This window comes from Neopsephotus bourkii, unplaced genomic scaffold, assembly GCF_033783945.1.
Source record: "Neopsephotus bourkii isolate Nb327-2 ecotype Australia unplaced genomic scaffold, CSIRO-AGI_Nbou_v1 NB_1090, whole genome shotgun sequence".
Classification (NCBI taxonomy): domain Eukaryota; kingdom Metazoa; phylum Chordata; class Aves; order Psittaciformes; family Psittacidae; genus Neopsephotus; species Neopsephotus bourkii.
In genome coordinates this window covers 17,257-152,418 of record NW_026901578.1, presented here as the reverse complement: position 1 = coordinate 152,418, position 135,162 = coordinate 17,257, and the positions used below count along the sequence as shown (strand labels likewise).

The window sequence follows — 135,162 nt, the reverse complement described above, 5'->3', positions numbered from 1 at the left end:
ATCCCTGCATCCCTCATCCCTGCATCCTCATCCCTGCATCCCCATCCCTACATCCCCTATCCCTGCATCCCCATCCCAGCATCCCTCATCCCTGCATCCCCATCCCTGCATCCCCATTGCTTCATTACCCCATCCCTTCATCCCCTATCCCTGCATCCCTCATCCCTGCATCCCATGTCCTGGCACTCACCTCCGCAGATGAGGCAGATGGCGCTGAGCAGCCCCGTCTCGGCATCGTCCATCTCCAGTGGCAGCAGCTGGTTGGCGAAGGCGAACACCAGGTCCGTGAGGGGCCCGAACCCGGCGTTGTGCATCTGGGTACGGTTCAGCGTCAGCCCGTCCGAGAAGGTCATGGTGTCCTGCTCCGGCGTGTAGCGCGTGCAGATCCGCAGGATCTGGGGGTGAGCGAGGCCTGGGGGCTCAGCCCGGTGTCCCCATCCCCATCCCCATCCCCATCCCGGTCCCGCCTCTCACCAGGATATCGAGGCAGGCGGCTTTGAGGAGGGTGATCTGGTCGGCGATGGTGAGCGTGGTGAAGCCGGGGAGCTGCTTGGCAAACTCCACCGTCTTGATGATGCACTTGGTGGACAGCTCACTGAACTTGTCCCACAGGTCGATGTCCAGGGACACCCGCTGCTCCGAGCTGTTGTTCTGCGGCGCAAGGCAGGGGATGAGGGCACTGCTGCACCATCCACCCCCCCAAAAGACCCCCCCAAAAAGACCCCCCCCAACTCACCGTAGTGTATTTGCCGAGCTGGCAGAGCGCGGGGAACGTGTCCTGGTGGGCTTTGCGCACCTTCTCCACGAGCTCCTCCACCTCGGGGGTGATGGTGTAGCTCTCCGAGCACTCCGCCTTGGGCACGTCCTTCTTCTTCTTGTTCCGGTCATTGCGGACGGCTGCAGGCGCAGTGGGGTCAGTGCCACCAGCCCCATGGCCACCCCGACGTGGGGGGCTCAACCCCAACGCGCTCTGGATGAGCCCCCCACCACCACCGCCAGTGCTGCAGTGACAAACATCCAGCCCTGCATAGCATTGCTTTAAATACGCCCCCCCAAAGGCATTAGGAGGCAATGAGGGGTGACTGTGCCCTGGGGGGGGGACACCCCATCCCTTGCCATGGGGACAGTGCTCAGCTCTGCTCTACAAAGCTGATACAGAGGAGGGAAGCATCAGAGATTGAAAACGGCAGCTGAGGCACCGCATTCACTGTGGGGGAGTGTGGAGGAAGCAGTGGGAGCAGCCCCACATCCCATAGGGATCAATCTCTGTGGGCCTGGACCCCCTCCCTGAGGGTCTGGGATGCTGAGCCCCCCCCCATAGCATCCATCGCCCCCCATCACCCACCCCGGTGGTGCGGCCCTGCGGGGTACAGCCGGGCACCATGACAACTGGCACCGAGACACCAGGAGGCCCCATCGGCATCATTTATCTCTGACATTATCAATCACCCGTTGCCCGGGCAACGGTGGGGATGTGACACCAACCCAGGGGTCCCCCCATCTTCCCCTGGCCAGGGCCTCCCTGGGCACATGGTGGGAGCTGCTGGACCCAGGCTGGATGTCCCCATGCCATCCCCATCCTCACTCACACTCCTTGGACATGCCCACTTCGAAGCACTTCTGGAGGCGGCAGTACTGGCACCGGTTGCGCGTCACCTTGTTGATGATGCAGTTCTTGTCCCGGTGGCACGTGTACACCATGTTCTTCTGGATGCTGCGGCGGAAGAAGCCCTACGGGGGGGGGACACGACCCCAAACACCCCAATCAGCACCCACCCCACGGACCCATGGGGGTGATGGCCCCGGCTTGGGGACTCTCACGACCCATAGGGACGGTGGCGGCTCTCACCTTGCAGCCCTCGCAGGCGCTCACCCCATAGTGGTACCCAGAGGACTTGTCCTGGCAGACGAAGCAGGGCTTGTAGATGCGGGGCAGGGGAGGGGGCGAGGGCGGGCTGGGCACGATCTCCTCCGAGCTGGTGCTCTGCGTCTCCACGGCTGCAGGGAAGGTGACAGCATTCAGGGTACGGAGACCCCCCCCCATAGACCCCTATGGGGACCCCCCCTCTTCATCCCACACCCCCCCAGTAGCACCAGGGCTGGTGACCTGTGCTGCCCACCCGGCCATGGGGCCGAGGTCGCACGGGGCCAGCGGGGAGAGGACACGAGGTGGGAAGATGCAATTTGACATTTCCAGGCCACGGGGATGACGTGGGCTTGAGGCAGATAAAAAATAATAAAAAAGGGGGAAAAATAGAAAAAAAGGGAAAAAAAAAAGCCGGGATGCGGGATCCCAGGAGCCCCCGTGCAGCCCCGCAGTGGGGGGGGGATGCTGCTGCTGCGCTCTCACGTGCCCGCACCGTGTGCACAGCCCCCAGTGCACCATAGTTAGGGGCATCCCCGTGTCCCAGAACCATGTGGGATGTGCCTGCCTCCCCTGCATCCCCAGCACACCAAAATCCCATGGGATGCACCCCTCCCAGGCCGTCCCTGTGCCCCAGCACTGCCTGGAGGTACCCGAGCCCCCCCCCCAGGGCAAGCCCAAACCATTGTGGGGTGCCAGGTCCCAGTGCAGGGTGCAGGCAAGCAGGGGATGGGGTGCAGGCAGGGGATGGGGTGCAGGCAGGCAGGGGATGGGGTGCAGGCAGGCAGGGGATGGGGTGCAGGCAGGCAGGGATGGGGTGCAGGCAGGCAGGGGATGGGGTGCAGGCAGGCAGGGATGGGGTGCAGGCAGGCAGGGGATGGGGTGCAGGCAGGCAGGGATGGGGTGCAGGCAGGCAGGGATGGGGTGCAGGCAGGCGGGATGGGGTGCAGGGAATGGGTGGGCAGGCAGGGGATGGGGTGCAGGCAGGGGATGGGGTGCAGGCAGGCAGGGGATGGGGTGCAGGGGATGGGGTGCAGGCAGGCAGGAGATGGGGTGCAGGCAGGCAGGGGATGGGGTGCAGGCAGGCAGGAGATGGGGTGCAGGGGATGGGGTGCAGGCAGGCAGGGGATGGGGTACAGGCAGGCAGGGATGGGGTGCAGGCAGGCAGGGGATGGGATGCAGGCAGGGGATGGGGTGCAGGCAGGGGATGGGGTGCAGGCAGGCAGGGATGGGGTGCAGGGGATGGGGTGCAGGCAGGGGATGGGGTGCAGGCAGGCAGGGGATGGGGTGCAGGCAGGGATGGGGTGCAGGCAGGCAGGGGATGGGGTGCAGGCAGGCAGGGGATGGGGTGCAGGCAGGCAGGGGTTAAGCGCTCCCCGGCTGCTCCGGGATGTTTGCTCATGTTCCTCTGCAGTGGAGCCAAGGAACCAGTCAAACAGGATATTAAAGGCCGGGCCCTACGGGGGAGCCCAGGTCCCGTTCCCCCCCTCCACCCCCCCCACATCCCCTCTGTGCCCCAAAAAAGGCCCCAAAATGGGCCCCCAAAAGGAGCCACACCAAGGAGAGGCCCTGGTCAGGGGCACCCATCCCGGCGCTGAGTCCAGGAGGGGTCCTATGCAGGGGTGAGGGTTTCAGGGGTGATGGATGAGGGTTGGGGGGTACCCCCAGCCTGGCTGCGCCACTGCCATGGGTGCAGAAGGGGCTCATAGGGGAGCTATGGGGGACAAAGCCACCCATGAGGATTTGTCGCAACAGGGATGGGGAGTGTGCAGCATGGAGGGGAGTGAGCAGGGTAGGGACCGAGTGTGTGTCGTGGGATGGGAGTGTGTGGGGTGGGATGGGAGCATGAGGGGTGGGATGAACGTGCAGGATGGAGATGAATGTGCGGGGTGGGATGAACGTGCAGGGTAGGATGGGAGCGTGTGGGGTGGGATGAACATGCGGGGTAGGATGGGAATGTGCGGTGTAGGATGGGAGTACATGGGGTGGGATAAGAGCGTGCGGGGTAGGATGGGAGCATGGGGGTGGGATGGAAGCATGCGGGGTAGGATGGGAGCGTTTGGGGTGGGATGGGAGCGTGTTGGGTGGGATGAACGTGCAGGATGGAGATGAATGTGCGGGGTGGAGATGAACGTGTGGGGTGGAATGGGAGCGTGCGGGGTGGGATGAATGTGCAGGGTGGGATGAATGTGCGGGGTGGAATGGGAGCGTGCGGGGCGGAATGGGAGCGTGCGGGGTGGTTTAGGAGTACGTGGGGTGGGATCGGAGCGAGCTGGGCAGAGCTTCCCCGGCGTCAGTGAATAAATCACGGCTGCCGCTGGAGGGAGCGGGGCCGTTAAAGCGACGGAGCCAACGTCGTCTGTAATTGATCGCCTCTTGTATGTAATTGAAGCACTTCCTGGAGGAGAGCGGCACCCGCACCAGGCACATCTGAGGGGATCCCGATGCGCGGGGGGCCGAAGGGACCCGGTCCCCCCCCCGCAATGAGCACCATGGGAATCCCCTGCCACCGCAGCCACCGGCCAAGGGTGCCACCAGCGAGGAGACGCGGCTGCGGGCACAGCGGGAGCCCCTCGTGGTGGCATCAGGCCTGGGTGCCCCTCAGCAGCACCCAATGGCGCTGAGCCACCAGGATGGGTGCAAGCGGCGTCTGTTCCCACGGGGCTGGTTGGGGACACGGGGAACCCCACATCCCTTCCCCCAGCCCCATCTCCTGTGGATCAGGAGGGGCCCAGGCTCCAGCCCCCCCCCATAGGAGGAAGCGGAGCCCAGCTGCAGACCAGATGCTGCAGCTCCGGCTGCATCCCCCCTGCCCGCGGCCCCGCCGGCTGCTTCCTGCCCACACCGAGGGGACCCCGGGGCACCCCGGCACCGGCACCCCCGCCCTGGCGTGGGAAAGCGCCCGCGGGGCCTCGCCGTGCGCCAGGGCCCGGGGGGGACACCCAGGAGTCAGGGCTGCTCCCAGCAAGCAGGGCCCAAGGGAGCCAGGGATGGGAGCCAGGGATGGGAGCAGGGATGGGAGCCAGGCTCCGAGAGCAGCGGGATGAGGGGCAAAGCCCCACCGGGGCTGCAGTGGGGTCCACTGCACCCAACAGAGGGGGGGTGCCCCCCAGGGCTGCCCTATGGGTGAGGATCCCACATGCCCTGGGTTCCAATGCCTGTGGGAGTGAGCGATGGGTGGAAAGAGGGCCATGGGAGCCCGGAGCCATGGGGTGCCACTGGGCACTGCCACCCCATCTGGTCCCTACAGCACATCCTGCCCCCCACCAGCATCAGGGCTTAGGGTCCCCATCACCCTGACTCATACCACAACAAGCCCAGGGTAATAGCGGAGCCACTCTGCGCAACACAACCGAACACCACGGACCCCCCAGACCCCCACAAAGCCCCTGCATCACACGGACCCCCATTGGCACAGGATGCCCATCACCTCAGAGCGCTCCTCCACCGCCCTCGTGCCTCAGTTTCCCCAACCACAGCATCCCCAGGCCCCAATACAGGCTCCCTGCGGAGCGGCTCCTCCCGATGCGCCGGCGAGGCCGCACAGCACCGGTCCAGCAGCATCACCTCGGGGCCAGCCCAGCCACTGTTGTCTATGGGGAAACTGAGGCCCGGTGCGGTCACCCTGAGCCTCACCGCGAGCTGGCAGCCCCGGGCCGGGGACACACGGCCCCGCGGTGTGACGCAGGCAGCGGGGCACAGCGCCAGGGAGAGCTGCCAGCGCCTTGCCATTGGGTCGCGGTCACTGTGACCAGCGCCCGGAGGTGCCCTGGCCCTCCCCATGGCACCAGGGCCACGCTTCCAATCGCAGCCGGTGACCCGTGGTGATGGGGCTGTGGCCAGGTCGCCCCCTTGTCCTGCAGGATGGGGACACGGTGGCCCCCTGATACCCTGCTTGGGATGGCACAACCGCACCGGGCCCGGCACACGCAGCCCCCGCAGACAAAGGCCCCTCGGCCGCTCCGTGCCAGCGGAAAGCACCAGAGACAATGGAGGGAGCAGGACCAGGGCCCACGGCCACGCACAACCCCCAGCACCAGCACCAGAGCAGGGAGAACCGGACCCCCCCACCCCGGCCCCGTGCACCCCACTAAAGGCTCACACACCGTTATCACAGCGCCTGTCCCACAGAGCCAGAAAGAGCCATTCCTGGCTGCTATTCCTGCCCATGGGCATCAGGCCAGGCCAGCCACATGCTGTGATGATCCATGGGCCCCCCCAAAAGCAGAGCAGGGCCCCAGGCCCCCCCACAAGGTGGCAGCTCAGGGTGCATTGCATGCACCCAGCAGAGGCACCCACACATCCTGAGGACAGAGGGGACACCCGGGGGTGACCCCCCCCAGGAACCACTGGGGCTGCCTGGACCCCACATCAGCACCCTGGGGGTCACCCTGACCCCCCCCAACCCCATGGTGGGGGTCCCACACTGGTGCCCCCCCTCCATCCATTTTAAGTGGATTTTGTTGGAGCCCCTATGAGGAGGGAGCGGAATTCCCATTGGAGCTGGCGCTGGCACCGCTGCAGACCCTGCTCATGGGAAAGGGGTGCGAGGGGCACCCACAGGGCCCCAGCCCCCCCCGCGCTGGGCTCAGCCCCATCCCGACGCTCACCGAAATAGGCCAAGGGTTGCTCATGGCCGAGCTGGCGGCAGCGGTGCCGGAGCTGGGCCTGGGGAAGCGGGGTTCGGGCTGGGGATCAGCACCCCCGGGTCCAGCCCCCAGCGCCCCGCTCAGCCCCAGCACCCCCCGCACCCATCCCCGCACCCATCCCCGCATTCCCACCCCCACCCCCCCCCCAGCCCCGGATCAGAGCCGCGTTCCGAGGCCGCTCCTCCCGCCCGGGCGGGCTCCAGCACCGGCCCGAGGCAGCGGTGAGGGGCCCGGCCGCCCCCCCGGGGGCGCAGGTACCTACAGCGGCCGGAGCTGCTCCAGGGCGGGGGGCGGCGGGGGGGGCCGCGCTCCGGTAGCAAACAGCCCCGGCCCGGCCCGTAGAAATCCATCCGGAGGAAGGGGCCGGGGGGCAGCCCCGCCACCGCCGCGCCCTCGTACATGGCCCGGGGCCGCGGTTCCCTCCGGTCCGGCGGCGGGGGCGGCCCCGGTGCGGTCAATGCCCCCCCCCGCGGCAGCCGGGTCCCCCGCGCCGCGCTGCCATGGCCCCGCCGGGGCTCAGCCGGGGAGCGCGGCCCCGCCGCTGCGCTCCGCGCCCGGGCAGGCGGCGGCGGAGGAGGAGGAGGAGGAGGAGGAGGCCGAGGGGGAGGGGAGGAAGGCGCAGCCCCGCCGGCTCTGCGGCTCCGGCAGCCCCGGTCCCTCCCGGCACCAGCCGCCTCCCCACAGCCTTAACCCGCTCCGCGCCGCGGGGCCGCCCCGGGAGCCCCGGTACCGGACGGGGCGGGCGGCACCGGGCACGGGGGAACGGAGCGGGGGGGGGGGTCCGGGGCTGCCCGGCGGCCGCGGCTCATTTGCTTAATGGGATGCGGGTGAACTGCGGGTGAACCCGGCGGGAAGGGCTCACCTCGGGCTGACCCCCGGGGGTGCGGGTACCACGGCCCCGGGGCGCGGGAGCGCGCGTGTGTGTGTGTGTGTGTGTGTGCACATGCGTGTGTTCACATGTGTTCACAGAGCGGCCCATGCGTGATCCCCCTGCACCCTGGCACCGAGGGGTGCGTTTGTGTGTGGGCACATAGGGCAGCCCATGTGCACACACACACGTGCATCCCTTCTACACACACATACATGTGTGTGATGCCATGTCCCCACCAAGCACAGAGCATGTGAACATGTGTCTGTGTATGTCCACACTGCGTGTGAATGCATGCACACGTGTGTTTGCATGCGGCCCATAGCACCACACGTTATCCCTCCCCATCTGCGCATATAGGCCACCACTGGAGGTGACACCCCAAAGCGGTGACACCGGCATCACGGTGGGCTCAGCACCACTCTCTGCACCAGACAGGGCCAGCCCCATGCCAAGGACCGCAGCTGCAGTGCATGTGGCCTTTGCCATGGGATGCGGGTCCACCTCTGCCCCACGCTGCCCACCAGAGGGGTGCCCTTAAAGGGGGAGCTGAGGACACTGCAAAGCCCAGTGAACCCCAACACGGGTCTTGCTATGGGCAATCAGCTCACCCCTGCACACAGCAGCCTTGCACATGCAGCAAGCAGATAGCGTGCATGCACACACGTGTGTGCACACATGGCCGTATGCACGCACACATGTCCACACCAGAATGCACACACAGAGCAGGGTGCACGCACACCCCCCAATGCTGAGGACACCCTCCCATTGGCACAGCCGCACTCAGCACATCCACGGGCCCCAAAGCGAGCAGCGAGGGGCCCTCAAAGAGAAGGGTAAAGGGGAGGAAAACACAGAAATGAGTAAGAAAAGGGCCGGGAGGTGTGTGCATGTGTGTGCATGCGTGTGCATGGATGTGTGTGCATGTGTGCATGTGTGCAAAGCAGAGCGGCGGCGCCTGTTTAAATAATAATAGAAAGTCAAAGGCTTTGCTTAGCCAGCAGGTTTCTGAACAAAAGCCCAGCGCTCCTCCAACTTCCTGCAGCGAACATGACAAATGTCTGCTTTGACTCATTTACCAGCGCTGGAAAGAATGCGGCTGCCACGGAGGGGACGGCGGAGGGGACCGGTGGCACCGCGCAGCCCCGCCGGTTGTGCCGTGCACGCAAGGCCCCGCCGGGCAGCGCTTCCCGTCCCACGCCGGAGGAACAGGAAGAAGCAGAGATTAAATAAAGAAGAAACCAGCCCAAAAGCCGTAACGCAGAAGCCAAGAGGAACTGGGCGAGGGGAGCACCCCGCACGCGAGGGCAATGGGGACACCCTAACGCCGTGTACCGCTGCCACACAAACAGTCTGGAGGTGTCAGAATGGGGTTCCTTGCTTAGCAGCATCCCCCCAGCATCACTCATGGGGGACAACGCTATGGGGAGCACAGGATGCTCCCATGAGCGGGATGGAGCCTTGGCCACAAAGCCCACCACAGTGCCCATGAGGGGCAGCTTCAGGAGCACACAGTCACAGCCCCAACAACAGGACATGAACACAGACCCCCCCTCCAGCGCAGTTCGGGGTGCAGGGCCCCAACCCCTTCCCCCCATCCCCACGCTGGCACCTCGGGGCCCCGCAGCCCCCCGCTCGCCCGCCCACTTCAAAAGACCCCATTTATCCCCTTCAGCGCCTTTTGAGCGCGGCGAATTCCCGGCTCCCCCCCGGCCCCCGTGACAGTGATAGAAAACCTCCGCTGTAATGGGCTTTCCCAGGCGCGGGGGCCCTGCGCCCAGCGCGGCCTCATCAATCTTCCCCAGGCGGAGGAGATGGGGAGGCGGCCGAGGGGTCCCCAGCCCCGGGGCTCCCCTGCCCCGAGCAGGGCCCCCCAACCCCCCCCTCCCCCCCTCGGCTGCAGGGAGCACGTTTTGCTCATTAATTTTTAAAAATTAATTAATTAGGGGGCCGCTGCGGGAGAGCGGCTGCGGCGCGGGGGAAACCGGAGCCAGGGGGTAGGGTGACAGCCGGGGCCCCCCGGCCCGGCAGCCCAGAGCACGGGGAGGGGGCCACGGGGGGGGCCCCTTTCCAGCCATCAGGCCTGGGAACCAGGGCAGCGGGAGGGAACCCCTCATAGCCCCCCATGGGCAAGGGAAGGGGACCCCCCCCAAGGACAGCCAGACCCAAAGCCATCAGGGAGTCCCTGGGGACAGCCCCCCACGCGTGCATAGGGACACAGGCAGCCCTATGGCACATGTGGCTGCACACACCCCCATCCACACAGTCACTCAGCACATGCTTGTTACACGTATGAACCCCACATCCACACACATAACCCCAGCCACATGTGGGCACAGCTGGCAGCACATGCACAGCATCACGGACACACACGGATGTGCATGGGTGCACACATGTGCTCACACAAGAGTGAGTGGGGAGAGGTCCCACATCCACCCCAGGTGCCCCATGCTCTTCACCTGGAGCCCTCACCGTGACAATGGGTCCCAGGGCACCCAGGGACACCCACTGCAGGCTGAAGGGTGCCACCAGCCCCCCCATGCATCCACACCCAGGGCAGCCCCAGCACCACGCACAGGATAGAGCCAATCCCATTCCCTGGCATCCCAAGAGCCGGATCCGGCACCAGCAGCCCCGGTGCCACCGGATCCCCATCCTGACACCCACGGCCTCAATGCGGCTCCCAGCCAAACCCCCGGGGGGGGGATATCTGCACCCCAGGATCGGCCCAGGGGCTGTGCAGCTGCAGCACATCTGGTGAGGGTGGGCTGGTGGTGGGGATGGAGGCGCATCGGGGAGGGGGCTGCACCAGCCCCCCAGATGGGACATGGATCCCAGCAATTCCCTCCTGGCCCCATTGCCAGAAGCAGGGGCATCCTGCCCACCCCCCAGACACTGCAGGACCTACACAAACACGACACCCGTTAGGCTGTGCGGATGCTATGGGGGAGCACACAAAGTGCCCCCACCCCCTGGAACGCGCTCCCCAGCAAGGGGAAACTGAGGCACAGCCCACGCTGGGGCCACCAACCCCATTGTCAGACATAGGGGGAGAACAATGTGGGGGGACACAAGAGCTGCCCGTTCCCACAATGCCAGGCGTCGGGAATGGCCCCAGAGCCAGCGCGGGGGAGGGGCCCCACCCGCCGACACCCAGTCGCTGAACTGGTCCCACTGGGTCCCACCGCCGCCGGGGCGGCTCCGGCGGGGACAGCACCCCAGGCCGGCCCTGCCCGGGCCTGCACCGTCCCCCGCGGCCAGGGATGGGGTGGGGGGGGGCCCCGCCACACCCCGACCCACGGCGGCCTCCCCGACGGCGGGTGCCGCGGGGCACCCATGGCACCGGCGCGGGAACGGGCGAGGGCACCCATCCGCAGCGATGCACAGGGGTCCCGCAGCTGCCCCATGGCACCCATAGGGGGGTGCAGGGAAACTGAGGCAGGCTGCGGGGTGGCGGTGCCGGGAGCACCCCCCGTGGCTGCTGGCTGCCGGTGCGGCGCGGCGGGGCGGTGATTACCGGGGCCGTGATGGACGACCCTGTCAGGGGGAAATTGAATCAGGAGCAGAGCGATGATTGCCTTCATCGCCTCCCCCACCGCGGCCCCCGCCGAACAAAGAGCCACGGCGGGGACACGGCATCGGCCTCCCCGGGCATCCCCGAGCCCGCTCCGGCCAGCCCGGCCTCGGTGGGTGCTGGGGACAGCCAAGGGCCCCTTCCCAGCGCCGTCAGCAGCCGGGGTACAAGCACTGCCATTAACAAAGGGTCAGTCACACGCACCCATCCGCCCTGCCTCAGCTTCCCCAGCAGCACTAACGGGGGACTCACCCAGCACTCACCCCCCAACCTGGAAGGCGCTGGTGCCCCCAAAGCTTCCCATTAGTGGCTGTGAGCAGGGAGACCCCCCCATCACCGGTGCCACTGCCCTAGAGCCGGTTATGGACCCGGTGCTGGAGCAGCATCACGGGGGCAAGCACCCGCATCCCGACCTGAGCACAGACCCCAGCACCCAGCGGTCCTCACACACCCCATTCCCCAGCATCGGGGGTCCCATCACCCCCCCCATGAGAGCCGTGGTACTCACTGGCAGGCGAGGGGGTGCTGTATCCGCTGACGGGCAGCTGGTGCTGGATACCAGCAAGTGTGCTGGGCGGTGAGAGCCCCCCCAGCATGTGGGGGAAGAAGAAGGCATAGGGGGGCACGGGGTAGCCATTGAGGTGCCCCCCTCCAGGAGTGGGGCAGGAGCTGCTGTTGCTGGCCATGGCGAGGGGGGGGTCTCCGCAGGGTGGGGGGCTCTCAGGTGCGGGGTGCAGGGCCTGAGCAGAGCATGGGGCCCGCGGGGACCCGCTGCCCGGCGCTGTCCTCACTGGCTCCTGCGGTGCTGCGGGGGGAACAGAGAGGGGGTCAGTGATGGAGCACCCAGCAGCCGTGCCTCAGTTTCCCCATACCCCCCCCTATTCCCAAGGGCCACGTCCCCTCCCGGCCCCAGGAGGGCGCAGGCGGCCGGGCCCAGCGCTCCCCATGGGATTAACCACAATCCCCCGGATTAACGACGCCGGGACGGGCTGGCGCAGGGCGCTAATCCGGGTTTAGCGGGCGATGGGGGGGATGGCGTGGGGACACTGCGGCCCCATAGGGCACCCCCTCAGGCCAGGGACCAAGCAACAGCCCCAGACCTGCTTCCCCAGCCTTATCCTGGGAGTGGGGCGCACGGGGGAGCCCCCTTTGCCCCAGCCTGGGGGCTGCAAGGCAGCCGCGGTGGGGGGGGAGATACAGGATGGACGAGCACATCGGGGTCCCCTGAGGACAGTGGCCCTGCTCCACCCTGGCTCTGCTATCACGGCCACGGCCCCTCCACCTCTGCTCCCACACATGCCCCGAGCGCAAGGGGCCTCAACCTTGGTTGAGGGCAGGAAAAGCGGGGTCCCCTTGAGGTCCTGGGGGGGGCTCAGCCTCTGCCACGGGGCCGGGTTGTGCCCATCGAGGTGCAGCCTGCATCATGTGATGCCAACAGCTCCCACACCAAGGCAGGGACAGGGACCCTGCGCTGGGCCAGGGGGTGGCGGTGGGAAGAGAGGTCCGGGGTGGGGGGGGGTAAGGGGGGGCACGGGGCTTTCACAATCCGGGCTGGCTGTTTATTTAAGCCCTGGCGCGGGGCCCGGCGGGGGCTGTTTATTTGCCGAGTGTTGGCTCCCGGCCTGGCGGAGGCGGAAAAGGATCCAGAGGAACAAGGCTGGGCCGCCCGGCGAGGCGCTGGGGAGGGGCTGGGACGGGCACGGCCCTGCCCGCCCCACCAGCACCCAACTGGGAGCACCCATCCGAGACAGGACCCCCCCCCCCCCCATCCTCCCATCCATTGAGACCCGCTGGAGCACCCATGGGAGACATAAGGGAGGGCACCCAGCAATGGCTGGGGGGGGGGGTTACATCCTCCCCAAGCACGAGATGCTGCGGGATTCCCATGGGCAGTGGGGGACACCGGGTCAGCATCATCTGCTTGGACCAAGGGCTTGGCACCAGGGAGGGGCAGACCTGGCACGGGGTCCCCACATGGGGTTGCAAGGACACATAATGGGGGGCTGCCTATAATGGGGGGCTGCCTATAGTGGTCCCTGCACTGCCCTGGCAAGGGGGAGCAGAGGGGATGGAGGCGCAGGAAGCACTGTTTATGCCTGGCAGTGCCAAGTGCTCGCCCGGCACCGCGCCAGCCACAACGGGGCCCAATTACTCAATGCTCTCCCCCCGCACGCCGCCAGCTTGGGACTGAAGGAGGCCGGCACCAGGCACCCCAAACCCGCTGCAGACCCACAGCTTCCCAATGCCCCACAGCGGCAGGAGGGTCTGGACCCCACGGCCCCCCCGTGCCAGCACAGACCGTGGCACATGGCTGCTCCCAACCCAGCTGTCGTGGGCATCCCGAACACGGCCATCGGGGTCCCGCTCCTGGAGAGCCCCAGGCCAGCAGCAGGAGGCCGGGGGCCGCGCAGCCCCTCGAGAGGGGCCCACGCTCGCCCTTCCCGGCGCCTTTTCCTCCAGTCCCCGGCAGGAGCTGGACGGGCCCCGGAGCTTCCTGGAATCCAGCGCCGCGTTCCAGGGCCAAATCCCAGCCACGAGGAACCTCCCGCCCAGGCCGGGGGTGGCCCCCGGGAGCCCAGGGTGCACGGACACAGGGACCGGAGCCTTCGCAGGGCCGGGAGCAGCGCGGCTGCCAGCGCCGCTTTCAGCCCATGGACCCCAACGGAGCGCACCCCGCACACCCCAATAGAGCCGGCAGCACCGGCACAAGACCCCCCAGGAGACCCCTTCTGAAAGCACTGCGACCCCGGGTTGGATTCACTGCGCACCCCCAAGCGCAGCCCCTGGCACGGCCAATGCTAACCACAGCATCACACCGGGACTGCGGTACCCAACCACAGCAGCCACTGCCAGCGCTGCCTGCTGAGGGGGCCTGGCAGCACCTCCCATCCGTGAACTCACCCCCCCCCAGTGCAGCAGCACCCCCAGTCCCGGTGCCTGCATCACACCACCAAACCCAGCCGCGCTTCCTGCCCGGGCACACGGTGATGGCAGCGCCAGCACCCGGATGTGACACTCCGGGGAGCGGGGACACCGCCCTGGGCCCCCCCCAGCACCGAGGGGATAAAGCAGGGCTGGGGTTGCTCTGGGGGTGCCTGGCAGGGCAGCGGGCAGCAGCCAAGCCCTTCCTGTCATGCTTGCGGGCACCGTGCTCCCGGCCGCAGCTTCCCCTCGCCGCTATCGGTTCCTGGGCAGCCAGGTTTCAGTTCACCCCCAGGGTGGCTGCCACGGATGCCAGACACCCCAAACTCTGACACCCCAAACTCTGACACCCCAAACTCTGACACCCTGCTCCTGTGATACCCTGCTCCTGTGCCACCCTAGACCCTGCCACCCCAGACACTACCATCCTGCTCGTGTGCCACCCCAAACTCTGCCACCCTGCTCCTGTGCCACCCCAGACACTACCACCCTGCTCCTGTGCCACCCCAAACTCTGCCACCCTGCTCCTGTGCCACCCCAAACTCTGCCACCCTGCTCCTGTGCCATCCAAGACACTGCCACCCAGCTCTTGTGCCACCCCAGACCCTGCCACCCTGCTCCTGTGCCATCCAAGACACTACCACCCTGCTCCTCTGCCACCCCAAACTCTGCCACCCTGCTCCTGTATCACTCTTCTGTGCCACCCCAGACCCTGCCACCCTGCTCCTGTGCCACCCCAGACACCTCCACCTCGCTCCTGTACCACGCTGGTGCCCTGCCACTCCTCCGCTGCCACCACCCCAGCCCCCTTCCAGCCCGGGGCTGCTGCCCACATCCCCCAGCCTCACCCCAACGGGTTACAGACACATCACGGTGCCAGGCCAGGGGAGCTCCGGGGCCCAGGCTGCTGGAGCCGGGGGGGGAGCCCGGTGGCCCCGCTGCTCCGGCAGCCTCCCGGGCAGGGCAGGAAGCGCCCGCGGAGCCGCTGTGCGGTCGAAGCCTGCGGTTTCCTCGCTGCTGTCAGCGCTTGGCCCGGGGCGGCCTCACACGCGAGGCCAAGGACCGGCTGCCCCCCAACCACCCCCGGCCCCCCGGCTCCAGCACCGCGGTCCCCTGGCAGGCCCGCACGAACGAGACCCCCACCCTGCATCCCCGAAGCATCCCAGCCGTGAGTCACCGTCACGTTTCTCACGTCCCCGGGCAGGCGTGAATCATGCCCCAGCCCGGCTGCAGGGCCGGAGCCAGCGGCACACGCTCGGCACAGACTGCGTGTGCCGGAGCTGGGGCTGCCACAGCCGCGCTCACGGGGATCTGGGGCTCGCGTGGAGCCCAGGAACTGCATGGGCAGCACTGATGCCACGGCATCCTATGGACCAGCATCAACCCACACCCGGACACCGCGACACCGCGGTGGGGACGGAGTCCTTGCCACCACCCCACGGTGTGAGCCTTCACCCCGTGGGTCCTCGCCCCTGACACCCCCACGTCCCGCTGCCGCCTGGGAGCCACAAACTGAAATTCCACCTGTTGCGGCCAGGCCGGCTCCGGTTACTCCGGGAACGCGATGCTCCGGTTACACGTCCCGCACCCGCCACCACGCTCCCCATTCTTCTGCGGGAACAGGTGCCCCGGCCCCCGCCACAGCCCCCGCCACGCCACCGGTGCCACGTTGCCACCGGCACCAGCTCCGCACCGTGGGAGCAGCAGAACCAAAGGACCAGCCATGCCCCCCCACCCCCCAGCCCCTCGCACTGCGGGGATCCCCACCCGTGCCCACCCCCGATCCTTCGGATGAGCGCAGGGAACCCCAAGTCCCGCTCACGGGGAGTCACGGTCCCCTCGGGCTCCTGGGAAGCAGCGGGATTGCACCAAGGCAGCCCCCGGTTGTTTTTAGCCCTGGATGCGGCGCGCAGCCGGCGCCCTGGGAACGGCGTGCCGGGAACAGCGCGGCCCCAGACAGCCCTTTCTGGCTCGGCGACAGCCGGCAGACAAGTGCAGCCGGCTGCGCCCGCGGCATGGGGCCGCTCGGGACACGGCACCCGCGGCTGGCGTGGGACAGCGCAGCGGGCAGGCGGCAGCGCAACACCCCCCAGACACCGGGATCTGGTGGCACCGGGCCCCCGGCTCGGGCAGGCTCCAGGACCAGGATGGGAGCTGGGATACCTGGGGGGAGCCAAACCGCCAGAGCGTCGCACCCAGGCTGGCTACGCAAGGGCGTGCAGCCGTGTGCCATCACCGTGTCCTCTGGCACCGCCCGGTAACCGGGGCTAGGACGGACACATGCGGCCCCTCGGCGGGCCCTTCCATGAGCCCCCCTCCACCCCGCTAAGCCGCCTCCAGCAGCAGGGAGATTAACCCATTTTCTGTAATCAGCACATGTGTCACCGCAGATATGATCGAACCCCCCCCCCTCCCAGCACCGCAGCCCTTCCCCCCGAGCCCTGGGGCTGGCACTGCCATGGGGAGCCCTGCGGCATGGGGGTACCCCACAGCATGGACCCCGCAGTCCCAAGCGGAGGGTTCCCATAAAGTGCTGCAGCAGCACCCCAGCAAGGGCAAAGGAACACCCCCAGTGGCAGCACTGGTGGCCCAGGGCACGCTCTGCCCACGGCCGGTGCAGCCCAATGTGGCACGTTGACACACCAGAGCCTCCTGGTTATAAATAGAGCTGGAGCCTTGGCGCTGGTGAATCCCAGCGCCGCAGGGCAGGCGGTGGCATGGGCCCTCCCCACGCTCACTGGCCGCAACGCTGCTCACAGCACCGGGGCTAGGGGCACCGCGGGTGTGCAAGGACAACCGGGCATCCCTGCAGGCACACGGTGGCATAGGATGAGGCACCGGGCACTGCCCTCTCCCCACTGTCCCGGTGTCTGCTGGTGGCAGCTGGGTCACCAGGAAGGGTCTGCAAGTGGTGGATGAAGGCCCCAGGCACCCACCGGCATCCCCAGTGCCAGCACCCGTGGGGGACACGCGTGTCCCCGCACCACAGCAAGGTCACCCTCAAGGGCAGGGCGCGGGGCCCACGGGTGACATATGGCCCGGCAGCGGTGGCTGTGGGGCTGCTAAGCCACCGAGTCGTCACCCGCTAATCCCAGCACGGAGGCTGCGGTCAGGCCACCGCACCCAGAGCTGCCACCCGGCGCCTCCCAGCACCCTGGAGCGGGACAGGCGACAGGCACCGGTGTGGGGATGCCCCCGTGTCCGTCCCCCCCCCCCCGGCACCCACTGGGCTGTGGGACAGCCCCTGCCACCCAACGAGGTCAAAGGTCAGAGGCACAGATTTGGGGAACACCCCAGCTCCAGCGGGCAAGGGGGCTCTGCACCGACCGCCCCTCCCCCGGTTTGGGGCGCTGCTGCCCATCCCGAGGGTGCCCCCACCTTCGGGGTCGCGGAGTGGGGGACACGCGGTGGGGCAGCCCCCAGCTCCCCCCACTACCGCCACCACCGCTCCATCAGGACCCCGCCGGGGCTCCACCACCCCCGGACAGAGCCCGGGTATCTGCGGCGGCGGCAGCCGGCACCCCCCGCCCGGCCCCCCCCCGGCCCCGCCGCCGCGCCAGCGCCCTGTCAGCCGCGGAGAGCGATGGCTTCCTCCGCCCGCCGGCCAGGAAACGGCGCAGACGCCGCTCCCGCCCCCCCGGACCCCAGCGCCCGGCGCCCCCCGCGCCCCCGGCCCCGCTCACCCGCCCGGCCCCGCCGTCTGCGCCCCGGCTTCCCCCCCCCGGCACCCCGAAAAGGGGAAGCGGCCCCGGCTTTCCCCGCCGCGGGGGGGGGGAACGTGTCTGCGAGCACCGGTAACGGGGGCGGGGGGGGGGGCTCGGCGATTCCGGGGGCATCCCCCAGCCGCTCGCTCTACGGAGGGACCTCGGAACCCCCCCCCGGGGTGGGGGGTACCCCGAACCCTCATAAGGGCGGCGGGGGGAGAACCGGCCCTGGGAGGGGGGACCCCAGCCCCGGTAACCGGAGAGGACCCAGCACCGCCAAGGCTGGGGAAAACGGGGGCAAAGCCACGATCCGGAACCGCGGCGGGGGCAGCGCTGCGCCTCCGGGGCTCACGGCAGCCTCGGCCAAGTGGGGGCGGAGGGAAGGGGGGGGACGCACCGGGATACCCCCCCCCCCCCCACCGGGAGGGATCCCCGTTAAGCGGACGGGGATCCCCAGAGGCGGTACCGGATCCGCGGCAAGGTCCTCCCTCCCCAGCCGGGTGCGATCCCAGGGGCCCGCTCCTTTACCTGCTCACGGAGACTTCCCACCGAGATCCTCAGAACCGGGAAGCTCCCGGTGGCGGCTGCATGGCGGCGGCGGCGGGGAGAGCCGGCCTGAACGGGGGGTGGTGATGGGGGAGCGGGGGCGGGGGGTACCGGAGGGGGGGGGGGGGTTCAACGAGCGGCGGCCGCGGCCATTGCGAGTCATGTGCTCGCGGGGAAACTTTACCCGGGGCTGGGCCGGGCGCGGCGGCGGCGGCGGCGGGCGGGGAGCGAGCGGAGGCCACGCCCCCTCCAGCGGGCCACGCCCCTCGCGTAAACCACGCCCGTTCGCACGCCACGCCCTTCACGCAGACCGCGCCCCCTGACCCCCCCGCCAGCCAATGGGAAGGCGCCGTGGGCGGGGCCGCCGCTACATTGTAACTCTTTGAAGTCTCCAGAAGGCGGAAGGGGAGAAAGTGGGTGCGCGCGCCGCGCGGGAAGCGGGAGGGGGGGCTCTTAAAGGGGCCGCGCATCATAAACCTCAGTGCCCCTTTTCTGTCTCCTTGTCTCATAAAAGAATGCAGGGGATACAGGATGGGGGTGCGGGGGGGGGTGAAGGGACCACCCAGGGCATGGCGGACTGTGGGGGGGTCAAGCGGGATGGGGGATACACAGGATGTCCCCAGGCTCAGAGGGGCAGTGCATGGTCCTCCTCCATGGGCTGAAGTCAAGGGGGTGAAGGAGGCATTCCCGCCTGCCTGCCTGCCCCCCAACAAAGCCACTGACCCCGAGGACAGGGATATGGACACAGGCTGTGCTGCTGCATTCCCGATTCCCTCATCCCTACCGGGGTGACAGCTCTAGCACCTCTGTGTCCCTCAGATTCTCACCGGGTCGCCCACCTGCATCCCATTGAGGACACATGGGGGATAAAGGCAACGTTGCTGTGAAAGGGAAAGAAAAAGGAGAGCTGCAGCCTGAGGCAGCCCTGGCCCAGCCTCATGCCCCAGGCTGGCTCCCACAGGGTCCCTGCGGCCACCCAGCACAGCGCTCCCGTGCCTCAGTTTCCCCTCTATTCAAGGCAGGGTGAGGTGGACTCCCCGGCCCCAGTGTGGGCAGCGAGGTCCGGGCACCCACAACCCCGCACGGCCGCCGGCCCCCTCCCCATCACGGTGGTGCTGCCGCTGCGGCAAGGCCCAAGCTCCAGCATGTGCTCAGCCCAGAGGAATGCACCAAATCACTGCCAGATGTGCGCAGAGGCCACCCCGCCGCCCCCTCCAGGGCCCACCGGGCACCAGGGACCCCACAGCACCCCAATGTGGGGCTGAACCCCCCGCTGCCCGCATCCTGCCTGTGCCCACAGCTCCCAGCCCCAGCCTGTCCCATGGCGTCGGGGTGCCGAGGTCCAGCGGGAGGATGTGGGTACCGGGGCACACACAAGAGGTGCCATGGGCACAGGGCCGCATCCCCGGTGCCACCACAGCGGGGTCATGCGGGGTCCTGCCCCGCATCCCCGGCCCCGGTGCCCACAGGAGCGCAGCCGAGCGGAACGGGGCTGTCAGATGGAATCTGGGTGCCGGCGGTGACGCCGCAGCGGGAGGCGGCCGTGCCCGACACGTGGCTGCTTATGTAAGGAGAGTGCAAGGGAGGACAGGGATGGCCGGGGCACCGGGGACACCGCCGAGGGGACACCAGGTCCCCGCTGCGCACATGCGGCCGGACACGCACGCAGAGGGCACAGCACGAGTGTGCGGGAGCAGTGGGGCCGGGGCTCTGCGGACCCCTCAGCATCCCCGTGCCGCTGTGGGGCTGGGGGGGGTCCCACACAAGCAGAGGTGTCCCCACACCGCAGCGGTGTCCCCATGGTGCTGCCGGCCCCGCACCGAGCGGGGCTGAGCGGCTCCGGCACCGCGCAGCTCAACCCATCCGTCTGCGCTATTGGTTTTGCACGCACTGCAGCAGAGAGCGGAGCCAGGGCTGGCACGGCCCCGGAGCCGCGTTCCCACGCCATGGGGCCACGTCCCCGTGCCACCCCGCTGTCCTTGTCCCCACCCAGGGCACCCTGTGGGCAGCACCAGCACCCTCCAGCATCACCCTCATGGGATGCCCATGGCAGTGGGTCTGGTACCCACCGTGCCCTGCCTGTGCAGCCACCAGCACACCCAGCACCATGGTGGGCACAGGGAGGGATGCGGGGAGCAAGGGCAACGCGGTGCCCACCCGTGTCGCCAATGCCATCCTGTGCCACGGGGCTGCATCATGGGCACAGGGCAGGATGCAGCTGCTGTGGATGGGGGAACAGGGACCATCCCCCCGCTCCGGCAGCCCCAGTTTTGCCCATGGGGATGCTGGTACCAGCTCAGCCCCATGGATGGGTGGCAGGGCCTGGGTCCCCCATATGGGAGGCCTGGTGAGGGACCAGGGACATGGCCTGGGCTGAGCCCATGTCCCCCCCCCAGTGCTGCCGCCCAAGCCTGACACCAGCAGCTCTGTTATAAATAGCCCCATGGCAGCAATGGGCTAAGCCCTGCTCAGGGCCTGGCTGGGGCCACCACCTCGGTTTCCCCAGTGCTCCCCATGCTGTAAGTCCCTGCCCTATCCCCAGTGTCCCCTGGCACAGCAGACAGGCACTGCCCAAACAGGGGGTTGGGAAAAGGGGGCTGCACCAGGACACCCAGTTCAATATTGGCCTCCTGCACCCCCTCTGGGCTCCACTGCAGCACTGGGGCACAATTGATGTCCCCCCATCCTGCACCCCATGGGGACAGCATCAGGCCAGGCCCGGCACACACCAGGGCCGCACTATGGGAACAAAGGAAACTGAGGCACAATGGGGGGACCCCGGCCCTCGGCAGCATGGGGGCAGCGAGGGGTGCGGGGTGCGATGGGCAGAGGTGGGGTGGGAGGGCTGGATGTGGGACACTGCCGCAGCCTCATCCCCTCCCTCTGTGGGCCCCCCCGGTCGGGGGAGCTGCAAAATTAGGTCAAAGCATCCATTATTTAACACGAGCAAAGGGGCCGGGGCCAGGAGCTGCAGCTCAGGAGGAAAGGGGCTGGGGGAGGACAGGGCTGGGCCCCACAGCCATGGGGCAGGAGGGGAATGGGGGGTGCAGAGGCAGGAGCCAGCGCTGAACAGAACACGACTTTATTAACAGGAGATAGAGGGGACCCCGCTGTCATCCCCTATCTCCATCCCTGCACCCCTCTCTGCTCTGAAGGACCAATGTTCCCCTAGCCAGGAGCCCCATAAGGCTCTGAATGAGCCAGGAGCACGCATGGCCATAGCTCAAAGCAGGGAGCAGCATTGGGATCCCTCGTGCCCCACAAATAATGATAATAACATTAATTATATTAATAAAATCACCCCAGACCTTGGGCAGGGCTCAGCACACGAGGACTGAGGCCTCCAGGAGCCATTTCCCTGCTCCTGCCATGACCCAGCCAAACCCCACCGGCACCAGAATCCCACCCACGGCCATAGAGAGGCTACTGCAGGCCCTGGGCCAGGATGCTGCCCACCAGCACCGCGTCCTGCAGCGTGTGCTCCACTGCTGCTTGATCCAGCTTCAGGGAGACCTGGCAGAGAGATGAGAGGTGGTCAGTGCCCCAGTGCCCTGCTACTGGACCCCTGCCCCAGTGCCCTGCTACTGGTACCTTGGCCAGCCGAGCCTCTTTGGCCTTCTTCATCTCGAGGATGCCGCGGGACTCCAGGAGGGTGACAAGGGACAGGCACTCGGCCTGATCCACAGCGGGGAGCTGCTGCCGCCGGCACACCTGGCTGTAGGCGTCGTGGAGCTGGAGCAGACAGAGCAGGGGTCACCCGTGGGCTGTTGCATCCAATGGAGACCCCAGGGACACAAAGCTGCTCCCTGCATCCAGCCCATCACCACCATCACCACCATCACCACCACCACCATCACCACCATCACCACCACCACCATCACCACCATCACCACCATCACCATCACCACCATCACCACCATCACCACCATCACCATCACCACCATCACCACCATCACCACCATCACCATCACCATCACCACCACCACCATCACCACCACCACCATCACCACCATCACCATCACCACCACCACCATCACCACCATCACCATCACCACCATCACCACCATCACCACCACCACCATCACCACCATCACCATCACCACCATCACCACCATCACCACCATCACCATCACCACCATCACCATCACCACCATCACCATCACCATCACCATCACCATCACCATCATCACTCACCTTCCCCAGCGTCACCTCCTGCACACGCAGGTGCCGGGTGAGCAGCAGCAGGGAGCAGAGCAGCACCTTCTGCTGCAGAGGGAAGGAGTTGAGGGTGCCCTGGCCCCCCGGTGCCAGCCGGTCCCCAAACACCTCCGAGATCACACGGGAGACGTGCAGCAGCCCCACGCGCTTGGGGACGGGGGGTGCCGGGGAGTCTCCTGTGGGGCAGAGAAGGGACCTCAGGGGGAGGCGAGTGGCACCCCCAAAAGAAACCCCAGACCCCCATTGGGGTACCCCCCCCCCGCAGGGTTTTGGCCCCATCGCTGTGCCCAGCAGCAGCCACTCACCACCAGGCAGCGGCTTGAGCAGCGTCTGGCTCCGCACCTCCAGCTCCACCATCTCCACAGCGCGCCTGGGGGGAGACAGCCCTGAGCACCCAGCATCGCCCCCCCCACCCATTGCGGGGCTCACAGGGGCCACCCCAGCAGGGTTTTGGGTCCAGCACTGACCTGCAGACATCCAGAGCCTTGCGAGCATCACCGGAGACCGCAGAGACCTTCCGGGCGCAGAACTGGAGCGCGGCAGCATCCAGCACGGGGTCACCAGGCACCTATGAGAGCAGCCGGTACCATCAATGCTGCTGCCTGCATGGCTGAGAGCCCCCCCTATGTGTCCAGCCCCATGTCCCCACCTGCCCCAGCCGCTCCTGCAGGATGCTGGTGAGCTGCTCCCTGGTGTAGGGTGGGAAGTGCAGGAGCTGGGGGCTGCCGTGGGCACCCAGCCTGGCCAGGCTGCGATCCGTCAGGTCCAACGCATTGGCCATCCCTATGGGCACAGCGCAGGGAGGTGAGGAGGGAGCGGGTGGCAAAGGCAAACCCGCTTCAGCCACCCCAAAACAGGGCACCCCAAAACGGTGCTGTGCACTCACCAACAAGCACGAGCCTGGAGCTGGGCAGCCGGGGCCACTCGAAGAGGGTGTAGAGCACATCCTGCCCCTTGCTCTCCAGCTGGTCCAGCTCATCCAGCACCAGCAAACTGCGATGGAGGAACCCGGGTGAGCCCCAGCTCTGCCCCAGTCGCAGCTCCCTGAGCAGGGAAAGCTGCCCCTTGGGGTACCCCCATGCAGTGAACTCACACCATGGGCCCTGGGGCCGTCAGGCTCTTCTCCAGGCTCCGCAGGCCCTCCCGGCCGGTGGCCGCGGTCAGACCCAGGGGCTTGGCCAGGGAGGGGAAGACGCAGGAGGGGCTGCGCAGGGCCATGCAGTTGAGGACAATGGTTTTGCTCCCAGCGAGCTCGTCCTGCCGGGAATGGGAGCGTTAACACCAGCCACAACCTGATGCCCCCTTCCCCTCACCGTGCCAACCCGCTCCAGCATCACCCCTACGGGAGCTCATTGCACCCCACATCTGCTGCCGGGACCCCCCTCACCTTGCAGTCCAGCAGCACACGGCTCAGACAGGCCGTTTTCCCTGTGCCGGGGGCTCCGGAGATGTAGAGGCTGCCGGGCCGGCGCCCGCAGATGTGATCCCGCAGGAACCGCCGGATGACGCCCATCTCCTTCTCCCTGGCGTGCAGGCGGTCAGGCACAGCCGAATGCAGCACCCGCTTTGCCTGCTGGTAACCGGTGCCTGTGCCAGCAATAGGGATAACTCAGGGTGGGGGTAACATGGTGCTGCCAGGACCCTGACCCCATCCCGCTCCCTGATCCCGCTCACCTTCCTGCCGGAAGAGCCGGGTGCGAGCTGGCCCCGAGCTCCGGGGGGTCTCCTGCCCCCCGCGCCATGGGGACGGTCCTGGGGTGTTTGGCTTCTCAGGGGAGGCCGGGGGGTCCCCAAAGAGCAAGCGGCGGCCCTGGTTCTCCTTGCTGCGCTTGGCTGGGGAGCAGGGCAGGGCATGGGGCACGTTGCAGAGGTTGTCATCACCTGCGATGGGTCAATAGAGGGGGTGAGCACATGGGCCTGAGGGAGAGGCCGTTGCTGGCACGGGGCATCCTCCATGGGGGGAGCTGCGTGCTTCAGCCCTTCCCAGCCCCCCGGAAGCCGCTTTTCCTCCTGAAGCCAGTGGAGGCCACAACCGCGGCTGCACCGGGGCCAGGGCAGAGCCGAGCCCCCCCCGCCTGCCCCATGGCCCGGCCCGGCCCCACCGCAGCTCAGGAAGGGGCTGAGCCGCCCCCTCCGCAACCCTCACCCAGGCGCTTGCGGGGGCTCAGAGGCAGCGCTTCTGTCCGGGCCGAGCGCGTGTCCGGGCCGGGATCCGCGGCCACGGGGGAGAGCCTGAGGCCGGGGGAACCGGAGCCGCTCTTGGCCGGGGGGGTGGCGGCGCGGCGGGCGCTCCTCCTGCGGGGGAAGCCGATGGTGCCCTGGTGCTGCGCGCTGCGGGTGCTGGCCATGGCCGGGTCTGCGGGGGGAGCGGGGGTACCGGTCACACGGGGGGACAGCGGAGAGCGGGAGAAGGGTACCGGTGACGGGGGGAGCCCCGCAGCCCCCCCTGAGCCCCCCGCATCGCCCAGCCCAGCCCCACGACTCGAGCCCATGACGCTGTCCCGGTCCCGGTCCCTGTCCCGGTCCCTGTCCCTGTCCCAATCCCAATCCCAATCCCAGTCCCAGTCCCAGTCCCAGTCCCAAACCCGATCTCGATCCCGATCCCGATCCCGGTCCCGGTCCCGGTCCCGATCCCGATCCCGATCCCGATCCCGGTCCCCCCGTTACCGCTACCAACCTTCTGGCGCCAACTCAGCCTCAGCTCCACGCTTCCCGCCACCAGGCCGACCTGGGCCCGCCCCCTCCCTCTCCATTGGCTGCGGCGCCCGCCGCCGAGGCCAATCGCAAAGCTCAGCCTCCCCCGCGCCACGCCCGGAGCAGGGTGTGGCCGCCGCGCAGCCAATGGGAGGGGGAGCCCGAGGTCTGGCGGGCGGGGTAGAGCGCGGCGCGCGGAGCATGCTGGGAGGTGTAGTCGGCTCGGGCTGGGTCCTAATGCCCGCCGAACCGACCACCAGTGTCCCCAGTCCCGCTTCCCCATGATTCCAGTGTCCCCAGTCCTGCTTCCCGTGGGTTCCAGTGTCCCCCGTCCTACTTCCCAGTGGTTCCAGTGTCCCCAGTCCTGCTCCCCGTGGGTTCCAGTGTCGCCAGTCCCGCTTCCTGGTGGTTCCAGTATTCCCAGTCCTGCTTCCCAGTCGTTCCAGTGTCCCCAGTCCTGCTTCCCGGTGGCTCCAGTGTCCCCCGTCCCTCTTTCCACTTGTTCTAGTGTCCCCAGCCATGCTTCTCAGTGGTTCCAGTGTCCCCCATCCTACTTTCCAGTGGTTCCAGTGTCCCCCATTCTACTTTCCAGTGGTTCCAGTGTCCCCCGTCCTGCTTCCCTCTGCTCTCACTGACCCAGTCCTGCCTTCCCAATAGTCCCAGTGGTTCCACCATTCCCAGCCCCACATCCCTGCCCCCCAACCCCAAAGAGTGGAGGGGGCCTTGGGGACCCTCCCATTCCCCAACCCCCCCCTCCACCCAAACCAGTGCTCCCCAGCAGCCACATTCCTTTATTACTTTTATTTAAATGCCATTTCCAGCTCCTTGGGGTTATTTCTGTCCCCTCTTAACCCAGCCCCCTGCTGGGGGGGGGGCCGGTGGGGGGGGCTGAGAGCACTGGGGGAGAACCTTTGTATTGAACCCTTATTTACAGAGAGAGGGAGGGGGGGCTCACCCTCCAGCGCAGCCCCTCACCCCGCCTCGCTCCACCTCCATAGGAACCCCAAAGGAAGCGCAGGACAGTTAGAGGGGAGGGGTTAGTACACCCGCAACGCCCCCCCCCTGCTTCTGGTAGTACAAAAGAGATCAGTAACTACAGTTAATATTGGGGCCCCCCCCAGCACAGTGAGGAATGCCAGAGAAACCAGCAAGGTACCAACAGCAGGGACAGGGGTAAGGCAAAACATCAGCCGGAGCCCCCCCGGCATGGGTCCCCCCGCCACCTAAGAGGGCAAATACCCCCCCCCCCCGTAACAGCAGCCCCTGTTTGCTCCATGGATAATCAGTGTTTTCCCGTTAAAATGCTCCAGTTCGGGAATTCAGCGTTAAAAGCTCCTCATGAGACCCCAGTGCTGTGGGATGGGGTTCGGGGGGGGAGCAGGAAACGGGGTTCCCACTCACCCCCTGCTCCTCCACTGGCTCCTGTGCAAAACAGCAATCGGCTGTGCCGGGGTAAGGAAGCTCCATCCCAACATCCCGGCTGCCCTTCGCTCTGCCGGTGATGCCGCAGCACATCCAGCTCCTGCCCTATCCCAGCTCCTCTCCAAGCCCTTGCTCTGCCCCAGGGAATCGGGCACTGGGATACCCCTGGTCCCAACCGGCTCTGCCCCAAGTCCTCGTGTCCGGCTCCCAAGCTGCAGCGGGGTACCAGGAACCCGGGATCTGCGATGAGGGAGGAGGCAAGGTCCCGTTTGTCCCGGGGGCGATGCATAGATGAGGATGGAGGGAGCTGGGCTGGCGGAAGCTGCTCGTCCTGGGAGTTTCTCATGCAGGGAGGTGGGGAGGGTCCGGCCGAGGAAGGGGAAGGAGGTCTCCGTGTGTCTGCTCAGGATCAATCCGTGTGTGCAGCCCGCTTTCACCTGGGGATGGGGGGCAGAGGGGGGGCCCCACGTGTAGCTGCAGAACAAAAGCTCCATGAAACCATTTCCTGCACCGTGCCGTATCCCCGTGTGCCAGCATCTCCATCCCGGTGCTCCCACAGCAGCATCCAGGCCACCCCCATTCCCTCCTCCACATCCCCACAGCAGCTGCCTCCTCCTCCTCCCTTCCCTCCCCAATCCATGCGGAGATCCAGAGGCAGCACGCACACACACGGAGAGCTCCGGGCTCTTCGCATCCACATTAAACATTCATTGCTCTATAAATAGACGAGCATCCCCTTCTCCCCGGAGTCTCCTGCGGGATCCGCAGGGCTGACGTGCAGCAGAGGCGCACCAAGGGCACGCTGCGCCGTGCTGGCAGCGTTGGGCCCATCCTGGGGTGCAAAACTGGGGGTCCTTCACCCCCAAATCCCTGCCCAGCACCGGTTTGGCAGCAGGACCAGCTCCTTCTGGAACCACTCCAGCACCAAAGGTGCTCAGCATAGGCAGGATTGAGCCCTGCAGCATCCCTCTGTGCAGGCTGCCTTGGGGCTCAGGTCCTAGGGGACATGGATCAGGAGCTTGGGGCTCAGAAAGGCTCACACCAGCCCCTGCATGATCCACCCCGAGCAGGGACAAACAGGACAGCGTTGGCCATAGCTGCTCTGCTGTCACCTCCCACCACCGTGGAGAGTGCAGGAGGGGAGCCAGGGATGGTGGGACCCATCCTCCTCCTCCTCCTCCCTTACCTCTGTTCGTTTTGCTGGGGTAGATTCTCTGGAAGTATTTATATTCTTCTGGGGCTGGGAAGTCTTCAACGGGATGAAAGGAATATTTGGATTCAAAGTCATCTGCAGAGAATGGGGAACAAGGAGCAGGTCAGGCTCTGCATGGGTGCATGGGGACCAAAGGGTTCCCCCCACCCCAGCTCAGTCCCCCCCGCAGGGTCCCACTCACCCAGGAATGCTCTGACGGTGGCGATGGAGTCCCGGTGCCCGTTGCGCACCGGTGGCGGCGGCGGGGGGGGCCCGGCCGGTGTCCTCGTGGGGGGCGGCGGTGGCTTCCCCCGGCTGGGGGGCTCGGTGGAGCCGTGCAGTCTGTAGGGGGGCGGAGGGGGGGGGGCATCACGGCCCCCATTGCGCAGCAGTGGCGGAGGGGGCGGTGGAGCTGCAATGAGAGCTGGGTCAGCTGCCAAGGCTCGGCATCCCCAGGGCAAACCCTCCCCTCCGGCTGCAGGGCCAAGGACATCCTCCGAGGAAGCTTTCCAGGCCGGCTGCGGAGCCAGAGCGCACCAGCGGCCAGCAGGGATGCTCCCACTCGCTCCCGGAGGAGATTTCCTGCTTGCTCACATCTACATTGCTGCAGTCAGCCCCAGCGCAAGGGATGGGCCTGAGCCTGTGCCCCTCGGCTCAGCTGCTCCAGGAGAGGGGATCCGAGGAGCCCGCACACACAAGGCGTTGAGGGCAACTCCATGTGGAGGCAAGACGCTGCCTGCCAGGGCTGGGAAACCACATCCCCACTGCCACCGAGGTGGTGACAGCACCCGTAGCCCCCTCTGACCCACCTCTTGCTCCTGCCCTGCCTCCCAGGGATGCAGTGGCAGCTCATGCCCTTCATTAGGCTAATCACAGGCAGAGTGAGGGAGCGGATCCCCAGCTGCAGCTCAGAGGAGGGTTCTGGCAGGGCCGGAAGGACACAGCGGCTTTGGCAGGGGACCAGGCGGGAGCTGCGGTCTGGACACGGAGCCCAGGAGCTCATGGACGGGGGGGGGCACTGGGATGAAGCCATCGCTGCTCCCAGCACTGGAGAACCCAGGGCAGTTCCCAAGGGCCATGGGGCAGTGTCCAGCTGCACCAGTATGGGAAGGGCTTCTCCCTGCTCTGCCACAGCGTTCTGTCACCAAGCCAGTGACATTTAGGAAGCTCAGGGGAGCAGCCACAGTGTACACAGCTCCGGCTCCACCGTGTCCACACCTCCCACCCCAAGAGGAGGCACCAATCTCACAGGCAGGAGCTGCACAGCCACAACCCACCAGCAGTATCAGGCCTGAAAGGAGCCGGATAAACAGGACAGGACCAGGGGCATGGATTAAACCCGATAGTGAAGCTACTGCCCGTGGCTCAACCCATACACTGCACCCTGGAGCTTGCTCTTCCCCCAACATCTACCAGCCACCAAACACCCCATGGGCAGGACCCATGGAGCCTGGTCCAGCAGAGTAAATGGTTCTTACCTGCTCCCCGGCTGGGGGGGTCTCTGGCTGGAGGAGGGGGGCGACTGCTCTGGAGAGATGGGGAGGCTGCAGCAGGTGGCAGCGGTGCCAGACCCCGCAAAGGGCCCGGCGCCTTCCTGTGCAAGGAGTTGTGTCTCTGCGGCAGCTCCGGGGCGGATTCATTGACGGGGCTGGAAGGGCCATTGGGGACACTGGGGGGCTGTCGATAAGGGGGTGGCGGGGGGGCGAGGGACTGGCCCTGAGCCCCTGCCCCAGTCCGGATGCTGACTGGGGAGGGGGGCGGTTTGATGGGCGGTGGGGCCGGGGGCCCGTCCCTGCTGCCGGGCAGGCGCTGTCCCGGGGTGGGCGGCAGCGGCTTCTCCCGGTTGTAGGGTGAGACCTTGGTGCTGTGCGCTGGGGGGGGCGCCGGGGGGGCGGCAGCACGGCGGCCCGGTGGGGGGGGCGGGGGGGCGGATGAGCTGTGCTTCATGCCGGTGCTGCCGGCAGCGTTGGGCCGGGACAGGTCCGGCAGCGACGGCCTCTGCGTGCGCGGCAGCTCCGGCGGTGAGCCCCGGTTGTTGTCGGCATCGTCTTGAGGTCGGTTGTTGGTGGCTGGGACCGGGGGCCTGGGGGCGGCTGCTCTGGAGCCAGGGACTTGCAGGGTTTGCTTCCCCGAGCTGTCTGTGGGGAGGAGAGCAGAGGGAGTGAGAGGCGATGCTGCGGCGCCGCGGGGCAGAGTGCCCGTGCCGAACGCCGTCTGGCACAGGCAGGGAGCTGGCACCACGCTCAGCCACACACGGCTCCCCTCTCACCACTGCTATGCGCTCGCTGCCCTGCTGGGAGGCAGGATGCCATGGAAAACAGCAGAGAGAAAGCGCTGTGCAGCACACACAACACCAGGGCCCTCCTCCTCCAAGGAGGGTTGTGCCGTGGGGCGCCGTGGCCATTTGTGGGGTGTTGAATCGCTGCTAAACAGCTGAAATCCCCAGGGAAGCAGAGCCAAATCCTCAACCCCCTCCTGCTCCGGGACCTCCCCAGGGAACCACACACAAACCACAAGCAGGAGGCCATTACCTGAGCTGTCCTTCGCTCCCACGGGTCTCAGCTTGGGAACGCCGCCTTGGAAGAGGCCGCCCTTTGGCTGGATGGCAGAGCTCGAGCTGTAGCTGCAGCCACCACCAGCACTGCCCTTAGGCTCTGAAAGGAGAGAGGCAGAGAGCTTAAGCCTGGTATTAGCTCCTCCAGCAACATGAAGGCACTGGAAAGCAGATGGGTGAGAGCTCAGAAGCTGTCCTGAAGGACACAGCAGCACCCAGCACAGGGCTGAGAGCCCCCCCGGGGCCAGGACTCACTCTCTAGGATGGGTGCGCTCCGGTCATTGATCTGTGTCACCTTCTTTAGCTTGGTCCCTTTGCAGATGTCCTGCAGGAGGGCCCCGCGGCCCCGCTGCTCCTCTCGGCTCAGTTTCGGTGGCTCTGTGTTCGCCTGTGGACAAGCAGCAGCTCACCTGTGTGCATGGACACCCCGACCCACAGAGCAGGCACAGCCCCACTCCACCTCCCCAGCCCCTGCCAGCAAGCATCCTTCTCCACACGGAGCAATGGGGCTGCCCTAGGTGATGCTGCTCTTCTATGGGGCAAGGTTGAGACCCCATCCTACCTAGACCCAAAGCACAGCCACCTGGAAGACCCCAGTGCTCCCCATAGAGGCACCAAGGAGGAGAAGACACTAATGCAAAGAACAGCCACACAGAGACCCTCTGCAAGGGAAACTGAGGCACAGCCCAGGGACCACCAAGCTCTCACAGGAGGCCCAGAGACAGCACAAAGCAGCGTGTGGAGATGAGGGCTCAGCTCTTACCTGGCTGAAGGTGGGAGGCGGCGGGGGCCCGGGCGGCGGCGGCGGCGGGATCGGCATCGTGGCCCCGCTCCGGTGGCTCAGAGGTGGGGACAAGCCCGGTCACTCATGCCTGTGGGAATGGAGGATGCGGTCAGGGAGTGGAAGGGAAAGCCAGAGAGCAGAGAACACAGCCCCAGGCCAGTGTGCTCCTGCCCTGTGCTGCGGGGCAGAGCCGGGGCTGCTCGCTCCCAAGAGCCTGGAGCAGCAGAGGTGGGAGCCAGCACCATGCCCTGCCCCAAAGCCTGAGTTAAAACCCAGCCCATTGCCCACACAACCTCACTCAGTGGAGTGAACCCAGCCGAGCCCATCCTGCACCATGAATCCAGCTCCTGTATCTGCAGGTTGCTCATGTGGAAGTGTGAAAGGAGCCCAAAGCCTCTGCTGTCAGCAGGCACCAAAGCCACTAAACCTGCCCCCGCATCACCCAACACCCCATTTACACAGCTCTGAAGCACCCCTGGAAGCTGCCCGAGCAGGCAATGAAACCACCTTTCCCCCCATCAACCTGATTATGTTTCAATCTATGGCATCACAAGGCCAAAACCACCCTGTCCCCCCCTATGCTCACCCAGGATGGATCCCAGTCCGCACAGTGCTTCACCAGTGGGGCTCCACGGAGCCCAGCAACGGAGACTGAGCACGGAGGAAGCAGGGACAGGAAGAGCCTGAATCACCCGGAGATCACAGGATGGGCTCCTGCCTCTGACAGCAGCGCACAGGTAGGGCTGTCCCAGCAGCACCGGCTCAGGGAATAGGAATGTGGTGACTGGAGGCATCACTGGGCAGACTGAGGCAGGGGATAAATGCCCCTTTCTGCACCAACCATCTCCTTCCCATAGGAAAACCTGCTCCCTAACCACCACAGCACCAGCACAAGGTGAGAACAGGGAAGTTTCACACCTGAGGCTTCCGACTTCCAATCCATGACCTCCAGGGCATGCAACAGACACATCCACCGTGACAGTGAAAGCTTCTTCAGGAGCCAGGCACCAAAACCAACCTCTACAATGGTTTCTATATCAGGTATTAAAAACCCTTCTGACACTCACCTTCTACCAGAGAAACTACAGTGTAGTGAAGGCACAGCACACGGAGCCAGAGGAAGAGCAGGTCCATCCGCACGTGTCACACATTCCCACTCCCTGGCACGGCAGAGGTGTGAGGACAGGAGAAGGGGAGCAGCAGCATCACCGCGGTGCCAGTGCCTGCCTGGGGTGAACCAGCAGCTCTCTGTGGTTCAGGAGGATACAGAACTCAACTGCCTTCTAATTAAAAGCAGCAAAAGGCTCCCCAAGTGCAGACACCCTCATTGGGAAGATGTTCCTCCCTCTATCTCCCAGCCTTTCCCAAGTCACCTGGATCTCGTGTTCTCCCATGGCACCAGCCACACCTCTGCAGAGCTGGGGATGGACCTGCCGTGACTCACTCACTCCTCATCCACCTCACCAGGGAAGCCAGCTCATTCCTGCCTCTTGGAAAACACACCTGGGGTGCTGCTCTGCTCCACACCGAGCCTGAAGCCTTGCATACGTCCATCAACTCCTTCAGCCCCACCAAGCTGGGATGCTCGCACACTGGAATGAACCCATTCATCCTGCACCTTTCCCACCAAAGCAGGATCAGAACCAGCTCACAACGCGCTCGTCTGGCACTGCTGGGATGTGTTGTAACAGGAATGCTTTACCCCCGTGCTGCTTCCCACCCCGCAGCAGCATGGAAGGGCCGGGACGGCGCGGGCACAGGATGGGCAGGGGAGCCCTGGCCTCTTTGGAACCTCAACAGCAGGAGGTGATCATCAGGGATAGAGCTGAGAACCGTGCCAGGTAATGGGACTCCTGCCTGGGTTTCATGTCCCAGGCCTGAGCCAGCACAGGATTGGTGCCAGCCCTGCTCCTGACCCATGGGAACACAAACACCAACCCGTTACGCTCCCAGTGCTTACTCACAGGGTGATGCTTCCCACCCAGCTCCACACCTCCATGGCACTGGGGGTCACTGGTGCTCCTTGAACACTCCCGTGCCAGGGATACAGGCAGATGGAGAGCGGGATGTGAGCTGCCACAACACAGGTCATGGCTGCAAGGGTCCCCCCACGTCAGCCCTGCGTCAGGGGACAATCCCAATGTGACATCAGTCCTGTGAGCAGAGCCGGGGAGGAGAGGGTTATTTCTACAAAGGAACCATGAGTCACGACCTCCCTGTATCTCCCATGCCCTTCAAACCAGCGCTGCACCGAAACCCACATTCACATAAAGGCTCTGACCTAGAAGAGCAAGAGGAGGGGAAAGGAGAATCGAAGCTCAAGCAGCTGGAGGAGACACTGAGAAAGGGGTCATTTCGCTTCAGCACACGGCCCCGTTCAGGTTGTGGATTAACAGCAGAGGTCACATTGAGAAACCCAGCTCAAGAGGCACTGGTCCAGCACACACTGCTGGTTATTCCATCCCATGAGAAACACCGAGCCCTCCGGGTGGGGAGCCTGCAGGATAAAGCCTAAACCCTCAGTGGCCATGAGGACAGACACAGCTGATAAAGATTAGGGAGCCACAGCTAAACCCTGCAGGAACAGAACACCACGGGGAGCTCCCCCAGCACTGCGTATGCCTGACGGAAACCATGCCCTTTGAAACAATGCTGCTCCTCTCCGCCTGCCTTCTCCTTTGTTCTGCGTTACCAGGGATCCTCTCACCCAGGCGGAGCTGAGCCGGTGCTCGCAGGGAAAGTGCTTTGAAAGACCCCAATGAGGGCAGGGGAGACCCCCTGAGATCGGAGCCTGGGGTAAGGCAAGAGGGGCTGGTTTGCACCTCGGCTTCCCCTGGGCAATGAAAGCACAAAGGCAAGGGAGCTGTGAGGGAAGGGAACGTGTGAACAGCTCTTTGGAGGGCAGGGGAGTCACCGAAAGGAGGTGACTCTGCAGGGAGCTGATGCTCAGCAGCCACACTGAACCCTCACCACCACCATGAGGGTCTCCTGACAACCACTGTTAACCCCAGCAGCATGCCATTCAGCAGCCCCCCTCTCCCAAAACCCAGCTGCATTAGCCAGGACAAGACTTCAGGCCACGTTTTTCAAGTCCTCAATTGCTGAAGGGAGATGCAATGTCTCCTCCAGCACAGCAAGCAAAGCACCCCCTGCTCCTGCTCACCCCTCGGGGGGGCTCTGCCGTTGTAGCAAGCCAGGCAGCAGCGACCTTCAGCCTTTCAGAGGGATTTGGGTGCTGGGGCAGATCTGTATTCCCCAGCTACGCCGCAGCGAGCCTGCGTTTGCAAAGGCGAGATGGAGCTGAAGCTTCGTCCTCAGGGAGGCAGCGGCTTTGAACTGCAGATCAAGAGGAATTTCCAGCCCTCTGATGTCGGCTGCAGAATGCAGCTGCACCGGTTTGGGGATGACTTCCAAGGCTGGACCTCTGAAACAGGCTCCCTCCCTCCCGCCTCGCAGGGCGCCTTCATCTTCCACCTCTTCCCATCCCAAGCCTCAGTTACCCCGAGCGCTGCCCTTCCCAATTCAGAGCCTGTCCTCCACAGGCTGACATTGCTGCCTGCTCCCGAGGAGCACTGAGGATGCCACATAAATAATTCATCCTGAACGACAGCAGAGCAGGATTTGAGGTCATCCAGGCTTTTAAAATCATAGCAGCGTGTGCTGAGAGCGCGAGCTGCCATCCCCATTTGAGTGCCTCAAAGAGCTGGTGCATCTCTGCGTGCAGACACGCAGACACCCGGCACCCCGCGGGACTCGGGCGGTCGCTCTCCATTATTCACAACCCACGGGCACTGACAATGTGTTTTGAACAAACCCCCCTCAACACAACGGTGATGGATGCCCCCCGGGCTCGATTCCACAGCCACGGGACCCTGGAGTTGGGCTGGCCTTTAGCAGCTTTCCACCCAGCTTGGTTTGCTTGGGAGAGGAAACCTTTAATGAGGAGCAAGGAACTGCAGCTTAGCATCAGGCTACAGGAAAAGCCCATCCCAGGAGAGCCCAGAGATTTCCCTGCCTCTCCCCATCCCCTGTGCCAGGCGAGGAGGGAAAGGAAACTGGGGAGGGAGAGGGTGGCACCCGAAGGGAGCGGGCAGGAACCAGTGCTCTCCGACGGACACCTCCAATTGTTCCAGTGGGAGGAAGCGGTGGGAGATGCGAGGACTTCCCGACGGCTGCACCGTGACCCACGGCTGGGATTAACGTGCTGCAGGGCCCACGCCTCGCAGAGAACAATGCCCTGCCTGGAAAGCAGCTCCTCAGCCTGGTGCCCATAGTGGAGAGCTCAGATTCAAATGACTTCTTATCAAGTGCCAGCAAGAGCCCCTGACCTGTTCCAGCATCCTCCATGCATTCAGAAGGAATGGAGATAGATGGAGCCAACGGAGATGGGAGCAACTTGAGGAACAACGAAAACATTGGTGGCAAATGGCATCCTGGGGTGCATTAGAAAGGGGGTGGGTAGTAGGTGAAGAGAGGTTCTCCTCCCCCTCTATTCTGCCTTGGTTAGGCCCCATCTGGAATATTGCATCCAGTTCTGGGCCCCTCAGTTCAAGAAGGACAGGGAACTGCTTGAAAGAGTCCAGCGCAGAGCCACAAAGATGATGAAGGGAGTGGAGCATCTCCCTTATGAGGAGAGGCTGAAGGAGCTGGGTCCCTTCAGCTTGGAGAAGAGGAGACTGAGTTCACAAATATGTAAGGGGTGGGTGTCAGGATGATGGAGCTAGGCTTTTTTCAGTGATATCCAGTGCTAGGACAAGGGGCAATGGGTGTAAACTGGAGCATAGAAGGTTCCACGTGAACATCAGGAAGAACTTCTTTACTGTGAGAGTGCCAGAGCACTGGAACAGGTTGCCCAGGGGGGTTGTGGAGTCTCCCACATTGGAGATATTCAAGGCTCGCCTGGACAAGTTCCTGTGTGATGTACTCTGGGTTACCCTGCTCTTGCAGGGGGGTTGGACCAGATGAAGTCCCTTCCAACCCTTGGGATTCTGTGATGGCTTCAGGCTGCTCCAAGCAGGGTGGGAAGCAAAGCAAAGCAAAGCTCCATCCACCTCCAAGAGCCTTTGGAAGTGGCTGACACGACACCAGCAAAGAGCAAGGGAACCGAGCAGACCCACAGCTCTGGAACCTGACAGTGCACGGAGTTATCTGGGAAGCAGCAGCAGATGCTCCATGGCAGCAGCAGCCTCACAGGGGAGCAGCAGGCAGGCTCCAGCTCCAGCTCCAGCTCCAGCCTGCCACCCCGGGTTGATGCTGTCACTACTGCAGCAGGTCTGAGGCAGGGACAGCACGAAGCCAAATGAAGTGGATGGCACGGTGCTGAAGGCTGCGCTACCAAACCAACCCCCATGCTCTGCCCCGGTACAGGGAGCTTGGGTAAAACCATGAACAAACCTCCTGCAAAGCCACTACCACACGCTGGAGGTTGCTGTCCCCAGTAGAAAAGCTGTGCCTTTAAAGTACCACAGGCCTGGCTCCAGTTTAAACCCCTGGACCAGCCTCTGCAGGCCAGTGACCAGGGCTGGGTTAGGCATGAGCCTGCAGGATCCCCCTACAAGGCATCTGTGATGCTCCCTCCCTGTTCCTCTGCTTGAGGGGTCCCTGGGGGAGGCTGAGGATGGAGACCTCCTGCTCTGGTCCCCCCCTTTGCCAGGCTCTGCCTCCTCACCGTCCCCCTGTGCTGCTGCCTCTTTTGCAAGAGCTGCTCCATGAAGGAGATGAGCAGAGCCAGGGGTGAGGTCTCTGCTGTTCCATAGCCCCCGGCCAAGTGTTCCCAGGGTTTTCCTAGGCAAAGGCCAAGCAGGGATGCACCAATTCCTCATCCAGAACACACAGGGCAAGGAACCGAGGCAGAGGGCAAGTCACTGGGAGGTGCCTGCTGGGAGGGCGCAGGCCCCACCGCAGGATAAAGTCACCCCAAAGCCACAAAGGCCTCGCAGAAAGGAAGCAGCCACTCCGAAACCCATCACTGACTGCTCCTAAACCACTTAGCTGGCTGAAGAAACACCTTTCCTCTAAGCAGGGCTGTACCTGGAGGCATAAAGAGAACATTCACAAGCTGCCACCGAATCCCCAGCACTCCGGTGTTATTTTGGGGCGGATGGGTATGTTTGGTGTTTGTGCAAGGCCCTAAAGCTGCAGGAGCCTCACAAATGGGGCTCAGAGCAAGCAGAGCCTGGCCCCACCGCCCCTCACTGCGGCAGTGGGAGAGTGCAAAGGACGCACCGGTGTCTGTACCAAGGGGATGCAGAGCTCTGGGAGCCTCTCGGGTGCTCTTCAGGGCAGGGGTGCTAAGAACAAGCTGTGGATTCAGAGGGAGAGCAGGGATTGCCCCGAGCTGTGCCCCAGAACGGGGTGTGACAGACATGGACACAGGGACAGGGTCCTTGTGGATGCAGCCACGTCCCTCCCAGCTGCAGGCACAGTCACCAGCATCCCCAGGCCCCCGAACCAGGCTCCAGCACTGATCCCTATGGTCATGGTGCTGCATGCAAGAGACACCAAAGGAAGGGAGCAGGGATGAACCAAAGGAAGCAGCGAAGCACCTGAGCCCCAGCACCACGGCCTCCGTGCTGCAGCAGACCCCACAGCAGGTTTGGTCTCCCAGGGCTGGTGATGAAGGAGCCGGTTCAGCTCTGCAGACACCTCAATTCCTCACTCAAGCTCCTAACATCAGAGCAAGGAGCAGCCCCGGAGCTGTGCTCGTGCCAGGGCTGCCCTGGCAAAGGCAGCAGGAGAAACCCAACACGCTCAGCCCCTTGCTATGAGGGCAATTCCCCCCCCCAACCCGGCTCCCTCCTCCCACCTTTGCTTCCCAACACAAAGCTACTTCTTTGGCAGAGCAAATCTGCCTCCCTTCCAAGCAGCCAGATGTAAGTAGGTCAGACAAGGACCTCGACAGCAGCACTTTAAAGGGAAGCAATGCGGGAAGCGAGCCCTGACCTGGAACGTGCCCCCATCACCTCGGTGTTGGGGCAGAGGGGGAGCTGGCAATGCCTCACCTCACTCAGCAAGAGCAGAGGATGCCAGAGCAGCAGCGTGGCACCGTGCACAGGGGTTAGCACCTTGCAGCCATGGTGCAGGGCTGCTTTCAGTGGCAGAAGCTCTCTCAAACAGACCCAATCCCCTGGTAAAGGTGGCACCGGTCCCCTCTGTCCTGGCACTCCCCAGGCTCCGGATGGCACTGGCTGCTGTTTGGTAGAGGCAGGATGAAGCCAAAGCCCTCCCTCACCCCTCACGGCACAAAGAGGGGTCTGTGCTCCCGGCTCCAGAGCAGCCATGGGAACACAGGCTCTGCCTCTGCATTCCAGCAGCAAAGGGTGGCTGTAAGATGGAGCACTGGGAGCACTGGGATGGCTCCAGGGGGGCTCAGCGGTGCTGAACCCCTCAGGGCCAGGATGCACTCAATGCACTGAGGCAGGCAGGAGCGAAGGAAGCCAGGCTGGGAGAGGCAGCGCTGCCCCACAGAGCACGGCTGGATTCACACTCACGGGCACTCAAACCCGGCTCAGCTCCCCTCTGGCAGCCGCTGCACAGCAGGGACGGGGCCAGACCGGAGCAACCCGGCCGGATGCTGCCCGCGGCCAAGTCTGCCAAAGGTAAAGCGAGGCCGATGTGGGATGGCGGCAGCGCTCCAAGGCTCGGCGCAGCACACGCAGGCTGCGGTCCATGCAATGACTTCCATGCAAAACCTCTGCCTCCACCTGGCCTGAGGACGCTGCTGCACCGGCTCCTCGCTGCCTTCCCAGCCATCGCTTTCCGCCTGCGTGGTGGGGATGGGATAACCCGGAGCAGGGCAGTGATGAGGCCTCCAGGGCTGCACATCCATCAGATGAGGGTCAGGAGGGAGCCGGCATCTCCTCCCTCCGCATCCCACTCCCAAATGCAAAGAGGTCAGAGGGGGGACCAAGCAAGGGGGTAGATGGAGCAGAGCCATGGTTAAGAGCCATAGGGATTCGAGGTTAACCCCCCAAAAATCAGTCTCTGAGCAGTGCTTGTTAAAGAAGTGGGTTGAAAGTGCCCCAAACCAACCATGGTCTCCCCCGGGTCTGGGCTCGCTGTGATGGGGCAAACCCCAAAACCAGCATCACCCCAAAAGGAGGGACCACTTATCCAGGCACATGGATACAACCCCTCTGCTGGGCTCACCCCTGTGCAGCACATATCCCCCACAGCCTGAACCCATCCACACCCCAACCGAGTGCATCGAGGCCCGCAGGGAACCCCACAAACAGGGAGCTGGGATGGGCAGGAGCCAGCTCTGCAACCGCACTCAGGGCTGAACGGCATCAATTCTGCGGAGTGTTCGCAGGAGCAAAGGGGGCGAGCCACAGCCACACATCCCAACGGAGGCCCGGCCAACAACCAGCTCCTCGGTCCCTTCGCTCACAACCAGCGCTCTGGAGGGCTCCGAAGCGAACCCGCAGCACGAACGCGGGCCCGAGGGCCGTGGCTCTGCGCCCGGCCCGGCCCGGCTGCAGCGCTGGTTCCGCGGGTGGGGAGGGCCGGGAGGTCGCGGCCGTGTTTACCCGCAGCAGCGCCCTGCGCTGGGGCAGCCGCTGCCCGCCCAGGCGGGGCTCCACGCTCGGCTCTGCTCAGAACGAGAGCAGGGATCGGACCGCGGACCCCGGTGCTGGGTCCCTGACCCCGGGGGGCCCCGCGTCCCCCCAGGCCCAACCGGACACCCGGGAGGAGCGCACAGCCGGAGCCCTCCTGGGGCTCCGGGGGGGGACCGGGAGCAACGGAACCGGGGAGACGGGGGACCCCCTCAGAGTCCCCCCCGCCGCCATCACCGCTCCAGCGCAGCCGCTCCCACCGGTGGGACCCACCTCCCCGCGTCCCGGTGCGATCGTGTCTGCGGGCCCGGCCCCTCGCCCCCGCACCCCCCTCACGTTCACCCCCGAGGCCCCGCAGGCCGCGACCCCCTCCCCGCTCTCACCGGCCGCCCGCGGCCTCCTCCCGCCGCACCCGGAAACGCGGCCCCGCGGCGCCGTCCGGCCTCCAGCCGCCGACAGACAAAATGGCGGCCCCCGCCGCTCCTGCGCCGCCCGGGCCGGATGTGGGCGGGGATCAGTGGGGCGGCAGGGCCGCGCCGCCATGATGGGGAGGTCAACGGCCATGGCGGGGAGGGCGCTAAGCGTGGCTGCCATGTTGGGAAGGTCAACGATGCGGCGGGAGGGCGTGGGGCCTCGGGGAGCGGAGGGATTGCGGCGGCACCGGGAGGGCTCCGGGACGGCTCCGGGACGAGCCGCCGCAGACCGGAGCCGCAGCGGTAAAGCGGGGTTACCGCAGCCAGCTCCTTCTTCCCGCCATATTGAGACGGCCGCATGAGCCCGCTGTGGCGGCCATCTTGAGAAGGTCTTCCCCGCCTCGCCGCCATCTTGAGAAGGTCAAACCCGCCCCGGCCGGTCCCGGGACCCTCAAAGCCGGCATGACGTCACCGGGCTGAGCTATGACGTCACTCCCCAGCCATGACATCATCAGACAGGGGCCGGGACAGCCGTTTATTGGGGCTCTGAACCCCCCCCCATTGTTGGGGTTTTTTGTGGGGTTTTGGGGTGTGTTTTTTTTTCCTTTTTTCCTCCTTTTTCTTAAAAAATAAATGTACAATTCCCGACAGCGGCTCCGTACAAAATATACACGTCTGGGGGGAGGGGCGGGGGGGGGAGCACGTACAAAAATAGAGGGGGGGGAGGAGTCGGGGGGGGGGGGTCCCTGCACCCCGGTCAATGGAAGCGGTCAATGGGGTGCCAAGGGGACACTGGGAGGGGGGGAGGGATGAACCCGGGGGTCGTCCCCGTCCCCCCCCCCCATTGTGCTGAGGGTGGGGGCAGCGCTCGGCTGTGCCCCTCACCCCGCGTCAGGCCAAAGTGCGTCAGTGCTGGGGGGCACCGGGCCCCCCGGGGATGGGGGGGGGGCCCCGATGGGGGTCCCGGTCCCTCACTGGCCGCCCGGCTCCAGCTTGAAGGAGAGCTCGAAGAGCAGGTTCTGGTTGTCGATGACGCGGAGCTGCCGCACGTACGCCTTGGTCTGCAGCTGGGTCGGGGAGGCCTCCAGGTCCAGGCCTGGGGGGGAACGGGGCGGGGACACAGACGGGGATGGAGGGAGAGGGGTGAAGGGATGCAGGGATGAGGATGAAAGGGGATGGAGGGATGTGGGGATGAGGATGCATGAGGGGCATGCAGGGATGAGGATGAAAGGATGGGGATGAAGGGATGGGGATGAAGGGATGCAGGGATATGGAGATGCAGGGATGCAGGGATATGGGGATGCAGGGTTTGGAATGAAGTGATGCAAGGATATGGGGATGCAGGGATGGGGATGAAGGGATGAAGGGATGAGGATGAAGGGATGAGGATGCTGATGAAGATGAGGATGAAGGGATGCAGATGAAGGGATGCAGATGAGGATGAAGGGATGCAGATGAGATGCAGCAAAAAAGATGAGGGAGGGATGGGATGAAGGGATGCAGGGATGAGGATGAAGGGATGCAGGATGGGATGAAGGGATGCAGGGATGAGATGAAGGGATGCAGATGAGATGAAGGGATGCAATGAAGGATGCAATATGGGATGCAGATGAGGATGAAGGAGAGGATGGATGAAGATATGGATGCAGATTGATGAAGATGCAAAAAGGGATGAGGATGAAGGGATGCAGAGATGGGGATGAAGGGATGCAGGGATGAGGATGAAGGGATGCAGGGATGAGGATGAAGGGATGCAGGGATGGGGATGAAGGGATGCAGGGATGAGGATGAAGGGATGCAGGGATGGGGATGAAGGGATGCAGGGATGAGCTGATGCAGGTGCAGACACGTCCCCATCCCCATCCCAGAGCCAGCAGCAGGGATGCGGGGCCGTGCCCGTTCCTCCCCCATACTCACAGAGCGGGCGGCTCCGGTACTTCCGGATGGTCCTCACCTTCTCGGCGATGCAGTGCTGGGCACAGAGCACCCCCAGTGAGACCCCCCCATCCCCAGGGACCCACATCCTGCACCCCCCCCATTCCCATCCCCTCAATGGGGTTCTCCATCCCCAGCCTCACCCCAGGACCCCCATAAGTCCCGTCCCCCCCCCCCCAAAGGGCACCCACCAGTTTCTCCACATTGACCAAGCCATCCAGGAGGGTTTTGCTGCCTTCATGCAGGAAGGTGAGATCTGGGGGTGAGCAGAGCGGGGTGAGGGGGGGCCCAATGGGGCAAGCACTGGGACCGCAGCCCCCTCCGGGCACAGCCTCTGCCCCCCCCTCACCTTTGAGGATGAGCGGCACAAAGGGGATGAGGGGGGGCTTCATCTTGGCCAGCACCTCCCGGTACGTCTTGTGGTTCCTGCAGGGGTCCTGGGGGGGGACAAGGGGAGCAGCTCCCTAGGGGTGCACTGGCACCAGTGGGCATAGGGGGAACGGATGCTGTGGGAGCATCCCCTGGGTGCTGACCACCCCCCCCCCCCTCACCGTCAGGTTCTCGAACTTCCGAAACAGGTTCTTGAATTTCCCTGGGAGCTTCTGCAAGACAAAGCAGGGGGGCAATGAGAATCCATAGGGGTGGCCAGGAGCATCCATAGGGTCCCAGGAGCATCAATAGGGGCCCAGGAGCATCCCATAAGGGTGGCCAGGAGCATCCAAGAGGGCCCAGGAGCAGCCATAGGGGACCAGGAGCATCCCATAGGGGCCCAGGAGCATCCAGAGGGGCCCAGGAGCATCCCATAGGGGCCTAGGAGCATCCATAGGGGTGGCCAGGAGCATCCAGAGGGGCCTAGGAGCATCCCATAGGGGCCTAGGAGCATCCCATAGGGGCCCAGGAGCATCCCATAGGGGCCCAGGAGCATCCCATAGGGGCCCAGGAGCATCCATAGGGGCCCAGGAGCATCCATAGGGGTGGTCAGGAGCATCCATAGGGGGTCAGGAGCATCCAAGGGGTGGTCAGAAGCATCCAAAAGATCCCAGGAGCACCCAAAGGGGTCCCAGGAGCACCCAGGGGGGTCCCAGGAGCACCCAGGGGGTCCCAGGAGCACCCCACATCTTTACCTCCCAGGTGAGGCGCAGGCGGCTGATGGCAGCGTTGTTGAGGCCGATGACGATGGCATAGAAGGACAGCATGTCCTGGTTCTGCTTGCATCTGATGGGGTGGGCAGAGAGTGAGGAGCACACACATGGGGGTGTCCCCCCCCCATCCCCATCCCATCCCCATCCCCATCCCCATCCCCATCCCCATCCCCATCCCATCCCCATCCCATCCCCATCCCATCCCCATCCCATCCCCATGCCATCCCCATCCCATCCCCATGTTATCCCCATCCCATCCCCATCCCATTCCCATCCCATCCCCATCCCATCCCCATCCCCATCCCATCCCCATCCCACCCCATGCCCACACTCACATGGCAGCGATCTTGATGAGCTTCTTGAGCAGATGGGCTCTCTTGCCCAGGCTCTCGCAGAGCAGCAGCTCCGTGCCCACCCAGTGCTGCACCTCACTGCAGCGCTGCAGCAGCAGCTCCAGGTTGGCCGTTTCCCGGCGGCCCCGTTCCCCATGGAACACGTAATCCACAAACTCCAGCTGATGCAGGGGGGGATCCAGACCGTGTCAGAGCCACCCCCCCCTTTACACCGCGGTACAAACCCATCCCCGAGCACCCCCTCCCCGCCCGACCTCATGGATGCAGCGGAAGAGCTCCCAGTGGAAGGCGGTGAGGTGGTTGGCGATGTCCTCCGGCTCCACGCGGTGGATCTCGGTATCCCCGGGGACCACTTGGATCTCCTCCGGCAGCGGCACCTGGGACGGGATGTTGGGATGCTCTAATGGGGATGGAGCACAGAGCAGGGTCCCTTCTCCCTCCCTCCATCCCCAGCCTAACGCGGTGCTCACCAGCGAGTCGAACGTGTCCCTGGTGCATGCGAAGAGGTGGCTGTTGATGCCCAGGGTGGTGAAGACGCACTCCTCGCTGGGCTGCAGCACGGCTTTCTCTGCAGGGACAGGGTCAGCACCGAGCCGGCCCCGCTGCCCAGCCCTGCCCGCAGCACCTGCCCTGCCCCGCGGGTACCTCCGGATGAGGCCACGGTGACGAGGATGAGAGCATCCTCGCGGGCGCTCTGCTCCTCCGAGTACTGCAGCTTCTCGGTGACCGAGGCCAGGATGTCCTGCACCGAGGCCGAGAGGCGGCTCCGGATGGTCACGTACGAGTGGTCGGGCATGTACACGCGGCAGAAGACTGGGGAGAGGTGGGATGGGGAAACTGAGGCACGGGGCAGGAGCTGCTCGTTGCAGCCGCTGGTGAGCAGGGGGGGAGAACCCGGTACCCAGCAACCATCCTGGCACCCATCCCAGCACCCAGCACCCATCCTGGGACCTGGAACCCATCCTGGCACCTGGAACCCATCCCAGCACCCAGCACCCATCCTGGGACCTGGAACCCATCCTGGCACCTGGAACTCATCCCAGCACCCAGCACCCATCCTGGCACCTGGAACCCATCCTGGCACCTGGAACCCATCCCAGCACCCAGCACCCATCCTGGCACCCATCCCAGCATCCAGCACCCATCCCAGCACCCAGCACCCATCCTGGCACCTGGAACCCATCCCAGCATCCAGAATCCATCCCAGCACACGAAACCCAGCCGGATGCTATCCCAGCACCCATCCCTCATCCTGGCACCTAAAACCCATCCTGGCACCCAGCACCCAATCTAGCACCCATCCTGGCACTCATCCCAGCATCTAGCATCCATACAGACACCCAGCACCCAGCCCAGCATCCAGCATCCATCCCAGCACACAAAACCCAGCCAGGTGCTATCCCAGCACCCATCCCTCATCCTGGCACCCAAAACCCATCCTGGCACCCAGCACCCAATCTATCACCCATGCTGGCACCCGAAAACCATTCCAGCATCCAGCACCCATGCCAGCACCTGGTACCCATCCTGGCACCCATCCCAGCATCCAGCATCCATACGGACACCCAGCACCCATCCCAGCATCCAGAATCCATCCCAACACCCATCCCCCATTCTGGCACCCAAACCCCATCCTGGCACCCAGCATCTAAACTGGCACCCATTCTGACACCAAAAACCATTCCAGCATTCGGCACCCATGCTGGCACCCATTCCAGCACCCAGCACCCATCCCAGCACCCATCCCAGCATCCAGCCCCCATCCCAGCCCCCAGTACCCATCCCGGCATGATCCTGGCATCCATCCTAGCATCCAGCCCCCATCCCAGCACCCAACACCCATCCCAGTACCCAGCATCCATATGGACACCCAGCCCCCATCCCAGCTTCCAGCACCCATTGCGGCACCCATCCCAGCATCCAGCCCCCATCCTAGCACCCAGCACCCATCCTGGCACCCATCAAAGCATCCAGCCCCCATCCCAGTACCCATCCCAGCATCCAGCCCCCTTCCCAGCACCCATCCTGGCACCCATCCCAGCATCCAGCATCCATACGGACACCCAGCATCCAGCCCCCATCCCAGCCCCCGGTACCCATGCCGGCACGATCCCAGCATCCATCCCAGCATCCAGCCCCCATCCCAGCCCCCGGTACCCATCCTGGCACCCATCCCGGCATCCATCCCAGCATCCAGCCCCCATCCCAGCCCCCGATACCCATCCTGGCACCCATCCCATCACCCATCCCAGCACCCATCCCAGCATCCAGCATCCATATGGACACCCAGCATCCAGCCCCCATCCCAGCCCCCAGTACCCATCCTGGCACCCATCCCGGCACCCATCCCAGCACCCATCTCAGCATCCAGCCCCCATCCCAGCCCCCGGTACCCATCCTGGCACCCATCCCAGCACCCATCCCAGCATCCAGCATCCATACGGACACCCAGCATCCAGCACCCGGTACCCATGCTGGCACCCACGCTGGCACCCATCCCAGCACCCATCTCAGCATCCAGCACCATCGACACCCAGCATCACCCCCATCCCAGCCCCCGGTACCCATGCCGGCACGATCCCATCACCCATCCCAGCATCCATCCCCCATCCCAGCCCCCGTCCCCCCCGCGCTCACTCTCATCGGAGCCCCGGAACGCCACCCGCGTCTGCAGGCAGGAGTCGATGCGGCGGAAGTGCCTGAAGAGCGGCTTCACCTGCTTGTTCGGGGGGGGGGTCTCGTCGGCCACCCTGCGGCACGCACCGGGGTCAGGCAGGAGCCGCGGCACAGCCGGAGCTCCCAAAGCGCTGCTGCTGCTCCGTGCCCCCCCTGACCCACAGGGACCCCCCCTTTTCCTCCCCGCTCACTTGAGCTCCACGGTCTCCACGAGCTGGTGCAGTTTGAGGATCTCATCCTCCAGGTCGCGGTACAGGGATGTGTCCTTCATGATGAGCAGGTAGAGCTCCTGGAGCGGGGGGGGGAAAGGGGTTCAGGATGGGGGGGGATGGATGAGGACATGGGGGGGTTCATAGAGAGGGGGCACGCACCTTGATCACCTTCCCTGCGCTCTCCTCCTCCTGCAGCAGCCCCTTGTAGGTCTCGAGGAAGTGCAGGAGCACGGCCAGCACCGCCCGCTTGCGCCGCAGCCCGCTCCCGTCCTCCCAGCGCGGCAGCACGAAGGTGGCACCGTCAAGGAGGCCCCAATGCACGGAGGACACCCCGGGGCACCCTGTGCCCACAGTGCACTCGGCCCCATATGTGACCCTATATAAGTCCCCCACTTGCTGCTCCCACCACAGCACCCTCCTTGCCCATCATCTTGTCACCCTCATGGCACTCTCCTGCCCACCCCAAAGCCCTCCTGGTCGCACCTTCATATTCACCCTGTAGCATCCTCTATGCCCAACCTTAGACCCGTCCCACTGCATCCTTGTGCCCCCTCTCATTGCACCCTAATGCCCTTCTCATGCCCACCCCCAACTCTCCCCCCCTTCCCAAGGATATTGCTGGTGCAGCTGCTGCAGGAAGCGCTCCGTGGGCAGGAAGAGCGAGTGTGTGAGCACGATGTCATCCAGCAGCGATTCTGAGGGGGGATTGGGGGGCAGAAGTGGGCACCCCCCCCCGGCACAGCCCCCCAACAGCACCCCCGGGGTCCTGCCCCCCATCAGAGCAGGCAGCCAAGGGGGGCAATGCCGATGACACCAGGACACAGCCAAGGGGGACGATGCCGATGACACCAGGACACAGCCAAGGGGGGCAATGGTAATGACACCAGGACACAGCCAAGGGGGGCAATGGCAATGACACCAGGACACAGCCAAGGGGGGCAATGCCGATGACACCAGGACACAGCCAAGGGGGGCAATGGTAATGACACCAGGACACAGCCAAGGGGGGCGATGCCGATGACACCAGGACACAGCCAAGGGGGGCAATGGCAATGACACCAGGACACAGCCAAGGGGGCAATGCCGATGACACCAGGACACAGCCAAGGGGGGCAATGCCGATGACACCAGGACACAGCCAAGGGGGGCAATGGCAACGACACCAGGACACAGCCAAGGGGGGCAATGGCAATGACACCAGGACACAGCCAAGGGGGGCAATGCCGATGACACCAGGACACAGCCAAGGGGGGCAATGAATGACACCAGGACACAGCCAAGGGGGGCATGCCGATGACACCAGGACACAGCCAAGGGGGCAATGGCAATGACACCGGGACACAGCCAAGGGGGGCAATGCCATGACACCAGGACACAGCCAAGGGGGGCAATGCCATGACACCAGGACACAGCCAAGGGGGCAATGCCATGACACCAGGACACAGCCAAGGGGGGCAATGCCGATGACACCGGGACACAGCCAAGGGGGGCAATGCAATGACACCAGGACACAGCAAGGGGGGCAATGCCGATGACACCAGGACACAGTGGGGGCAATGCCGATGACACCAGGACACAGCCAAGGGGGGCAATGCCAATGACACCAGGACACAGCCAAGGGGGGCGATGCCAATGACACCAGGACACAGCCAAGGGGGGCGATGCCGATGACACCAGGACACAGTCAAGGGGGGCAATGCCAATGACACCAGGACACAGCCAAGGGGGGCGATGCCGATGACACCGGGACACAGCCAAGGGGGGCAATGCCAATGACACCAGGACACAGCCAAGGGGGGCAATGCCGATGACACCAGGACACAGCCAAGGGGGGCAATGGCAACGACACCAGGACACAGCCAAGGGGGGCGATGCCAATGACACCAGGACACAGCCAAGGGGGGCAATGCCGATGACACCAGGACACAGCCAAGGGGGGCAATGCCAATGACACCAGGACACAGCCAAGGGGGGCGATGCCGATGACACCAGGACACAGTCAAGGGGGGCGATGCCGATGACACCAGGACACAGCCAAGGGGGGCAATGCCAACGACACCAGGACACAGCCAAGGGGGGCAATGCCAATGACACCGGGACACACGGGACCCCCCTGCTGTCGGGAGCGGGTTTGGGCCCAGCTGGGTGAGCCGAGGGGCAGGTCCCAGTGGTGATCCCGTCAGCGCCAGCACCCAGTGACCTTTGGACCGGGCACCGCTCCCTCCCCAGCACCAGCGCAACCCTCGCCCCTGGGCCCTGAGCAGGTCCCAGCCGATGGGTACCCAGGGCTGTGTCCTAAGCCCCAGCACCACAGTGATGGGACACCAGGGTCCCTCACAAGCATCTCCCAGGCCCTAGCCGCATGGATCTGTGCCGAGCCATGGCTGAGGCTCCCCCAGTACCCCCATGCCAGGGCGCAGCACCCATGGGATCCAAGCTGCCACCAACAGCAGGACACAGCAGTTTGCGGCACAGCCCGGCCCCCAGCACCCTGTATCAGTGCTGGGGCAGGCAGGGGCAGTGTGGGGGGCCCCCAGCTGCCCCAGCCCTCCCCTGGGGTGCAGAAAGAACCGAAGCCCCCATCCTGGCTGCAGCACCCCCCAGCCCTGCCTCAGTTTCCCCATGTAGCACCCACAGGGACGCCTTTCCCACGCCGGGCTGGGGGGAGCCCCTGGACCCCCCCACCGCCTCCTGCCCCGCTCCCCACCAGCCCAGGCACCGCAGGGCCGGGCCTGGCAGCGTGTTGGTGCAGGCAGGGCCCGGCGCTGCCAGCTCCATCTCGCCCCTTCCCGAAGGCTCCATCGTGGCGGTGGGGGAACCGCACCCGGGCCCGGGGCATCCCTGAAGCGGGGATCCCATGGGGGGGGGGAGCACCCAAAACCACCCCAGGAGCCGCGGGGGGACGGCCCCGGCTCCGCAGCTCGCACCGGGGTTAATTTTAGCCCCGGGATGGTCGGGATTAACCGGTGCCTCCTGCGCCCCATCGGCCTCGTCCGGTCCGGGCACAGCCACCGAGCCCCCGCACCGCTCCCCCCCCGCACCGCGGCGGTGCCCGCTGGGACCCTGCCCACCCCAACCCACGCTCGCCTTGGCCTGGCGCGGTCCCAGCCTGACCTTGGCACCCGCACCCTGCGCGGTGGCAGCCCCGCACCGGGCACCGGCGCCTCCCGCCGCCGTTCTCCCCCCCCCGCATCCCCCAGCGCATCCCGCGGCGGTCGCGGGTGGGCGCCCATCAAATCCTCGCTCCCCCCCCCCCCCAGCGCCTCCGCATCGCCCCCGGGCTCCCGCAGCGCAGCGCAGGGCAGGGCCGCGCTCCCCGCACCGGGCACCCCCCGCGGCCGCCGCTCCCGGGGGTCCCTCCGGTACCTGCTCCGCAGCCGCGGCCGTGAGCTCCGCCCGCCGGGAGCCGCTCCAGGAGCGCGGTCAGGAGCCGCTCGGGGGGCGCGGGAGCGGCGGGGCCGCAGCCGCAGCAGCAACGGGCGGCGGGCGGCGGCTCCGGGCTCGGTGGCTCCCGGTCCCGGTCGCCTCCCGGGGAGGGGTCCTCCGGGGAGCGAAGCGGAGCCTCGGGGGGACGCAGCTCCAGCCACCGGCCCTCGCCCCCCGGCTGCGGCCCCGCCGGCCCCGCCGGTTCCTCGGGCGATGCGGGAGGGCGCGATAGGCTCTGCCGCCGCGCTGCCGGTGCCGGTGCCGGTGCGGGGGGGCGGGCGGGCAGGTGCGAGCCCGGCTTCTTCAGCAACTTCTCCAGCGGCTTCATGGCCGCCCGGGCGCGGCGGCAGCGGCGGCGGCTCAGGGGGCCATGGGCGGCGGCGGCGGCGGCGGCGCGGGGCGGCTCCGCTCGGCTCCGGTCGGGCTCGGGCCCCGGCGCCGTTCCCCGCCCGCCCCGCGTTGCGCCCCGCGGCCCCGCCGGTAGCGCCCGCCCCGCAGCCCCGCCCCGCCGCCGCCCCCGGCCCCGCCGCCGGCACCTGCCCGCCCCCTCCGCACCGGCACCGGAGCGCTGGGATGCGGCGGCACCGGGACGCGGCCCCTCCGTGTCCCCCCCCCTCTTCGCCGCAGCCCCGCACCCGGGATGCGTTGCACAACCCCCGCACCCCCCTCCCCGCCCCGCAGCACCGGACGCGGGCACACACGGGGGCCACGCAGAGCCCCCGCACCTCCCCATTGCCTGTGTCCCCCCCTCCGCCGCACCGGCGAGGGGCGCAGTGTGTGCCCCCCCCCCAGTGGACTGTACCACATCCATGTCACACCCCGACCCCCCATGTCCCTGGGGCACACATTCGGGTTGTCCCCCCCATGGAGCCCCCTCCCCTGTGTCCCATCTATGGGGTCACATCCCCACCTATGGGGTGATGCCCCCCCCCAAGCCCAGTTCTCTGCCCCCCATCACAGCGTGGGAAAGGGCTGGGAGTGGATGCGCCCCCCCCCCACTCCCCGGTGCTGGCTCCCCCGGGGCCGGGCGGGCAGGTCGGGGCAGCTCCTGCCCCCGCGCCGCTGCCAGGCCGGGAACAGGCAGTGCCGGGCCGGGCCTGCTGGGGCAGGAGCCGGGGCAGGAACCGGGCAGGGCAGGGCGGGACGTGGCGCCCGCCCGGGGCTGAGCTGCCGGGTCCCAGTGCCCTGGGTGCCGAGCACCCTCCCTGCCCGCACCCCGACACCCCCAGAACCGGCTCCGCACCGCCCTGGGCACAGCGACAGTGGGGACCGCAACGGGGGGGACAGAGCCTGCACATCCCCATCCCCATCCCCATCCCCATCCCCATCCCCATCATCGGCCGGGTTCATGCCCCGCAAACCTGCGGCTGTAGGGTGGGGTGGTGGCAATATACGCGGGGGAACACAGCGGCTGACCCCATTGCCCACCCAAGGATGGAGGGATGGGGTACGGGGGTCCCGGCAGCTCCTGCTTTGTTCCCGCTTCCTCCGCACCCGGCAGTTGCTTGGCAACTCCAGCCATGCGGCGGCGGGAAAGCAGCAAAACACATCCCTGTATCCCCATCTCTCTGCTGCACGGGCCCTGGTGGGATGGGATGGGATGGCACAGCACAGCTCTCCTCCACCCCATGGCGCTTCTGACACCCCCCCTAATGACCCCAAACCAACCCCATGCAGCTCCTCCATCCCCTATGGGGCAGCCAGAGGAGGGTGCCTGGCTCTGGGTGCAAGCAGCATCCTGCGTGCCCCACATTCGGGCCCATTGGCTCATCCCAGCTCTCTTCCCCCCGCTCAGCAGGGACGGGGGCACCGCTGGAGCAGCCTGAGCTATTGGCTTAATTAATTCGCTGTTATTCCTCCTAACGAGCTGGGATCTGGAGCAGGCGCTTCCCTCCCAAAGCCTGCGCCTCCATTTGCAGCCGCTTGGGCAAGCAAGGGGGGGGCACGAAGCCTCTGAGCACTGCTCAAAACAGCAGGAGGGAAAGATCACACCGAGGGAGAAAACCAGTGCCTCAATCTGCTTCCCAGCATCGCGGGAAGGGGAGCGTGCCTTGGCATGGGGGGGATCCATCCTTCCCCCCCATACTGGTCCCCACTGGGTTGGGATGCAGAGGGAGGCTGCACCCAGCACCCGTTTTGCAGTGGGAAGCCGCGTTGGAGGGAGGCAGCAGCGCAGCAGCTCCAGCACCACCTCCACACCGCTTGTTCCACCCCCTGCAGGGGACAGGGCTGGAGCTGCTCTTCCAGTCCCACCAGCAGCTCCTATGAAGGGAAGAGAAGGGAAAGGGATGCTGGTTCTCCTTTGGAAGCACACGGTGCAGTGAAAGAGAGACAAGAGAGAGACGGATGCTTTCTAACATGTTCTCATCCATGTGCCGATACAACACCGGTTACAAATGTGCATTTCTACAGGACAGGAACCCAAAGAGACAAAACCAAAACCCATCACAGTGTTGTGAGGTCCGGGACTTCAGCCACCAGGACCAATACATCAATGATTCACTTACAGCCTTAAGGCAGAAATATGGAGAACACGAGGGTTTCCTGCTTTGACGCCTGATGTTAGGTACAAAAAGGGCACGGAGTTAGGAACAAGGAACAAAGAAGGGATTGCTGCTGGGAAGCCGGGCATGCAGGAGGAGATCTGGACCAGAGAGCAGGCAGGTGGGCCCTGGGCACCCTCCCTTGGTGCAGATGGGGACTCGGAGGCCAAGATGCCACTTGCTTGCAGCGAGGATGCTCCTGCTCTCCTGTACCAGCAGCTGCCCCAGCACGTGCTCGACGCAGCCAGCATGGGCAGGGATTGGCAGCCTGCCCGCACCAAGCTTCCTCATGCAATTTGCCAACGGCTGCGAGGATAGGGACTGGGAGCTGGTGGGATGCTGCTGGAGACACTGGTGCAGCCGGCACTGCATCGTTGTGCTGCACGGTCCCAGGGAGCGCTGGTTTATGTGGTGGCAAACGCTTCCTGCTGGGGCTGGGAGCCCAGGTTGGATGCTGGGAGCCCAGGTTGGATGCTGGGAGCCCAGGTTGGATGCTGGACGCGTCAGGGCGGGTTCCAACACCCCCCCTTCCACTTCCACAGCAGCAACACCCAAGTGCTGGGAGCAAATCCCTGCCCTGCTCGCCCCGTCTGGCTGGTTTGTGGCTGGCAGAGCTGCTCGGGCAGCGTCGAGGTGCCCATAAACCTCCCTCCCTCCCTCCCTGCTGCTGATCTGGCAGGGGTGCAGGAGGAAACCTCACCCTGCTCTGCAGGATGTGCTTGTGGCACCCCACGCTTGTGCCCATAGATTCCCATTGACAGGAGCTGAAAGCTTGCACAGACGTGGACAGAAACCACCAAAGACACCAGTGACCAACGGGGCTTGTTGGGGAAAAAGGAGCTTCTAAATTAAGTGGTGGCTGCAGAGCCAGCGCGTTCCAACAGCCCCCAATGGCCCAGCTGCCCTCCCCGTGCCTTAACAATGGCAGAAATAAACGTGCTAATTATAAATGAGAATTAGAATGAAGGTCTCAGCTGTCCCCATGGGGGGACGGGGGAGGTGCCGGTCCCATTAGCCAGACAAACAGATCCAAGGTACCCCAAAAAGAAACAAATCAGCTTTACTGAAGGAGCTGGTTCATTTCTTAAATAAAAAGAGAGACCCCAACCAAGCCAATGGAGTTTAACATCCTAGGGAGGGGAAAGGGGCAGACATTTAGTAAGGGAGAGAGAAGCTGAGAGAACGTGTGCCCAAGGCCCTGGGGCTTGATTCCGCAGGGAGGGAAGGGGAAGGAGGGCAGATCAGCAGCAGTGAGATGAGTTTTGGGAGGGCACCGGTAAAACCAGAGGGGGAAGGTGCCTGGCCCTGAGCACAGCTGATTTCCTCCCGCTGCCTCACCTACACGCAGGGAAGAAGCCTTCCCCCAGGAGCTTCCTCCTTGCCGAGGGGCTGAGGCTGGCGTCGGGATGCCCATGGCTGCACCTCTACGTGTTGCTCCTCTCCTTGGATTTTTCCCCTTTGCTGTCCTGGTGGGCAAGAGGAAGGAGAAGGGGAGGTTTTTAGGCTGCAGCAACACCAGCGCGGGGCTGCAAGTGAACACCCTCCTCACCCAGCTGCCAAAACACAACCACAGCCCCCACCCATGCCCGGTGTGGGCACAACCAGCCCCCTCCAGCCCTGCTCTGCTCAGGGTTCAACCCCTTCCCATCACCAGGCCTTTCAAACGCCCTGATCAAGGTGATGAGAGCATCTCGCAGCGCATCGACACGCACTGCGTGGCCCCAGCCCATCACCGCTGCTGCGAGCCTGCCCCGGTCTGCTGGGGCTTGTTGGGTGATTCCGGCTCCCTCTGTGCTGAGCAAGGCATGGAGAACGGAAAGCAAACACACACGTGGCCCCCTGGCACACACACACAGCTCACAGGACCGGAGCAAGGAAACCATTCACAGCGCAGAGAAACAGCTCTTGCCTCTGGGAAGCCTTTATGTCTGCTGCCTGAGCTATCTACTAAGGTCTTGCCTCTTACTCTTCAGGAGAAGTCACTGCCTTCTAGCTTAGGACTGGGTTTTTCTCTCTCTAAAGTGCTCTGCTCTCTACCCTGAGCAAATAAAACAAAACAAAACAAGCAAGAGTCAACTTCAGACTTACTTTTTATGCAGGTTTAGTTTTAAAGTATTTAGAAACTCAACTTAACTGGAACCCTGCTTACCACCTGCAACGAGAAGCTGAAGTATGGGACATGTCAAAGATCAGGTAAAGACTTCCCTGGAACAACGCGTTATATGGGATGGGAGAGGGAGACTGCAGCCCCGCGCACACCCCGAGGGCTCAGCATCACTCATGCATGGGCTCGTGCCGAGGGGATGGTACCTCAGGAGGTGGTGGCTTGATAGTCACGGGCTGGGATGTCCTTCGAGGAGGAGAAGGCTTGGGCTGCACTTGCTGCTGGACAGTGTTGTAGTAGGTGACCCCTCCATAGACCTGGGACTGGGCCTGCGCTCCCCAGAGAGCAGAAGGGTCAGTGGTGGGGGACACAAAAACCTGCATCCCCTGTGAGAGCACCACGGTGCAAAGCTGGGCTGTGACAAGATGCCACCACCGGGCACTGAAGGTGAGAGCAGTCACAGAGGGACCGGGCTCAGTTTGTGCTGAGCTCCACAAGGTCACAAAGAACAGCATCACTTACCCCTGCCCCTCACCAGGGCCTCGGGGCAAGGCCAGGCTGCAGCAGCCCACAGCCACATCAGACTGAAGCTCACAGATGGGTTTCCTTCACCCCCCAGTTTCCCAGCTGCCACAGGACATCTGTGCTTTGCAACAGCAGCAGCTACTACTCTTCTACATGGGCAAGGCAGGCAATGGCTCCTCATCACACCCAGATCCCCTCCAGCTGCAGGGGGCTGAGGATCTTGCCCCCAGACCAGGCTGGTTCCTGCCAGGGCAGTGGGATGGATGCAGCAAGGTTGTAGGGCTTGGGAACGTGCATCCCTGCCGCTTGCCACTGCGTGTCAGCCGTGTGCTGCTGCCAGGAGCAGAGGGCTCCTCCTCCCTGCCCAGCAGCTCCGTGGACACAGAGGTGGGACAGGGAGCAGGAAAAGCCAGCCCCACACTGCTCACACCAAGGGCTTTCCAAGGAATAGCACCAGGCAGTTTCCAGCCTCCTGCCCCCATCTCCAACGGAAAGGGCTTCCAAAGCCATTTTCACAGACTGGTTTGTGCTGGAAGGGACTTTAAAGCTGATTCGGTTCCAACCCCCTGCCATGGGCAGGGACACCTTCCACTAGAGCAACTTGCTCCAAGCCCCGTCCAACCTGGCCTTGAGCACTGCCAGGGAGGGGGGAGCTTCTATTTTCAAGGTGGTGTTTGCTTAGCATGGGCTTGGAGGGGATGTAAAAGGCCCCAGGCTCCCAGTGGGCTGCTTCCCTGTCCTGCAGGAGAAGGCCTTGACTCTAAGACCCACCAATACAGGCATGTCATCCACTAGTCCCTCGTTTCAGGGTACAGCTGTGGCTGCCATCCTTTCCAGTTACCCACCCCAAGCAGGGAGAGGGATGACAGTGAACAACCTCCCACCACAGAGCAGCCCAGCTGCTCCGCATCCTCTCCCAGCAATCCAGAGGGTATATCCACACTCCAGAGGCTCCCATCTGCCTTCCACAGCTCCTGCTGAGGGCGGGCTGTGCAGTGCAGCTGCTTACCTGTGTGTTGGAATAGAGATGCGGAGGGGGCGGAGGGGGCAGCGCTCCCGGTGGGTAGGGATAGCCAGGATTCCCAAAATTCATGACTCCAGGAGGGGAGAAGTAAGTGGGTGCCAGCAGCTGCTGCGGTGGGGGCTGCCCTGGGGGCATGGAGACGGGCGGAGGGTACAGGCCAGGGTTGGCCATGGGGGCTGGCGTCTGGTGGGGATGTAAACCTGGGATGAGAGGAGAACATGCTTAGTGTGGTGTGAGGAAGGGAAGGGAGGATAAAGCACTTCTCAGCACAGTGGAGCACAGCTCCTTCCCCAGTGCAGGGTCCCAGTTCCTGAACCAGCCACAGCCCCAGGTCAGCACATCCCATCCCCTTCTGTAAGCAGTTTCTGAGGGAAGATGGGGAAATGCCAACTCAACAGCTCTCATTTCTGCTTTTCTCCTTTGATCTCGAAGCATCAGGGACCAAAGAACCTGATGCCAAGCGCCCCACTGAAGGGGAAGCAGCTCAGGCAGGAAGGTCTGTGCAGAGTCTGCCAACCCAGGCAGATCCCCTCAGTCCTGTGCTGGCTGCAAGGGCCAGAAATGCCCATTTGTCTCTCCTTTAAGTTTAGATTGATTCAGCCTCCCAGTGCATAAGGGAAGCAGGTCTATTCCATGCTGTAGCAGGCAAAATGGATTCCCCAAGTGACAAGAACCAGAGTTATCAGGGAGCACAACCACATCGCTACCATGCCCCATGCTGGGAAGCCGGCTCCTCACCTGGATGAGGGAGGTGCATTTCTGGCTGTACGATCATCCCCTGGGGCGGCAGCGGGGCTGGGCTCTCACTGTGGGTGTAGATTGGTCCCTGGAATTGTACTGCAACACACAACAGTTGGTAAGGAAAAGCTCCAACCAGTTTTGTTCTGCTGCAGCAAGCCACACGCCCGCCCCAACCAGCCACGGTTACAAGATGCTGTGCTGCAAGCCACATTCCCATCGGCACACGCAGTCTACCAGGCTGACAGATGCTCCATGCTCCCAACAGAAAAGCCTCCTACTCCTTTTACAAAGCAGAATGCTCAGGGAATTTCTTCTCTTGCACTTTAAATGCCGGAGTCAATTCCTCACCCATCCTCTGTAATTCTCCCCGCTCTCAAATGTCAAAGGCATTGCTCTGATTTCAAGTTAATTTTAAATCCTAGTTTTTGTGAAGGAAAGCGGTGTCCTAGAGACTAGAGAGGGGAGGTGGTAACAGTGATTCTGTTCCAGTGGGTTACAGCACCAAGCAGGGAGGCTCAGAGCCACCTTTTCATTTACTGTATGAGACAATGACAAAGCCCCTGACCCTAATGGGATGGGGGGGAGTGGGGGGGACTCCTGCTCCAGCTGCTCAGGTCCAGGCACACACAGAGCCTCGGGAGCAGGATGGAAGCACTCACGTGGGTCATAGTAGTGCCCTTCCATGATGCTGATGTGCATGGGGGGGGCAGGCTCCGGCACCGGTGCTCTCTGCCGCTGCGATGAGTAGCGTTTGACACGGCCCCCTTGCACGGCCTGAAAGAGCCCAAAGGCAACGGTGAGGGTCAGGAACCCTCCAGCCCTTCCCAGCCCCTGCAAACCTCCCATCTGGGTCACGCAGCAAGAACTGGGAACACCCACAAAAGGGAAAGGCTGAGGTGTCCCAGGCAGCCTCTAATTACCACAGCCCACAAACAAGTGCACTTCTAAAAGCAAGAGTCACGCTCCACGCAACATGCCTTACCATTTCCTCCATCCTGTTAAACTGAGGCGGTGGTGGCCCAGTTCCCACGTGCATGTGGTGGTTAGGAATACCTGAGGAAGAAACAGACTGGTTATTATGGTTTGTATTTATTCCTAGGAAAGAGCCACCTCACCTAACAAGGGAGATACCAGGACATGATGTCCTACCAATACCAATAGTACTCTTGCTTGCCTGACAAGGAACCATCTGACAAGCTCACCTCTTCAGCTACCACGTGAAATGTTCCAGGACAGATGAGGAGCTGCTGTATCACTCTACAATCACCCATGCTGCTCAACACCTTTGAAACCTTGCTAACAAAGAGAAGCCCTCAGCCTGAAATCCAGGTCCTGATCTATAAAGCCCTGCTCCTGCCGAGACAGGGATCTCCTCAGAGCACAAACAAGGAGCCACGTGGGACTGGGTAAGCTGCAGTTTAAACCCTCTCCAGGGTGTAACCACTTTTAGCACGGGCTCCTTTTAATCCAAACAACAAAGTTCTGGCACACGTTTAAAAGCACGGTGCCAAGCTAAGCCCAGGTGATCCCAAGGGAGCCAAAGTGGACAAACCAAACAGTGGAAGTGCCCATGGATCACTGGTACTGCAACACATGCACCCGTGCCAGCCAAAGGCCTCCTAGGATCCTGCCTTCTCTGCTAGGAAGAAACAAAAGGGACAGTGGATTAGGATGTCCTTCTGCCAAAGTGCTCCCCTCCTGCAGCCTGGAGCTGTCTCGTGGTAAATCTGTGAAGATGTTTTATTTCTAAGCCTAAAAAAAGGAGTCTATGATCTCAGCTGCAGCTCACAGCACATTGGAACTCTCATCCCACTGACACATTTAAAGCCTGTCTCCTCACATCCACAGTCAAGACCGAGAGTCTTCACACAAAGCTCTTGCCAGTCGCATCAGTACAAGATGACTTATGGTTTCATGACCTAAACCTCAAGAGATGCTTATGAAAGCAGCGAGCTGCTCGCTTCTCCTTGCTCCAGTTTTATTTCCCTTGGGAAGAACTCCAACAGCCCCCAGAAAGGATTCTCATTCTGCAAAGGGATAATTATACCTGAGTGACCTCTTGCATGGAGGCTCAACTAGAACTCAGCTCTCAGCTCACACAGGGAAACTCTGCCTCAGATCCCTCCCGCTGCTGCAAATGGAGCAGCTTCCTCCTACGAGGCACAAATTCATTTGCCAATCCCAGCCAGGCCTTGGCTAGTGCCAACTAAATCCCAATGCTAGGAGCTACACTGATAAACAGAGGAAAGCTCCCTCCTGCTCCTAGCTAAACACTGCAGGAGCCTGGTTATCCATCACCCTACCCACCAAGCCAGCACAAGGCTCCTCATCTCCTGAACAATGACTCTGGCTGCAGCAGCCAGCCTCACTGTGATTCCCAAAGTCCCCTTTTCTCTGTTTCGTCCCCTCTAACCACCTCTACTGCATTTTCTCAGCATCCCTGGCCTGGATCCACCTCAAGACTGAGGCAGGCACAGTTCAGCTCTCCCTGTCTGCTGTTTGGCTGGAGCTGAAAGCCAACAGCCAGCACCCACTTACCCCTCAGCTCCCGGGGCTGTATGAACTGAGACTGCCCTGGAGCCCAGTTCTGCTCAGCGAGATTCATTTGGGTCATTTCTTGCTCGAGTCCATCCAAGCTGGGTTCTACTGGTGACTCCCAATTGCTGCTCTTGGCTGGTGGGAGGGATGTCTCAGCTTGCACGGGTTTTGGAGGCACAGGAGCCAGCCCTTCCGAAGCGGGCACTTCATCCGCCAGCTTCCCTGCATCCCCAGCTTTGATTCTGGTCCTTCTTGCCCGGGAATAAGACTTCTTTTCAACTGGTCTGTCTGGTGGTGGCTGGGCAGCATCTGCAGCTGTGGCTTGGTTTTCCAAAGCAACCTCCTCCCTTACAGGGCTGCTGTGGACGTGCCCTGCTTCCACCTCAGGTGACTTGTCCCTCGGTGGGGTCTGCTCTGCGTGCTTCCCTCGGTAGCTGCTCTCCTGTTTCACTTGCTCACCATTCCGAGACAGATGCTGGATGCTGGCTTCCGAAGCTCGGTAGCCTGGACGGCTCTCTTTGTAGCCCCCCAGCCTCGGGTAATTCCTAGGTGGGGGCATCCTCCCCGTCCCTGCAGAGCTCCTGTTGGTGAAGGTTCGTGGGGGAGCTGAAGTGCTGTCTGCCCCTTGGTGCCTTGGGGGCTTACTGGGCCTCTCGTTGGACCAGTTTGGATCTCGCTGAGGAGGACTCCCAAACCTGAGGGGGGACAAATAGAACAAACAACTGGAAACAAATTCCTGGTGCAAGGTACCACAGGGAAACCCTCTCCAGGATGCCCAGAGATCCCAGCACCAAGGTCACACCTCAGAGACCAATGCCACCAAGAGGGCTTCCCCACTTTGGCATTTCAGACCTGTCTCCCTCTGGGAGAAGCCAGCTCCAGTTTGACTTTGCTGCTCACCTCGGTTTGCGCATCCTCCTTGGCTTGATGTCATCAGGGTTGTGCGCTGACCTGATGTCGTAGCCATAGAGCGCGATCAGCTCCTGCCTGGTCTTGGGGGCTTGCTCGTCCTCCCGGAACTTGTCATGCTCCCAGCGGCCCTCGTCCTTCCACAGCTTCCGCTGACGACCCTTCGGCCTGGAACAGTCACATCAGGAGTTGTTACCAAGGAAATCACAGCATCACAGTATGTTAGAGATTGGAAGGGACCTCGAAAGATCACCTAGTCCAATCCCCCTGCTGGAGCAGGAACACCTAGATAAGGTTACACAGGAACGTGTCCAGGCGGGTTTTGAATGTCTCCAGAGAAGGAGACTCCACAGCCTCCCTGGGCAGCCTGGTCCAGTGTTCTGTCTTCTTCTCAGGTTTAAGTGGAACCTCTTGTGTTCCAGTTTGTACCCATTGCCCCTTGTCCTATCATTGTTTGCCACTGAGAAGAGCCTGGCTCCATCCTCGGGACACTCCCCCTTTATATATTTATATGCACTAATAAGGTCACCCCTCAATCTCCTCTTCTCCAAACTATAGAGACCCAGCTCCCTCAGTCTTTCCTCCTAAGGGAGATGCTCCACTCCCTTCATCGTCTTAGTTGCCCTGCGCTGGACTCTCTCCATCAGGTCCCTGTCCTTCTTGAACTGAGGGGCCCAGAACTGGACACAATATTCCAGATGCGGTCTCACCAGGGCAGAGTGGAGGGGAAGGAGGACCTCTCTCGACCTACTAACCACCCCCCTTCTAATACACCCCAGGATCCCACTGGCCTTCTTGGCCACAAGGGCACAGTGGCAGCTTCCACCAGCCCCATGCCCAGACACCAAGTGGTTCTAGGGCTGGGTGTGCACAGGCAACAGCTCTCTTCCCCATCACCTTCTGCCTAAGAGCTCATCTCCATCTCCCCTCTGTCAGTTTAGAGCCTACGGGGTTATGCTCACATACCTGACCTCCTCCTCCTGCGTCTGCCCTCGGAGGTCATGCTCAAAGAAGAGCCCTTTCCGTGGGATATAAGCTGGGTTCTTCCGATCCTCATCATCATCCAGGTGCTTGGGAACCTTCTTCCCGACTTTATTCTCCACGGGTTCGGTGCTCTCCTGTCAAAATCACAGCTCTCACCACTACAGCAGTCCCCCTGTGAGAAGCCTCCCCCATGGCCCAAAGAACCCATGCTTAACACCTACCTGCCCGTCCCCGCTTTGCCTCTCACCAGTCACAGCACCCTTAGAGTCTGGTTTCTCATCCCCTTTCTCTGCTTTCGCCGCTGATCCGGAGGAATCGTTACTGTCCTGCTTCAGTTCCACTTTGGCACTTTCTTCCTCGCTGTAATCCTCTTCCTCTGCCTGAGAGAGCCTCGGTTACTCTAACGTGGACCTTTAGCAACAGCTTCCCCAGGAGTTTCCCCACACAAGTCCCCACATTTGGAGTCAGATCCTTGTTCCAGCTGTTGAGCCCTGCCCCTCTCAAAGCAGTGGATTAGCTCTTAAGGTCCTTCTCATCCCTGAATTTTAACGGGAAAAGCAAACCAAACCCACCCCCTCTCCCCATCCCAATGAGGTCTAACAGTCTGGCTTTCCAGTCTGGGATCAGCTCCATTGTAAAGGCAAGGAGACAGCGAGCAAAGGCCCTTGGACCATCCCTTCCTTCCCATGCCAGGGCCCGGCCCCAGCCAGCACCGCTTCCAGATTCCCTGGAGTCACTCAGCTGAGTCACTGGGAGCTCTCTGCTCGCAGGAGCTGACCTGGTTTCACCCTCCAGGAGCCTGCAAGCCCTGCTGAGGCTGAACCCACACTAAAAATAGCCCCGTGTGATTAACAAAAAGACGGCTCTGTTTTTCTCTTTCAACACAGCGTATTTGCACATCAACTGCTCCTTTTGTTTACGCTGGGGAAGCCCAGACAGGGCATTATTTTTAGGCACAGGAACAGAGTCATCCTGGCACGGCAGTGATGCAATACCCCCTGCAACCTGCACCAGTGCCTCCATGCAGCTTTCCAGGCACAAAGAGCTGCTGCACCATGTGCCACCTCTGCAGCCTCCTCATCAATGACACAGATTAACTGACAAAGTACAGCCCTAGGGGCTTTGATTTCATCTGCCTCGTTGTCCTGTGTTGTCTTTAATTGCTGCCCCCCTCCAGACCCCCAAACCAGCTGCTTCAAGAGAAGGGTTCCCACTAGAAAACCTTCATCGTCATCATTAGAAACCACTTCTCTAAACTGCCTGGAAATGGGAAACTTGCTGTTCTGAGCTAAAAACCTCAGCCACAGGGCACAGGCAGGGGGGCTCAGGTGGGATTTGCTCCATACAGAGCCAGCACAAAGCTCTCAACACTCCCAGGGCACATTCCCCTTCCAGCTGCCACACACAGGGATGCTTCAACCCAACACGCATCCTCCGCTTCCTTCCACACCCTTCTGGCCCATGGCTCCCAGTATCCCAAACACCGGTCCCACAGCCACCCCAGCAGCACAGTGGCTTCTCTGTACACAGGGAACCACTGGTGAGGGGCTCGCAGCAGTGGCACTGACCACGCTGCTGGTACCTTGAGACAAAAGCAATGCTGCCAACGGGGTAGTGGAAAACGAGGGACACAAAGTGGGGTTTGTGCTGTTTATGTGAGGTGCAAACAGTGGGCAGAACACTCGGAACAGCGGGACAGGGACTGCTCTTACCTCCGAGTCTTCGGCGCTTTCATAATCCGAGAGCACAGCTGCAGGGGAGAAAAAGGAGTCGGGTGTTAGGGCAGGAGCAGAAATGCAGCTTCTCTGTGAGTGTAACAAGCAGAGGGGCACAGAGCCCCCTCTCCAAGGCAGAGGCCAGCACTGAGCGTCCCCAACAAACCCCATTGCCAGCATGGGAGGAAGCAAGGATGAGTTTGGCTCTTTCTGCCCCTGCACCCACTGTTTGCCCACCGTTATGAGTTCATATTTGGGACTGCACCAACTGCAGGGCCATTGGAGAAGGCGTTTTGTCCAGCTTTCCCATTTGGCACACGGACAGCAGAGCCAGGATGTCGTTACTCACCGTCTCCCTCGATGCCATCCTCGCTTTCCTGCAGGAGAGGGGGAGAAAGGCGGGTTAGCAGAGTGGGAGGCAGCAGCCCAGTCCCGGTATCATCCCACACACAATCCCAGCAACAGCTGGCTCTGCTCCTATCGCATCCGCCCTGGGAAGCTGAGCTCCAGTGAGCAGGAACAGAAACAAACCCAGGGCTCCCAAGGCCTTTTACTTGGGTCTTTCTAAAGCAGCTCAAGAAGAAACCAGCACAAACTGTAAAGTGCTGGAGGGCTCAGAAGGGAAAGAGCAATGCCAACGATGCCAGGGCCTCTCCCTCAGTAACGAGGGGCAGACAAGGCAGCTCCAGGAGGATTCCTTAAAGCAGGATTAAGGAATAGATGCTGAGCATGTCCTTGAAACTCCAGTGACAGGAGCACAGCCCTGCACCCTGGAGAAGCCGCTGGCTCATGGAACCATGGACCACATGAAGCAGAGCAGCTCAGATCTGGAAGTTTTTCGTTAAAAGAACACACTGATCAAGCTGTGAAAACAAAACCAGACCAAAACCAGACAACGTGCTAACGGGGCCAAACGCCAAAACTGAGGGGGAAACTTGGAATAACCAGCCCATGAACCCAGGATGGGAGGAATTCGCATCCAGACCAGGGCAGGAGCCCCAGGCCGCGGGGCAGCAGCGCCAAAACTTCCCTCTAAAGGTTTCCCTTCCATAAGGGAAGCCGCTCAGGGCGGATCCATGATGGAAGAGGGCAGCAAACCCGCACCTGCACCCCCCGCAGGGACCCGGCTGGGGGGGATTCAGCCCCTTCCCGGTGCTGGAGCCCGGCTCTAATGGAAACGCAAGGGCGGGACCCAGCGCAGGCCCCGCAGCGCCCATCGCCCCCCCCCGTACACCCGCACTCACACACTCGGACTCGGGCGCGCTCTTGGCCGCTCCCCCCGCAGCGCTCTCGGCGCCGCCGCGGCCCCGCGGCCCAGCGCTGAGGGCTCCGGCAGCGCCCCGCGGAGGGCGGTGCTGAGGCCGCGGGGACCCGGAGCGGGACCCGGAGCCGGAGCGCGATGGGGAGCGGGCGGCGCTGGCGGCCGAGGCGCCGCTGTCGGAGGCGGCCGAGTCCGAATCCGAGTCCTCGCTGTCCTGCGAGGCGCGCTGCCGACGCCGGTCCGCCATCTTGGCCAGCGCGCGGGGCACGCCGGGACGGACTACAGCTCCCGGCGGACCCCGCGGCGGGTGACGTCAGCGCAATCCCGGCAGCCTTCGCGTCAGGGCCGCGTCGACCCGTTCCTACACGCGTGCTCCTCTGCCCGGCAGGGGGCAGGCGAGCGCCGGGCAACGAGCCGACGTCACCGGGAAGGTTGCGTCACTGCGCCGGAAGTGACGTCACGCGCGGGGGGGCGGGCTCGCGGTTCTTTAACGGTAAATAAAAAAATATCAAAAATAAACACCGAAATGTAAAAAACCAAAAACAAACCCTCACGTGACCCCCCCCAAACTTCACATTTGCGACGCAAATTTCAGGCTTTTCAAAGCGCTTTTCAGTTTCACACCAAATTTCAGGTTCTCGAAGGAAATTTCAAGGTTTTTGTAGCAAATTCCAGGTTTTCCAAGCAAAGTTCAAGGTTTTTGTAGCGAATTTCAGGTTTTCGAAGGAAATTTCAGATTTTCCAAGAAAATTTCAAGGTTTTCTAAGCAAATTTCAGGTTTTCCAAGCAAATTTCAAGGTTTTTGTAGGGAATTCCAGGTTTTTGAAGCAAATTTCAAGGGTTTCGTAGCAAATTCCAGGTTTTCAAAGCAAATTTCAAGGTTTTTTACCCAAACTTCAGGTTTTTCAAGCCAAACTTCCTGGTTTTCGAAGCAAATTTCCTCCTTAAAACGTGTTTTCACACCAGTTTCACCCCATTAATGAGCCCCCTGGTGCCCCATAGACACAGCCCCATGGCTGGACCCACCCTTGCGGGGGTTGGGGGTAAATCCCTCCAGACCCCCAGATAAGGGACTCAAAGACGTGGCTTTGCTGACCTTTGACCTCTTTAATCGCTGCTTGGGGGGGAGGGGGAGGGACCCCCTCCCCATGGCCGGTGCCACCAAGGGGGGGGGGGGGGGAGGATCCATCCCCATCTCATCCCTCGCAACCCCCACTGCCTCAGGCAAAACTTCAGCAACCTCCAAACATTTAAATTATTAACAAAAAAAACAACCCAACAAAATTAACAAAAAAAAACCCCAAAATTGTGCGTTCAGGAGCTCTATTTCACAAAAAAAAAAAAAAAAAGAGGAAAATAGAAGGTTTTTAACCCCCCCCCTTCCCCCCCCCCCCCCGACCCTGTCACAGCCACTGAGAGGGGGACAAACACCCCAAAGAGCGCTCCCGGGAAGCACCGTGCCCCCACCCTGGTGTCCATCCCGTTTCCTAACTAACAACAAGGCAGCGATTCCCAATGGGATGCGGCATTCCCCAGCACCGGCTCCACGCTGAGTGTCCACAGGATCCCAAACACGGGCACCAAGGATGGGGCTGGGGTCCGTGAGCTGTTGTTGGGACTGGAGCAGCCGGGATACAGGGTAGGGTTGGGGGAGCCTCATCCATCTGCGGCACAGGGAGATGAGTCCGAAGAACGCTTGTGAAACCCAAGGGAACAGAACTGGGATCACGGAGGGACGGATCCATCCGTCCAAACACGGCTGTGGGATGAGCCAGGGATGCCCCAAGCTACTTCCGACAGGTCCGGTGCGGCGTCTGCTTCTTCTGCACCTCCAATCGGCAGCGACTGCGCTCGTCCAGCCAGGGCAGCTCGAAGTTCCTATGGGAAGAGACAAAGCCATTCCAGTGCCTTCCCAGTGGGGACCGGTACGAGCAGCCACATCCCTCCCCGCTGCCGGGGACCACGGTACTCACTGTGGGGTCAGTTTTGGTAAGGGCCGGCCAAAGGCGACGACGGGCAGGTAAGGGGTGATGAGCAAGCTTTCCACTGTGGGAGAGATGGGAGCGTTAAGGACCCCCTTACTTATAACCCTAATTCCTCTCCCTGCATCCCGCTGCCAAGGATACTCACCATCATCTGGCTCAGGGAAAAATGAGGTAACTTCAGGTTCCGACTCCTGAATCCCTTTCCTTTTGTACATTCGGAGCTGCAGCCGCTGTAGAATTCTCTGTTCCCTGATCCGCTGGATATCCCACCTGGAAAACAGGATGCCCATGGGATGCTCAGGAGGCTGTGCCAGCAGCCACATCCCTCCGCTGGCACCATTCCCGGGTCCCATCCCCGCTGCAGCCCAGTCCTGCACCCCACAGAGGATCTGCTGTGCTGGGGACCCCCAGTCCTGCATCGCCCTCTTTGCTCCCACCTTTTCCTTCGTTTTTCATCCAGCTCCAGCTTCGCGTGCCGCTTGGAAAAGACACTGTCATCCAGGTTCTGTAACAACAGATGAGGGTGAGCGCCGCCTCCCTGCACCAGACCCGTGTCCCACAGCCTGAAGCCTCATTCTTCACCCTCACCCCATCCCAACAACTGCAGTCAGGGTTTATGCTGGATGAGATGCCACCAGCCCCAAAGTGAGCACTGAGCTGTGCTCCGGGAAGGCTCCAGGTATGGGAATGGTGCACGTACCTCCAGGATGTCTGAGGGGTTGGGGTCTCTCAGGGGCTCCACGACGTGGTCCCTCCAAGATGGAACTGCAGGATGAGAGGCCAAGTGTTAGCTCCACACTGGCACCCCGACATTCCCATGCTCCAGCCTCATCCCACCGCCTCACTGCTCCTTTCCAGCCCATCCATCCCTTGGAGGGCACGGCTTGGCCCATCCCCAAAAGCCCATCCTGAGCCTGGCCAGGCAATGCCGCTGGTTGAGGTGTAGGGAAGAGTTCATCACCATGCCCCCGGCCAAGCGCACGAGCAAACCTGAGCTGCTCCAAGAGGAGATGTGCCGGGGCGCTGCCCATCGCCGGGAATCACCACGCTGCAGGAGCCAAGGAGAGCGGCTGGGAAGGGGCGGCCAACAGGACAAGGCACCGGATTTGGGGGCAGCAGCCGACCCCGTGCTATGCCACAGTGGCACAAACCAGAAACACGTTCCCCCAACCACAAACGGGAAGTTGCTTCAGCCCTCGCTCAAACGGGTGCACCAGAGCAGAATGGGGCTGGCAGCACCAACCCAGTGCGATGCCTTGGTTTGGGGGAGCCCAGCACCAGAACCGGAGCTGATCCCCATTGCCATGGGAGGAACCAGCAGCACCACACACCCGGCTGCACCTCTCCCACTGCTTTGTGGGGCTTTGCCCTTTGCCAGCTTCAGGGTGAGGGCGCTGAGCCCCATTCCCCAGCACCCCGAGGCGGGTGAGCCCATGTCCAGCTGCCGGCTCTGCCCCAAGGCCTGGCACACACCACGGTGCCGCTCGCTCTCCATCATCTCTCCATTGCTTACTTGCCACAGTCTCCTCCTTCTTTGGGGAGGGCTCCCGCAAGGGCAGCGGTGACGGCGGCGGCTGGTGCCAGCGGCACAAGTACATTTCCGTGGTGGAGAGATAGGGCAGGTCATCCGCCTCGCTGCTGAAGAAGCTCTTCTCCTTGGGGTGGGCACCGGGGCCCTTGGGCAGGGACGAGGCTCGGAGCGGGGTCTCCAAGGGCGCCCTGGGTTTTTCCGGAGTCTCTTGGCTCCGCAGTTCCCGTTTACAAACAGTTTCGGACAAGGAGCCCCCCGATTCCTCCTTCCCCGGGGAGTGCTTTGGAGTTTTACTCTTCACTTTGGAGAACTCGGACACCAGTTTCTTAACGGGCGTCTTCCTCTCCGTGCTCCCAAACGCTGGCTTCCTGTGGGAGGAAGAAGAGCTGAGCCAGGCACGTGGATCCTCACCCCGTGCTGGGGCTGCCAGGGCTGTGCAATGGGGCTGGCTGGAGGTGGGTTCCTCCATGTGAGAGGGGCTCCACTGGCATTTTGGGGTCCCCCCACCCAGGGTTTCATGAGGTTCCCTCCATCCGGTGCTCAATGGGATGCGCTCCCAGTACCGAGCAGCACTGGGATGGGTTGGTACCTTCACACCCTCCATCCCCACAGATGGAGCGTGAAGCCATGGGGAAGGTCCCCTGCTTTCCCTCCCAGAGCCCCCTGTACCTTTTATGCCCCTTCCCATTGCGGCCATAGGGGAAGTGCTTGGGCTGAAGGGTCGGGGGGGGCTCCAGCAGGTCCTGGGGACACTCCAGGGGCAGCTTCTCGCACGCTTCTGCCTCCGGCTTCTCGTCCACCTCGAAGCCCTGGAAGATGCGGTGCTTCTCCCGCTCGCTGTCCTTCTTCACCAGCTGCACCCTCCTTTCCATGCGCTCGATGCGCGCAAGGAGCTGCAACACAGGCTGAGGGTGAACCCCCCATGCACCCCAGCTCCGCAGGCAGCTGCCTGCGGTGGGCATCGCACCCCTGGACACTTCAGCTGCGATGCAGGCATGGACCAAGATGTCCAAACGGCACAAAATGGCCACTGGCTTCTCCCCATCAGCATTGCCCATCCCCATGGATGCAGACCCCACGTTCTAAGGAATCTGGGGGTCTCGACATCAGCTGCACTCTCCCCAGGAGGGAAAGGGTGCTTTGTAATCGGATGCAGGCTTCGTTAGCATTCATTTTGGTGACACCCAAACCCAACCCTCCATTCAGCAAAGCGCAGTCAGGGGGTCCCTGAACCCCACGGGGGATTTGGCTGTGGGGCAGGAGGAGCCTGGAGCACCCGGGATTTGCCAACCCCATCTCCATGGCGTGGCTGAACCACAGCAAACACCCATCGCGGGCTCCAGTAGCACCACGTGGGGCAGCTTTTCCCTCCACAACCAGCGTGGTTTCCTGGCACATGGCATGTGGGGATGCAGCTGCACCTTGGGGTGCACTGCAGGCAGGGCATGGGGGGGGAACAACATGCAGCATCTATAGGGTGATGCAGGCATGGGTGCATGAGCCATGCAGTGGGGTGCACGCAGCACACCCCACTGTATCCCCACATGAACAGCACAAAGCCGGCAGCATTGTGGGGTATGGGGGGTGTCCCACACGCCCCTCTTGAGGGGCAGCCCCACTGCACTGACCCACGCGTGGCCGGGACCGTGGGGACGCGGCCCCTTTAAGTTAAGCTCCGCGCAGAGAAAAGGGGCCGCGGGCCCTTTAAGGCCCCCCCCCTCCCGCGGGTCCGCTGTCATGGCGACGGGCGGCGGCCCGTTAACCCCCGCCGGCCCGCCCCGCCCCGGCCCTTTGTGCCCCCGCCGGGCCCCCGCCCCCCGGCGGCCTTTGTCTGGGGGGGGGGGGGGCACCGACCCCGGGGGTACCGGCCCCGCTGCGCTGCCGGGGGGGTTAAACCCTTGGGGGAGGCATTAACACCCTGCGGGGCAAGGGGAAGGGACTGATGCCCCCCCCCCTCCCCGGGTATTCCTACACACACGGGGGGGGCATTAGGACCTAATGGGAGCCGTTAACCCTTGGGGTGCCACGGGGGTGGCAGCAGCCACAAGGAGGGCCATTAACCCCTGCAAGGGGGGGGCTTAACCCATTGGATGCCATGGGGGAGGCGATAACTGTTGCAAAGGGGGGCATTAATCCCAAGGGGGACTGTTAACTGCTCATATAGCACGGGGTTGGGGGTCGGTAACCAAAGGGGGGACATTAGGCCCCAATGGGGTTTGTTAACCCCACAGGAGGGGCCGTTAACCCCGAAGGGGGGGCATTAGGCTCCAATGGGGGTGTTAACCCCTGGTGTGCCACGAGGGGGTGATGTTAACCCCAAAGGGGGGCATTAACGCCTGCTAAAAGAGTCGTTAACCCCTGGGGTGCCACGGGGGGCAACTAGGGGGCTTAACCCCTGCAAGAGGAGGGGCATTAACCCCAAAGGGGGGGGGTGTGTTAACCCTCGGGGTGCCAAGAAGCAGGGCATTAACCCCATGTCGGGGCGTTACCGCCTGCAACGGGGGTGTTAACCCCTGGTGTACCACGTGGGGGGGCTTTATACTTACCTATTACGGGGGGCAGCCCATAGGGACCCCTGGGTATTGGGGCCGGGGGGGGGGGCCGTTAACCGTGAGAAGGTGACACCGAGGATGGGGGGGGGTTAACCCGAGCTGTGCCGCGTTCCCTCCCGTTCCCCCCCCGCCCCGTACCGTGTCCCGCTCGGCCTTGAGCTCCTCGATCTGCCGCTCCTTGGCCTGCAGCTGCTGCTGCTGCTGCTCGATGAGGTCCAGCTGCAGCAGCAGGATCTGCCGCAGACATGCCGCCTGCCCCGGCGACCCGCCGCCGGCCCCCATCGCTCCTCGCCGCGCTCCGCTCTTCCACTTGCCCTCGGCGGGCGGCGGCGGCGGAGGCCCCGGTTCGACGGGCCCAGCTCCGGGCCCCGGCCCCGCCGCGCCCTCCCCGGCGCCGCGCCCGGGCAGCACGGCCTGGCAGCGCGGCCGGGCGCCCGCATCCCCCGCGGCGGCCTGCCTGCCACCGGCCAGCGGCACCGGCCCGGCCCAGCGCTGCTGCGGCTGCTGCTGTTGCTGCGGCTGCTGCTGCTGCTCCGCCGCCGCCGCCACCACCCCGCCGCCGCGGCCCTTGTGTGCCCCCAGCGGCGGCGGCGGCGGCTCCCGGGGCCGGCGGGGCGGCAGGCGGTGCGGTGCGGAGCCCTCCTCCCACTCCTTCTCCTCCTCCTCCTCTTCCTCCTCCTCCTCCCGCCCCGCCCGGAAGGCGGTGGACCTCATGGCCGGGGCCCGCCGCTCCGCACCGCCCCGTTACCGCCCGCGGAGCCCACACCGGCTGCGTGGTGCTGGGGGTTGCGGCGGGGCCCCGGTGCCATCAGCGCAGCGCATCCCCGAGCCGGGGCGGGGGGACACGGGCAGACCCCTGAGCCCTCACCCGCTGCGGGGCAGGGGAGGGGCCGAGCCGCGGACCACGCCGGAGGGGAAGGGGGGGAAATGGAGGGTGCGGGTGCGGGGCCGGTAACGGGGTTGGGTCAAGGCCGGGGCCGCGTTGTGGCCCCCGGTTACCTTTAAACGGGGTGCGCATGCGCAAGGCCTGGACGGGGCGGGAGAGCGGAGTTGAGCACACACCGGGAGCGGGGCCTGTTTCCGCGACCGGAATCCCCCGGTGGGGGGGAGGGGGTACCCCCACACACGGACTCCCCCGCCCCGCTTCCCGCCCCGGGCCCTGCGGTGGGGCCCGCACCGGACGCGCCGCTCCCGCGCCCGGGAATCCCGGACCGCAGTAACGGGGCGCGGCCGCCCGGTGGCTCCCGAGCGCGGCGGCTCCGCCCGGAGCGCGCGGGTTCCGCGCCTGCCTGCGCCCCCCCCCTCCCACAACCGGCCCCTACCCGGCCCCACCGGGATGCGAGGGCACGACACGCACTGTCGCGATACCCCCATAGGGGGAAGAAAAGGGGGGTCCGCACCCCCCCCCCCGCGGCTGCACCCCTGCATGTGGGGAGCTCCTGGTGTGCGCGTGCAAGTGTGCGCACAGACACACCCTGCAGCCCCGGCGCACACACGTGTCCATGTACACGCATGCACACGCACGCACCCCCCTGCAGTGAGGGATCGCAGCCCCGGCTGCAGGCACACGGCCCGGACTGCAGCCCCAGCACGAACACGTGTGCACACACGTATGCAAACACACATGTATGCACACATTTAGGCACACTAACACGTATGCACACAAACAAGTATGCACACATATATGCACACTAAAATGTATGCACACACATAGCACACATGTATGCAGATAACACGTATGCACACTAATATGTATGCATACAAACACCTATCACATGTATGCACACTAACATGTATGCACAGAAACCTGCATGCACACAAACATGTATGCACAAACACATATGCAAACTAACACACATGCACACTAACACACATGCACACATGTATGCACACTAACACATGTGCATACTAACATGTATGCATATTAACACATGCACACTAACACGTATGCACACACGTATGCACACATGTGTGCACACTAACATGCATGCACACGTATGGACGCTAACACATATGCCTACATGTATGCACACAAACACATATGCACCCATGTATGCACACTAACACGTATACACACAAACACGTATGCACATTAACATGTATGTGCAAACATGTATGCACACTAACACATGCACACTAACATGTATGCATAGTAATAGATGCACATTTATGCACACATGTATGCGCACTAACACGTATGCACACATGTATGCACACTAACACATGCACACTAACATGTACGCACACATGTATGCACACATGTATGCACACATGTATGCACACTAACATGCATGCACATTAACATGTATGCACACTAACATGTATGCACACACGTATGCACACATGCATGCACACTAACATGTATGCACACTAACACGTATGCACACTAACACGTATGCACACTAACACACATGCACACTAACACGTATGCACACACGTATGCACCCCCCCTCCCCGCCCCACTGGGGACACGCAGGGGACACACCAGGCACGTGCCGGGGACGTGCAGGGGACACGTGGGGGACGTGCATCTCCCCACAGCCACGTCCCCAGCAGTGAGAACATTGGGGGGGGGTCCCCTGCACCCACATCCCCCCTCCCCTTGTGGGTCCCAGCATCCCGGTTTCCCACGGTGACACCCACCCCCCCGTGCCGCGGGTCACACCAAGCCCCCCGCCAGCACACGCGTGGCAATGGCGGCGGCGGCAGCAGCAGCGGCGGCGGCCCCGGGGGTTCCCGGTGCCCCGGTGCCCGTTGCGGCAGGCCCACGTGCCGCCCGGGCGCCCGCCCGCACATGGCTCTGCAGCACCGAGGCTGCTGGGGCTAAAAATGGAGCAGGGCTCACATGCCAGCGCCACGTGACGCCGCAGCCAGCTCCTGCCATGGAGAGGAGGAGGAGGAGGAAGGGAGCAGCCGCTCACCGGGGTTGCCAAAGACCCCATAACCAGGCCCAGCGCCCCGCAGCCCGTGGCCATTGCTGTGTCCTGTGGGGTTTGGGCTGCCCCATATCCCCCCCCCCCGGATGTGCTTTGGGAAGGTCACGTATGGGGCCGTGGGAAAGGGAAGGGGTTCCCCATCCTGCGTGCACATGGGGGGGGGGCTGCTCTCCCATCAGGAGTCCGGGTTCTGTGGATGCAAACATCAGTGTGTGAGGTTTATGGGGGGGGGGCACAGGGGTCCTCACACCCCACCCTGGCTGCTCCCCATAGGAACAGCTTCCTGGGGCACCCCATATGGTGAACACACTGAGATATCCATCCTTCCATCCCCCCTCCCAGGGTCCCTGCAGCCTTTCTGCACCCTCATAGCAGCATCCCACTGATCTCTGGGTCCTGCACCCCTAAACCTTGAACCCCCCTTGGGGCCCCTGAACCCCCAAACCCTGCACCTTGTAACCCCCACAGGGGTCCCTGCATCTTTTTGGGGTCCTTGCACCCCGAAACCCTGCACCCTGTACCCCCGCCCTCCCGGGTCCCTGCACCCCCAAAGCCACGTCCCCAGCACCTTACACCCTCCCTGGATCCCTGTGTCCATGCACCCTCTTGGGGTACATTCACCCCCAAATCCTGCCCCTCCACTGGTCTCTGCACCCCCAAATCCTGCCCCCCCCATCCTACATCCCCTGGGGTCTCTGCTCTGCACCCAGCCCAGGTCTGCCCCGTCCTATGGTATTGGGATGCTGTGGGGTGCCCCCACCCAGGCCTTGTTTACCTGATGGCTTTCCCTTTCCGCAGGGAAGGGAAAGGCGAGTCCTGGCAGCGCAGAGCTGCCGGCCCCAGCCAAGAGCCGTGGGGCTGAGCCAGGGCTGAGCCTGCCTCTTCGGCCATGGAGCTGCTGCCGCACAGCAGGAAACCCCCCCAAACCCCAAGGAGCACCCACAGCAGCACCGCGAGGCTCCAGCCCTCCCATCCGCTCCCATCAGTGGGATCCCATAGGGAGGAAAGGCAGTTTTGGGGGGCAGGGTGAGACCCAGGACCTCTGCTTGTCCCCAAGGGGAAACTGAGGCAGGATGCAGCATGGGGACCCCACATTGCCCTCAACCCCATTGGGATGCTGCAGCCCCGCAGTGCGTTTGGAGGGTGTCCAAGCATCAGGGGAAGTGGAGCCCTGGGGGGGGGGTGGTGTCTGTACCCCATAGACCCCAGTGCCAACCAGTGGGGGTGAATGGGGGTGACAGACAGGACCAACCCCTGCCCGGGGCCCTGACCCCCCCTGTTCCTGGAAAAGGTACAGCAAGGTAAACAAGTGGGGTAAAAATAAATCCCTGCACAGGCGCTGGCATCACGTGGCACCGCCGCACGGCACCACCGGGCACCGAGAGCCGTCCTCCGGTGTCCCCCCCCCGGAGCAGAGGGGTGCAGCATGGGGGGTACCGCATGCACTGGGGCCGGGGGACCAGCACTGGTGATGGGGCACTGGGGTGACACGTGTGTGACCCCCGGTCACTCCAGGCTGCGTTCACCTGGTGCCTGAGCATGGCCGCACGTGGTGACCTTGGAGCTGGTTGGCGTGGCCCGTTTGCACAATGGATGGGTTGGCTCTGGCAATGCCATGATGGGGTAACCCCAGGGATGCAGCTGCAGTTTTGGGGAGCTCCCCATATGGCTGCTGAGGGTCCAGTGCAGCACCGTCACTGTGGCTTTGGTGGCCCCCTTAGCCCCCTATCATGCTGCTGGGGTGCCTCGGATGCACCCAGCGTGGGGACCCTGCTCCCAGCACCCTCACACCAACCCGCTGTGCCCCACAGTGAGCTCCTCTGTGGAACCCCACAGTGATTACCAAGGGGTTCATCTCATCCCTCCCAGCCGCACTCCTGGGGGAGCCGGATAGCCCGGTCCAGCGGAGCATCCCGGTGCAGGACCGGCTGCGCTCCGTGCGCTCTGTGTGGGGCTGTTCTCCCAAGCGGGATGAGCGGCTGAGTCACGGCTGATTGCTGCGGCTGGGAACGTGCCGGCAGGGAACGAGGCACCGGGAGAGGCTGCGGCTCCTGCACGGTCAGGGCAGCCCTGGCACGGAATAGGGATGAATAGGGATGGGGAGTGAGGGTCCCCCCATATGCCCCTGTCCCCGTGCCTGCCTGGCACCACACATCCTGCTGGGGTGAGCACACTTCAGGTGTCCCCATCACCCCCTGAGCCAGGAGCAGCCCCGGTACCCAGTGACGGTCCCTGGGGAGCCCCCATCCGAGGAACAGCCCCATGCACCCACTAGGGCTGGTGCCAGGGGCAACTCGGGGTGCAGAGCTCTGGTGTCCAACCCCCAGGCACCCCACAGCTCCCAGCATGGCCGGGGCACCCACAGCCTCCCCTCCCATGGGATTATCTCCAAGGATTTCCTGGCGCTGGCACATCTGTGGCTCTGCACCATCTCTGCCTGGATGGGGGCCAGGGCAGCACCCGGCACGTGGCACCCAGGAGGGTGCTGGCACCCCAAAAAACCCACCCCAACCTCGGGGCTATGAGCACCCATGGGGACCCTGGAGCTATAACCCGGATCCGCTCAGCAGCTCAGCCCTGGCACCACGGAGATGGGCACTGCACAGCACCGCAGCCCCTGGAGCTGGGCCAGGGCTGCCAAGCACGTGCCACACCGGGCACCCGCTGCTGCATCGCCCCAGTGGCCTCGGGTCTGAGCTGGGCCATGGGGCAGGGGTCCTGAGGTGCCAGTGCCACACTGAGCCTGCGTGTCCCCAGTGCAGGGAATGGTGCCATGTGTGTGTGTGGGGGGTAACAGGGGTACCCGGGTGTCCCCAGCACAGGGAACGGTGCCACGCAGAGGATGACTGAGGTACCTGGGTGTTCCTGGTGCAAGGACCATGATGTGCTGGAGGATATCGGTGTCCCCAGGGGATGGATGCTGCTATATGAGGGACCAGGGGTGCCAGTGCTGTGCCAGGGTGTTCCCAGTGCAGGGAACAGCGCTGTGCAGAGTCATTTGTGTCCCTGTGCAGGGGACAGTGCCATGCAAGTCACCAGGGTTGCCAGTGCCATGCTGATACTGCACTGAGCAGTGTGACGGGGTACCCGGGTGTCCCCATGCAGGGGACATTGCCACACTCGGGTTTCCCTGCTGCAGGGTGACAGGGACCGGTCCCCTGCAGGATGCAGGATGAGGGATGCGGGATGCGGGATGCAGGATGCGGGATGCGGGATGCGGGATGCAGGGGGGGGGGTGTCCCCGGGGCGGGGGTCCCGGTCGCTCCCGGTGTCCCCGGTGGCAGCGCGGGTCCGGGGCCGCCGGCGGAAAGTGTGTCACTGGGGCACGAGGCTCTCCCCGGGAATCACATGGGGGAGGCGGCGGCGCCGCGTGCGGCCCAGTGCGCAGCCGCGGCCGGTGCCGGGCGGGCGGCGGGGCGGGCGGCGGGCGCACAACAGCCCCGGCCGGGCGGAGGCGCGGCACGGCTCGGAGCGGCTCCCCTGCATTCGGCCCCTTCGGAGGCTCGGCGGAGCCGGGGTACCCCGATCCCGGCCACAGGATGGCCGCTCCCGAGGCTGGCAGCACAGGTCAGTGCCGCACCGGAGCCCCGGGACCGTGCGGGCACCGCAGTCGGGGCTCAGCGCAGCGCAGCAGGGGGGGGACTGCGTGCTCAGAGTGCGGTCCGGACACCGGGAGAGGATGAGGGTCCTGCAGACCCAAACCGCGCACCGCGGCTGTGCATCCCGGAACGGGGCTGCTTCCTAGCGGGCACCGGGTGGTCCCGCATCGCGGGGTCCCGCATTCTCGGGCAGAGTCCGAGAGGGAAGGATGGGAGCTGTCACCGGGGATCCTGTACACGGCGGTGACCGGAACACCGGCACCGGGGTGATCCGAACACCGGCACCGCAGCGCTCTGCTTACTGCGGCTGGAGAGGGGGGGGAAGCCGGGATCGGGGAAATCCCAACCGCGGAGATAGGACCGGGATCGGCGCATCGGGAGCGGCTTCGGGGAGTTGCGGTGCGGGGCACCCGGGGACGAGCACCGGGAAGGGGCGGGGAAATAACGGAGCGGGGGGGGGAACGGAGGCGGTGCCCCCCCCGGCACGTGTCCCCCTCCCCGCCGCTGCCACGTGCGGAGTTTGTTTTCCCCGCAGCCCCTCCCCTCCCTCCCGCCCATTGGTCATCTGCATTAGTGACGTCATCGTGACCTCACACACGCCCCCACTCCCCCCCCCGAAAAGGCGGGGACGCCGAGTTCTGTTTATAACCAAGGGGGTGGGGGGGTGTCTGTTTTTGGGGGATACAAAGGTGGAAGTGGGGTACGATAAAAGGGAGGGGCTTCGTGGAGGGCCAATAGCAAGTGGGAGAGTGGGCGGGACAAAGCCTGAAGGGGGCGTGGCTTGGGGGGGGCCACGTGCGGCACGAGCACGTGGCGCAGCGGCGTGAGGCCGCCTGAGCTTGGACGGGGGTGGGGGGGGCACCGGAGCGGTTGGTTTAGAAGGGGGGGTCCCGGTGTGATGGGTTCGGGAATGGCCGCAGTGTCCCGGTCCAACCCGTCCAGGGATCCCCCCCACCCTGAAGCATCCTGAGGGGGAGGTCCCGAGGCTTCGGGATGGGGGAATCCCCCCATTATTTTGATGTCCCAGCAGCCCCAAGGCCACTGGGATCCAGTTCGGTGACCCCCTTTGGAGGTGGATTGCTGGGGGGGGGCTGTAGCTATAGCATGGTGGCTCCAGCAGCAACTGTGTGCGACAGGAGACACATGGTCCTGGTGATCTCATGTGTACCCGATGTCACCCTCCACAAGTCCCGCTCTGAGCTATGTCCTGGTGTTGCTGCATGGGATTTGGAGGGGGGGGGGCTGTCTGTGTGTCTGTGACACAGGGATGGCTGAGAGCCCCCCGTATTTATGGGGTGTGTGTGGGTCTGTGACATAGGGATGGCTGTGAGCCCCCCGTATTTATGGGGTGTGTGTGGGTCTGTGACATAGGGATGGCTGTGAGCCCCCCATCTTTATGGTGTGTGTGGGTCTGTGACATAGGGATGGCTGTGAGCCCCCCATCTTTATGGTGTGTGTGCGTCTGTGACATAGGGATGGCTGTGAGCCCCCCATCTTTATGGTGTGTGTGTGTCTGTGACATAGGGGTGACTGTGATCCCCCCATCTTTGCGGGCTTCCCCCCCTGCAGAGCCATTTACCGCACCCCATCAGCGAGGGGGCTGCGCTGAGCTCCCCCCGTGGTGCCATATGTGGCTGGTGGGTGCAACTGTCGTGACATCCCGGTTACGCCTCCGGAGCATTCCCAGCCCATGTTCCTCCCATGGGTGCTCCCAGGGCTCCGTGCCCGTGTCCCCATCCGACACGTTCCCGTCTAACCCGGCTGTCCCCGTTCCACGTGGAGCCGGCTCCCGTGTGGCCGCCGCCGGGCGCGGTGCCTGACTCAGGGTGCGTGGCACACGTGCGCCCGCGGATCCCCGTGGGTCCGGGATGCATCCGGGGCGCTTCCCCTATGCCCGCCCTGCCCGAGGGCTGCGAGCGCGGCTGCGGCTGAGCCCGGCGCAGCTCGGTGCATGGGTGGCTCCGCTCTGCAGGCGGTGTCATCAGCTACGTGGGCTCCAGCTGCGCTTCGCCCAACCGCACCAGCCCCGTCTCGCTCTGCAGCGACAGCTCCAACGGCAGCTCCCAATCCGGCTCCCAGCCCTTCCCCACCTACTTCCCCCCATCACCCACCGGATCCCTGCAGGATTCCCGTGCCTACGGCGGGGGCTCGTTGGGCACCCATGAGGATGGCTCCCCTTCCTCCTCCTCCTCCTCTTCCTCCTCCTCATCCTACGGCTCCTCGGTGAACTTCCCCGGGGTGCAGCCGCAGGTCGCTGTGGATGAGCGGCGCCGCAGCTCACCCAGTAAAGCCGGCAGCACCGTCACCAGTGAGTGGGGCACGCCGGGGGCGCGGGGGGGGATATGGGGGTCCCCCAGGACCCTGTTTACCCCTATCCGCCCCCTGCAGAGCTGAACGGGATGGTGCTGCTCTGCAAGGTCTGCGGGGACGTCGCCTCCGGCTTCCACTACGGTGTCCACGCCTGCGAGGGCTGCAAGGTACCGGGATGGGACCGGCGTGATGGGGAGCCCCTGCGGTGTTGCGGGGGGCCCTGGGTGACCCCCTCCCTGCCCCGCAGGGCTTCTTTCGCCGCAGCATCCAGCAGAACATCCAGTACAAGAAGTGCCTCAAGAACGAGAACTGCTCCATCATCCGCATCAATCGCAACCGCTGCCAGCAGTGCCGCTTCAAGAAGTGCCTGCTGGTTGGCATGTCCCGTGATGGTGAGCTCAGCACCCCCAAAACCCCCCCCCCCAGAACCGGGCACCCCTCTTCAGTGCTGTACAACCCCTCTGGGGGTGGGACCCCCTGTACTCAGGGCTGCATATCCCTTTCAGTGATGGGTCCCCCCATTTTCAGGGCTCTGTGTTCCCTCCAGGACCGGGTACCCCAATGTTTGGGGCTCTATGTTCCCCTCTTGGGATGGGTCCTCCTGTTCTCAAGGCTTTACATGCCCACCAAGGCAGTGCATGGGGATGCAGCCACATCCCCTGCATCCCCCAGACCCCTATCACATATTACTGGAGGGGGGTTTGTTGGTGCACCCCACCTACCCACTAACACCAATGTGTGTCCCCCCCCCGCAGCGGTGCGCTTCGGCCGCATCCCCAAGCGGGAGAAGCAGCGGATGCTGGCGGAGATGCAGAGCGCCATGAGCAGCATGGGCAGCGTCCCACCGGCCATGCCCGCCCCGGCCGAGGGTCCAGCCCCGGGTGGGGGCCGCCCGCTGCCTCCCGGGCCCCCCCCACCGCTCGTCCCGCCCCCCCCCGCCGCCTGCTTCTCCCAGTTCCCGCAGCAGTTGACCCCCCCCCGCTCACCCAGCCCCGGGGGGGCCACCGAGGACGTCATCGCCCAAGTGGCCAAGGCGCACAAGGAGATCTTCATCTACGCTCACGACAAGCTGGGACCCCCCCCCGCCTGCGACAGCAGCCTCCTGCGCTGGGACGCGCCCCCCGCCTGGACCCCCGGCCCCCCCGAACCCCGCCTCTGCCCCCCCGCATACCCCGACCCCCCGGCGCGGGGGTGCCCGTGGCCCCGCGGCACCAAGGACGTTCTACCGGTGAGCGCACTGGGGGGGGGTCCCGCTGCCCCCCCATGGGGACCCCGAGCCGTTCACTGCGGAGGGCTGAGCCGTGCCGTCACCCGCAGGCCTGCCCCATGAACAGCCACCGGCCCGGCCGCAGCGGGCGCTCGGTGCAGGAGATCTGGGAGGATTTCTCCCTCAGCTTCACTCCCGCTGTCCGTGAGGTGGTTGAGTTTGCCAAGCACATTCCCGGCTTCCAGGCCCTGTCCCAGCACGACCAGGTCACCCTGCTCAAGGCTGGCACCTTCGAGGTACGTTCCCGGACCAGTGAGGGTTTGGGGTGCTGTAGGGGTGGGCACGGTGCCCCATGGCCCCCACACACGGCACTGCATGCCCCATGGGTCAGCATGGAATGATACGGCATTTCATGGCACCCTATGGAGCAGCACAGTCCCCCTGCAGCATGGGCACTATGTCCCATGGCACTATAGGGTGCCCCATGACACTGTATGGTAACCCATGGCATCACACAATGCCCATGGATTGGCATGGAGCCCCATAGCACAGAGCCACAGCACGGAGCATGGCACTATAGGGTGCCCCATAGCATGGCATGGAGCCCCATGACACTGTATGGTAACCCATGGCATTACACAATGCCCATGGATTGGCATGGAGCCCCATAGCACAGAGCCACGGCACGGAGCATGGCACTATATGATGCTCCATGGGCATCCCATGGTGCTCCATATGGCACAGAGCATGGCACTGTGTGGTGGTCCATGGTTCGCCATGGCACAGAGCATGGCATTGCATGGTTCATGGCACGGAGCTGTGGCACAAAGCACGGCAGTGTATAGTGCTCCATGGCACAGAGCCACGGCACGGAGCATGGCACTATATGATGCTCCATGCACATCCCATGGTGCTCCATATGGCACAGAGCATGGCACTGTGTGGTGGTCCATGGCATCACATTGTGCGCCATGGCACAGGGCATGGCATTGCATGGTTCATGGCACCGAGCCATGGCAGAGCATGGCACTATACGATGCTCCATAGCATCCCAAGGGAGCCCCGCAGCGCGGCAGGAGGCCTGGCACCGTCCGTGCCGGTGACGTCGCGTGTGCCGCAGGTGCTGATGGTTCGCTTCGCCTCGCTGTTCGACGTCAAGGAGCAGACGGTGACGTTCATGAGCCGCACCAAGTACAGCCTGGAGGAGCTGTGGGGCATGGGCATGGGCGACCTGCTCAGCTCCATGTTCGAGTTCAGCGAGAAGCTCAGCGCCCTCGACCTCACCGACGAGGAGCTGGGGCTCTTCACCGCCGTCGTCCTGGTCTCGGCAGGTTGGGACTTGCACTGATGGGGGGGTGCGTGTGTGTGTGTGTGCGGCACCATCCACATACATCCCCCCCCCATTGCCACCGCAGACCGCTCGGGGATGGAGGACACGGCATCGGTGGAGCAGCTCCAGGAGACCCTGATCCGTGCCCTGCGCGCCCTGGTGCTGAAGACGCACCCGGCCGAGACGTCCCGGTTCACCAAACTGCTGCTGAAGCTGCCGGACCTGCGCACCCTCAACAACCTCCACTCCGAGAAGCTGCTCTCCTTCCGCATCGATGCCCAGTAGGGCCCCCATGGACCCCCCATCCCACCCCATCCCATCCCCGGCACCCACCACCCTGTACATAGCACCGCAGGTTTGGGGTGGGGCAGCACCAACCCCATGGCACCCACCGGACTCCCAAAGGGTGGGCACTGGGATGCCAGGACCCCCCCTGTTCCCCCAATAGCGGGCATCAGCCCCACAGCAACGCTGGCAGCGCCGGGGGGGGTTGTTTCCCCATCCCAGTCCCCCCACACCGGCAGGCAGCGGTGGGAAGCAGAGGCCGGATCCAGCCAAGCTCTATGGGTGGGTTTGGTTGGGTTTCTGGTGGTTTTGGGTTTTTTTTTTTGTTTTCATCATATATTTATTACATAAATATATAGTAAAATAGACCAGCAACAATTACCATAAAAATATCTTTCTTTAAAATCCTGACCAAAACACAAAAGGGTTTAAAATCGCACGTCACAGACTGTGATTGTCACGGAGCTCAGCGTGTGTGTGTCCCGTTCCCCCCCCCCCCCGCACCCCAACACCCCCTCCCAACCCTCCCCATCCCGCGCCCTACATTCAGCGACGCCGGCTGCGGCCCCCCCCCCCTGCCGCCACCATGCATAGTAGGGGGACCCCGCACCGAGCCATGCCGGGGGGGCTCGACACGGCCTCAAGCAGGGGCAGCTCCGGGAGCCATGAGGTATGTGCTTGGGGGGGGGGGGGGGAACAAAGGGGATGACCCAGGGGAGGTGGTGGGATGGGGGGCACTGGTCCTACCCCCCCCACCCCGATGCTGGACGTGCGATGGCGACGCGAGACGGGGATGGGAGGTTGCGGCCCGGGGTGAGTGCGAGGGAGGGCAGGGGGGTGCTGGCCAGGATGAGCCCCCCCAGGGCATCGTGCTGCTGCCCCGGGGGGACCCCAACACCCGCTGCAATGGGGGGGGTGTGTGGGGGGGGTTATGGCTGCTGCTTCAGACACATCCCACAACAGCTCTGGCTTGGCGGCAGCGCACAGCATCACACACACTGTGCATGGGAATAGACGGGCATCGCATGGCACCGGCACCGCGTGCCCACTGCGCCGGCGCTACACCAACATGCATGGGCACTGCACCGGCACTGTATGGTCACGACACCAGCACTGCATGGACACTGCCAACAGCATGCATGGGCACTGCACCGGCAGACATGGACACTGCATCGCCACTGCCACCGGCACCGCATGGCACAGCAAGGGCTCCAGCACGCACGGCCCTCGCACCGGCACCGCACACGTGGGCACTGCCCTGGTGCCGTGCCGCAGCCCTAAGGCCGGTGTGCACATGGAGCAGGGCTGAGCGTGACCATGGGCACCGGTGCTGTTGGGAGGGGGGTGAACCCCTTAAAACCTGCACCCCCCCCCCAACATTGGTGTCCACCAGCACCGGTTCCTATTGCACAACCCGGTGCCGGTGCTGCCGGGCCCCCCCGTGCTGGGCACTGGGCTGGCTCTTTAAGACATTATGCACTAAGTGCAAAGCCAGCACTGATGCTGCGGGGGGGGGGGGGGTGGGGTGGTGTGCCGGGACCCCCCCCCCCCCAAACCATGATGGCACCCATGGGTGCTGCAGCCCTGCCATGCCACACAGCCCCACTGCACCCCCCTGCCCTGGCTGCAGTGGGTGGGTGGGGGGGGTCTCCAGACACAACCCCCCTATGCCAAGGTAAGGGGGGGGGGGGGGGGGCGGAGGGGCCCCCCCGTGTCTCAATGGTGGGATTTTTCTGCTTTTTAAACGACCCGTAAAAAGATTTTTTTTTGTTTTTAATTACAAAAATTATATATTTTATAGATATTTATATATATATATATATATTAGCTTAGGTGGGCCCCGGCAGGCCGCCGGCCGCCCCCCCCGCGCCCCCCCTCAGCCTCCGCCTGAGGTAAGAAAAGATTCACAAACCTAAATTTGGGGGGGGGAAGGTGATAAAACCATTCCCAGGTGCCCCCCACTGCAGCCCCCCCCTCCCCTTTGCACCGCAGCCTGCCCCCCCCCCCCATCCCCCCAGGAGCAAAAGGAGGGATGTGATTTAGGGGGTGCAGCCCCCCCCACCCCCCCTGTAGTGCTGCTGCTGCGGGGGTTGGGGCAGTAGTGCAGTGGGGGCCATGTAGGGACCCGAGGGGGGGGGCACCCACTGTGTGTGTGTGTCCCCCCCCATCCCCATCCCCACCGGTGCCTCTGGGGCCATTGCAACTCCTGACGGACACAACAAATAGAAACCCACGAGGACTTGGGGGGGGGAAAGTGGGGAACAAGAACAAAAAGAACAACGGAAAAGGTGGGGGGGTGATGGGGAAGGGGGGGGCGGCCATAGTGGGTGTGGGGCCCCCCCCCCCCCCCCCCACGGTGCCCCGCAGCGCCCACCGTCTGCGGCGCTTGGCACAAAATCAGCTCCTCTCAGCCCAAAATAGACAAGAGAAAACCAAAGCCCCGAATCTGGCCCCAAATCTTGGGGGGGGGGAAATGGGGTGCAGGGCATGGGGAGGAGGGGGTGCAGGTCCCCCACCCCTCCACCCCCCCCCAGCACCTTCCCCATGGGTTGGGGTCCCCCTCACCACTGTGTCCCCCAATAACCCTCACCTTGCTATAAATGGGGGGTCCTGGCCCCTCCGCAACCCTGGCCCCCGCGCTGCTGCCTGGCCCAAAGTGCATGGGGCCGGGGCAGCCTCTCCCAGAGCCCCCTCCTCTCCTCTGCTCTTCCTCCTCCTCCTCCTCCTCCTCCTCCTTCCAAAGTGCAGTTAGTTTTAATATTTTAGCCTCTCAGGGAGGGAAATAAATGCTTAAAAAATAATAATCTAAGAAGAGAAGGACAATAAAGGAAACGCTCGACATCGGGGCCCTTCCCTGTGCAAACAAACAAAATTCATCAAGTCCTGGGGCGCTGGGGGGGGGTTATGGGGGGGCACAGCAGGACCCCCCCTCCATTGGGCGCAGCGTTCCCCCCATGAAGAGAAATCAAAGAGGGGGTGATGTGGGGCGGAGCAGGAGGGGGCCGTTTGGGGGGGTTGTGTGTGTGTGTGTGTGTGTTGGGGAGATGGGGGGGTGTCAGCCCTACACCTCCTGGTCCTCGAAGACCTCGAGGAAGAGGGGGGGGAAGAGCTCGGTGGGACACTCCACCTTCATGTGCAGGAAGCGGCTGGCGTGGCAGGCGCCGATCATCCGCAGATCCGTCACCTTCATGAGCAGCTTGGGCCAGAAGTGGGGAATGTTGTGTTTGCGGTAGTTGATGTAGTGCTCGAAGGCCAGCAGGTACGTCTCCTGGCACTTCTCGATCTTCTCCACGCAGATCAGCCCCGTCCGGTCTGCGGGAGCAAGGGAATGGGGTGACCGATATAGGGTGTTCTCCATATCCCAAATTCCACCCCCTAACCTCAGTGCATTCCGGATGCTCACACCATGCACTTCGTGCTCCTAGGGAATAGGGTGCCTGCTCATTGTACCCCCCCCATCTCCCATTGTTGCAGCACTGCGGGGTGGGATGGCATCCCTTGTGCCCCCAGGATGCTGCAGCACCAAGAATTGAGGTGCTCACCCCTTGCGCCCCAACTCCTAGGGCACTGAGCATTCCAGTGCCTACAACAACAAGGTGGTGAACCCCATGCACCCCGATGTGCCCATCCCATATCCGCCCAAACCAGTGGGGACCAGTTTCTCAATGCACCCTGAAGGTGCTGGGGTTCTGGGCATTGGGATGCCCACCCAATGCACCCTGATGGTGCTGGGGGCTCCGGGCATTGGGATGCCCACCCAATGTACCCTGAAGGTGCTGAGGGCTCCGGGCATTGGGACGCTCACCCAATGCACCCTGAAGGTGCTGAGGGCTCCGGGCATTGGGATGCCCACCCAATGCACCCTGATGGCGCTGAGGGCTCTGGGCATTGGGATGCCCACCCAATGCACACTGAAGGTGCTGAGGGCTCTGGGCATTGGGATGCCCACCCAATGCACACTGATGGTGCTGGGGGCTCTGGGCATTGGGATGCCCACCCAATGCACCCTGATGGCGCTGAGGGCTCTGGGCATTGGGATGCCCACCCAATGCACCCTGAAGGTGCTGGGCTCTGGGCATTGGGATGCCCACCCAGTGCACCCTGAAGATGCTGAGAGCTCCAGGCATTGGGATGCCCACCCAATGCACCCTGATGGTGCTGAGAGCTCCAGGCATTGGGATCCCCACCCCATTCCCCTCCCCAGCATCCCGAGGCACATCCAGCACTGCCCCTACCTGAGGACATGAGCAGCACGGCCTGGAGCAGGGCCACCTCGGTGTCATCCAGGTTGAAGGCAGAGAGGGACTTGCCCAGGTCGAAGATGGCATCGGAGACGACGCCGAGGCCGCCGTTCTTGAGCTGCTCGCGCTTGACGGCCATCTCCCCGCTGAGCGTCAGCGTCTCGCTCTCGGGGTCGTAGCGCACGGCCGCCCGCAGGGACATGATCTCCATGCAGCAGCCCTTCAGCAGGATGATCTGGTCTTCGCAAGGCAGCTGTGCGTCGGGGACGGTGTCAGGGGTGGTGGGGATGGAGTCGGGGTACCCCTTGCCCCGCAGCACCCCCCCTGCACCCCGTTACCTCTGAAAACATGGGCAGTTTTTTGGCAAAGTCGACCACGCGGGTGATGGCCGGGGTGATGATTTTTGTAAACTCGCTGAACGCCTCCAGGTCGACTTTGTCCCCATCGGGCATTGAGGCCATGGGCGACTGGCCGATGTCCTCGGGCTGCGGGGACACACGCAGAGACGGCGGGGTTAGGGGGTCCCCAACCGTGTCACCCCAATAACAGTGGGGGGAAACCGAGGCAGGGCTTGGGAGCGGGGCAGCAGCCAGGAGAGGGAGCTGTGTGCCAGCACCACTGCAGGGACAGGGACAGGGCCACCCTGCAGGGCACAGCTGTCCCCTTCGGTCACCGCTAACCCCTTAACCCATCGGGGGGTGACAAGCTCAAGGACATCGGGTGACGTCCCGATCGCTCCGCTGGTGCCACGCATGCACCGAGCACACCGGGGTGCTCAGGGGGTGCTGATGGGGGGGGATCCCCCCCAATCCGTGTCCTCACCAGGAATTTCCGCTTCTGCTTCCAGTGGCTGCCCTGGGCGTTGGTGCTGCGGTGCGCCTCGGTCACCACGTGGATGAGCTCCCACTCCTCGGCGCTGGGGTTGGGGCGATGCTGCAGCGATTTGATCATCTCCTCCTTCCGCCGCCGCTCCCGGTTCTCCTCGATCAGCTTCCGCTTCGCTACCCGCTTTGAATCATCCAGCACCACTGCGGGGAGCACCCGGTGCATGGCTCAGCACCCCCACCACCCCGCAGCCTGCACCCCACGGTGCTGCGCCAGGACCCCAACCCGGTGGATGTGCTATTGGGAGACCCCGCGTGCAGCACTGTGTGCAGTTCTGGGGTCCTCCTCAGTGTAAGGAGGACATGGGGGTGTTGGAGCAAGGCCAGAGGAGGCCACGAGGATGCTCAGGGGCTGGAGCAGCTCCTGTATGGAGCCAGGCTGAGAACATTGGGGCTGGAGAGGAGAAGCTGCGTGGAGACCTCAGAGCAGCTTCCAGTGTCTGAAGGGGGCTACAGGGATGCTGGGGATGGACTCTTCATTAGGGACTGGAGCGATAGGACAAGGGGTGATGGGTTCAGACTGAAACAGGGGAAGTTCAGATTGGATACAAGGCAGAAGCTCTTCCCTATGAGGGTGCTGAGGCGCTGGCATAGGGTGCCCAGAGAAGCTGTGGCTGCCCCATCCCTGGCAGTGCTCAAGGCACAGGGGCTTGGAGCAAGCTGCTCCAGTGGAATCCCTTCCATGGCAGGGGTTGGAACTGGATGATCTCAATGTGCTTCCCAACCCAACCCATTGTATGATTCCTTGTGTGTGTGTGTCCCCCCCGTGCCCCTCACACTCACAGTCCATGGCCATGCCCACGGAGATGCACTTCTTGAAGCGGCAGAGCTGGCACTGGTTGCGGGTGATCTTGTCGATGACGCAGCACCCATCGTACTTGCAGGAGTACGTGGGGTGCAGGTTCTTCTGGATGGTCCGACGGAAAAAGCCCTGGGGACAATGGGGACACACACATACACACAATGCAGTGACCCCCAATGAGCCCCTCCTGTCCCCCCCCAAGCCCCCTGCCCGCTCACCTTGCAGCCCTCGCAGGTGATGCAGCGGTAGTGGTAGCCGGTGGCTTTGTCCCCGCACACCACGCACTGTTCATCTTTGTCCAGGTAACTAGGGATGTACCCTGGGGGGGGGCACAGCGTGTCAAGGACCCCCCCCCATCCCCTGCATCAGTGTCCCCCCCCTATGGCAGCAGCTAGCCCCAGCATGGCAAGGGTTAAGAGCTGAGGGTCTGGGGGGGCTGCCCAAGCCCCCCGCAGCAATAAAGCTCCCATTATCCAGCTGGGGAGGCAGCTGCGGGGGGGGTGTCCCCGTCCCCCCCCAGCACACAATGGGCCACTGTCCCCTGGCAGCGCAGGGACCAGCCCCCCCCCATCCTGAGCCTTATGGGGAAACTGAGGCAGGGGGCACCCATGATGTTTGGGGGGGTCCCAGCACCCACAAACAATGGATGCACCCCAGCATCTCCACAACTCCCTGGGAGGGAACAAACTGAGCTATGGGAGCCCCAAGGGGCCACACTGTGGGTGCTGGATGTGGGGCACCCCATGCCTCCCCCCTGCCCTAGAGCAGGGATGGGTGCGGGAGGGATGGGCCAGGAGCCGGATGCCCGGGTCCCTCCGGGGCCTCTCGTCCTCCCAGTGGGATCCTGCCGGCGCCGGCCGCTCCCCACTGGGGAATGGGGCAGGGCTGGGGGGCAGCGCCCGGCCGGGGCCCCCTTATCTCCCACCCCAGGGTGCTGCCAGCACTGATAGCACCGCCCAGCCTCGACCCATGGCCATGGAGGGGGGGAAATGGCACCCCATGGGGGTCCCAGCAGGCACATGGGGAAGAAAAGTGGGGTGCCCACCTCATGGCAATGTGGGGTCCTTGACAAGGACACTGGGTGCACACATGGGGTGCTCAGGGGACCCCAGGATCCACAGTACGGGCATGGGGATGGTGGGTGGGATGCAGGCAAGAGCTGCAGTGCCTGCGGAACCCAGCAAGGATGGGGGGCACCCAGGGGAGCGTGGCGGGGAGTTGGGGGTCCTTGGGGGGTGCTGGGGGCCCTCGGGGGGGGACGGGGGGGTGTCCCCTACCTGACATGCTGCTCTTCACCAAACATTGGCTGCTCTTTCTTTTGCGCTTGCCATCCAGCCACCTGCAGGAGGGGGCCAGGCTGGGACCGTGCCCCAGTGGCCCCCCAACAGCTCCCCACAGCCCCCCCCACTTCCAGCCAGAGCCCCATCGCTGGGGGTCCCGGCAGGGGCAATGCGGTGCAGGGGGGGAACCCTAAGCTGGGGCATCACTTGGGGGGGGGAGGGGAGGGGGGAAGGAGGAAGACGGGGGAAAGGGGAAGGGAAAAGGTGGGGGAGGGGCGGGGTGGGGGAGGGGCTCATTTACAGTCAAAGACAAAATGTCCTTTTGGCTCAGCGGGGAAGTGACGTCAGAGGGGCACAGCCAATGGCGGGCCGCGGGGGTCCGCGCCTCGCCCGCACGGCAGCAGCCCATTGGCTGAGTGGCCCGGCACTGCTTGAAATGGGGAGGGGGGGGGGGCGCCCCGATGCCCCGGGGATGGGCACCTGCGCGTGTTGAATGGAGGGGGTGGGGGGGGTGGTCCCGCACCCAGGGGCGCGGAGCTGGGGGGGGGGTGGGGGTCTCCCCGGCTCCAGCCCAAGGTGACCCCGAGCCTGGCCCCCCCCGGGGCACGTGAGAGCCGCGGCCCTCCCGAAATAGCCCCAGGACAGGGGGGGCCGAGGGGCCCCGGGGGGGGGAGCAGGGGGCTGGGAGAGGCCCCTGCCGGGGGGGGGGTGCAATGGGACAACGGGGACCGTTGGGAACACCCAGGGCAAAGAGGGGCAGGGGGACACTGGGGTTATGGGGACACATGGGGGTACCGAGGGAATGCATGGGGACATAGGGGGCACAGCCACAGCCAGGGATGCACAGGGACCCACTGCACAGGGACACATGGGGAACACCAGGCCTGGTGATGTACAGGGCACGGGGACACATGGGACACACCGGGCATAGTGACACAGAGAGCATGGGGACACACTGGACACACTGGACATGATGACACAGAGAGCATGGGGACACATGGGACACACCGGGCATAGTGACACAGAGAGCATGGGGACACATGGGACACACCGGGCATAGTGACACAGAGAGCATGGGGACACATGGGACACACCGGGCATAGTGACACAGAGAGCATGGGGACACATGGGACACACCGGGCATAGTGACACAGAGAGCATGGGGACACATGGGGCACACCGGGCATAGTGACACAGAGAGCATGGGGACACATGGGTCACACCGGGCATAGTGACACAGAGAGCATGGGGACACATGGGGCACACCGGGCATAGTGACACAGAGAGCATGGGGACACACTGGACACACTGGACATGATGACACATAGAGCATGGGGACACATGGGACACACCGGGCATAGTGACACAGAGAGCATGGGGACACATGGGGCACACCGGGCATAGTGACACAGAGAGCATGGGGACACATGGGACACACCGGGCATAGTGACACAGGGGGCATGGGACACACTGGACATGATGACACAGAGGGCATGGGGACACATGGGACACACCGGGCATAGTGACACAGAGAGCATGGGGACACACTGGACATGATGACACTGAGGGCATGGGGACACATGGGACACACCGGGCATAGTGACACAGAGAGCATGGGGACACATGGGACACACCGGGCATAGTGACACAGAGAGCATGGGGACACATGGGACACACCGGGCATAGTGACACAGAGAGCATGGGGACACATGGGACACACCGGGCATAGTGACACAGAGAGCATGGGGACACATGGGGCACACCGGGCATAGTGACACAGAGAGCATGGGGACACATGGGGCACACCGGGCATAGTGACACAGAGAGCATGGGGACACATGGGGCACACCGGGCATAGTGACACAGAGAGCATGGGGACACACTGGACATGATGACACAGAGGGCATGGGGACACATGGGACACACCGGGCATAGTGACACAGAGAGCATGGGGACACACTGGACATGACACTGAGGGCATTGGGACACATGGGACACACCGGGCATAGTGACACAGAGAGCATGGGGACACACTGGACACACCGGGCATAGTGACACAGAGAGCATGGGGACACACTGGACATGATGACACTGAGGGCATGGGGACACATGGGGCACACTGGCCATGGTGACTGACACAAAGGGCATGGGGACACACAGGGATGTACCAGGCACGGGGGACACTTGGGAACACACAAGGATGCAGAGGGCACGGGGCCATGTGTGTTGCGGTGGCACCGGGGGGCTCACCGGGTGTCCTCTGGCTCCGACAGCGGGTCCAGGGTGCTGGGCTTCTGTTCCATTCACCGCAATTCCATCAAGGAGCGCTCAGCACCGACCGAGTGGGCTCCGCCACCGGTGCCACGCACGGAGCGGGGAAGGGGGGGCGGCCACGGTGGGGTGGGGGGGCTACGATGCGCTCCCCATGGCGCCCGCCTCAGTGCTCAGCTCCGTGCAGCATCCCGGGCCCGAGCCTGTGGGATAGAGCAGGGCTGAGCCAGGACCCCCCCTGTGTCCCTATGGGGGGGACATCGGGAGCTCACCCCATGGTGTGGGGCTGGGTGATAGAACACATGGGGGGGGGGAGAACAAGGGGAGGGTGTGGGAGCACGAGGGATGTGCAAGAACACGTGGCCTGGGGGGTGCAGGCAATGGCAGTGGGGCTGGGGCGAGTGTGCATGGGTGTGTGGGAGCATGCATGCGTGTGTGGGAGCATGCATGGGTGTGTGGGAGCATGCATGGGTGTGCAAGAGCGCTGCATGGGTGTGTGGGAGCATGCATGGGTGTGCAAGAGCATGGAAGCATGCATGGGTGTGAGGGAGTGTGCATGGATGTGCAAGAGCATGCATGGGTGTGTGGGAGCATGCATGGGTGTGCAGGAGTGTGCATGGACGTGCAAGAGCATGCATGGGTGTGCAAGAGCATGCATGGGTGTGCGGGACTGTGCATGGGTGTGTGGGAGCATGCACGGTGTGCAAGAGCATGCATGGGTGTGCATAAGTGTGCATGGGTGTGCAAGAGCGTGCATGGGTGTGCATAAGTGTGCATGGGTGTGCAAGAGCGTGCATGGGTGTGCGGGAGCATGCATGGATGTGCAAGAGCATGCGTGGATGTTCAAGAGCACGCATGGGTGTGCGGGAGCATGCATGGGTGTGCAAGAGCATGCATGGGTGTGCAAGAGCATGCATGGGTGTGCAGGAGCATGCACGGTATGCAAGAGCATGCATGGGTGTGCAGGAGTGTGCATGGATGTGCGGGAGTGTGCATGGGTGTGCAGGAGCATGCATGGGTGTGCAAGAGCATGCACGGGTGTGCGGGAGCATGCATGGGTGTGCGGGAGCGTGCATGGTGTGCAAGAGCACGCAAGACACATGAGTGCACACACGTGTGCAGGCCTGCATGAGGCTGTGGGAAAGCACCAGCACACGCAGATGCCATGGGGAGGGCTCTCCAAGCAGTGTGTAGGGGGAGCCCATAGGGGTTTAGGGGTGCTCAGAGGACCCCCCTCAGGTACCACGCCTGAGACTTGATGCATTCACTCTGTGCACAGCCAATCCCCCCCCCATGCTGGTGGGTGACTTACGGGGCAGGGTGCTCCGGGGTTGGGGGGGGGCCGGGGGTTCCCTCCTCTGCGAGCTCTCCTGTAGCAAAGACACAGATTGGTGGAGCTGGGGTGCAGCAGCATCAGGGACACCCCCCTTAATGCTCCACATCCCTATGGATGCCCAGCACCCCATTGGGATGGGATGGGGAGGGTGTGGGGGGGAGAAGGCCCCATTTGCAAGCATGGGGATGCGGGAGGGTGCGGGGCCGCGGGGCTGCAGCGGGCGCTGTGCCCGGCCCTCGGGCTCCTCGGCTCCGTGCGGGGACAGGCAGAAAGTAGGTCACGTTTGTCTTGGCCGCAGCAGAAATTCCTCCGGCGGATTTAAAACTGCAGCGGCCGGGGCTCAGCACCCCCCTACACACCATGGGGTACCCCAACCCGGCCCCATGCACCCCATCCATCCAGTGATACCCGCACAGCGCCGGGATACAGGGATGCTGCACCCATGGGTGCTCAATGGTACCGCACAAGTGGTCCTCACAGACCCCTCTGCAGAGGGGGGGCACTGCTTGCCCCTGCCTATGTGGGGGTACTGAGGCACCAAAGGGCACCCACTCCGCACCTTGTGGGGAGCTTGGTTTGGGGGGGGACGGACACGACACCTCCCTGCAGCTCCAAGGCCACGGGTTGGGGCTGTACCTATAGAGCCGGGGCGGCGCGGCCGGGGGCTGCAGCAAATGTTTGTTCCATATGGGAACGGCGCGCGGAGACTTCCAAGTATAGGCACTGGCAGCGCTCCAGGGCCCTGCGGCCCCCGCCGGGCACCCCCCCCCCCCTTTCCCACGGGACCCCGTGCGCCAGCAGAGCCCCGACACGCTCGGTGCATGTGTGGGGCCAAGGGGGTGTCACCATCACCGTGAAGGTGGCACGGGCCATGGCACTGGGCACAAGGCAAGGGGCTCGGTTGTTGCTGCCTCAGTTTCCCTACTGGGGTGGTGATGAATTAGAGGGGCTTAAGGCTAAAGCCAGGGCTCAGCGGTGCTAAGTCAGGGCTCGCCGGTGTCCCCATCAGCCCCCACTATGGACCCCCCCTTTGCTCTGGGATCACCGGTACCCGGCAGAGCCTGCAGTGCCGCTCCAGGAACCCTCACTCGAGGAATCCCGGGCGCGTTGGGGCGGCCCAGACAAGGGAGGTGGCCCTCATCCTCCTCCTCCTCCTCCACACGTGTGATGAGCGCAGTCGGGTCTCAGCCCCCCCCTCACCCCATTGCTCCCTATTGCTGGGTGTCACAACCCGCACATCCCACCCTGGGGCTGGGTGGGAGCAGGGTGGCAGACAACGGCCCCCCCCCAAGCCCCACACCCAGGGGAGCGTTTCTGCTGAGTCTGGTGGTTGCAGGCGATGGAAAACAACCTGGAGGCAAAGTTCAGGGCTGGGCCGGTGGCGGGAGCCACCTCACCCTATGGGGGGCACCCAGCACCCTGCTTCCCCACGGGTGACACCCCCGGGGACCCCCATCACAGGGACACGCGTCTGCAATGGCATCGGATGCCTCCATGGCGCCGGACGTGGGTGCTGGGTACCAGGGATGCCCCATAGGGACACCATTGATGTCCCTGCCCCCCGGGACAGATGGGATACGGGGGTCCTGGGTGTTCCCCCCCCCCACCAGCTGCCAGCTGGGTCAGGGAGGTGTTGGCCTAAGCGCTTTAACCAGGGTGGCAATTAGTGTGATTAGCAGGGGCTGGGGGCAGGGCAGCGCTGCCCATACCAGCACTGGGGCAGCATCACTGCACCCCAGCCGGACCAGTGCCGCTACCGGTGTCACGGGAGCGCGGCCAAGGCACGGCGGTGGCACAGCTGGCACGTGCACGGCTGCCACACGCGTGTCCTTGACCGCTGCCCTGCGCTCACCCCGCACCTCTGCCGGCGCATGGCACGCGGTGCCCAGTGCCACGCGGTGCCCGGTGCTGTGGGGCACGCATGGCAGCGTCGGGGCGCGCTGTGCCGCGATGGGAAGCGGCAAGAATCCCAGGCATCCGCAGCAGCTGGGCAGACGGAGTGCAAGGGGGGATGCCACGGGTCTGACATCAGGGCAGCCCACCCTGTGCCATAGGGGACCGTTGTGGTGCCCCATCCCTATTGATGGATGCTGTGAGCATGGGGCTGTGGTCGTGCTGCAGCTCCATGGAGCCATCACCCAAAGTGGGTGCCTGGTGAGCACCAGGGCAGGTCACGGTCCCCATGGCTGCAGCCTCATGCCTCTGACAGCTCCTGCATCCCCGCTGCAGGGACCTGCACCGTGACCCCGACACCCATCACAGCACCAAGGACTCCCGGTAACCGTGGCCGTGCCGGTTGCTCCTTGCCGTGATACCCACGAGCATGGCCAGGATGAGGCAGCAGCATTCCCCCATCTCATCTGCTTTCAGCCAAGCCTCAGTCTCCCCATCCCATCGGGGCCACTGGCTGCTTGCAATGGCAAAGCCACGGTGCCACCGTGCCCATGGTGTTGCACAGACCCCAATGCAACAAACGCTGCCCATGGGAACCATGGGGTGCTCGGTATGCGCTGAGTGCCCCCGGTCACCGAGTGTCTCTGTGTCCCGAGCCCCACGGGGTGCCCCCGTCCCCGCGCAGGCTGCACTGGGATGCCCAGGAGCTATTCTCAGCACTTGGAGCTTGGCACGGGGATGGGGACGTTTCTAAATCGGGGGCCTCGGTTCACGTGCACCAGGACGGGATGGGGGGGTCCTGAGTTCCCTCCCAGGGGGATGCAGTCAGCACCAACGGTGGGACATGGAAACCAGCACTGAGCCTGTCTGGGGGTGCCCATCCTGCCTGGGAAGGGGACACAAGGGGGGGGGACAGTCCCTGCAGTGTCCCTGTGGCCACTCGACCTTGCCACGCTGAGGGTCCCCAGTGCTGGGGCCACCTCTGAATGATGCCAAATCGGGGGGGCCCGGCCCTCCCTATCCCCCCCCCCCCCAGCTGCATCCAAGTGGGACCCCGGGCACCCTGCCCACGCCTGCCTTCACCGCACCCCCCCATCCTCCTCCTCCTGCCCCCCCCCCCTGCATGGAAGGGACCCCGCGTCCGGCCCCGCCTCCCGGATCCACCGCGCACCGGCGGCTGCGCGGGGTCCAAGACCCCCGGGGGGGGGGCTCAGCTCGGTCCCGCGGCCGTGACCTTTGCGGGACGCAGCGCGGGGAGGGGGGGTCCCCGCTTCCCAGAGCCGCCACCCCCCGAGATGCAAAGGTCACGACCGCGCCCGGGTGGGGGGTGTCAGGCGGGGACCCCCACCCCGCACCCCCCCCTCCCCACCGCGGTGCGGGTGGGCAGCGGCAAGTGCGGGCATTGCGGGGACACACGGGGGGGGGGGATGCGCCTCGAACCCACCCTGCGCCAAGACCCCCGGGCGGGGAAGCCCCCCCCAAACCGGTTCCACCGGGGCCTGCCCGAGCCCAACGGCGGCTCCAGCCCCCTCCCCATCGCCCCCCGGTGTCGGCAGGGGTCAGGCGGGGTGAGGCGCAGCCCTGGGCCCCCCCGCTCTACCGGTGCCGGCCCCGCTGCCGGGGGTCACGGTGGCCGATGCGGCTGAAGGTCGGTGCGGGGCGGCGGGGCCGGGGTCGAGCGGGAGGCCCGGGCAAGGCCGGCTCGGTCCCGGGATGACCTTGGCCGCTGCCCTGCCTCAGTTTCCCCGGTTCACACGGGGGGGACGCAGCGGAGGAGCCCGACCGGTAACACCGGGACCGCCGCGCCCGGGGCAGGATCCGGCCCCCACCCGGGGCTGGGCGAAAGGGGGGGGGGGACGGACGCGGGACCGCGGTCATGGAGGGGAGAGGACGAACCCCCCCCCCCCGCCACGCCCCGCACCCCCTTCAGCGGGGGGGAGCCCCCGGGGTGCGGAGCTGAAGCCCCCCCCCCCTCCGTTGCTCCCGCCCCAACCGGGAGCGGCCGAGCCGCCCCCCCCCCCCCCCGCGCTCTTCTCGCGGCGCAGAGAAAAATAATAATAAAAAAATGATCAAAAAAACCCAATCCCGGCGATTTTGGCAGCGCGGGAGCGGCCCCAGCCCCCCCCGCGCCCCCCCCCCCCCCCCCAACGGGACAAGGCCACGACCAAACGCAAAGCCCGGCCCCGCCGCGGCCCGGCCCCGCACCCGTCACCGCAGAGCCACGCCGCGGGCCGGGCCCACGGGCCCCCGCCACGCCGCCCGCCACGCCACGGCCACGCAGCCGACGCGGGGGCCCCGGGGGGGAACCAGGGCGCTGCGGGCGGGCGGGGACATCGAGGAGGGGGGGGACATCGGGGAAAGGGAGGGGGGGGGCGCCCTCCGTTCACCGGACCCCGTCCCCTCCCGGTGGCGGTGGCGGGCGGGGGGCAGCGGCCGTGCCCCGCGTTGCAGCAGCGGGGGGAGGTTCACCCCCGGGGGGAGCGCGGCCCTCCCCCCCCCCGTCCGAAGCCGAGCACCCGGATTCCACCCGTGGCTTCCTCCCGGTGCGCGCCCGGGCAGGGGCCCCCCCTCCCGCTCCCCCCCCGCAGCTCCGGTTCCCCCCCCTCCCGCCCCGCTCCGCCCGCCCGCCCTCCCCCCCCCCGCACTGCACGCACCGAACCGCGCTCGGGCTCAGCCTCGGCCGCCCCCTCGGGGGGGGGGGGCCCGCGGTAAAGCCCCGGTGCGCGGCGGGGCCCGGTTCGGGCCGTACCTGGGCGGCGGCAGCGGCGGGCGCGGAGCGGAGCGGATCGGATCGGGGCGCAGCGGCGGCGGCGGCGGCGGACGGCGCCTGGCTCCTCCCCCGGCCCCGCCGCGCCGCCCGCCCGCCCGCTCCGCCGCGGCCGCAGCCCCCTCCGCCGGCCGCAGCCGCTCCCTGCACCCGCCGCGCCCGCCCCACGGAGGGCCCCGAGTGGGGACCCCTCACCGGGGGGGGGGGGGGGAAGCGAGGGGGGGGCACCGGGGTGCGGTGGGGGGAGCGGTGGTGGGGTCTCCTTAGCCCGGGGGGAGATGGGGCGGGTGGGGAACCCCGACGGTGCCCACGGGGATGTGGTGGCCGGGACAACGGGGACCCACGGGGATGGGGTCTGCACAGGAGGGGAAGGGGCCCACAGAGGACCAAGGATGGAGCCGATGGAGGGTGGAGATGGTGCCCACAGGGCTGGGGACAGCGCCCACAGGGATGCGGTGACAGCGACAACGGGATGCCCACGGGGGCTGGGAACAGTGCCCATGGGGAGCTGGGGACGGTGCCCACAGAGCAGGGGACAGCACCCAACGGGACGCAGTGACAGTGCCGAGGGTGACCGGGGACGGTGGCGTCGTGGGTTGGGGACAGCACCGGGGGGGGAGCTTGGGACGGTGCCCACGACGGGTGGGGCCCATCGGCACCCCTGGGTGCCCAGCCTGGTCCCGGGGGACACCCACCCGGCCCCGCACCCCCTCGAGCAGGATGCAGGCCCTACCCCTGCGCCCCCCGGGGGTGGGGAGATGTGGGGGGTGTGGGGCAGGGATCCGCCGTGGGGCTGGCGGCGCTCACTGGGGCGGGGTGTGGGGCTGACTGGGGAGGTGTCACTGGGATGAGGGGGGGGGTCACTGGGGTCCCCCTCGCTGCACCCCAACCCGCCCGTCCAACCCCACCGCCTCCCGGCAGCCCCTGCGCCCCCCAACCACGCAGGACTACACATCCCATAATGCCCGGGCTTAAAGGGCCGCTGCCGTGTGTGTGTCCCCCCTCCCCACCCAAGGACCCCGGGGGGCTCGGCCTGTGTCGTCCCCCCCCAATTCCCGGTGGTGCTCAGAAGGTGGGGGCTGCAAGGGGACAGTGTGCCCAAGGGTAGGGGTCCGCAGGAAATGGGGGGCCCCAGAAGATGGGGGTCCCAGGGGGTGGGGGTCCCCAAGGCAGGGTGGACCCCCGCGGGTGGGGATCCCCTTGGGATCGTGATGCCCAAAGCAGACCCCATCCTGCATCCTGCTGATGGGCGTCCCATACTCGTGGCCCCTTGGTCCCCATGTCCCCGTTGGGGGACTCGTGTGTCCCCCCCCCCCCCCCGCGATTCCTCAGCCCCTAGTCCATGCACTGCCCTGGTCCCCATAGCCCTGTGGCTCCCCATGACCCCCTTCCATCCCCATGGTCCCCGTGTCCCTCCTGATCCCCGCACCCCCGGGCCCCCATCCCCTTGCAGGCGGGGCAGGGGCAGCGGAAGGGTGGCGGCCCCCCCCCTCCTCGGCCCCCGCCTGTACCGTACACTTTATCCTCGGCAAACACGGCGCGTCTGCGGCTGCCCCTCGCCCCCCCCGGCACTGTCTGCCCGCGATAAGGCAGTGACCAAGCTCAGCCCAAAGCCGTGACCCCGGATCCCCCCGCCTGCGGCCGCCCAGCACCATCCATCCCAATGGGGAAACTGAGGCAGGGCTGGGGTCCGCCCGGACCCACCAGCACCCCCTGACCGCTGCTAGGGCTCTGTGAGTTGCCCACAGCGTGACCCACGGGTCTCTGGGCCCCTATAGGCAGCGTGGGGGGCACCCCATGCCCTGTGGCAGAGCCCAATGGGATATGGAGGGGCTGCGTTGGCCTCGGGGTCTGCCTGAACGAGCTCTGCAGCACGGAGCCGCTATTTATAGCCCCAGCCTGGCAGCGGGGCCCCCCCCCGGCCCCCCCACCACGGGAAGGGGGTGATGCTGGGTGCAGCTCCTACATCCCCATCATTGGAGACCCCCATGGGGCAGCACCCACTGGGGGGCCGGGTGGCCCCATGGGGGTTCCTCTCCATTCCACCCCCCCCCCTCAATCCCAATGGGAATCAAACCCTTCCCACCCCACCCCGGCAAGGATCCATGTCCCCCCCACCTAAGCAGGGTGCGGCACCGGCACTGGGGGTGTCCCAGCTGTACCGGTTACCCCGTGGGAAGGGGAAGCCCCCCCCCCAGCCGGCCCCCGCTTGCCCCCTGCTTGCCCCCGGCGCTGGGAAGGGCCCCGGCCCCTTCCGGCCCCCCCTTGGCCGTGGGGCTGGAGGCAGCTGGGCTGGGGCTCCCTGCCAAGGCCGGGGCGCAGCGCCGAGCCCTCGACGTCTCCCACCCAACCCCCCCCGGCCACTCCAAACTGGGGGGGGCTGGGACATCTTTAGTGCTTCCCCCCCCCCCTCCACACCCCGCAAGCCCAGAGCCAGGTTTGGGGGTGCTGCGCCATGGGGAGGGGGGGGGGGTAATCTATGGGGATGCGCACACAGCCCCGGTCCCCCCGGCAGCTGCAGGGAGCGGGACCCCCCCGGCACAGGAAATCCCTGCTCATGAATAGGGGCCGGGTCCCCCCCCCCGCGCTGCCGGGGCCCCTCGCTGCCGCCTAATCCCGGCCCCGGCGCGGGGGGATTTGCAGCGCCCCGGCCCCATGAATGATTAACGGGGGAATTAAGGGGCTGCGGAGCCCCCCCCTGGAGTGGGGCCGGGAGGGCTGGGGAGGAGAAAAAGGGGGGGCCCAGGTCCCTCACCCCATTGCAGCACCTTCGGGCATCCTGCACCCCGGAGGGGCTTCACCCCTTCCTGAGCTGTACCCGTGGTGCTGGGGGGGGCGGGCCTGGGGGTACTGCGGATGCTGTGGGGGTACTGAGGATGTTGTGGGGTGCTGCGGATGCTGGGGGGGTGCTAGGGGGGATGCTGGGGAGCTGCCCCCCCCAGCCCTGCTCCCCATCTTCCCGTTGCCATGGCGATAGAAGCAGCCGGGGGGATATTTTTAGCTGCTGGTACCGCATGGGGAGGGGGGAGAAGCCCAGCCCCACGCTGCCTGTGTGTGTGTGCATGCACACGTGTGTGTGCAACACACCCCTGCACACGTGTATCTGCCCATGTGTCTGCACACACGTGAGGGCACACATGCCTGTGTGCACACGCATGTGCATCTACACGCATGCAGATGCATGCAGAGACCCACCTGCATGCATACATAGTCCTGAGTGCACACCCATGTTTGCACACCCACGTGTGCAGAGCTGCATGCTCTCACATGTGTGCCTGTGCGCACACCTGCGCTCACATGTGGGTGCACATAGGTACGTGTATGCACACACAGACATGCTGGCACATGTATGCACACACTCATCGACATGCAAAGTGCTCATACATGTGTGCCTGTATACACACCTGCACCCACACGTGTGCCTGCACATGTTCATACATGCACACACACACACGTACATGTGTGCACACCACCACCCCTTACCATGTTTGCACACTGCCATGCTCATCCTCACGTGTGTCCCTATGCAGACCTGCTCTCCCATACGTGCACACACATGCAGCTGTGCACACATACGCGTGCACACACACCCCATGTCCATGCACACGCCAAGTGCACGCAGACACATCCCCTGTGTGCACTCGCATTTGCACCCCTGCAGCCCTGCATGCTCAGAGCCCCGTGTTGGCCCCCCAATGCCTTTGCCCGTCCCTTGCTTGCACACCCGCGCAGTTGCACGCCCCTTTGCACACTCACCCCTTTGCCCGACCTTCCTGAGCATCCTCTGCGCCCCCCCACTGGGCTCCATCCTCCGAACTACATCCCCCAGCACCCCCCGCGGCCCGCCGCCCAATCAGCGCCCGGCTTGCTGGCCGGTGCCAATATGGCGGTGCCCAGGCACTGAGGAGCGCATCCGTCGGCCGCCGCTGTGCCGGGTGCGGGTGAGGGCTCGGTGGTACCGGTTGAGGGGGGGCTGAGCCCCGGGGCTGGTCCCGCAACCTCGCTGCGCACCGCGGCTTGACCCGGCTCCATCCGCGGCCTCCCCGGAGCCCTCCGGGGCCGCTGTGCCCCACGCACGGCCGGGCCTTGCCGCTGCCCCCGGTTCCTCGGCGGTTCCCTTCCCGGAGCACCCCCCTAACACCGAGGCCGGGCGGGCTTGTGCTGAGCCGGTCCCTTCGCAGGCCGCGGCCATGAAGGTGGTGAACCTGAAGCAGGCCATCCTGCAGGCCTGGAAGGAGCGCTGGAGCGACTACCAATGGGCCATCAACATGAAGCGGTTCTTCCCCCGTGGAGCCACTTGGGACATCCTCAACCTGGCAGGTCCGGGGCCGCGGGGGGGAGCGGGAGCCACGGCGCTTTCTGCTTTGGGGCTGCTTGCTCCGGTGCTGCACAGAGATGGATCCGTGGTTAAGCTCAGCCTATGGTGGGGAGCAGGGCTGGGGTGAGCGCTGGGATCATGACACTGTGCTCTAACACTGCTCAGCACCCAGCTTTTCCCGCTGGCTGCCTCCGTTTCCCCCTGTGGTGATGGGATAACGACCCCTTGTGTAACCAAGGATGGAGCCAGGTGCTGCTGTGAAGGACGCTTCCCATCCCTGCTTATGGGGGCTTCGCTTCTTGTCCCTATTCAAGGACTTTTGACACAAATCCTGCCAAACGCTGGTACCTGCTGAGCTCCAGGGTTTAAACATTGCCAGGCTTTTATGCTAATTATAGAAACTTGTTGCTAGGGTGGGTTTTTTCTTACTCTCCTGGGCAGCAAATGGTGTTTGCAAGCCCTGGGTAAATAAACAGAGCCCTACTGAGCATTGCTGCACCGGGGGATTTAAAGGGAAACAGTCCAGCACAGGCAGCACCATTCCTTGCCCCACCAAGGGGGGGACCTTTCCCTGGGGGTGGTTTTTCCTCACTCCATCCCACTGCTGTGTTTTCCTGCAGGTGGTTTTTGTTCATCCACATCCCCACAGCTGAGCTCCTCAAAGGCTGCTTTGTCCCACTTCCACCCATGGTGGATGGTCAGTGCATGGACATGAGTATGGGGCTGGAGCTGTGGGGTAGCTCTGGATTTACTCAGGGGTTTCTAAGGCAAACTTTAAAGGGATGATGCTGGTACCACTCCATCCTGGGTGCAGCACAAGCCTTGTGGGTGCTCATGGATGCTATTCCCGATGGCTGGAGCACGTGCAGCTTCCCTCACCGCAGCCCTAGAGCCGTCTTTTCCCAAGCTCCTGCCTTTCCCATTTAAACTACAAAGGAGGAGAAGCTGGCACGAGCTGCCCGGATCACAGCGGTGCCTGGCAAATCTATGCTGACATGTCTGCAGCGGGTAACAGCATGTGGCTGGCTCGTGTTGACACTCCCTGATTACATGGGGAGGGGAAGGCTGCCATTAGCCTTCTGTCCTCAAGCTGAGATGCTCTTGGCCACGGCCTCAGCCTTTGAGCGAGACCCAGGGAGCCTCCTGCTCCCACAGTCGGGATTTGGGATCTGGCGACGGCCGCTCCTCCTCCTCTGCTTTGGGGCAGCCGCTTCCCAACCAGCTGCTGCCCCCTCTTGTGTCTGGGTGCTTTGACCTACATACCCAGCCCCTGCTGCAGCCCGGGGCCTGCTTCTGGGACGTGGTTCCTGCACCCTGCCATAGTTCAAATGGTCAATTAAAGGCTTGGCTGAGCAGATAGGACAGGCAGAGCCCCTCCAGCATCCACAGGCTGGCGGCAGGGAGGGCCAGACGTGCAGGGCTGGGCCCAGGGCTCAGCCCTAGGAGCAGAAAGTCACTCAGAGGAGGATGCTGGAGGATGCGAGAGCCTCCTGGGCAGGAGGTGGGAGGGAAGGGAACATGTTTGGAGAGCAGCAGGCGCTGTTTCAGGGCCAGGGTGCCCAGGGAGAGCTGAGTTAGCAGGAGGCTGCTTGCAGTGCCTGAATTATTTACCAGCTTTTGCCAGCGGGTATTGGAAGTTGTGGGATTTGGTTAATTTCAGGGAAGCGGGGAGCGGAGTCGCTGTGGTTTGCACAATTTGTCTTGGCCACCTTCCTGTGGGATGAGGGCAGAGCGTGTGTGTGTGTCTGTGCATCCCCACACGGGGTCTGTGCCCTGAGCTGGGACCTTTCCTTTACTTGCAGAGGCTCTTCTGGAGCAGGCTATGATCGGGCCATCGCCGAACCCACTCATCTTGTCCTACCTGAAATATGCCATCAGCTCCCAGGTAATGGCATTCCCCATGCGCTGGCAGGGGTCACCTCGCAGCCAACAGGGAGTGGGCAAAGACCCCGGGGTGTGTTGATGATAGGGAGATACCACCCCCCCCAAATCTCCCATCTTGGGCTTGGCCAGGCGACTGAGGGCTCAGCATGAACCCAAAGCTGTGCTGTTCCTGTCAGTACCCTCTGCCCATGGCCTGCCTGCAGGCAGGATGGGAATCCTCCCCCTCTGAGACCCCCTGCGTTTCATATAGCCCCAAGTTGGTGTGAAACAAACCGGCATCACCTCAAACTGTCAGCTTGGATTTGTGCTGGGTCAGTGTGTGTGCGGTGACAGCAGCAGGGCTGTGCCCTGACCTCACTGTTCCTCAGCAACCAGCAGCGCTGGCAAACCTCAGGCACCAGCACGCGGCTGCACCGGCTTTGCTTTGTGTTTCGTTCATAGATGGTGTCTTATTCCACGGTCCTGACGGCCATCAGCAAGGTAGGGCTCTGGCTGAGGGTTTTCTCTTTCCCTGTGACCCGTGTATCCGTTTCCCTCCCCGCAACTCTCCCCAAATGTAGGTCAAGTGGAAAATGACATCCTCTGCTGAGTCAGCAGTGGCCAGACAGTGCAGATTAGTGCCTGTGTCCCGCTGGGGACAGGCTGCTGCCATGCTGCCAGCTCCCCCTTTGGATTTGGGGATGGCTGCGGGTGTGAAATCCTCATCCCTCCGTCATGTGGGGCCTTGGCAGGCTCCTGGCCCCACAGTGTCCTGTGTGTGAACCGCAGCCCAGCTGCTGGGGACCACATCCCTCTGCAGCTGGTGATGGAGAAGCAGCACTGCTCGGAGGCAGTGCAGCCATGCAGTGCTGCACCCAGTGTCTCCATGCCACTCTGATGGGGATAGGAACTCTGCGACTGCCTCTGCTTCATGGGGAGCTACAGCCCCTCATGGGCTGGGTCGGGCCCCCCACCTCCCTCTGAGCATCAGCCTTGTCAGGGCACTCTCTGATCTGAAGAAAGAGGCATTTAAAGGAGAATCATTTATCTCCTTCCACCTCTTCACAGTTACTGGGGGACAGGAAGAGGAAGGTGCTGGTAGCCCTGCAGTGCTTGTGTAGCTCTGGGCTGCTGCAGGCTGAGCTTGGAGCTGTGAACATGCCACAAAGCCCACATGAGGGTGGCGACCCTGCAATGGGGCTCAGCACCCATTTGAGGCAGTGGGTGCACTCCCAGGGGAGGGTAGAACCAGCACAGGGCCTGGACCAGCGCGGTGCTGGATCCTCCTTGGACACAGAGCTGACCTTGAGAGCCGAGGCTTCCTCCTTCAGAGCAGCGTGTGCCCAGCGCAGGCCTGCGGGCTGGCTCCGGCCTGGTGGGGGGGCCCCATCTGCTCTGTGCCGAGGTGTGGAGCTGCTTCTGCTGCCCCCAGCCCCGTGGCCAGCCGGGCTCCTGGCACACGCTGCTGGCACTCCCCACAGCCCCGCACAGGGGCTGGCACTGAGCCCCCACCACGGCGAGCTCAGGGCCCCGTTGCCTCCCGCAACCCCAGCAGGGCACGACCCAGCCGACAGCCAGCCCTGACCTAGTTCCCATTCAAGTGGCCTCTGGGCTGCTGCCAGGGCCCAGCCTGTGCAGGAAGGGGTTGAGTTTGTTTCCCGAGCTGCCGGAGCCTGGCAGCCCCCATCCATCCGAAGTGTCTCCTTGTTTCCCTGCTCCAGTTTGATGACTTCTCCCGGGACTTGTGTGTCCAGTCACTCTTGGAGATCATGGATATGTTCTGTGACCGCCTCAGGTACGGTGTGGCACTGCCAGTGTGACAGTACTGGGAGGGAGCTGGTGGGGTCTGGCTGAGCCCAGGGTACCCTCCTTGGCAAAGAGAGGCAGGTTCCTCCTCCAGCTCCGCATCCATTCGCCCTGGGCATGGATGGGGAGAGCAAAGGGAGTCCAAAACCCCACCAGCTTTACAGGAAGCTGCAATAAACCCATATATTCCAGGGTAAGCATCTCTGCCATGATACTCCTGTCCCTCTCAGGTGGATGTAAACCCTGGGGCCTGAGGGCATCTGTCCCCTTAGAGCGTTTCCTTTCTCTTGTGTGGCCTTCCCTACGTGTCCCCTGTTCTGCCTGTGCTGCCCCAGGCGCTCCAGCCAGCTGCCTTGTTTTGCTTCATGCTCTTCCGCTGGTGTTGCAGGGCCCAGGGGAGCCCAGACAATTCAGGCCACAAAAACTCTTTGAGAAAGCTCGGAAATCTTCCTGTTAACCCCTGAGAGCCTCTTCTGGAAGGCTGGAGCAGAGAGTGTGCGATGGGGGCAGCGGGAGGAGGAGGAGGAAGGTAGCAGCTCTTCAATGACATGAAACGAAGCAGCAAGCAATGAATATGCATCAGTCACAGATGTTGACAAGAAGCTGTTGCTGGCCAACTGCAGGGCTGGCCACTTAATCCAGGCCCTGCCTAACGTGATCCTCTGCTTGATTGGATCAAAACTTCTGGCCCCAATGATTTGTGCATCAGGAGGGGAAAGCGTTCACCTCTCGCAGTGCATTGAGCACTGCTGAGCTTCTCTTAGCAAGATAATGTAATGAGAGGCTTGGAAGCTTTCCCTGGAGTAGAGTGGCCAGAGAGGAGGATGTGACTGGGGGGATGTTATTTCCCCCGGCAGAGCTGGGATGCAGGTTGGGATCTGCAGCAGAGGAGCTGGTGGCTGGGCTGGAGCGTGGGATGCGGGCATGGATTCCCCAGCCTGCCCTGTCTCTGTGCCTCAGTTTCCCCAGGGCAGCAGCATAGAATCGTAGAATGGTTTGGGTTGGAAAGGACATTAGGATCATTCAGTTCCAACCCCCCTGCCATGGGCAGGGATGCCTCATGATAGACCATGTTGCCCAAGGCTCTGTCCAGCCTGGCCTTGAACAGTCCCAGGGATGGAGCATTTATCACTGTTTTTGGGCACTGTTCCAGGGCCTCAGCACCCTCGCAGGGAAGAGCTTCTTCCTTATCTCCAACCTGCACTTCCCCTGTTTCAATTTGAACCCATCACCCCTTGTCCTATCACTTAAGTCCCTCCCCAGCATCCTTGTATCCCCCTTCAGACACTGGAAGCTGCTCCGAGGTCTCCACGCAGCTTCTCTCCTCCAGCCTGAACAGCCCCAATGTTCTCACCCTGGCTCCATCCAGGAGCTGCTCCAGCCCCTGAGCATCCTCGTGGCCTCCTCCCCACTTACCCCAGCTCCATGGTGAGCACGGTGCTGGTTCTCTCCCCTGTCCAGCTGCCATGGCAAAGCCGAGGAGTGCATCAGCCTCTGCCGGGCGCTGCTGAGTGCCCTCAACTGGCTCCTGCGCTGCGCTGCCTTCTATGCTGAGAAGGTCAAGGAAACACTGGAGCAAGTGGCTGCTGAGGCCCAGCTCAAGATGTGTCTGGAGCGGCTGGAGAAGATGCTTGGGAGCACCAAGAACCGAGCCCTGATCCACATCGCCAAGCTGGAGGAGACGTGTATGTCCCTGCTTCCCCCTGGATTTGCCACCTCTCCCTTCCCCTTGCCCGCCTCCTGCTGCATTATCCCTGCAGCTCCAAGCCCATCCATCTTCCAGCTCTATTGCTTTCTCCTCCTTGGCTCTGTGCCACCCTCTGCTCCCTCCCCTCCGTGCTGCCCTTGGAAGAGCAGCAGAATTCATGGGAAGGCTGTGGGAGCTGTTCCTGGGTGCCTGGTGAGCCCTGTGCTCTGCCAGCCTGCCTGTGTGTGTGGCCAGGAGGCTGTGCCAAGCCGACCTGAAGCAGGAGCTGGTGGGTTGCACGCAGCCCCTTAGCTTGGGGTTGCAGAGGTGCTCACTGTGGGGAGCCCCAGCCTTGGCAGGGCCTCTGTGCTGCTGTGGGCCTTGGAGCCAGCGTGTTCCTGTCCCCACTGTTGAATGCCTGCCCTCCCAACCCAGCCTCCTGGAGCACTGTGGAGCAGTCCCTTGTCAAGCTGGGGGAGAACCTCAACAACCTCAGCAACTCCCCACTGCGAAGCCAGGCTGATGACTGCATCTCCCTCATCAAGAGGTAGATTTATGCCACTGTCTCCATGGGCTCGGGGGGTAAAATGGGTCTGAGCCCTGCTCTGGGGGTTTTGAGCCTCCTGCCTCCCTCCATGCTGGCTCCCTGCTTCCCTGTCCCTTCCCGGCTTGGAGCCCTGCACCAACAGTGGGCTGGGGCTGGTGAAGCACCGTGGGTAGGAGAGGGGACAGGGCTAGTGGTGACCTGCTGTGAAGGAGTCTTCTGCCCCAGGGAGCTCAGGGGCTTGGCTGGGAAAGGAGGATGGGACAGGAAGAGCATGGATCTGTCCATGCAAGGCTCCAGTGATGTTTGCTGTCTCCTCTCCTACTCAGCATCCCCACCATGCTCTCAGTGCACTCTGAGCAGCTGAACAAGACCGGTTTCCCCACTGTGCACGCTGTGGTGCTGCTGGAGGGGACCATGAACCTCACTGGAGAGACCCAGCCGCTGGTGGAGCAGCTGATGATGGTGAAGAGGATGCAGGTACAGAAGTGGCATCTTACTTTGCTCAGGGTGAGCTGTGGCTGTGGGACCAGAGCCTTGCTGCAGCCTCTGTGCTGATCCTGGTCCAAGGGTGTGAGTGCAGCTGCAGGGAGCAGCGTGAGCCCATCAGCACCTTCACAGGGGGTTCAGGGTTTTGGCTGTGGTTGAGGGAGGTGCTTTATTGCCCTTCCAGCACTGGGGGGGGGTTTGTCTGTGTGTCCTGCAGCGCATTCCCTCCCCTCTCTTCGTGCTGGAGATCTGGAAAGCCTGTTTTGTGGGCCTCATCGAGTCCCCGGAGGGCACAGAGGAGCTCAAGTGGACAGCCTTCACCTTCCTGAAGGTACAGCCTGAGCCTGGGCCTGCTGCTGCCTTCTCCCCACATGCTCAGCCCCTGCTGAGCACCAAACCCTGGCAGAGCAATTAGTTCTGCTCTCGCACAGCATGAGCCTGGGGCAGCCTTCCTGCAACCTGCTGAGCATCAGCTTTGCTGTCCTGGGCCTCTTTTCAGCCCAGCCTCACTTTGTTTTGCAGAGTGGCTTTCCTGAGATGTTTGGGGGTGGGGGGGGCGGAAATTGGGGCCTTTGAAGGATGCCACAGCAGCCTTGGGGCCTGTGTTCCCATAGCTCAGTGGTGAGCGGCCCCAGAGCAATCTGCTTCACCCCCTTTGTACCAGATAGAAGGAGTCAGTGTGTGATTTCCCATGGTCTGGGCTGTGATGGGCTTCCTGCTGGGGTCCTGCCTGCAGAGCGGGGTCTGCATCACTCAATCACATCCTGCCCCTGTGTCTTTCAGATACCCCAGGTCCTGGTTAAACTCAAGAAGTATCCCCAAGGGGAGAAGGTGAGTCTGGGGGGACACTGGTTTGAGCTGTTTGTTGTGCTGTGTGCACAAGAGACTTGTGTTGGTCATGCTGGTGCTATGGCCTGGCCAGAGATGCTTGGGGTAGGAAATGGTTTGTGAACCAGCAGCCTTCTTCCAGTGGACAAGGTGGTGTGGGAGGTGAAGGTGGGCTTGTATCAGCAGTGCTCTGAGCTGACAGAGCCTTGTGCCCAGCAGGACTTCACTGAGGATGTGAACTGTGCCTTCAAGTTCCTGCTGAAGCTGACCCCTCTGCTCGACAAAGCAGATCAGCGATGCAAGTGAGTGACCCCTGTGGCCAGGCCATGCCACAACCACCCCATCCGTTATGTGGGGAGCTCTGGTTCAGGATGCTGGGGCAGCTCCTGGTGAGGCTTTTTGAGTTTCTGATCCAATTCCTTCTCCCTGAGACCCCCACGCTGCCACCTGAGCAAGGCAGTGAGCATCAGACAGCTCATCCACGTGTTGGTGATGCTGTGTGATAGCTGGAGCTGCTTTTGGCCCTGCAGCATCCTCAGAGGGGTGGGAGTGGGGCCCAGGAGGGCAACCCCCTGCCCTGCAGCACTGCCCAGGGTAGCAGCAATGCTGTTCCTCAGGCTGATGCTCTCCTTTTCTCTTTCAGCTGTGACTGCACGAGCCTGCTGCTGCAGGAGTGTGGCAAGCAGGGGCTGCTTTCTGAGGCCAACATGAACAAACTGATTGACAAGCGGTACAGCCCCCTCCAAACTCGGGGTGACCAAGTGGGGTTGGAGCACTTCATCTTGCTGCCCTTCTTAGGGGGGAGCGTGAAGGACCAGCTGTGATGCTGCTGGCTGGCCTGTGGCCTGGAGGGATGAGGCTTTGCTTTCAGTGACAGACCGAGTACAGACAGTCTGTCCTCTGTCAATGGCAGCTGGTGGTGGCCTTTCCTTAGGGAAGCTGGTGGGATGTGGTGGGGTGGAGTGAAGCAGGGTGATGGGCTCCTGCTCACTGACTGCCCATCCCACAGGACAGTGGACAGAAAACAGGCTCCGTGCTTGAAGTCAGCGGAGAACGCCAACATCCAGCCAAACCCGAGGCTCATCCTGAGGGCTGAGCCCACTGTCACCAACATCCTGAAGGTGAGGCCCCTCCTGGGCAGGCTGGGGTCAGCCCCACAGCCTGTTCCCAGCACCATTGGTCTCAGTGTACAGCCAGGGTGGTTGGGGGGTGCCTGATCCCCCTCCTGTGCTGGACTGGAGGAATGGGGACATCACTACGTCACCATGGAGACCGGGAGCATCCTTCCTCCTTCCCATTAAGCCTTTAGGGGCACGTTGTCAGTGCCAGCAGCCTGATGTGCCCATCCTGCTCTCAGCCACTTCTCCACATGCATCTCCCCTGCTCCCTGCTGACTGCCCATGTCCTTTGGCCCCTCTGGTTGACTTGCTGCTGAAAGCAAGAAGATGTTTTGGTGGTGGTTGTGCTGCATCTTTCCCCCGTGCCGTGCCCTGTGGTGCTTGGGCCACCCACCCCTCACCGAGGCCTCATGGAACACCTCTGGAGGGGACCCACTGCCCCCATGGCCATTTAGCACTGGTCTGTATCACACAGGAGTGACTTCCCTTTCCTCTGTTTCTTCTTTGCAGACCATGGATGCGGATCACTCCAAGTCCCCCGAGGGCTTGCTGGGGGTTTTGGGCCACATGCTCTCAGGGAAGAGCCTGGACTTGCTGCTGGCAGCAGCAGCAGCAACGGGCAAGCTGAAATCCTTTGCTCGGAAGTTCATCAAGTGAGTGCCCACCTGGATGCCACTGTCCCTGGTGATCAGTGGGGCTGGGGTGAGCAGGGAGCATCCCAGTGCCTGTATCCAGCACAGCCCTGGGATTGTGGGGGTGTGTGCCCTACACATCAGCATCCCATCTCCTTTGCTTCTGCCTTAACAGAGCAGAGAATCCAAGTCAGGTTGGTTTAAGGGTATGAAGGGACTGGCACAGCCTCACACACAGGGTGCTCACTGTGGCAGTCCTCAGATGCTTGTATCCTGGTTGGAGCACAAGCAGCAGCACGCGTGGGGCTGTGGGATGTGCTGAGCAGGGAGGCCTGAGGCAGCTCCAGCCTCTTTGGGGGTTCCTGGTATGGAGAGGGCCATGCTCAGAGCTCCCCACACAGAAGATGCTTTCGGGTGTGGGTGTGGGGGAACAGCAGCGTTGCTGGACCTGTTCTGCTGCAGGGGAGCAGAGGGAGGAGGAAACTCATCCTTGCTGTGCCAGAGGGTGCCTGCAGAGCCAGGCCCTGCTTTGGTCCCTCCCTGCCTTGCTCCTTCATGCGGGACATGGGGCTGGGCTGCAGGACGGGGTCTGTGGGCAGGGAGGAGGCTTGATGCACCCGGTGGTAACGCTTCACTGCGGCTCTCATTGCCCCCTCTAGGCTGAATGAGTTCACAAAGCACATCAGCAGCGAGGACAGCTGTAAGTATGTACATGGCCTGGCCATGGAGGGTGGTTTGAGCTGCTCTCCCCCCTGCCTGCTACATGCTGCGATGCTGCAGGGCCTGGCTGGATGAAGCTGGGACTGGCTGTGATGCCTGAGCACGCTGAGCTTTGCCAGGCCTGGCTCTGGGGCATGCGGCAGGGACCGGAGCTCCCAGGGACACGCTGCCTTCACATGTGGCCTGTGTGTGTCCATCCGGAATGTGGGGGGTTCTGTGCTTGCTCCATCTCCCCAACCCACCCCATGGGGCCCCTTGGGACCAGCCCAGCCCCGGCTCCCTCCCTGGAAGGGGTGATGTGTCATCACAGAGCCCGAGATAAGGACTCAGACTGCATTTGCATGTGGTGAAACTTGTGTTTCTGAGTACTCTGACCTTCCACGGTGTGGGGAGAGGCTGGGGATGGGCTGGGGCTGCTGGACAGAGGCCAGAGCTGCTGTGGGGGCACAGATGGAGTAGAGGGAGGCACTTGGTCACCTTCTAGAGCCCTCGTTTGCACGCAAGCACTTGGGGTTAGAAAAGCTGCCTGGAGGAAGATGGGGGGGTCAGAGGGCTCCTCCCTGCCTTATTCCTTGTGCAGGGCTGGAGATCGTAGAATCCCAGCCTGGATTGGGTTGGAAGGGGCCTTAAAGGTCACCCAGTCCCAACCCCTGCCACGGGCAGGGACCCCTTCCACTGGAGCAGCTTGCTCCAAGCCCCTGTGTCCAACCTGGCCTTGAGCACTGCCAGGGATGGGGCAGCCACAGCTTCTCTGGGCACCCTGTGCCAGCGCCTCAGCACCCTCACAGGGAAGAGCTTCTGCCTAAGAGCTCAGCTCAGTCTCCCCTCGGGCAGGTTCAAGCCATTCCCCTTGTCCTGTCCCTACATCCCTTGTCCCAAGCCCCTCTCCAGGTTTCCTGCAGCCCCTTTAGGCACTGGAGCTGCTCTAAGGTCTCCCCTTCAGGAGCCTTCTCTTCTCCAGGCTGCCCCAGCCCAGCTCTCTCAGCCTGGCTCCAGAGCAGAGCTCCAGCCCCAAGCTCTTTGTTTCTTCTCCTTCAGCCAAACCAGCCTCAGTTCGAGCCCTGCTCTTCGACATCTCTTTCCTCATGCTGTGCCATGTGGCCCAGACCTATGGCTCCGAGGTAAGTGTCCTCCGAGGGGATGGGGCTTTGACCTGGGGAGCACAGCAGGGACGGAGCAGGGGTGGCTGTGGCATTCCCAAGGGCTTTGTGTGTGCTCCCTTCACTGGTGCTTGTCATCAATGGGAACGCTGCCTCCACAGCCTCTGACCTCACTGGGCTTTTCCAGTCATTGCCCCTCTGGTTTGGCACTGCTTGGCCAGGAGGGACCCTTGGATGAGAGGAGGAACTTGCAGCCCCGCAGGAAGCAGCCCTTTGGTTGCATGAAACCTTTCCAGGTTTCAACATCTCGTGTTGGGAATCGGAACGATACTGGGAGCGCTGGGAGGGGGAATCCTGGCTGGAAACAGCTCGGAGCGGATGTGCCCAGGGCTTTCTGAGGAGGTCTCATCCCCAGCCCGGCCCAGAGCGGCTTTTCCTGCGCAGCTGCTGCCGCACAGATGTGCAAACCCCTTTAGTTTTGACAGCAGCGGTGTCCCCGGGGGTGCAGCGGGCGGCAGGGAGGAAGCAGCACGTGGGGTTCCCAGCTCCTGTACCCCATGGGAGCCCCCCCAGCTGGGCTGTGTGACCTGAGCATCTCCCCAGTTGGAGCTCTATGGGCTGTGGTCCCCTGGGGTATCCGTGGGTAGAGGGGAGCAAAGCGTAGCCCCCAGACTGGAAACCAGTGCCTGACTGGGGGCTGACCGGTGCCTGCCTCTCCCTGCAGGCCACAGGGTATCTGTGGGTAGAGGGGAGCAAAGCACAGCCCCCAGACTGGAAACCAGTGCCTGACTGGGGGCTGACCGGTGCCTGCCTCTCCCTGCAGGCCACAGGGTATCTGTGGGTAGAGGGGAGCAAAGCGCAGCCCCCAGACTGGAAACCAGTGCCTGACTGGGGGCTGACCGGTGCCTGCCTCTCCCTGCAGGCCACAGGGTATCTGTGGGTAGAGGGGAGCAAAGCGCAGCCCCCAGACTGGAAACCAGTGCCTGACTGGGGGCTGACCGGTGCCTGCCTCTCCCTGCAGGCCACAGGGTATCTGTGGGTAGAGGGGAGCAAAGCGCAGCCCCCAGACCGGAAACCAGTGCCTGACTGGGGGCTGACCGGTGCCTGCCTCTCCCTGCAGGCCACAGGGTATCTGTGGGTAGAGGGGAGCAAAGCGCAGCCCCCAGACTGGAAACCAGTGCCTGACTGGGGGCTGACCGGTGCCTACCTCTCCCTGCAGGCCACAGGGTATCTGTGGGTAGAGGGGAGCAAAGTGTAGCCCCCAGACTGGAAACCAGTGCCTGACTGGGGGCTGACCGGTGCCTGCCTCTCCCTGCAGGCCACAGGGTATCTGTGGGTAGAGGGGAGCAAAGCGCAGCCCCCAGACTGGAAACCAGTGCCTGACTGGGGGCTGACCGGTGCCTGCCTCTCCCTGCAGGCCACAGGGTATCTGTGGGTAGAGGGGAGCAAAGCACAGCCCCCAGACTGGAAACCAGTGCCTGACTGGGGGCTGACCGGTGCCTGCCTCTCCCTGCAGGCCACAGGGTGGGGGTCCCCTGCAGCATTCAGGCCGTGTGGTAGACCCTGTGCTGCTTCCTTTTCCAGGTGATCCTATCGGAATCGAGCCCTCCGGGCGAGGTGCCCTTCTTTGAGACCTGGATGCTGACCTGCATGCCCGAGGAGGGGAAGATCCTCAACCCCGACCACCCCTGCTTCCGGCCAGACTCCACCAAAGTGGAGTCCCTGGTCGCCCTCCTCAACAACTCCTCTGAGATGAAGCTGGTGTAAGAGCTCAGCCTGTGTGCCCACCCTGCAGAGCAGGAGGGGAGCACCCACCCCACCTGCCCTGACCCCATGGCCCCCTCCCTCCACCCCTCTCTTCCCTGACAGGCAGATGAAGTGGCACGAGGCGTGTCTGAGCATCTCAGCTGCCATCCTGGAGATCCTCAATGCATGGGAGAACGGCGTCCTCACCTTCGAGTCCATCCAGGTGGGCCTGGTGGGAGGGTAGCATGGGGCAGAACAAGGGCACAGGCACTGGGCTGTGTCCTCAGGACAGCGCACAGGTCCCTGTCCTCTTGCCATGAATGCTTCTGCAGCCACTGTGGAGCTCGGTGGCTCCTTCCTGACTTGGGTGGGGAACTGATGCAGCTCCAGCCCCTTGATCCTGCTGCACATTGCCCTGTTGGAGGCAGTGGGGCTGGTGGGGGCAGGTTCACTGCATGGAGGAGAGAAGAACTTGGACCTTCTTGGACCAAGTGGCCCCTTGGCCAAGGGGAATGGCTTGAACCTGCCCGAGGGGAGACTGAGCTGAGCTCTTAGGCAGAAGCTCTTCCCTGTGAGGGTGCTGAGGCGCTGGCACAGGGTGCCCAGAGAAGCTGTGGCTGCCCCATCCCTGGCAGTGCTCAAGGCCAGGTTGGACACAGGGGCTTGGAGCAAGCTGCTCCAGTGGAAGGGGTCCCTGCCCGTGGCAGGGGTTGGAGCTGGAGGAGCTTTAAGCATCCCTTCAAACCCAATCCAGGCTGGGATTCCATGACCTTGCAGTCTGGTCCCACAGCCCTGGGAGGCGATGCTGAGATGAAGCCTGTGCATGCCCACACCAGCGCTCACCCACTTCTCCTCTCCTAGAAAATCACAGACAACATCAAGGGGAAGGTGTGCAGCATGGCCGTGTGTGCCGTGGCCTGGCTGGTGGCCCACGTCCGCATGCTGGGCTTGGATGAACGGGAGAAGTCCCTGCAGATGATCCGGCAGTTGGCCACCCCCTTGTGCAGTGAGAACACGCTGCAGTTCTACAACGAGCGGTGAGCTCCAGCCCTGCTGCTGTGCCTTGTGCTGCCCCAGGGCCTGCGTGACCCCATCTCCCTGTCTCTGTCCTGCAGCGTGGTGATCATGAGCTCCATCCTGGAGCACATGTGTGCCGATGTCCTGCAGCAGACGGCCACGCAGATCAAATTCCCCTCCACGGGCATGGACACCATTCCCTACTGGAACCTGCTCCCCCCGAAGAAGCCCATCAAGGAGGTGCTGACGAGTGTCTTCACCAAGGTGCTGGAGAAGGGCTGGGTCGACAGCCGCTCCATCCATATCTTTGACACCCTGCTGCACATGGGGGGTGTCTACTGGTTCTGCAACAACCTGGTCAAGGTATGGGGTGGAGGAGGGAGGTGGGTGGGTGGCAAGCACAGGACTGCTGGTCCTAGCCCATGCTCTTAGTGCTGGTTGTGCCTGGGCTGGTTGCTTTGCCAGTTGGGTGCTGGAGGTGAGCCCATGCCTCCCTTTGCCTTAGGAGCTGCTGAAGGAGACACGGAAGGAGCACACGCTGCGGGCTGTGGAGCTGCTCTATGCCATCTTCTGCTTGGACATGCAGCAGTTGACACTGACCCTGCTGGGTCACATCCTGCCCAACCTGCTCACGGACTCCTCCAAGTGGCACACGCTCATGGACCCCCCAGGAAAAGCCCTGGCCAAGTAAGACCCCGAACCCGTGGACACTGCTTGGGGTGGGTTTGTGGAGATGGGGACATGCTCTGTGCTGGGGTGGGGATCCCAGCCACCCAGTTCCCATGCTGGCCTTGGCACAGCGCTGACAGCAGTGGACACACTGGTGTCCTGAGCCTCATTCCCTATTGCTTCTCACTGAGGAGGGACCTGCTACCTCCCATCCTGGCACACACTCTGGGCTCTGCCACCTTCCCTTGCTCATGGTGGGCTGGCAGCACCTCGCAGTGTCCCTGCTCTGTCCCCAGGCTCTCTGTCTGGTGTGCCCTGAGCTCCTACTCCTCCCACAACAAGGGCCAGGCCTCTGCCAGGCAGAAGAAGAGGCACCGAGAGGACATTGAGGTGAGTCTGGCACAGAGCAGGGTTTGGTTGGAGCCTCTCTGTGCAGAGTCCAGAGTGGGGCAGCAGCCCTGGGGAGCAGGGGGACAGGATCCCCCCTTGGAGAGGGGCTGGTGGAGCTGAACCCCCTCTGGCCCCCCAGGATTACATCAGCCTCTTCCCACTGGATGACACGCAGCCCTCCAAGCTCATGCGCCTGCTGAGCTCCAATGAGGAGGACGCCAACATCCTCTCCAGCCCCAGTAAGTGCAGGTGGGGTGGGAGCTCCTGGGGAGGGAACTGACCTGCTCCGGGCATCGTTTCTGACAGCTCTGCTCTGGAGCCAGGCTGAGAGAGCTGGGCTGGGGCAGCCTGGAGAAGAGAAGGCTCCTGAAGGGGAGACCTTAGAGCAGCTCCAGTGCATAAAGGGGCTGCAGGAAACCTGGAGAGGGGCTTGGGACAAGGGCCTGTAGGGACAGGCCAAGGGGAATGGCTTGAACCTGCCCGAGGGGAGACTGAGCTGAGCTCTTAGGCAGAAGCTCTTCCCTGTGAGGGTGCTGAGGCGCTGGCACAGGGTGCCCAGAGAAGCTGTGGCTGCCCCATCCCTGGCAGTGCTCAAGGCCAGGTTGGACACAGGGGCTTGGAGCAAGCTGCTCCAGTGGAAGGGGTCCCTGCTTGTGGCAGGGGTTGGAGCTGGAGGAGCTTTAAGGTTCGTTCAACCCAACCCATGCTATGGTTCTATTAAACATTGGCACAAGCCACTTCTCTTCCCAAGCTGGCCACATGCAGAGCACTCGAGTGTTTTGCTGGGTTCCTTACCCTGGAGCTTTTACACTTTGAAGGGCTCAAACTCTTAATTTCTCCCATCAGAACATGGGATGGATGAGGTTACCCCTCCCCTTGTGGTGCTGCCACCACCCCAGTGCATTGCATGAGGAGCTCAGGGAGGTTTCCATAGAGCCCTGTCACCCCCAGCCAGCCCATGTGGGACCGAGGAGCTGATGGGCTGCAGCAGGAGGGGTGGGAGGTGACGTTCCCGTTGTTTGTGGCTAAATCCTGACATTCCTGTGTCCTTAACAAGGAGCTGCTGAATCCCACAGTCACGTCTGTGTGTCCCTGCTGCTCCCCTCTGCAGCACGGAGCTGTCACCGCTCCCACATGCATTGTCTGGACCCTGAGTCAGGAGGGTCTTGGTCATTGTTTCTCTGTTATCTGAACCTCCTCTTGGTTTAGGAGTTCTGAACACATCCATTTGTTGCTTTCCTGACTGTTGAAATACAGGGTTTCCCCTTTTATTTCACTATCTTTCTTTTAATTTAACTTTTGAGGCGTTTCCACCTCTTCCCAGTGACATTCAGGATGTTTTTTGGGGGCTGTTTGCTGCAGTGATGTGGAAAAGCTGCTTCCTGCAGCCCTGTAACTCATGTGATTCCATGAGAAAAGTGTGGGAGGGCTTGCTGCTTCTTTTGGTGAGCATCCTCAGAGCAGCACAAGGTGGGGCCTGAGGAGTTTTTGGCACCAGCTGTGTTCTGTGGGGTCTCCATAAAAGCCTTCCCAGGTGATTCCCATCCCATTGCACTGGAGACCTGCACTGGAAGCAGGCTGCAGCGCTTCATGGTTTGCGTGGGATAAATCCCTTTGCTCTGTCCTGAGTTTTCCTGCTCCTTTTGGACATGCTCTGGTAGCTGAATTGGACCCTGCGAGTGTGATCTGAGTGCTGCTGTGCAGCTGTTGAACATCTGTGCTGCTCTCCCCATGGTGACACCGCGTTGCACTGCTTGTGCCTGTGTGCAGCATCGGGATGAGGCACTGCTGCAGGTAAACCCAGACAGGGAGCAGCACCTCAAGGCCCCACTCACACTTAAACCTTTGCAGATGTCATTCAGCTTGGTTGGACTCGGGGTGAATCTGGGTTGTGCAAGAGCCAAGTGTCCCATCCCAGCAGCTTTGGAGCCCTTCCGGGGGGCTCTGCTCCATCACATCTGGTCCATGGCAGAGAGGGACAGTGACCAAAACAAGGCCTCTGCCTGCTGCACATCTCTGTTGTGCTCCAGCCGCTCGTTTTGGGGGGTCCCAAGGGCCACGATCCAAACCTCTTCCACCTTTGCTCATGGCAAAGCCCTTCCTGAAGCCCAAGGGCTGGGCAAGCTCCAACGGCCAGGTCTGGCCAGAGTGGGCACATTGGCGTGGCTGAGGGGGCCAAGAGGATGTTGTAGCCCCCCCATCCTGATGCATGTTCTGCTCCCCAACAGATCGCTCGATGAGCAGCTCGCTGTCTGCCTCCCAGCTTCACACCATCAGCATGAGGGACCCACTGAACAGGGTGCTAGGTAATGGGATTGGGTACCACCGGGGTAACCTGGTGGCTACTCACTAGTGGGGACCTGTCCACTATGTGGGATGCTTGGCCCTTCCTGACCTGGCTTTTGGTATTTCCCTGTCTCCACAGCAAACCTCTTTCTGCTCATCTCTTCCATCCTGGGGGCCAAGACAGCCGGCACCCACACCCAGTTTGTCCAGTGGTTCATGGAGGAGTGTGTGGACTGCTTGGAGCAGGGCAGCCGTGGCAGCATCCTCCAGTTCATGCCCTTCACCATGGTGAGTCCCGTGGCTGTGACATCCTTCTGCCTGGTCACAGGGTGCTCTGGTCCCATGGGACAGGGTTGTCCTGCTCTCATCTCTCCATCTGTTTCTGCTCTCTCCTCACAGGTTTCAGAGCTGGTGAAAGTGTCCACCATGTCCAGTCCCAAAATTGTCCTGGCCATCACGGATCTCAGCCTGCCCCTTGGCCGCCGTGTCGCTGCCAAGGCCATCGCTGCGCTCTGAGTGGGCACCTTCCTTCCTTCTGCTGTGCAGGAGAGAGCAGCCCATGGAACTCGTGTGATGCTGGGATGGAACTGGGATGTGTGGGACAGCTGCTGGCCCTGCAGCTCAGACTGGCTCTGCTTCCCCTCTGTGTTCGGCCTCCCCGAGGAACCCTCTTGCTGCTTGAGATGGACTTGAAGAGACAGAGGCACCCCCCTGCTTGTTTTCTATCATAAATACAGGCCTTTTGTAGAATAAGGCTTTGCTTTGTTTCTCTTTGCTTTGCTGTACATGGTGAGCTCAGCGACGGTGCCAGCCCCTGCTCCCACACCCGAGGAGCCAGGACAGAAAGCTGGTGCTGAGCATCACCTCCACACGAACTCCACAATGGTACCACGATCATGGCGATCTGCCCCTGCTTTGCCAACTGAAGCTCCATCTATGGGATGGTGGCACCATTGTGGAGCTCACCGTGGGCGGAAGAGTACAGAGGTGGGATTTTGGGTGAGAAAGCAAGGAGGGCACCGTTGTGGAGCGATGTGTGTGCAGAAGAGACCCGGCAGCAGCTTTGTCTCCTGTCAGCGTTGCTCTTGGTCCTCACTCTCCACCTCAAGTCCAAGTGCTGGCCACCTCTCTGGTTCCCTCTCCCGGCCATCCCGCAGCGCAGCACCCAGCTCCTGCTCCCATCACTGAAGAGCCAGGGCAGACACCGCTGCTGAGCCCCTTCTGCACACGCTTTGCTCCGCAACGGTGCCACCCGCATTGCCCTCGCTCCTCGCTTTCCCACCTAAAAGTCCAGTTCCGTGCAGCCTCTCCGGCTGTGGGACCAGGGGCTCGATGTTGCACAAGGTGAGCCGTGCCGAGGGATGCCCGTTTTAGGGCACTATAGAGGCAGTCCGCGGGTGAAGTTAGAGGTGGGAAGGCGAGGAACGAGAGCGGTGCCGGTGGCACCGTTGCGGAGCTCGCTGCGTGTAGAAGATGCTCCCCGCAGCAGGAGGTTTCTGTCGTGGCTCTGTGCGAGCAGGAGCCCGACATCCGCGCTCCGTGCGCTGTGCTCCAGGATGCCCGAGAGAGGGTACCAGTGAGTCCGGTCTGCACATTAGGTGATAAAGCGAGGTAGCACTGTTACGGAGCTCACCTCCTCATCGTTTCCTTTCCAGACCCCTGCAATATCGGTGCAAATCAGCGCTTTCATTGTGATGAGCCAAGCAAGTGCTTCTTTTTATTCACTGTGCGTGTGCCTCTCCAGGAACTGGTCTGTAGGTGCTGTTCCTCTTCCCCAGCTGAGCCCTGGTGCTTCCTCTGGCTTTTCTGATGTAATTGTTTGGGGCAGGATGTGGTCATATTATGGGCACCAGGAAGATGTGCAGGGAAGGGATAGGTGGTTGAGATTCCTATAAAGAACACTAGAGGGAAAGAAACAGCAGGGAAGCAGGAAGGGAAGAAAGCTAAATCTGTACAATGACTTCAGTTGTTTCTATTGTGATGGCTGTGGAACTCTGAGTTTCCTTTATACCCGTGTAGGACAGTCCATCTGCCAGTAACTCCTCATTCTGTTGTTCCAGGACTATGGAAAGCACTCGAACACCTCCCTCTCACACCAGCTCCCAGACCAAGTGAAAAGTAACTCTATTTTTGAGAGCATCCCCTGTAATTAGGTTTGCTTTTCCCCCTTCCTCCCTTGGGCTTCTGCCCACACACCCCAAGAGAACACCGAGTCTGGGATGACAGCAGAGGTGCAGCCAAAAGGGAGGAAACAAAAGGGAAACAGCCTCAGGATGCAAATGGATCTCAAATGCTTATGTGAGTTCTACAGTAAAAGGTGTCAATGAGAGCGGTTCAAGAGGCCTTGGCACCCTCCTCCAGTGCCACAGTTAACTCATGTGCCAAACAGGGGTAAAATACATCTTAATTTGTGCTTCCTTTGTACATACAGCCACAAGATCCACAAATTACAGCATCCTACCTCGTGCATTGGTAGTAGAAAGTCAAAATAAGGTGGGCTCCTGGTACTAGATTCCATATGCTGTTAACGTGGAGAAATTACTCAGTAAAAGAATGAACATTCTGAGCTATGTAAGGCACCAGACAAGCAATATTCTGTAGAAGCAAATATGCTTTAGCACTACTCAGTTCAATGGGGGTGGTTCAAAGGGAGCTGTCTGAGCAGAGAGAAGTGGCAATGACTTTCATTTGCTTTGTACTCGGTTCCCCTGGTGCTTGGGTAGGTGATGCTGCATCAGGCTCTTCCCCAGCTGGTGTTTTCAGGTGGAGATTGATGAGGACTCAGAGTTAGGGCTGATACCTGAGCTCAAGCTTTACCATAATAACAGGTATGGGAAGAGATCATTTGGGAGCAGCCCTGCGGGGTGCTGGTTGATGAGAAGCTCACCATGAGCTGGCCCAGAGCCCCTCCATGTGCTGGGCTGTATCCTCAGAGCATGAGCAGCAGCTCAGGGAGGGGATCCTGCCCCTCTGCTGTGCTCTGGGGATACCCCCCTTGCAGTCCTGATCCAGTTGTGGGGCAGCAGCACAAGAGGGATGTGGAGCTGATGGATGAATCCAGAGGAGGCCATGGGGATGCTGCGAGGGCTATGTATCTGGCTTCCTGTGTTCTTGTACTTAGGTTTTCTGTTGTCTTGCACACAGGTATTGGTGTCTTTTCCAGAGCAGAAGAAAGGCTGTGTTGAGGTTGCCTTATCTGATCCCATGTCCACTTTCCAAGGATAAACCTGAGGCACACACAAGGATGCTTCCGCCGTTGTCCTGGACCACATGGAGTCATTCAAGGTGATGTCAGGTACAGGAAGCAGGTTGCCTGCTTGGTTAGGAGGAGCTTGGAATCCACACTGCCCATGGCATAACGACACCTTGTATTAAAATCAGTGGGAATCAGATCTGATGTGTCTGCTGGGAAGCAAGATAGAGGTGAAGCTGGGTTTGCTTTGTGTTTGTTAACCTTTGGCAAGCTCTTCTTTGGTCACATAATGCTGATGTCTGACATTGAGATGTTATAGATGGGTCCTAAATTTCTTCATATTTTGTATGAAATTTGGTTGATTTTTGTATGGAATTTGGTTAATTCAACCACATACAAATAAGGAATTCTGTAATTCCAGGAAGTCTGTAAAGTTGGAAGCAGAAAGCTTTGGTTGCTCTGTGAAAATTCTGCAGGTTAACCTCACCGTGACGGTGGATCCTGAAGTTTTCCATTAAAAAGCAGAGAAATCCATTTCCTAGGTGAGTTTGATTCAGATCACATTGAAAGAACCCTCACATCCTTTTCCCACGCACCAGATGAGGGCTGTATGGATTGGAGTGTGCCATTGCCAGGCCAGGAGCAAACCTCTCTTGTTTCCTAGTATCAGAAGCAGTTGATTAAAAGGGTTTTGAAAGCTCCTGCATCCATCCTGCAGCCTCACAGCATTGACTGGTGCTGGGTTTCCTTGCCAGGTTTGGCACAGGCGGATGCGTGTGACAGATGTGACATGGTGATGCCCGCACCGGGTTGTCTTCATCACTCTGTTTCCAAGCTCTTCTTGGCCTCTGCTCTGAGTCTGGGGGTGCTCATTTTCCCCTAAGCTCCTCGGAGATGGGGCCTCTCCTTTTCTCCCATTATGGTTTCCACATCATCCCAGGCGCTTAGACTGGAAGCCAGGGTGCCAGATGGGAACGCGGGTGGGTGCCTCTGCTGCAAGGGGTTGGGACCCATCTCTTTGCCCACTGCCACAGGCTGAACCTATCTCTTTGCATTCAGTTTTCCCTGTTCTTACCTAACTGATGCCTCCTGTTCCTTGTCCCGGCCCAGCACAGAGAGCACCCAAGGCAGGATGTGGCCCATAGATGGCAGTAGCCATCCACCATCAGCGACCCTAGGCAGCGCATCCGCTTCGGCCCTGCTCGGCTATGAAGCACCCTGCTTAACCCTTGGATGCCAGCACCAGCTTCAACCCCAGTTCTTCTGTCGCCTTTTGGCAGTGGAAGTGGTGGCTACAGATGTCACCACCAGCCTAAACTCTTCTTGATTCACTTCACCTTGTGTTGTGCCATAATCGCCTGCCTGCGATACATGCAAGCAGCAACAGGAGGCTCCCTGCCTCCCACATCGGAAAGGACTTGAAGGGTGATCAGCTCAAGCCACGCTCCTCTGCTTTTGGAGTTTTCACTAAAATCCACTACATTTGCCCCAGAGCTCTGCAATGCGTGAAAACAGCGCTCAGGGTTGAGATAATTGAGGTACAGGCTTCACTGTGCCCCTATATAAGCATGCAGTGGGATGCGAAGGTGCCTGTGCGTTGGTGTTGGCAGGAGGGATGTATGGGGTGTTTTCCCAAAGGACCCGTGTTTCAGCTGCTCCCTGAAGGGATGAGATGGTGTTTTTGGCTGTGACCGGCTCCAAGCTGATGCTCTGCGTTGGGGAAGAGCTGGTTCCCACTGTGGCCAGTAAAGCCTGTGGAAAATCCCAGCCTTCCATCCGGAAGATGAGCACGGTCGGGGTTCAGAGGACACTGGAGGGACTGGTTTGTGACAAGCAGCTGAATCAGAGGAGGGGCTGATCCACGTTCTTGGAGGATGCCCAATGAAGGAGAAGGAGCTTTTAGGGCACAATGAGAGGTAAAGAACTGGAGCTAAAGGGGTGGAATAGAAGATGCTGCTCTGGATCAGGTGTGGAGGCTGCACTGGAGAGTGGAAACAACATGAACTCAGGGTTTGGGCTTATCCTTTGCTGCAGCTTTGGTAGCCTAAGAGCATTGACTTGCATTTGTCCCTCCACAGATTCCTGCTCCCCACCTTGGCCATGTGGAACTTGGGGGTGCTGTGTATGGCAGTGAGTGCTGTGGGACATCTCCATCAGTAACCCTCACATCAGGCTCTTCCTCTAGTGCAATGCTTTTCTTTTCCTCCTTTTCCTGTCCTGGGAATGACTTCCTGCCATGATCCCACCTCTCTTCCCAACCTGAACCTGACATTGGAAAGCCTGGTGGATAATGCCTGCTCTAAAGCGCTCATTGGAGAAAAGGGCTGGATAAAAAGGGTGGGATCTTATTCTGACAGTGATCATTGGGATGCACACCCTTCTTACTGACAGAGGGGCCTCTTTAGTGCTGCTTGGATGCAGCAAAGCCGTGGCACCACTGCAAACCAAGATGTTACTCACTTTTACTTGCTTTACACCATTAAAGCGAGGGGCACAATGCACATTACTGTTGGTTTCGACTGACCCTGCTTCTGGCATGTGCAGATTTACCTCGGGTGCAGGGAGCGGGATGGGGGCACTGGATTCCTTATCCCCTTCTTGGGATGATGGCTTTGCAAACCCCCATTCACTTTATGTGATGTGGTGGCAATGAGAACCCGGGTCTCTGCAGCTGCACCAGGCAGGTTCTGCACCTCCATGGCTGGGCCAGTGCTGCGAGCATCCGGTTCCTGCTGTGTTCAACTCGTGAGCTCTTCCCTTATTCCCCCACTTCCTCCCACACACGGAGCGATGGAGCCAGAATGCCAGAGGCACGGCAGTGGGAGACAGGCTGTTCCATTGAGTGAGTGCTGGGAGCAGCGATGGAACAGGGCTGGCACACGGATGCACACAGCCTGCACCCAACAGGCTCCCGGGCCCAGACCAATGGAGACTGTCAGGCTGAGGGGATGAGATAACCGAGCATCCCCAGGCGAAGGGCATGGGGGAAGCTCCGCCTGTCCCATCTTGCTCCTGCCGTGATGGGCTGCAGCGTGGCAGCATTCAGTTGGAGTCCTGGAACGCCTGCAGGACCGAACATCAACCCGGAGACAGGCCCCATGGGGATGTGGGTGCTGTTGTGAGCTCAGCCTGGCGCTGGCTGTGCAACCCCATGCACATCACTTCCCCTTGGGCTTCACTGGTGCTGCTGCTGGGCTCTCTGTGACTGGTTTACACCTCCAAGCTAACCCCTGTGATACCCAGGGTCTTTGTGCACGCAGGAAACCTCCATGGACAAGAAATGCCTCCATCGGGAGCGCTCGGAGCAGAGCCACCCAGCGCAGGCCACATCAGTTCTTGGCCAGCAGCCCTGCAGCTCCCACAAGCGAAGCAATGTTTGGCTTGGTCACTTGATTCCTGCCTGGGAGTTCTCCCTGTGGAGCCGGCTTGTGCAGGAAGCTCTGCTGATGATTCAGCAGGGGATGCTGGTCCCTCTGAGTCACTCGGAGGGGGGAGATGGTGCTGGTGGAGATGCTCGCAGCCACACCAGGTTCAAACCTGACGGCTCAGGTCATGAATTGAGCTGTGAAAGCTTAGGATGCCACTTACCACAACTGATAAGGGGAATTGCTGCGCTCCATCCCAAAAGTGGGTTCATTTCAATGGGAGAAGGGATCAGGGTGAATAAAGAGCCTCTTGGCCATCCACTGAAAAACTCTTGTTTTGATGAGCTCCCTGGGGTTCATCACAGCAAAAAGATGGGGCTGGATGCTGAGGAAGCCGTTCATGAAGTGTTGGTGCTTGGAGCACTTCAGAGGGCTGCATTTCCATCTTCACATCCAAGGTTCCAGGACACACACGTCCTGCTGGAGCTCTGAAGGTCAGGTTCAGAGATGACAGCGAGTTTCCAGCTCCTCTTCAGCTCAGTGGAATCCCATTTGCTCCCAGCAGCAGGGCTGGCTCTGGGCCTCCATTGAGCAATCCCTTTATGTGGTGTTGGTCTGTGCTCCTTGCTCAAGCCTTTTGCCCTGCAAAGCCTGAACTTCGTGGTCCTGTGGGTGGTCGAGGGGCTCAGCAAAGCCTTTCCCTGCATTGAGTTTTTCCTTCCCCAGCTGTGGTCGCACACAAGGAGCATCCCCATCACCTCTCTGTCAGCCTTGGGGAAGGACAGGCACTGAGCAGAGGGCTCCAACTGCCCCAGATTCACCCCATGGCTTCCTCAGGGAGAAGCTCCTCATACCCCACACACTGAGGGAGTGGGGCAGGTACCTCCATCCCAATGGCAGCGCTCATAGAGAGCCCTTAGGCTGCTCCCCATCCTTTCACCCATCCTCAGCTCCGGGCTGTGACCAAGAGCATCCTCCTGTCCCCCTTGTGAAGGTGCCCCAATGGGTTGAGGCTCGCTCAGGACAGGGCTGTGTGTGGATGCTGCAGACACCTCACAGTGCTGCTGTCTCTGGCTGCCACAGAGCATCCCCATAGGCACAGCAGGGTTTTGGGGGCTCAAGGCAGTCAAAACCTGCCCATCTGTATAGGAATAGCGAGCCTGGAGCCTCAGTTACCACTTACCAGCAAGGCCAAGAGCTCTGAACTCCAAGCACCCTTTCCCTCTGTAATTATGGCTTATTTTTAGGTGTCCCTTCCTTTTTCTATTTGCAGGCTGCATCCTCCGCAGTGTAAACCGGAGAAGGTGCCGAGCCGAACCCGCTCTTTGGGAAGCAGTAAAACGAAGGCTTCTAAACTGGGCTCGGAGGCGTAGGAGCCACTGGGGAAGGCTGGCAGGGAGCCCTGGCACAGCACAGACCACAGCTCACCCTGCGTGGGGCTCGGAAGGCTCCGGGCACTGCAGTGCTTGAGGCTGGGGGGGGGTCTTTGTGCAGAGCGGGGGGATTTGGGCACTCTCTGGACCTCTCCGGTTCCTCAGCTGGGTTGTGTTGAAGAACTGGGTTTGAGCGAGCTCTGGGCTCGGCTCCATCTCCAGAGCCCTTTGGGGATGGAGGCTGTCCCAGTTCCATCCAGCTGAGGGTGCTGAGGCGCTGGCACAGGGTGCCCAGAGAAGCTGTGGCTGCCCCATCCCTGGCAGTGCTCAAGGCACAGGGGCTTGGAGCACCCTGCTCCAGTGGAAGGGGTCCCTGCCCGTGATGAGCTTTAAGGTCCCTTCCAACCCAAACCAGGCTGGGATGCTGTGAGCCTATGAAAATGGAGCTTTTTGTTCTTTAAAGCACATCCCTTCATTTTCCATCTGTATTCATGAGCTGCTGTTGGGCTTCCTTAGTGCTTCATGGGCTGAGTAACGCTATGATGGTGACAGAGCATTTTCCAAGCAGCAGCAAGAGGTCAGGAGAGCTTCCTTCCACTCAGACCAGTCACATCCAAGCCCTGGGAGGGCTCGTACCTAACTATCCATCCCCAGGTCTTCCCCATGCCCCTGCAGTAAGGATGCCAACTCCACCACAGCATCACCACAAGCTGTTGGTAGAATGAGCCAGGTTTCTCCTACCTACTTTTGGCTAAACCAAGCTCGTCATTGTACTGCACCTCAGGGCTGGTAAATGCTGGTTAATCCCAGATTCCTCTATGGATTTCCTCCGTCAGGCTCTCTGATTCCTAGGAAATCCCTTATTGATGAGCTGAGCTGGAGCAGTGCTGGAGCCCCTCTGCTTTGGTTTGCCAAGAGGCTTTGATTCTGATTGACCCAGCATAGGCTTTACTGTGCTTCCCGATGGAAGAGCCCCTGCAAAGACAAGGGGAGAAAGGGAAGAGGTGTTTGAGCCGCTTTTGCTTTCCCCTAAGTGATGTTCAGCCCCTTGCTCTCTGGTTAATGAATTTAAACCGCCTTGGGAATGCATCTGGCTCCCATGGGACACCACTGAGCCTGGAGCAGCCGGAATCTCTGCTTCATGCCCATCCTGCTCCCATCTTCGCCTGGCTCCTGGAGCTTCCGGGGTCCGGAGCTGCAATGGGAGACAATGGTTGGGCCCGGGATAGCAGATTTACCATTGCAGATGGTTTTAGTTAGTGCTTAAGACACATTAAAGCCAGCAAGGGGTTATATTTAGCTGGGCTTCTTTAAGAGGAAAGCCTTTTATCCTCCTGGCTGGTCATCCATCAAGCCTTTGGGAGGGTGGGGTCATGGCTCCAAATAGATCCCAAGGAAAAGCAGCCACTGTGAAACCACATTTCCTCCTGGGAGGGCCCTCCAGAGACAGGCGCTTGCTGTGGCTGAGCCTCTGGTTGCCAGCATTGGAACAGCCTGGTCACGGGAGCTGGCAGGAATACAAAGCAGAGGCAGGGATGCAGCCAGCTCGGGTCCTGCCTTGGCATCATGGCATTTCAGCTGCCTTTTAGTCCTTGATCCCGCAGCTCTCGTTTCTCCTGCTTGCAATGGGGTTTGCAGGTGGAAACGTTAACTGACAAACAGCACTTGGAGCTGATGTGGTCGTGTAATAGCTACCGGGGTGTAAATGGACCACTGGAGAAGCGATACCACTGTGATGGAGTGCTCTGAGGTGCCCATTGCAGCTGATGGCAGTCTTGCTGCTTTTCACGGCTCTGAAGCTTGTGCCATCTGAATGGTCCCAGCATCAGGACCTCAGTGGCAGCTAAAGGGAGGATGCTTATGGTAGGGGTGATTTGATAACGCAATGCAAGGTCCTTGGAGTCCTGGTATCAGGCATTCACCTCCCAGCACAGCCCCTTTGATGGTTCTGTTGCAGTTGTGGGTTTTCAGGTAGCACAGATCCAGCATATCCATATGGATCTTCCACTGCAGGGCCTCCTGACCCTGCTGAGGCATTGCTGCAAGGGCTTTGCAGTGCTAATGCTTTAACCATGACTGAGACAAACACACTGAAGGAGAAGCCTTCTGTCAAGGGCAGGAGAAGTGCCTTGGCTGGAAGCTCCTTTGACTCCCTCCAGGATAAATGTAAGTGGATTTACATCAGGTTTATATTGGCATTGATGAGGGGAGCTGGACCCTCTGTCTGTGTTCCCCTTGTGAGAGCATGAGTGCAGCCCCCTTGGCTTTCCTGAGGGCTGTTTGAACTGCCACAGATGGATTTGGAACCCCAAACTGTCCCAGTTCATTCCAGTGATTGCAATTACCACCACCAGCAGAGTGATGCTCTGCCCCAGCGGGAGCAAAGAGGGGGGTTTGGGCTCTGGGGATGATGATGCCTGAAGGACACGGGGTAAATGACAGCTCCGGGGCAGGAGGACCCATCGTGAATCGCACTGCTGATCCCAAAGAGGTTCCCTCCCTTGGGAAACCAGCAGGGCACTTGGGAGGGGCTGTGTGTGTGCACAAGCAGAACCAGTTTGGAACTGGAACCAGTCTGAGATGAAACCATTTCCTTTGCTCTCTTTCCAAGAATGAATTTGATTTTTCCAGTTGATCTGAAACTGGGAATATCGGGACTTGGCGGTTGGGGTGGTGTTGTTTTTTTTTCTCTAAGTTTCTTTGTGTCTGGATCCTTTCCCAGAAAAACACAGAAAATGAAACATTTCTCCTTCTTCCCAGTGAGAAAGTTTCTTCTTTTCTGGGAAGAGGTGCAGGGGTCGCACTTAGAACTATTGACATCCCTGCTTTGTGAGGAGCAAGATAGGAGACGCACAGCCTGGGCACGCAGCCTGCTCCATGGTGGAAAAGGCAAAGTTGGGAATGCTCCAGGAGCTCCTCATTTGTGCCTGCAGAGTGTGCTCATTCCTGGCTGTCCTGCAATGGAGCCCTCCTGAGTGCTTTGCGGGGAAGGAAAGGGATCATTTCCCACTGGAGGGAATAGGGGGATGCACAGGGGGGAATACACTGATGTAACTCCCACTGCATCGAGCAGTGCTTCAATTCCAGTGCCAAGCCAACTGGATGAAGGTGCTGTTGACTTAGGAATGGTATTACCCGAATGCTTCCTGGTCAGCCTTGAGGGCTGGTCCCCATTCCCTCCCTGGGGAGAAAAATGAAGGCTTCCCAGCCATGTGTCCTATTTATGTAGTTCTATATTCCTAGTTCTCTGCTTTTCTGGGATGGGAATGGTGCAGCTTACTGGGAAGGTAATGGCCTTGGACTCAGGAGATACAGCACTCCCTTCTGTGCATTGCTTGGATGCTTCCCTTTCCAGGTTTCCCATGTCATGCCTTGCCTTTGAGGTAGGGGCAGTCTCTTTGCTGCGAGTGCCTCTACAACGCAGGGAACAGCAGTGATTCTGGACATCCCACTGTTATCCTGCCTTTATCCCACTGTTATCCTGCCTTTATCCCACTGTTATCCTGCCTTTATCCCACTGTTATGCTGCCTTTATCCCACTGTTACCCTGCCGTTTGCTGACAGTGACCCAGGACCGGGAGCAGGACCAGATTCCAAGGACCACCGAGGGTGTGTGTTTTCTGGATACGGATGCAGAGGCTGTGCTGAGCCATATCCACACTCCAAGTCCAGTGCTGTTGTAAACCAAGCGGAATCACTAAAGGACAGTGGATCTGGTAGTTCTCAGCAGCACTCCTGTTCAGCTCTCACTGAAGTCAGTGCGAGGTCTTGCAGAAGAGGCAAGCTGACACTTGAATGCTTGAGATCCTTCTGGTTTCACACCCTTCAAAATTAGATTCACTTTAAGAGGACCAACTGATTGATTATTGATTGCTGATCAAGCAGGACTGCCTGCCTAAGGATGGGGTGATCACCTACTGCAGAACAAGAGATGGGACCTTCACCTTCCTCTCCATGGGCGGGATGAGCTGTCAATAGGATGCTATGGCTTGAGCTGAAGAGCAGAGCTCCTAAAGCTACGGCTATCAGAAGACTCTAGACGTCATCTGGGGCATCCTCATCCTGATCTGCAGCATGGCACTGGGGAAGTGGTTACTCTTGGCCTTTCCTTGTCCTTGGACCCTTCAGTCTAAAAGCAACCTAAAGAAACCCTCCATGCCCCCACTTTCATAGGGACAGTTCTGCTGCCCGGACCAACTCTAGATGGGAAGATTAACAAAGAGAGCAAGGGCTTTTACTGCTCACAGTAAAATCACCACCGTGGAACTGCAGCCAAGTGGTTTGTCAGCCCTGAGCAGTGTTTCCATGCATGAGTAGGGCTCACTAAACCAACCCTGTAAGACAACCCAGGACAGCGCTGTCTGCTGACTCCAGCCGTGAGAGCCTCCAAGAGATGGCCAATTTGCCACATCCTTTGGGAATATGAACAAGATTCCTTGGGGAATATGTACGACCTTAATGACCTTCTCTGTTAACAATCTGTAGTAGTTATTGAATCATGGAAGCCATTTACTGTGCCATAAGTTTACACATCGAGGAGGTTTTCTTCCCCTTCACATCCCCCTAGGGTTACCCTCCAGGATGCTTCCTCCATGGAGACAAGCCCACCGGTGTCTCAGTGGCTGCTGGGCTGAGTTTCACTGAGTCACCCCTACCAGCCCCATTCCCAATCCCATCTCGGTTTGCCAATTCACGTTTTATGTAGCAACTGGGGTGATTCACCCAGAGGATGATGACAGTGAAGAGATGAAGTGATACCGACATTCAGTGCTCCGTTTCTTAAGGGCCAAACTCTTCCTATACCTCTTCACTTACATCATGGGCTGAAGAATTAGGTTTGCGCTCACCATTGCCCTGGAGAAGGAAGCGTGGATGCGTTCAGAGGGAGCCTGAGCCCCTGTTGTGGTGCAGGGAAGAGGAGGATGCATCAAACACAGGACCATTATGGCTGAGCATTAGCCAGAGCTGTGCAACATCAGTTACAAAACACGAAACTGGGTTGAACTTCCCTGGTTTCTGGTTTCACATCACACTTTGGGCTTTAGCCAGATACCTTGAGCCCAGAACAGGGAATCTGGGGGTCGCTTGCAGCAGCCCTGGCAGTGTGAGTGGAGTCGTGTGCGTTTTACTACTTGTCTTACAGCTCTAAATAGGAAATGAGCCCATTGCATCTGCAGCTTCTCTAAAGCACATTGAGCAAACAAGGTTTCAGCCATCATGAACTCAAACCCAGCATCTCGTGTGAATGCTGCAAGCTGAAGGGGAAGAAAATAGGAGTCTGGTAGTGGTTAATTGTATAGAAACACTCAGTATTGCTCTGCCATTATACCTGGCTAGACCGATGGCATCTGATTAAGTGCGGATGGGAGGCCTATGACCATAGGTTCATGGAATGGTTTGGGATGAAAAGGACCTTAAGATCATCCACTTCCAGCCCCCTGCCATGGGCAGGGACACCACTCACTAAAGCAGCTTAACTGGCTGGAATTCAGTTGCATCCATCTAAAGGGCTTATAAGATGGGCTTTTTAATCAGCACTGAAGCATTTTCCTGATCTCAACTATGGTTTTAATGCAAGATGCTTCATCTTGACGTTATTGTATCTGGCCTAATTTCAGTCTGTACAAAATAGCATTTTAGCAGTATCTTTTATTCAGAGTGATGTTTTATATTGCATGATACCCCCTTTCATATGACATTCTGATGTTCTGACATCTTCCAAGGAAAGTCATTTTGGTACCCCAAAATCTCTAATTGTCAATGGTCAAGAACATGTTTTTCTCTGGTTTGGGGTGTAGTTTGGAGAGGAACATTTCCCATTCAATGGGAATCCGGCCTAACTTCACCAAATGCAAGCTTCACTTGTGGGGTATTCATTTCAGGGCATCCCACCTCTGTGCTGCTGGAGCTGCCTGGAAGCTGTTCCCAGGATGGGTCCCCATGGCTTGAGGTAGGTTTGTTCCTCTTGACACCAGGGGATGCGCCTGCAGTGGCTCCTGCCCTCCTGCAGCTCCCGCAAGGTGCTCCCCTTTGATGCTGCTCTACTTCAAACAGCCTGGGAGGGTGGTGCAGCCAGGGAGGTAATTACACCCTTTGCAGCTCACTGGTACTGCAGCCCCTTTGAAGTGATTTTACCACCCAGCCTCAGTCGCCAGGAGCCACAGGCACACACACATACCATGGAGTTCAGGCTCCCTGGGGGCCTCATGGGAAGGTGGGAGTGGATTGGGGGGGACAAGGAAATGAGATGAATGAAGGCTTTAAAAAGAACCCAAGAAGCTCATAAACCATGTACCGAATAGTTCATTAACCCTTCAAGTGCTCCAGCACATCCCTGGGGGTGCTGAGCATGTGCAACAACGCCTGAGCAAAAGCAGAGTGTGTCAAGAAGAGGTTCTCATCAATTGGAAGGAACTGGGGATCGCTTCCTAATGCTGCCACCCATGGATAGTTTCATTCCCTATCATCTTCCCTGTGAGGGTGCTGAGGCGCTGGCACAGGGTGCCCAGAGAAGCTGTGGCTGCCCCATCCCTGGCAGTGCTCAAGGCCAGGTTGCTTGGAGCAAGCTGCTCCAGTGGCAGGGGTTGGAGCTGGATGAGCTTTAAGGTCCCTTCAACCCAACCCATTTCATGATCTCTCAGCAGAGTGCTCCTATTGCGCTGCTCTGGGTATAGGCAAGGTGACTTCACTGGTTGTGATGCTTTGAAAGAGACCCTGCTCATGACATCTTCTTATAGCAGTCTCCTCCTTTCCATTTGTATGGGGTCCCTGTAGACTCATTTATCTACCTTGCATCACAAAGTCTGAGATTAGCTTTATGCTGTCATCAGCCTGCCTCTCTGAGCTCAGGCTGGGCTCTCTTCTCCATCTTTCAGACCTACTCACCCAAAGGAACACAGCACATGAGGCTATAAACTGGAGCCACCCAACCCTGAGGTTAATGCAAAGGTGCTGCACTACATCATTGCAGGCTAAGCTGTAGGCTGCAGTGTAAATACAAAGACCAAAGGCAACAGTGACCAGGGTGCCTCAAGCCTGCTCTTGGCTCAATGGGAGCACCTTTAGACATGCTGACTGTTGAGTACTGGTGGCACCGGTTTGTCTATGAGAAATGGGGAAAACTGAGAGTAATCCATGGAGCTGGGAAGATTGGAAGCAGCTGGCCTGAAGCACCTGGCACCAGCAGCCCTTGGGAACAGGAGGGTCAGCAAAACGGCCTCTTGATGGGGCTTGGAAATGTCCATGTTCTACCTGACCAGGAGCTCATGATGGCCAACAAGGATTGTGAGGGTTCCTCCCTCCCTTGCTTTGTTTGGTGGCCATCACAAACCTCTCATCCTCTCCTCTGGCTGCAGCCAAGGGTCTCCCTCATTACAGACACAGAGCAGTTTCCTTTGGCTTGCAAGGGATTTGATGGTGCCCTGGCAAACCCTCCTGGAGCCACGCAGTCCTCAACAACCCCACATCCCTCCTCCTCCCTCCGCCACCACCTGAATCACCCAGTCTGGACCAGCAATGCTCCACATGCACTTGGCTGGCAGACACGGCGCTGTTTGGAGGGCTGGTGAGGGGTAACTGGGGGGAGCAAAGCCCCATGTGTGTGAGCTGCAGCCTTCTGGCTTTTCATCCCCAGCAGCACCACAAGCACCACTGCAGGATGCAGAAACGCTCTTTGTTAGCAGCTGCCATTCCAACACCTTAGGTTGATGCCAGCTTTTCCCATTCACCTGGCACCGCTGTGGCAGTTTGTGGCTTATTGCCATCCTCTAGCCCTCCACTGCTTCCTTGAGGAGCGCTGTCACAAACCTCATTTCAGAGACTGAAGGCAGCAAAAGACAAACCTTATCCAAAGCAAAGCCTCCTGCATCCCCCATCAAGGCCAGCAGTATCTCTGAGGAGGTTCCATCCATGGCAAGGCAAGGCTGATGAATCTCTATGTTCATTTGAATTGTGAAGATGAGCTGAAAACTGATTTGAATTTGGTTTTGCAAATGATGTATTGATTAAACAATGTCTTCCCATGAACTTGATCTGGACTGGCCATTAAGACAAGCAAAACCACCTCAATATTCACTTATTTAATCCCAGTACATTCAAGCCAAACCCCTTGCTCCCTTGAACATGGACATAGCCTCTTTGGAGCGTGCTAAAACAAGAACCAAGGCTTTGATTATTCAATCACTGGGACATGCTGGAAAACAAGGGGCATTTCCACAGCTATGGAAAGAAGGGCTTAGTTCCAGGCATGGGGCGCATCATGAGGTCTTAGCAGCAGCATGAAGGGAGGAGAGGAGGCACAGAGGAGATTGCAAGAGGGGTTGTGGGGCCAACCAAGGGCAGGGACATGAGCAGGTGGAGGTGATCAGAGCCTGGAGGGTGGAGACTGCCTCAGGCAGCAGAACAGCTTCCACTGGTGCTTTGTGCACCTCGCACCTCTGAGGTCTTTGGGGTCTTCTGGATGCAGAGAAAGCGGCGATGGAGCCAAGCAGGTGAGAGATGCATCACGAGCCCTGTCTGGAGGAAGCTGTCTCTGGTTTGGTGTCGTAACAGACAGCCCTCAAATCACTGGAGCTGAAACAGAATGATTCTCTTCTGTCCTCTCTCTGAGTGCCCATCTCCGTGGTATCTCCATGCAAAGGCACAATGTGCTGCTTCCCCGGTCTGAATCAACCCCGATCCCAAACCCACTGAACTCAACAGGGCAACTTTCATCTGAACCTGGCCCTCAGGTTAGCTTCCCTTGTCTGCGTGTGTCTGTGTGC

The 135,162-nt window shown here is 62.3% G+C and overlaps 9 protein-coding genes across 20 annotated transcripts in view; 2 read left to right on the top strand and 7 right to left on the bottom strand.

Annotated features, from left to right (window-relative positions):
- RARA (retinoic acid receptor alpha) overlaps nt 1-18,185 on the bottom strand; it is a 19,936-nt gene extending 1,751 nt beyond the window's left edge. Inside the window, exons 1-7 of one of the 2 annotated variants that reach the window (XM_061362170.1) lie at nt 18,110-18,185; nt 11,464-11,760; nt 1,850-1,998; nt 1,590-1,731; nt 737-897; nt 475-651; nt 191-395 (exon numbers count right to left, since the gene is read on the bottom strand). In XM_061362170.1, coding sequence (XP_061218154.1) covers nt 191-395; nt 475-651; nt 737-897; nt 1,590-1,731; nt 1,850-1,998; nt 11,464-11,641 — 1,012 coding nt within the window. In that variant the 5' untranslated portion in view covers nt 11,642-11,760; nt 18,110-18,185. Of the gene's footprint in view, nt 1-190; nt 396-474; nt 652-736; nt 898-1,589; nt 1,732-1,849; nt 1,999-6,775; nt 7,028-11,463; nt 11,761-18,109 lie in introns of those variants that run through there. The other variant, XM_061362171.1, reaches the window with a different exon arrangement.
- A 3,211-nt stretch (nt 18,186-21,396) lies between these two features.
- Nucleotides 21,397-24,694, bottom strand: CDC6 (cell division cycle 6). The gene is made up of 11 exons (XM_061362218.1): nt 24,492-24,694; nt 24,020-24,226; nt 23,733-23,932; nt 23,439-23,602; nt 23,232-23,338; nt 22,995-23,128; nt 22,813-22,913; nt 22,651-22,715; nt 22,322-22,521; nt 21,719-21,859; nt 21,397-21,640 (listed from the first exon to the last, which is right to left on the bottom strand). Exons 1-11 carry the CDS (start codon nt 24,691-24,693, stop codon nt 21,551-21,553), a joined length of 1,611 nt encoding a protein of 536 aa, XP_061218202.1. The 5' UTR covers nt 24,694; the 3' UTR covers nt 21,397-21,550.
- Nucleotides 24,695-26,431: 1,737 nt separating this feature from the next.
- Nucleotides 26,432-40,041, bottom strand: WIPF2 (WAS/WASL interacting protein family member 2). Its single transcript, XM_061362219.1, has 8 exons — nt 39,930-40,041; nt 30,971-31,079; nt 30,463-30,595; nt 30,185-30,307; nt 29,132-29,791; nt 27,856-28,065; nt 27,648-27,749; nt 26,432-26,935 (listed from the first exon to the last, which is right to left on the bottom strand). Exons 2-8 carry the CDS (start codon nt 31,025-31,027, stop codon nt 26,895-26,897), a joined length of 1,326 nt encoding a protein of 441 aa, XP_061218203.1. The 5' UTR covers nt 31,028-31,079; nt 39,930-40,041; the 3' UTR covers nt 26,432-26,894.
- Nucleotides 40,042-40,763: 722 nt separating this feature from the next.
- RAPGEFL1 (Rap guanine nucleotide exchange factor like 1) lies at nt 40,764-50,081 on the bottom strand. The gene is made up of 15 exons (XM_061362216.1): nt 49,644-50,081; nt 46,894-46,972; nt 46,437-46,569; nt 46,257-46,354; nt 46,027-46,139; nt 44,035-44,202; nt 43,860-43,957; nt 43,644-43,766; nt 43,372-43,550; nt 43,019-43,109; nt 42,446-42,496; nt 42,244-42,331; nt 42,086-42,150; nt 41,877-41,931; nt 40,764-41,055 (listed from the first exon to the last, which is right to left on the bottom strand). The coding sequence occupies exons 1-15, from the start codon at nt 50,029-50,031 to the stop codon at nt 40,931-40,933; spliced, it is 1,854 nt and encodes a 617-aa protein (XP_061218200.1). The 5' UTR covers nt 50,032-50,081; the 3' UTR covers nt 40,764-40,930.
- Nucleotides 50,082-53,285: 3,204 nt separating this feature from the next.
- CASC3 (CASC3 exon junction complex subunit) lies at nt 53,286-64,294 on the bottom strand. Of its 10 annotated transcripts, XM_061362213.1 has the most exons (15): nt 64,031-64,294; nt 63,136-63,163; nt 62,784-62,821; nt 61,293-61,451; nt 61,054-61,205; nt 60,079-60,255; nt 59,179-59,873; nt 57,623-57,693; nt 57,300-57,414; nt 56,638-56,736; nt 55,885-56,099; nt 54,557-54,679; nt 54,396-54,411; nt 54,213-54,284; nt 53,286-53,712 (listed from the first exon to the last, which is right to left on the bottom strand). In XM_061362213.1, exons 1-14 carry the CDS (start codon nt 64,292-64,294, stop codon nt 54,280-54,282), a joined length of 2,157 nt encoding a protein of 718 aa, XP_061218197.1. In that variant the 3' UTR covers nt 53,286-53,712; nt 54,213-54,279. The 10 variants fall into 10 exon arrangements, with proteins under 10 accessions (XP_061218197.1, XP_061218196.1, XP_061218195.1 ...); XM_061362212.1 differs by having other exon boundaries at nt 54,396-54,679; XM_061362211.1 differs by having other exon boundaries at nt 54,213-54,411.
- Nucleotides 54,822-119,222, top strand: MED24 (mediator complex subunit 24). Of its 2 annotated transcripts, XM_061362203.1 has the most exons (26): nt 54,822-54,827; nt 101,423-101,576; nt 103,377-103,459; nt 103,900-103,938; nt 105,159-105,232; nt 106,705-106,928; nt 107,366-107,477; nt 107,804-107,954; nt 108,181-108,294; nt 108,747-108,794; nt 109,011-109,093; nt 109,435-109,521; nt 109,801-109,912; nt 110,420-110,562; nt 111,201-111,241; nt 112,300-112,382; nt 113,946-114,124; nt 114,231-114,330; nt 114,969-115,144; nt 115,223-115,487; nt 115,630-115,811; nt 116,090-116,183; nt 116,323-116,422; nt 118,412-118,489; nt 118,609-118,757; nt 118,869-119,222. In XM_061362203.1, exons 2-26 carry the CDS (start codon nt 101,447-101,449, stop codon nt 118,983-118,985), a joined length of 2,964 nt encoding a protein of 987 aa, XP_061218187.1. In that variant the 5' UTR covers nt 54,822-54,827; nt 101,423-101,446; the 3' UTR covers nt 118,986-119,222. The 2 variants fall into 2 exon arrangements, with proteins under 2 accessions (XP_061218187.1, XP_061218188.1); XM_061362204.1 differs by lacking the exon at nt 118,412-118,489.
- Nucleotides 65,506-70,917, bottom strand: MSL1 (MSL complex subunit 1). The gene is made up of 8 exons (XM_061362169.1): nt 70,254-70,917; nt 68,233-68,456; nt 67,546-67,931; nt 66,733-66,797; nt 66,470-66,537; nt 66,178-66,302; nt 66,021-66,093; nt 65,506-65,925 (listed from the first exon to the last, which is right to left on the bottom strand). Exons 1-8 carry the CDS (start codon nt 70,827-70,829, stop codon nt 65,835-65,837), a joined length of 1,608 nt encoding a protein of 535 aa, XP_061218153.1. The 5' UTR covers nt 70,830-70,917; the 3' UTR covers nt 65,506-65,834.
- NR1D1 (nuclear receptor subfamily 1 group D member 1) lies at nt 76,547-82,160 on the top strand. Its single transcript, XM_061362217.1, has 8 exons — nt 76,547-76,618; nt 78,623-78,958; nt 79,039-79,127; nt 79,208-79,352; nt 79,716-80,188; nt 80,278-80,463; nt 81,288-81,498; nt 81,583-82,160. Exons 1-8 carry the CDS (start codon nt 76,591-76,593, stop codon nt 81,780-81,782), a joined length of 1,668 nt encoding a protein of 555 aa, XP_061218201.1. The 5' UTR covers nt 76,547-76,590; the 3' UTR covers nt 81,783-82,160.
- On the bottom strand, nt 84,814-97,333 carry THRA (thyroid hormone receptor alpha). Its single transcript, XM_061362221.1, has 9 exons — nt 97,239-97,333; nt 91,240-91,463; nt 88,987-89,048; nt 87,928-88,028; nt 87,691-87,838; nt 86,846-87,051; nt 86,362-86,508; nt 86,018-86,276; nt 84,814-85,094 (listed from the first exon to the last, which is right to left on the bottom strand). The coding sequence occupies exons 2-9, from the start codon at nt 91,290-91,292 to the stop codon at nt 84,844-84,846; spliced, it is 1,227 nt and encodes a 408-aa protein (XP_061218205.1). The 5' UTR covers nt 91,293-91,463; nt 97,239-97,333; the 3' UTR covers nt 84,814-84,843.
- Nucleotides 119,223-135,162: the final 15,940 nt, after the last annotated feature.

Coding starts and splice junctions, on each gene's coding strand:
- RAPGEFL1 (XM_061362216.1), bottom strand. CDS start 50,031: ATGAAGCCGCTGGAGAAGTTGCTGAAGAAGCCGGGCTCGCACCTGCCC. Junction 43,551..43,643: donor TCTTCCGCTGCATCCATGAG/GTCGGGCGGGGA, acceptor CCCCTGCATCAG/CTGGAGTTTGTGGATTACGT. Junction 41,056..41,876: donor GTACCGGAGCCGCCCGCTCT/GTGAGTATGGGG, acceptor GTTCCCCCCCAG/GCCTGGACCTGGAGGCCTCC.
- WIPF2 (XM_061362219.1), bottom strand. CDS start 31,027: ATGCCGATCCCGCCGCCGCCGCCGCCCGGGCCCCCGCCGCCTCCCACC. Junction 30,596..30,970: donor CGCCTCCCACCTTCAGCCAG/GTAAGAGCTGAG, acceptor GCTTGTCCACAG/GCGAACACAGAGCCACCGAA. Junction 29,792..30,184: donor GGGAGCGAAGGACAGCTCAG/GTAATGGCCTCC, acceptor TCCTCCCCACAG/ACAGCTCGGGGAAGCAAACC.
- CDC6 (XM_061362218.1), bottom strand. CDS start 24,693: ATGGCCAGCACCCGCAGCGCGCAGCACCAGGGCACCATCGGCTTCCCC. Junction 23,933..24,019: donor CCGGCTCTTCCGGCAGGAAG/GTGAGCGGGATC, acceptor TTGCTGGCACAG/GCACCGGTTACCAGCAGGCA. Junction 23,603..23,732: donor GTGTGCTGCTGGACTGCAAG/GTGAGGGGGGTC, acceptor CATTCCCGGCAG/GACGAGCTCGCTGGGAGCAA.
- NR1D1 (XM_061362217.1), top strand. CDS start 76,591: ATGGCCGCTCCCGAGGCTGGCAGCACAG. Junction 80,189..80,277: donor GCACCAAGGACGTTCTACCG/GTGAGCGCACTG, acceptor CGTCACCCGCAG/GCCTGCCCCATGAACAGCCA. Junction 81,499..81,582: donor CGTCGTCCTGGTCTCGGCAG/GTTGGGACTTGC, acceptor TTGCCACCGCAG/ACCGCTCGGGGATGGAGGAC.
- THRA (XM_061362221.1), bottom strand. CDS start 91,292: ATGGAACAGAAGCCCAGCACCCTGGACCCGCTGTCGGAGCCAGAGGAC. Junction 89,049..91,239: donor TCGGAGCCAGAGGACACCCG/GTGAGCCCCCCG, acceptor CCCCTCCTGCAG/GTGGCTGGATGGCAAGCGCA. Junction 86,277..86,361: donor AACTGCCCATGTTTTCAGAG/GTAACGGGGTGC, acceptor CCCGACGCACAG/CTGCCTTGCGAAGACCAGAT.
- CASC3 (XM_061362206.1), bottom strand. CDS start 64,294: ATGGCGGACCGGCGTCGGCAGCGCGCCTCGCAGGACAGCGAGGACTCG. Junction 63,164..64,030: donor GCGCGCCCGAGTCCGAGTGT/GTGAGTGCGGGT, acceptor CCTCTCCTGCAG/GAAAGCGAGGATGGCATCGA. Junction 56,100..56,637: donor AATGCACCTCCCTCATCCAG/GTGAGGAGCCGG, acceptor CTCTCATCCCAG/GTTTACATCCCCACCAGACG.
- MED24 (XM_061362203.1), top strand. CDS start 101,447: ATGAAGGTGGTGAACCTGAAGCAGGCCATCCTGCAGGCCTGGAAGGAG. Junction 109,094..109,434: donor AAAGCAGATCAGCGATGCAA/GTGAGTGACCCC, acceptor TTTCTCTTTCAG/CTGTGACTGCACGAGCCTGC. Junction 112,383..113,945: donor CCCAGACCTATGGCTCCGAG/GTAAGTGTCCTC, acceptor TTCCTTTTCCAG/GTGATCCTATCGGAATCGAG.
- MSL1 (XM_061362169.1), bottom strand. CDS start 70,829: ATGAGGTCCACCGCCTTCCGGGCGGGGCGGGAGGAGGAGGAGGAAGAG. Junction 66,798..67,545: donor GAAGGAGGAGACTGTGGCAA/GTAAGCAATGGA, acceptor CTCATCCTGCAG/TTCCATCTTGGAGGGACCAC. Junction 66,538..66,732: donor ACCCCTCAGACATCCTGGAG/GTACGTGCACCA, acceptor CTGTTGTTACAG/AACCTGGATGACAGTGTCTT.